Source organism: Heteronotia binoei, chromosome 1, assembly GCF_032191835.1.
Source record: "Heteronotia binoei isolate CCM8104 ecotype False Entrance Well chromosome 1, APGP_CSIRO_Hbin_v1, whole genome shotgun sequence".
Classification (NCBI taxonomy): domain Eukaryota; kingdom Metazoa; phylum Chordata; class Lepidosauria; order Squamata; family Gekkonidae; genus Heteronotia; species Heteronotia binoei.
Genome location: NC_083223.1, coordinates 97882123 through 98023389, shown reverse-complemented (window position 1 = coordinate 98023389; position 141267 = coordinate 97882123). Strand labels below are relative to the sequence as shown.

General features: G+C 41.7%; 1 protein-coding gene across 2 annotated transcripts; it reads left to right on the top strand.

Moving 5' to 3' along the window:
• Positions 1-19655: 19655 nt before the first annotated feature.
• PDSS2 (decaprenyl diphosphate synthase subunit 2) lies at positions 19656-115108 on the top strand. Of its 2 annotated transcripts, XM_060237785.1 has the most exons (8): positions 19656-20410; positions 47454-47588; positions 62771-62969; positions 82195-82269; positions 92324-92497; positions 97471-97602; positions 99150-99185; positions 114938-115108. In XM_060237785.1, the coding sequence occupies exons 1-8, from the start codon at positions 20130-20132 to the stop codon at positions 115094-115096; spliced, it is 1191 nt and encodes a 396-aa protein (XP_060093768.1). In that variant the 5' UTR covers positions 19656-20129; the 3' UTR covers positions 115097-115108. The 2 variants fall into 2 exon arrangements, with proteins under 2 accessions (XP_060093768.1, XP_060093776.1); XM_060237793.1 differs by lacking the exon at positions 99150-99185.
• Positions 115109-141267: the final 26159 nt, after the last annotated feature.

Genomic DNA, 141267 nt, shown 5'->3' with positions numbered 1-141267 from the left:
CTACGCTAGTATAAGAAAGATTGCATAAGTATTTGCAAATTCATTAATGCCTAATGGTCCAAATCCTGATCAATTTAGTTTTGTTTAGTCCTGTTGAATTCAATGGGATAAATTAATTGCCCCTAGCTGGAAGCCAGAGATTGGCACAGCTATTTTCCTGGCCCCAAATGGGCTCTAAGCTTGAGCTTCTCAAACAAAAGCCTCTCATACTGCATGCTAACTCCTTTTGATACTGAGGAGACTTTCCAAAGCAGGTGGTGCTGTTAAAAGAAAAAGAATGCATCACCCATGCCCAAGTAGCTGTTTGGATCTTGGCTCAGTTATCCTATTGGTGATTTCAGTGGCCTAAGCAGATCTACTTTTGAAGTCCCATTTTATTCCATGAGGCTTTCTTCTAGGAAAATTATTCAAATTGCAGCCTCCATCTCTAGACTGGAACTCTTGTGGTTCTGCATTAACAGGAAAGGGTTAATACCTAGATGCTGTTGGCATAAATCAACCTTAAAAACATTCAGCATAATGGTCTGATTATAAATATATTACTTGGAAACAAGTCCTGTTGATTGTTGATTTTAGCATATTTACATTTCAAGTTGTTTTATTTAAATGGAATATACTTTCAAGTAATGTTTTTAGCATCATACGCTGAACTACTTGTATCGCTTGCTATGGATTATACTAATTTCAAGGGGCCTATTCCAAAATAAATAGTTTGAATATTATAACTCCACTTTAATATGGAGTAATTAAGCCTGCAACCCTATTCACTCTTACCTGAAATTAAGCCCCATAGACCGCAAAGGGAACTGCTTCCAACTAAACACCGGTAAGAGTGATCCATAGCACAGAGTTTCCTTCTTGCCATCTAACAGAGATAAAAAGGCATAGAAAAATGGCTGCTGGATAGATAGTTTTATTTAGTTTTCCGATCCAAAAGTAGACATTTTTGAGGAGCACTGAAAATATGTTTCCTTTTGGGATGAGTAAAATGCTTTTGAAAACAAGATTTTTACTCTCCCAAAGTGTAGCATATTTTAGCAGGAGTTTTAAACTGGACTGTAGTGTCTTACAGCTTTTAAAATGTAACTGTTAATGCACTCTGGTGTGCTATGCGAGCTGTCTTCAGTGGGTCAAAAGAATTGATATAAACTATCTTAATAAAAGTAATTATAACATTAATCTAGTCAGGTACATCAACAAGCCTACTGTTTTTGCTGTTCATAAAAATACAAAAACAGAATGTTTGCAAAGTACCACAGCCCAAAACTCCATGCTAGCTGGGCAAGGGGGCACATGTAGATGTTAAGTAACATCAAAGAGAGAAATGCTCCTTGGAGAACCCAGCATTCCAGGGGGTACCTTGGAGACATTGACCCTCCCAGCATCACCATCTGTCCCTGACCATGGAGGAACAAGGTGAACCATTGTAAGGTTACCCCATAAATTCCAGAGTCAGCAAGATAGTGAGTCAAGAGGTCATAGCTGACTGTGTGAAATCCTGCTGTAAGGTCAATTAATATCAGCAGCGCCAACTCATCTGCCTGTGGAGATAGTTTGTTAGGATGACCAGCACCAGCTCCATCCCATGGCCAGGGCAGAAGCTGGATTGAAATGGGTCCAACACCAATGTGTCATCCAGAACTTTCTAGAGTTGTTCTGCCGCTGCTCTCTCAATTACTTTGCATAGAAATGAAAGATTCAAGACTGGGCGGTAATTGGTCAGATCCATAGGATCTAGGTTTGATCTTTTCAAGAGTGGAAAAACCACCACCTCTTTCAGCTCATCTGGAAACAGGGACAGAATGACAATATCTTCCAGGGATCTCAAACCTCTTGCTGCTGGCTTTCACCAGCCACAAGGGGCATGGACCTAAGAGGCGGATGGTCAGCCTAATAGCACCCAGAATTCTGTTGGCATCAGTTTGGGAGAGCCAGCTGAAGGTGTCAAAGACCAGATCCAAAGATGGCCAAGGGGACTCCAGTTCATGTACTGTATCAACATTGGCTGGGAGGTCATGGCAGAGTGACAAGACTTTATCTGCAAAAAAGTTCACAAATGCCTCACAGCTTAGAGAAAATTTATATTGTTTTGCGTCCTCTCCAAGAGGGATATAAGAGACCTAACTATTCTAAATAACTGAGCCAGGCAAGAGTTAGCACATGCAATAGGGGCAGCATAAAAAAATTTTTTAGCAGCTTCACTGCCATTTCATAGGATTTTATAAGCATCCTATAAGATACTCTTGTGGCTTCACTGCAGTCTCACCACCAAACTTGCTCCAGTCATCTGAGTTCCCATTTCATCTCCTTATGTTAAACAGCATTGGGGAGAGGAATGCCCCAAAGGACTCTGCACACCAACGGGTGCCACTATGAGACCCCCTCCCCTAACACCACAGCCCAAATGCCATAACTTTCAGGTCATATCTTTGGAGAAATGAGTATAGCCATTGAAGGACTGTCCCAGTAAACAAAAGGCAGTGAGGCAGTGGGTCATCTTAAATATGATGATCTTAAAACCATAGCAGCACAAACCCACCCCAATCCAGTTGCCTATAGAGATCATCTGTAGAGATGACCAGCACCATCTCTATTCCATGATAAACACAACTGGAACCAGTGTACTCAATGGATAATAAAAGGGAATCACCAGAAACAATGTAACTTTCACAAAACAGTGTACAAATATATTTAATGCAAACTGAATTGAGCAAAAAGAACAGAACACTGAGTATAGGGTATGAATAATGTCCCCACAAAGGCTTTCCACAGCCTGAAAGTCGGCTTCTTCTAATAGACACAAGGGTAGGCAAAATCCTTTGAACTCAGCGTTCAACTCCAAATGGCACGGAGGAAGTAAGGAGGAACCGCTTATTGCAGGACTCCTCTTGATTTCGACAGAATATACTTCATCAGCCTCCTCTCGACGTTATGCGGAGCCTTAATTAAATGTTCTTTACACATAGATTAATGCATGCTCTTTTACAGGTGCTGCTGGCTCTCCAGTTAAAGGAGAGCCGGCAGCACCTGTAGAAGAGCATGTGTTAATCCATGTGTAAAGAACATTTAGTTAAGGCTCTGCATAACGTCGAGAGAAGGAGGCTGATGAAGTATATTCTGTCGAAATCGCGAGGAGTTCTGCAATAAGCAGTTCCTCCTTACTTCCTCCATGCCATCTGGAGTTGAACACTGAGTTCAAAGGATTTTGCCCACCCATGTGTCTATTAGAAGAAGCCGACTTTCAGGCTGTGGAAAGACTTTGTGGGGACATTACTCATACTGTAAGTCCAGAAAAAGACAACTAGAATGATTAAAGGTTTGGAACACTTTCCCTATGAAGAAAGGTTAAAACGCTTGGGGCTCTTTAGCTTGAAGAAATGTCGACTGTGGGGTGACATGATAGAGGTTTATAAGATTATGCATGGGATGGAGAATGTAGAGAAAGAAGTACTTTTCTTCCTTTCTCACAATACAAGAACTCGTGGGCATTCAATGAAATTGCTGAGCAGTCAGGTTAAAACAGATAAAAGGAAGCACTTCTTCACCCAAAGGGTGATTAACATGTGGAATTCACTGCCACAGGAGGTGGTGACGGCTACAAGCATAGCCAGCTTCAAGAGGGGATTGGATAAAAATATGGAGCAGAGGTCCATCAGTGGCTATTAGCCCAGTATATTATTGGAACTGTCTGGGGCAAAGTGGAAGGGCTTTTAGACCCACTTGTGAACCTCCTGATGGCACTTGGTTTTGGGTTTTTTGGGGGGTTTTGCCACTGTGTGACACAGAGTGTTGGATTGGATGGGCCATTGGCCTGATCCAACATGGCTTCTCTTATGTTCTTATGTATATTCAGTGTTCTGTTCTTTTTGTTCAATTTAGTTTGCACTGAATATATTTGTACACTGTTTTGTGAAAGTTACATTGTTTCCGGTAATTCCCTTTTATTATCCATCTCTATTCCATGACTGGGTCAAAAGCTGGACTGGAATGGGTCCAAGGGCGGTGTGTCATCTAGGAAAGCCTGCAGCTGTTCTGCTGCCACCTGCTCAACCACCTTACCCAGAAACAGCATGTTCAAAACTGGGCAGTAGTTGGCTAGATCAAAAGGATCTGGTGATTTTTTTTCCAGTAGCAGCCTCACCTCTGCCTCCTTCAATGTTCCCAGGAAGACCCCTGAACTCAGGTATAGACTGATAATGTCTTCTACAGAAGTTCACACCCTTCCCATGATGGCCTTGATCAGCCAGGAAGGGTATGAATCAAGGGGACAAGTGGTGGGTTTAACAGCTGACAGATCCTGTTTGCATCAGTCTGAGCAAGGCTTCTGAATTGATCTAATACTGAGCCCAACAATGCCAAGCAGCCTCTAGTTTGCTCACTGTATCAACATTGGCAGGGAGGTCATGGTGGAGTGACAAGACTTTCTCTGTAAAATAGCTCACAAAATCCTCACACCTAATGGCCGGAGCACTAAAAATTGAGAGTCCCTTAACAGGGACGTAAGAGATCTCATCACTCTAAAATAGGGGTGTCAAACTCACCAGGGAACAGACTTCAGCTTAGGGGTGCCAGAATCCCTAGTGCTGGGCCTGTCTCCAAGTCCTACCTAAAGGTTGGCAGCCCAAGGCCTGGAGCAACCTCTGAGTGATTTGATCACTTGCATTACTCATCTAGGCCTGACTGCTTAGTACTGCTCGACAGCGGCCACCCTATGAAAGCCAATGTGGTATAGCAGATAGAACTTCAGGGTAGGATCTGGGACTCGGGAGACCCAGGTTTGAATCCCCATCTTGCTGCAAAAGCTCACTGGGTTATTTGAGCCAGCTATGTACTTTCAGCCTAATTTACCTCACAGGGTGTTGTGCAGATAAAAAGGAGAGGAAAATAATGTATGCTGCTTTGGTCCCCGCTGTGAAGAAAGGCAGGGTATAAATGAAATAAGTAAATAATATATATATAGCTGAAGATGGGAGGCAAATAAAATGTAGGTTAGTGAATGGCTGAGGAGAGAATAGGGCAGGAAACTGTGGCAGCACACAACTGAGCCACAGTTTTCCTAAGAAGATGCTGCGGGGGGGGGGGGGGGTTGTCAAGTAAAGTTTAAGACAAAGGGGCAGATAAAAGTATGTTAGCTGTTTGGTGGTAAGGAGATAAGGTTCCCAACTTCAGATTAAGAAACTCCTGGAGATTTGGGGGTGAGGCCTAGGAGAGTGGGGTTTGAGAAAGGCATATAAAGCCATAGACTTCATCATCCAAAGCAGCTATTTCCTCCAAGGGAACTAGGGTTGCCAGCCTACAGGTAGGGGATGGAGATCACCCAGGATTACAATTCATTTTATCCAGTTTATAGCCTGTTCTCCCCAAAATCAGCTCACAGCAGTTCATTTGGAGAAACTGGCTGCTTTAGAGAGTGAAATAATGGCATTATACCCTGCTGAGGTCACTTACCTCCCCAAATCTTGCCCTCCCAAATCTCTCTTTTTTAAAAATAAAAAAATGAAAATTTATTTGCAACAATTAACAGTAAAAACAGAAATAACAATCAGTTACAGCAGGAGTACAGTACTTTGTTACTTCTTTTACAGAATCCCTGTAGAAGCTTCAGTGAACTGCTGGTTGTGCATTGGTATTTCACACCCAAATGTCCAGGAATTTCTCAACCTGGAGCTGGCATTCCTAAGGGGAGCTCATCTCTGTAGCTGGTAGATCTGTTGTGATTCTATGAGATCTCCAGAGCCCACCTGGAGGTTAATGAGGAAAAATAGCCCAAAGTCAGGGCCGTAGCCAGGATTTTAAAAGTTGGGGGGGGGCTTTTTAAAAAGTCAGGGGGCACCCTTTCCCATCTACTGTGGGGTTTGCCATTTCTCAGAAGCTTTCTGGGATGGGGGCAAAAGCTGGAGGCTATGAAGTTGGCCAAATCAAGGCAGCCAACCCTAAAACTTGGGAATCAAGAACATAAGAGAAGCCATGTTGGATCAGGCTAATGGCCCATCCAGTCCAACACTCTGTGTCACACAGTGGCCAAAAAAAAATTATATATATACACACACTGTGGCTAATAGCCACTGATGGACCTCTGCTCCATATTTTTATCTAAACCCCTCTTGAAGGTGGCCATGCTTGTGGCTGCCACCACCTCCTGTGGCAGTGAATTCCACATGTTAATCACCCTTTGGGTGAAGAAGTACTTCCTTTTATCCGTTTTAACCTGTCTACTCAGCAATTTAATCGAATGCCCACGAGTTCTTGTATTGTGAGAAAGGGAGAAAAGTACCTCTTTCTCTACTTTCTCCATCCCATGCATTATCTTGTAAACCTCTATCATGTCACCCCACAGTCAACGTTTCTCCAAGCTAAAGAGTCCCAAGCGTTTCAACCTTTCTGGGTTGCACGTTAAGAACATAAGCACGTTAAGAAGGGACTGCACATTAAGAACATAAGAGAAGCCACGTTAGATCAGGCCAATGGCCCATCCAGTCCAACACTCTGTGTCACATAGTGGCCCAAAAAAAATTATATATATACACACACACTGTGGCTAATAGCCACTGATGGACCTCTGCTCCATATTTTTATCTAACCCCCTCTTGCAAGCAGGGGGGATTTCTTTCCACCTCCCTTTCCCTCACCCTGGCACTTTGCAGCCAGCAACTCCATCTGCCCCCCTCCCTGGACCATTCCATGTGGCTCTGCCTCCCTCCTCTCTGCTTGCAGTTTTTGGTGCTGCAGTGCATGGTGCCTTGCTCAGCTCTCCCAGCTCTGGCTGCCACTAATGATGCTTTGCTGACTCAGCCATGGCAAAAAAAAAAAGGCAGTCACACCAAGAAGGAGCCCCTGGGAGTCAGGGGGCCTGCATGAAAGACAGGGGGCAGTGTCCCCACAGACCCCTCCTGTGGCTACAGGCCTGCCCAAAACTTCCATGTAGATAAAGTCTCTAAGTCCAAATAAAGAAAATTTCTAAATATTATGTGCAAAGTTCAAAAGTGATGAAAATCAGTAAGCATCCAAAAAGTCTACAAAACTTAAGTATCAACGGAATATCACAACATCATAAACATAAGAAGTACATAGTTCATGCAAACCCACACATATCTCCTTAGATCTTAAAACCAATCAAAGCAGTTCTACATTGTCAGGGTTGCTCCTACATCTGTCTAGAGGTGGCAATGCAAATCAAGGTGTCAACAAAAATTCCAGCTCTATTTCAAGTCTGTAGCCAGTCCACCTTGATTACCATTCATTCATTCATTCATTCATTCATTCATTCATTCATTCAGTTTAATGAATCGCCCCATTCCAGCTACATATATTTGGACCAATAAAACCAATTTCAGTAAAAACAGATTACAAACTGATGATGTCTTATTAAAGTGCTACTGATCCAAATTCCCAGACATTGCATCGGGGGTGGGAGAACCCCTAGAAGGGGCAGAGGAGAAAGATACCAGCTTGGCAACTGTGGCTGTCCTTAATCGAAAGCCTGGCTTGTCAACACCCAGATTCTGCAAATCCTGTTTGGTAGGTCTGACATATGAGCCAGTTTGGTGTAGTGGTTAAGTATGTGGACTCTAATCAGGGAGAACTGGGTTTGATTCCCCACTCCTTCACATGCGACTGCTGGAGTGACCTTCAGTCAGTCATAACTCTGTCAGAGCTGTTCTCTCAAAAGCAGTTTCTGTCAGAGCGCTCTCAGTCCACCTACCTCACAAGGTGCCTGTTGTGGGGAGGGGAAGGAAAAGGAGATTGTAAACCACTCTGAGATTCCTTCAGGTAGTGAAGGACAGGTATAAATCCAACCTCCTCCTCCTGTAACCACACTTCTCAGGGGTAAAATCTGTCCAGACACCACTGCCTCATTGGCCCATTTTTTTCCCCTGTCTTATTCATATTTGTTCTCCAATAAATCCTATATGAGAGATGAAACATATTAAAGCCAAAATAAATAAATCCTGACACATATTAGTATCTACTCAAACTTACTGATATGTACTGCATTTTTATTGTTAGGGGAAACTGATGGTTGTTTTAACATTAATAATAAAATGTTAAGTCTTAATTTCTCATCCGGTTCTGCTCTTTTCATTATGAAATGTCAACTTACTTATGGTAGCAAAATATATCTATTCATTAATTCGAGAATACTGCCAAGTTCCTTCTAGTGCCAGTTTTTCACTTATCAAAATAATTTACCCAGTCACAAGACTGGGTAAATTAAACAGGTAGAAAGTATTTACCCCACTCCCAATCCATTCTACAAGTAGATCTGCATCAGCAGCCCCTTCCCCTCAGTGGCTGCTTTTGCCTTTAAAGAAAAGGAAAGATCTTGATTTCAGATCAAGATGCTTCATATGTAGTCTGGTTTGATTTTTATGGCACATATTTGTATTTAGGGTTTCTCATTCTGTCATCTCATTAACTAGTGCATGGGAATGAATCACTATTAAATTAATAGCTCTTACTGCCAGGTAGAATTTATGGGAAAAATGGATCCTGTTTATGAGCCACAAGCTGGCACTTTCAGCCAAAAATGATATTGATAGATATTGTAAGAATTGGGTTTAGAAGATAGTGTCTAACCCTGCCTTCTCAGGAATATAAACCTCTTTAACCCAGTTGGTTGGGGGAGGGATACCTCATCAAGGCCATCTGTATTCTGTATTCTGAGGAGTTTCTAATGCCTCTACAATGCTCAGGGAATGCCACCTGGAAATGCCAACTCTCCTCAGCTAGTTGAGTCCTAGAAATTGTCCATACACCATGATCCTTATGATCCAGAGGCTTCAGTCTTTACACCAACCTTTGAAGGAGGATGGGGGTGGGATTTGCTGCCTTTCAGTTTCCTCTCCCGTATCTTGTTTGACTCCAATAGGCATTTTTATGGACATGATTCCCCACTCTCCCGCACTTGGGAGATGGCCACTGTTCATCCTCCACCCGCATTATCAGAGTTCCAGTTAACCTTTATACCTCCCTAATAGAGTAGTCTTGCCACTTGTATTCTCGATGAGTAGCACTGTGCCAACCTCAAGGTGGGGCTTGGAGATTTCCCACTATTACAGTTGATCTCCAGGCAACAGAAAATGGCTGCTTTTGGAGCGTGGATTCTAGGGCATTGTGCCCTGCTGAGATTCCTCCCCTCTTCAAACCCCATCCCCTGCATGTTCCAGCCCCCAAATCTCCAGGTATTTCCCAAACCAGAACTGGCAACCTTACTGATGAGGGTGTGTTCCTTTGAATTTGGGTGTGGCCACTTTGATGACAGTAAAATGATAACATATGGCTTCTTGACGAATATTGCTCAGCAGAAAGTTCTGTGGAGAACAGCAGGTTATTGAGAGCTATCAATTTCTATATGGATGTCCTTTGACCCACAGAAGCAAGTAACTGAATCATGGAATCAGCTCCAATGGAAAAATATACAAAGAGGACTGTAATGTGAAAAACCTCCATGATTTCAGTACATTTGAAGTATGGAAAGTTAAAAGGCCATGGCACAGCTGGATAACCAATCAAACCAGGTGAAAGGCACTCCAGGCCATACCTGCCTCCAGATTATCCAGCAGTGTGCCTGGGCTGAAGAGCATCCCAAAACTACATATTGTTCAACTGCAGAGCCACTTTCACAGTAGATTGTAACTTTTAGGACAGAAGCTTTATTTACCATGGCATATGGAATGCCATTTATGCTAGGTACATGTTAAAATGCAATAGAAGCAGTGCCCCAGCATTACAGGTTCATCTGCTTAACTTTGTCTCGCTGGAATTTCTGTGTAGGAATTAAAGTACAAAAATGTCAAAGCCTATAATCACAATCCTTTCTTTTCAAACTGGAGTTGAAATGTATTCATTAAAAACCAGGTGCATAAACACATAAATACCATGAGCATGAACCAAAATCATACCAACACCATTGCTCAGTCCAGAACAAAGTTTGAGTCCAGTGGCACCTTTAAGATTAATAGTGAAAGTATAAGCTTTTGTACTTTATTGATCTTAAAGGTGTCACTGGACTCAAACTTTGTTCTGCTTCTTCAGGCCAACACATATACTTATCTGAATTGCCTCATCCAGTTTACCAAAGCAGAATTGAAATGTATAATGGGAAAGGACAAACCCTTTGTATGGGGATCATGTTGCTTCTCTTATCAGTCAATCGTGTGGTGAGCATGAGAAAAGTCAGACCATACTGACAGCCCATGCATGGCAAACTCACAATGTGAAGCTTAACACTACACACCAAATGTTGGCTCTCCATCATAACTAGGTGAAAAGTTGCAGTAGTGAAATTGTCAAAACTCAATCTATCTTGACTTTGAGATGGGACAACTGTCATAGGTGACTTGTTTGTTCCACTGAGTACCACACAGTGCTGTGTTGTAGCAGGAGGGCTATTCCTTTATTGTTAGGTTTACTCAGGGGGGTTTTTTGTAGAAAAAGCCCAGCAGGAACTCATTTACATATTAGGCCACACTCCCTGACATCACCATTGTTTCACACAGGGCTTTTTTGCAGAAAAAGCCCAACAGAAACTCATTTGCATATTAGGACACACACATGCACACCCTCGACACCATGCCAGTCAGAACTGTGTTCTTGCATGTTACTGCTCAAAAAAAGCCCTGCGTTTATTCAAAACGTATGATATAGCTCTTCTGTGTGGCCCAGGCGATATCATTTACTGAAGCAAATGGTATTGTGGAGGTGTAAATATTTGACCAAAGTTATACTGGAAATCCCTTTTAGTGTCGCCATTTCAGTATGGTATCAGACAGCTAGGCAGACATTTTCCTTTAACAATCTGTAGTCCAACAGTAAAAATAGCAAGATGGATGTGTGATCATGTAGATGCAGAAAGGGAATTGTGATGGTGTAGATCACTGTAGATGGAGAAAAGGAATTGTTTGCCTCCCAAAATTTGACTTGTGGCTTGGAATATCTGCTATGGCTGGCAGCAGTGGGCACTGATGTCTGCTGATATGCATTTGCCCAAAACATAGTGCTTTAAACTGAATTGTGACCCCAGTCACCCTAGAGCTTTGTTCCACTTGCTGTGTGATAATCACCTTCTCTGCAATGGTTTCATTCTGTCTTGGAGAGACTTTTAAAAATAGCTATTTAGTTTACATGACTTCCTAATGGTTTACTCTTAATACTAAACAGCATCAAGATAATTCTGCTGCAACTGTAATATAGCTTCTGATATGATAGTATGATGAAAGTACTCAACTAAGGTGGGGGAGAGGACAAATAGCAGTATGTCCTATTCAGCCTGACTATAAATATTTTAAGTGAATCCCATTCTTTTCTCCCCGGGGTTTCTAGAGACAGAGATATTTATCTATTTCTTAAATTTCTAGCCCTCCCTTCCCCACGGAGAAGGGTGTCAAGCATGGTGAAATTCCATTGATAATTGATTGTTATAGGGTCCTGCCTAACACTGGCCTGTGAAGTATCATGGAGGACCCAGCTTTGCTAGCTTTGTTATTCTTTCCCTCCCTCCTTCTTGCTTTATTGCCTGAAAAGTAGAAGTAGTGAGAAATGAAACTAACTTGAGAAGAAGTAATCAGCACCTTCCCATACATTCCTGGTAGGGAGTGCGACACATCTGGGGAAAGCAAGAACAGAGTCCTGATAACACTGTGAGAATGTAGACATTTATGATAGTTTATGTGTGAGAGCTACCCCGCACCCGCATCCTTTGGAATCCTTTTGAAGCCTTAAAAGTATTTTATCAATGTATATGCAGCATTACCCTCAAGAATCTGTTACACAGAAAGTATCAGTCTATCAATAAACGTAGTCTTTGTATCAACTTCGACTCATCATTGAACTCGCATGCTTGACAAAGGGCTCAGGGTAGGTTACAACAGATATTATTTATTTATTTATTTATTTTGATTTATATCCCACCCTACCCCATCGAAGCGGGCTCAGGGTGGCTATTAGAATAGTATTAGAGCAGTTAAAACATAATTCCTGATTATTAAAAGCTATACAAACAAATGGTAGAACTCACAGGATGGTGATCAGGCACAAATTAGCAAGTGCTCCCAAAAATGTCTACATTGTATGTGTGCCCAAGATGAACCAGATACTGGGTAAGTAGGTGGAACCACCACAAATAGCACAAAATAAAACAGTGCAAGCAGGGGAGGCTGATGTAATTAGACATCTGCCACCTCAACCAAAGGCCTGGTGGAATATCTCCATTTTACAAGCCCTGCGGAACTGTAACAGGGCCCACAGGGCCCTGATCTCACTTGGGAGAGAGATACTGATAAATACTATACATCTGAGAGACTGGAGAAAGAAAATTATTTTTTATTTATAGAATTTGTATACCAAGATAGCTAACAATTTAAAACATACATGAGAAAATTCAATTTTAAAACAATTAATCAACTCCCCCTCCCACACACACATTATTAAAACAATTTAAAGAAAAGTTTAAAAAACAAAGTTAATTAGGGTTTCTGGCCTATAGGTGGGACCTGGAGCTGGCAGAGATCAGCTCTTCTGGAGAAAATGGCTACTTTGAAGAGTGGACTTAATGTAGGGTTGCCAATCCCCAGGTGGGTGCAGAGGATCCCCCAGTTTGGAGGTCCCCCCCCCACTTCAGGGTCATCAAAAAGCAAGGGGGAGGAGTGCTGGGCACTCCATTATTCCCTATGGAGAACGATTCTCATAGGGAATAATGGAAAATTGATCCACGGGTATCTGGGGCTCAGGGGGGGGGCTGTTTTTTGAGGTAAATGCACCAAATTTTCAGCATAGTATCCAGTGCCTTTCCCCAAAATACTCTCCAACTTTCAAGTTTCAAAAGGATTGGACCAGAAAGTCCAGTTTTATGAGCCCCAAAAGAAGATGCCCCTATCCATCATTATCTCCAATGGAAGGAAGGCATTTAAAAGGTGTGTGGTCCCTTTAAATGTGACAGCCAGAACTCCCTTTGGAGTTCAATTATCTTATCACAACCTTGCTCCTGACTCCACCCCAATGTCTCCTGGCTCCACCCCCAGGTCCCAGTGGAGGTTCTCCCACTCTCCCAGGTTCCTTCCCGCTCCCAGTCAGCTGTGGAGGGGGAAGCCCCACCCCCAAAGCCACCTCTGGAAGCTTCAGACTCCACTTGGAAAGGCTTCCTCTTGGGATGGTGTGTCTGTGTCTTTAAAGCTGAATGGAAGAAGGGAGCAGGCAGAACAACATGGCTGCTTCCAGTGGTTGTGAAAGCAGCCCAGACCCTCCGTTGGTTGCACACTTTTTTCAGAGGTCATTTACAAAGGTAAGGTAAACTTGAACCTTTGGTTGCTCTGTGTTACTTTGAAGAAGTTGGAAGTTCAGCAACTCGTGAGTAGTGATGCTTCAGAGTCGTAAGAAATAGGGGGGGGGGTGTTGGAGGGAAATGTCTACTGGGCACTTCATTATTTCCTATGGAGATCGATTCCCATAGGGTAAAATGAAGAATTGATCTGGAGGTATCTGGGGCTCTGAAGAGGCTGATGTTTGAGGTAGAGGCACCAAATTTTCAACATAGTATCTAATGACTCTCCTCAAAATACTCTCCAAGTTTCAAAAAGATTGGACCAGGGGGTCCAATTCTATGCGCCCCAAAAGAAGGTGCCCCTATCCTTCATTATTTCCTTTATTTTCTTTCTCACCGCCCCCGTCAAGAATGCTATAAGATCCCCTCTCCCCTCAAATACCTCCTTCTTAAGTCCTTTTATATTATACTATATACTCTCATTGGCCGTGCACTTTCTATATTTGTTTTGATCTATGCTGGTCATGGGCTGTAATAATAATAAACTGAAACTGAATCATTGAAGGAATACCAACCAAAAATAAAATTCTTCACTCACTGATGGAAGACAGCAACAGAAGGGGACAGACAAATCTCTCTGGGAAGAAAGTTCCAGCACTTTCGTGCAATGACTGAGAAGGCCCTTTTCTGGGTTGCCACTTGTCTAATCTCAGAAGACACAGGCCCCTGAACATAACTGTAATGGTTGGGCATGTTCATAAGAGATTTGGTGGTCCTTCAGATACCTTAACCATACGGGGCTTTGAAGGTCAGCATCAGCACTTTCATTTGTGCCCAGGCTAGTGTATATGAGCCAAGACTGGAGTAATATGGTCCCTATGACCCACTCCAGTAAACATTCTGCCTACAGCCTGCATTTTTCTGTACCAAAAGAAGTTTCTGAACATGAAAAAGATTAAGGAGGCATTCTATAACAAAAATGATTTGGAGGCTGTTTTTAGTCGAAGCCAAATTTGGTATATATTTAGCATTTGTACTTTATTATTTTATTTCTTGGGATAAGCTAGTTATAATTTATTAATATATAACATAACTCTATCATTAATCTATAACATGACAAATGATTGCATGGTCTACCAATAATAAAATCTGACTCTAGTCTGGGGGTGTCATACCCATTCTTGGCTAAGATTTGTTCATTGATTCCCCCCCCCCCTCCCGCCCGATTTTCATTTTGAGAACATTTGTCAACCACTGAAGCACAATCAGCAAGTTTTATGCACATTTTATTTGAATAAATTCTGCTGCTGGGATGGAAGAGAAAATAAGAAATTTACAGTACAACCCTAAGGATATTTTTTTGGGGACTAAGCCCCTTTGAGTATGATTCTGAGTTGACCTGCTTAAGAATGCTCTGTTAAGCAAACACCTTTCACTTATTTTAATCAGCAGTTGTAGAAAGTGCCCAACATTGCTCATTGTTCTGATTTGTACTCTCCCAAGTAGCCCCTCCTGGGTTCTCCGTTCTTCATCAGGTTCGGACTAGCAGGCAGGGGGGAGGGGTGGCTATTTTCATACGGGAGGATTGCTCCTTCAGGGCGCTCCCTCCGCCAAAGATCATAGGCATAGAATGTGCTGGCCTGGTGTGGGATGTAGGGGAGAGTTTAGCAATCTGGCTGGTGTATCATCCGCCTAGCACACCAGCCAGTGCCCTACCGTCCCTGATGGAGGCTGTAGCAGGCTGGGCATTGGAGCACCCTCGGCTTATAGTCTTGGGTGACTTCAATGTCCATGCCGAGGACGCAGCTTTCACTCGGGCGACGGACCTAGTACTTTCCATGGCAGCACTGGGACTCTTCCAATATGTAACAGCGCCCATGCACCAGGCTGTGCATACATTAGACCTGATCTTTGCGGCGGGAGTTGGAGTGGATAAGATTTCTGCTGAGGCGCTGCCATGGTCTGACCACTATGCCCTGAGGGCTCGTGTGAATACGCTACCTCTACCCCGTCTAGGCGGTGAGCAAGTTTTATCTCGCCCACGTAGCCAGATGGACCCTTTGCGGCTATGCGGGATCTCTGGCCCTCTGGCGACTCGTTGAATGAACTTGTGGAGAACTGGAATAGCCAGCTCTGCACGGCCATCAACGAGATCGCTCCCCAAAGTCCTCTTCATCCTCGTTCACGATCCGCTCCATGGTATACCCCGGAGCTGCGATCAATGAAACGGTGATTAAGACGACTAGAGAGACAATACTCGCAAAGAAGCTAGGAGAAAATCCTATAGGTCATTTATGTGGACCTATGAGATGGCAGTCCAGGCCACAAAGAAGAATTACTTTGCATCCCGGATTGCATCTGCGACCTTGCGCCCAGCACAATTGTTTAGTATAATTCAGTCACTAACAATTTTACCGCATGGTAAACAAAATATTAGAGAATTGGAAATAGGCGGTGAGGCTTTTGCGAGCTTTTTCGCAGATAAAGTCTCGTCGCTCCAACACAACCTTCCCGCCATACTTGATACAGTGAAAGAACTTGGGGCACCGAGCACGTCTTCTGGTCCAGTTCTGGATTCCTTCAGTCAACTCAGCCCGAAGGAAGTTGACAAGATCCTTTTAGCTGTACACTCTATGACTTGGAGGTTGGATCCGTGCCCGTCCTGGCTTATAAAAGCTAGCCAGGCGATGCTACGTGAACCACTGCAAGATATCATCAATAGATCCCTGATAGAAGGGATCTTTCCCACACCCCTTAAAGAGGCTGTAGTCCGTCCCCTCTTGAAAAAACCATCAGCAGATCCGGCAGTATTGGCGAACTATTGGCCGGTATCAAGCCTTCTTTTTTGGGTTAGGTTATAGAGCGGGCGGTGGCAATTCAGCTACAGGGATTCCTGGAGGACACTTCCGCACTGGATCCATTCCAGTCCGGCTTTCGGCCAGGTCACGGGACGGAGATGGTTCTGGTCGCTCTCATGGATGACCTGCGACATCTGGATCAGGGCAGCTCAGCAGTGCTGCTATTATTGGACCTGTCAGCCGCTTTTGATACGGTTGATCATCAGCTACTGACTGGCCGCCTTGGGGATTCAGGGGTCCGCCTTACAGTGGTTGACCTCCTTTCTCCAAGATCGGGGACAAAGGGTGGTGATAGGGGAGGAGTCATCCCGGAGGCACTCACTCACAAGTGGTGTGCCTCAGGGTGCGGTTCTGTCCCCGATGTTATTTAACATCTATACGCGCCCCCATGCCCAGATTGTCAGGAGGTATGGACTGGGTTGTCACCAATACACAGACAACACCCAGCTCTATCTATTGATGGGTGGCCAGTCTGACTGTACCCCGGAAAATCTGGACCTGGCTCTTCAAGCCGTAGCATCCTGGCTCAGGCTGAGTCAGCTGAAATTGAATCCGACGAAGATGGAGGTTCTCTATCTGAGCAGGGGTGGTCTAAGAGGAGGGGTCCAGCTGCCCGCTCTAGATCGGGTGCCATTGATACCGGCCACTAAGGTCAAGAGCTTGGGTATGCTCCTTGAGTCCTCCCTTACAATGGAGGCCCAGGTAGCAGCCACTATTAGATCCCCCTTTTTTCATCTTCGGCAGGTGCGGCAGCTGGCTCCTTTTCTGGAGCACAATGACTTAGTAATGGTGATCCATACTATGGTCACCTCAAGAATAGATCACTGTAATGCTCTCTACATGGGGCTACCCTTGACGCTGACTCGGAAACTACAGTTAGTGCAGAACGCTGCGGCACGGCTGTTAATGAGGCTCCCTCGATGGCAGCACATTCAGCCAGTGCTGAAAAAGCTGCACTGGCTACCTATTGTGTTCCAAATCCGTTTCAAGGTGTTGGTATTGACCTTTAAAGCCCTTTATGGTCAGGGACCTGTTTATCTGCGGGACCGCCTTTCCCCATATATCCCCCAGAGAGCACTGTGTTCAAGGACAAAACATCTGCTGTCCACCCCTGGACCAAAGGAGGCCAGGTTGCATTTGACACGAGCCAGGGCCTTCTCATACGGTTGCCAAGTCCAATTCAAGAAATATCTGGGGACTTTGGGGGTGGAGCCAGGAGACTTTGGGGGTGGAGCCAGGAGACATTAGGGGTGGAGCCAGGATCAGGGCTGTGACGAGCATCATTGAACTCCAAAGGGAGTTCTGGCACACATTTTCAGTGCCTTCCTTCCATAGGAAATAATGAAGGATAGGGCGCCTTCTTTTGGGTCTCATAGAATTGGACCCCCTTGTCTAATCTTTTTGAAACTTGGGGGGTATTTTGGGGAGAGGCAGTAGATGCTATACTGAAAATTTGGTGCCTCTACCCCCAAAAACAGCCCCCCCAGAGCCCCAGATAACCGCAGATCAATTCTCCATGATTTTCTATGGGAATAAATCTCTATAGGGAATAATAGAGTTCCCAGCAGACATTTCCCTCCCCTCCCCCCGCTTTCTGACGACCCTGAAGCGGGGGGAGGGCCTCCAAACCGGGGGATCCCCTGCCCCCACCTGGGGATTGGCAACCCTACCTTCTCGGTGGCAGCACCAGAGTTATGGAATGCTCTCCCGGAAGCCATAAGGACCCTGCGGGACCTTCCTACATTCTGCAGGGCCTGTAAGGCCTTCAATGCTTAAACTGAGAGAGAGCTGCCACCTAACATCAGCTAGAGTTCCCGGTGACCAACTGTCTGAAAAGCAGAACCGCCAGCATGGTAATGGTACAGCACCGTGGAATAGTTTTTAAATTTTAATTGTATTAATGTTTTATAGATTTTATTGACTTATTGTTTTAAATCGTGTAAACGACTGTTGTAAGCCGCCCTGAGTCCGCTTGCGGTGAGGGTGGGATAAAAGTCTAATCTAAATAAATAAATAAATTTGGTATTCAGAATCCTACTCAAGTCTATTCAATGGGCCATATTCTCCTGAAAATAACCTTAGGATTGCACCATTAGTAGAGCTTTTTTTGAGCAGGAATGCAATTCCAGCTGTCTTGATGTCAGGGGATGTGGCCTAATATGCAAATACATCCCTGCTGGTCTTTTTCTACAAAAAAAAGCCCTTACTATTAGGTAGTATATACATAAGGACCAAAATGAGTCTGAAGGAAATAATGGATCTCCATTCTTCTATAAAAGGCAAGCTGCAAGTATTCATTGTGCTGATTCCAATCAGGGCAGCATAGAATGGGGAGAAGAGAATGTAACCCTTCAATCCCTGCTCTGTTTCATGAATAAAAAATTAAAATTCCGCAGAACCTCCCAAGTGCAAAAAAAGGGCCCTTTAAAAATTGCACTTTTAGTCTTGATGATAATAGCATGGGAGAGAGGTTAATTAGCAAAACTGTACAGGGCGGAAACCCTCTCCCTTCTTTACATGTCCTCTAATCCAAATTCAGTCCCAGTTCTCAAAGAATTTGCCTTTTAGAGATGAAAGAAAATCAGTGATCTTTATCATGTCATTTAGATCGGTTGCCAACTCCGATTTGGGAAATTCCTTGAGATTTGAGGGTGGAACACTGGCTGCTAGTCTGTTGCTACTTTGTCATTGAACTGCAGTTGCCTCCTCATGAGTCCACCATCTATGGATCCTGCTGGGTGGAAAAGAACTTGTGGGACTGGTTGTCCAAGATATGTCCCTACTAGGCAGGGGACTGGTTGGCCTGGATTCCAACATGCTGGCAGCATTCACGGTCTTCATGCAACTGATGTAATGAACAAAAAATTATGCTAGATTTTGATTGTGTTGAAGGTGTCACTGGAATTAATTTTGCTGCAACATACTAACACAGCTACCCAATGGAACAACCAAAAGCAAATGCAATTGGTTTTTATAAACTTCCCCTCTCCCTCCATTTTTAGGATGGAGACGGAAGATCATCATTCTCAAGTGCCAAATTTTTCCTCTAACCTTACAGGTAAGTGCAGAAAAGGTTAGAAAATGCATGCATGTAATATTTTATGTGCGCGGCTGTTGCTGAAGAAACCCTGAAACTCGATTGCTTGAGAATTCCAGCAGGCAGGGAAGGGGTTGAGGCTCAGTGGTAGAACATGTACTTGGCATGGAGAATGTCGCGGGTTCAACCTCCAGCATCTCCAGTTAAAGGATCTGGCAGTAAACAGCGTAAAAAACTTCGCCTGAGAGCCTGGAAAGCCAACTACTAGTCTAAGTAGACAATACCGACTTTGATTACCCAAGGCTGTAATTCAGTAAGATGCAGCTTCGCGTGTGTGTGTCACCTGTCACTCACGAGTAAACATACGTTTCGCTCTTCAGTGTCTATTGGCTGTTGGGCCGTCCCCTGCTTACTACCTCGACCAATCGCTCTGCTATTCCTCTTCCACATTTCCGCCCCTTTCATTAAGTAAGTGCTCTACGGTAAAGAAACGTGGTGGAGCGGCTGTTTGTACGATGCCTTCCTTTTTTTACGACACTTAAGATGGCTGCGCCCACGGCTCCATGAGAGTTTTTGGCAAGCTCAGTGTGGGGAAAGTTAGTGGAGAGCTTGGTGGTTGAAATGAGGAGTTTCCGGCTAGTGGATTTAAGACGTGTGCAACAGATAAGCAGTAACAAGCAATTATATTGACAGCGTCTCCTTGTTCGGCAGAATAAGGCTCCGTGAGCGAGGAGTGCCGGGTGTGAGGCGTGCCTCGTGGGGTAACAGGCAAGAGCTGATCCCCGGCGAGTTGAGGTGTGGTGTGCCAGTTAACATTGTTAGAGCAGGACGGCAGTCGGAAAAGGGCAGTTCTGTAACTGTGAGCCGCATTTGTCTTTCGTGGAAAAAGAAGTCTGGTGAGAGCCAGGCCTCCCTCGGGGAAAGCAGTTGCCGCTGAGTTTTTGGCTTGTCCTTAGTGTTTAAGGGAGAGACGAAGATGCCTCTCGTGTACCTGCCACCTTTTGCTAGATGTTGCTCTCGGGCATTTGTACGGTTCTGGGTAGGAGGAGAAAAGAAGAGGCAGAGGCGGTTCCTTTTTTCCGGCTCTCCAACATCTGCTTCCCACTGGAGCAAGGTGGTTTCCGATGCTGAGAAAATTGTGGGCTATCCGACCTCCTTCATGAGCCTCCGCTGCCTTCTGAGCGACGAACTTAGCAATATCGCCATGCAGGTGCGCAAGTTGGTGGGGACCAAGCACCCGTTGCTCAACACAGCCAGGTAAGTGCCCATTGGAACCTGTCAAAGGCAGCCCAGAAATATTTCTTGTGGAATGATTACAACTTTGCTTTCCCGGGACAAGTTGCCCCACTACTGACTATTGGAAAGAACTTTCAAACTGTTACGAGCTCGGAGCAGGGTGTATTTCAGCACCCCCCCCCCCCCACACACACACATACGCTGGCCTCTGCCAGGAAAAAAGGAAAGTACATATTTTGGATCTGTGAAGATTTCATACTGTTCCCTTCCCAAACCATGAAGCTTCCTTGTGCCATTTTCTCAAAAAACGGTCTCATCTGTTCAGTGTTTTCTTCTCTGATTGACAGTGGCTTTCTAACAGGAAATGCTCAGGGTTGTATCAGGGGCTTTGTAAATGCAACATAGGTGCTGTGCCACTGAAATATGGCCCTTCAGTTGAGTTCTGTGCTGCAGAATTTAGCAAGGAGGGCTGAGTTGTCATTTCAAGTTGTGCTGCCTACAGATGTATGTAACTTGAGTCTGTTTTGTAATGCACAACTTCTTTTCAGGAGTGACTTTATGAGAAATCACCCACCCCCATTTCTTTCTGCTTGCAACTGAAGCTGTGTGTTGATGTCAATGAGTAGTTGATCCCTGTTATGCCATGTTATTTCCTGGAGCAGGTTTAATTATTTTTAAAAGTTGACTATATGTATTTGTTGCATAAGATGCTGGATGACTGTATATGCTGTGCTTTACAGTGTTTGGAAGAGGCAGGCAGTAATGGAGATCAGGCATGGCAGGTTGCTGAATTAGCATTCAGTTTACTTTTTTAAAAATGCATCTGTTGGAGAAAAGCCAGATTTGAGCTGTGGGAATAAAAAGTAGTGTGACTTTATTTTAAGTTGTATCCGCACACAGTGTAGTGAAGCTATGTCTGCAGAAGAGCTGTCAATCACTTATAGAAATGTTTTCTGATTAAACATTTAAGCTTAATATGTGAATGTACAAAGTACATAGTTCTGAGAAAAAAACAATCTTTGGTTTTATATTGTTCAGGGTATGGTACAACACAATGATATCATGCCTTGTGTTGTGTTAAATTAGTTATGAGAAGAGACATTGACCAGTGGTAGCTTCATGTCTTTTGAAATGTGCAGTTCCATACTAAGGGTTTGGTATAGAGGAGCTTAGATTCATAAGTATTGGATGCCACTGATATGTAAGATATATTTTGTACTTGGTGTGAAGTGAATTTAATTGGTAAAAATGTCAGTTATGCTATAATTTATCATTTGAGCTTTAGTTGCAGTTTGAAGTGGCACAGGTCATAAAAGATGAAAATTTGACCCTTCTAAGGAATGTTGGAGATAAAATTATGATTTCCATTCTGTGAGGTATTAATTTAGAACACATGCAGGTTGCTGACCTGGTAATAACTAGCTTAGACTATGTGCTCCAAGTGGAGCTGCCCTTGATGACTGCCCAGGAGTTATAGTGGGTGCAAAATGCTGTAGCCAGAATATTGGCCATAAAGGCCATATCACTCCAAACTTGTTCCATCTACACTGGCTCCATATTTGCTTCTAGGCCTAATTCAGGGTGCTGGTATTGACTTTTAAAGCCTGTATGGCTTAGGGCCAGTATATTTATTTATTTATTTACATTAGACTTATCCCGTCCTCTCCACAAGCGGACTCAGGGCGGTTTACACGATTTAAAACAATAAGTCAATAAAAACTATAAAACATGTTTTAAACAGTAATGTTTTACTATGTTGGCGGTTCTGCTTTTCAGACGGTTGGTCACCGGGAACTCTAGCTGATGTCAGGTGGCAGCTCTCTCTCAGTTTAAGCATCGAAGGCCTGTCAAAACAATTCTGTCTTACAGGCCCTGCGGAATTTAGGAAGGTCCCGCAGGGCCCTTATGGCCTCCGGGAGAGCATTCCATGACTCTGGTGCTGCCACTGAGAAGGCCCTGGCTCGTGTCAAACGCAACCTGGCCTCCTTTGGTCCAGGGGTGGACAGCAGATTTTTTGTCCCTGAATGCAGTGCTCTCTGGGGGATATATGGGAAAGGCGGTCCCGAAGATAAACAGGTCCCTGACCATAAAGGGCTTTAAAGGTTAATACCAACACCTTGAAACGGATTTGGAACACAATAGATAGCCAGTGCAGCTCTTTCAGCACTGGCTGAATGTGCTGCCATCGAGGGAGCCTCATTAACAGTTGTCATGTAACAATTAACTCTTTTTACAGTAGATCGAAATATCCAAAGGAATCTCCACATTTAGTCCAGTAATCAGCCTCCCCCTCCCTGCCCTATGGAAATGCACAACAAAGTAGATGAGGTGGATGGAAGGCATAAAACCAGTATGTTACTGACGCACCAAACTGCATTGCATCCAAAGTATGGACCTTGGTGTCTTTGGTAATAGGCTGATATCATTGTGCAACTCTATGGCTAGAATAAGCAGGCAGCCTTTATCAACTCCACAACAACCTTACAAGATTCAAGACCACACAAACATGTTGTTTTACTTCTCCACTTCAAGTGTTTAAAAATGTCAGTATGCTAAACTGGTGTCTAGATCCATATAGAGGACTCAGATGACCACTTCACCTACCTTCATGCTCAATCTATGTTAACAGTCTTGGAGACTGGTGAATTCTGAAGGTATGGTTATCCACTGAGGGCAAGTTGTACAATAGGGAAAGAAGGAGCGTTTTTCCCTAGTTTGATTTATTTCTTCTGTTCACTATTTTAAAATGCCTGTATATAGTTGTAAATTTTAATAAATGTTTTGTCTTTTTAAAAAGGTAGTCCCTCTGTACCACATAGTTTCCCTGACTGCCTTAGACCAGGCTACTGCAAGAGGAGTCCAGGGAAGGGGGAAGGCATACAGTTGGCAAGGGTGCCAATCCTCCAGGGGTCTCCTGAAAAATGACTTTGATCTCTGTGTTAACCAGGTGCTGGGTTGGCAGAGGACCTTGAGGCCAAGCCTCAGAACTGGCAAGAAAAAAAACCCAATCATCATAAATTTCACTTTGTAATCTTATCTAAGCATGATTTACATTAGTTACTATAGGAGCAATTATGAGCAAGTTAAATCAGAAGTACCCTAGGACTGAAGCCTTCTAGCACAAGGGAAGGGGCTGTGGCTCAATAGTAGAGGTCTGTTTGGCATGCAGAAGGTACCAGACTCAGTTTCATGCCTCAGGATCTCCATCTAAAAGGACTGAAGCAAATTTTAAAAATCAGCATTTCTGTTATTAAAATATTTCTATGCCTCCTTTCCAGAACTGGCAAGGGGGATTGGGAGTTCCATTCCTCTCAGTCAGGAACCCCTAAATTGAGCAGGTGGTGGTAGCGTGCCTTAGTGGTGGGAAGAAGATTAGCTGCCTTCAGGAGTTGGCAACTCAAAAGGGAGTTGATGGGACTGGATCTGAAGGCAGAATCGGGCCGGTTCCATCGCAGAGCTGTTCCTAGTAACATTGGTCCACTAAGAATACAGAACTTCGGGATCATTCTGTAGCTGTCTTCCACTTAACTGATCTTCATATTAACTTCTAAAACTGGGGTGGAGTTGGAAGAGAGGCTCTGGGATGTGGAACTAGGTGAGTGTAAAACAGCTGAAGGAGACCAGGTGACAGGAGGTGACAGTTCTGATCTGTGACTGTGGGATGATGGTGTTCTGTCACATTAATCCATGGGTCTGTGAGTTGCCACAGACTGTCTTGCTTATTTGTTACATAAATGTGAAACATAGCTGTTTAAATATGGCTTTTTAAGATGGAGTGGGAGTTTTTACTCATTACTGCACTGTTGTGGAATAGTTTTTCCATTACACTTTTATTTGGGAGAAGGAGGAAGATTTGTAGAAGTTCTATTAGAGAAGGTCCTGTCAGGAATATTCCTTGGTGCGTTCCTTGAGTAGGTTAGGTGCAGACGAAAGGCTGGAAAACCACAATCTCCTTCCCTAAATAGATAAAATGAAGCAGCCCTTAAGCCACTTGTTTCCCTTCAGTCTCATATCTGATAAGCAAAGTCTGGGCACATGCCTGTATTCTGCCGTTACTTCCTGTCAAGTTCTCCTTTGCTCTCACTCCCCTCGTCAGGCGAAAAGAACTCCATGTTGGGTAACCAGGTAGGGTCAGTGCGGGAAACTCAGACTTGCTTGGGAGAGTGGCTTACTTTCATCGTTCTCTTCCTCCAAAGCCTTGAGGGGAAACAACTCAGATTGGGGCCTTTCTCTTCCCTGACCTCTCCACAGCTTTCTCCTCAAGCGAATCCTCACAGTCCCCTCCATTCCCCCTTTTATTCCCCTCTTTTCCCGGTCTTTTCGCCTGCTCCAATCCCCATCCCTCTTTCCAACATTCTCATTCGTTTCAGCTGTGTTAGACCTCCTCGTGCTCTTCTTCCTCCCTTTTTCCCCAGGAGGTTCCAGGGAAATAAATTTTATTCATTCAAGGAGAAAAAAAGAGGTGTGGGTTTTTATGTGAAGCAGGATTTGGACCCAAAACTGATTTTTAAAGATGATGATAGTAGGTTTATTGCAATAGAAGTGATGTTAAACCACAAAAGAACGTTGTTATTGGGATTATATCCTCCTAATGGAGCTAAAGACTCTTTCTTTAAAGATATTATGCAACAACTTGACCAAGTGACATATGAGCAAATTATGATAATGGGAGACTTCAATGGAACGGTTGAGAATATTTTGGACAGATCTGGGGAAAAAAAATAAGGGGAATTACCAAAATCTTTTTTTGAACTAGTTAAACAAGAAAATTGTGTGGATATTTGGAGAGAGATGAACCCTACAGTGCGAGACTATACGTTCTTTTCAGCAAGACATAACTCTTTCTCAAGGATTGATATGTTATGGATTACAAAAAAATTGGGGTTGATAACAAAAAAAATAGAGATTCTTCCTAAAATAGGTGCAGATCACAATCCAATAATGTGATTTGCAAAACATACTAAAAAGACTTTGAGGTGGCGGATAAATGAAGATTTGCTGCAGAAAAAAGAGGTAGTAGAGTCTCTGGAAAAAGAGACCAAAGGTTTCTTCCAGCTAAATGAAAATGATGATGTCCAATATCAAACAGCGTGGGATGCATATAAAGCAGTAATGAGAGGCATTTTAATTACACTGAAGAATAAGGATAAAAAGGCTAAAGAAAAATAATGGATTTACAAAAGGAGATTGGAAAGAAAGAGAGGGAACTTAAAAAGAGGCCAGGGAAAAAGAAAATCTCAAAGGAAATTACAATTCTACAAGAACAATTAAGACGTTTGTTAAATAAAGAAGTGGAATGGAACTTAAAAAGGCTTCAACAAAAATCCTTTGAGAGTGCTAATAAACTGGGAAAATACTTGGCCTGGCAAATGAAAGGAAAAAGGGAAAATAAAACTATCAATAAAATTATTTTGGGAGATAAAGAAATTGTGGATCAGGAAGGAATTAAAAGAGAATTTTACAAATATTATGCAAAATTGTTTAAAAGCCATGTGGTGGATAAAGCAAGAATAGAAGCATTTTTACAGAAAATATATGTAAAACCCTTAACTGACAATATGAAGAAAATTTTAAATGATCCGATTGAAAAGGAAGAAATAGAGGCGGCAATTAATTCAATGAAATTGGGGAAAGCTCCTGGTCCAGATGGATTTACAGCAAAGTATTATAAAGTTTTTAAGGAGACTCTACTTCTAAAGCTTCAGAAATTGATGAATATTATAAGTTGATGGGAAGATACCTAATACCTGGAAGGAAGCAGTAATCTCATTAATACCAAAAGAAAATAGAGATACCACAAATGTAAAAAAATTATGGACCAATTTCATTACTTAATAATGATTACAAAATATATGCTGGTATATTAGCAGAACGCCTGAAGCAGCATTTGAATAATTTTATTGAAGAAGAACAAGCAGGGTTTCTTCCCAGAAGGCAGATCAGAGATAATATCAGAACAGTAATTGATATAATTGAATACTATGAGAAACATCCAGAAAAAGGAGTGGCTTTGTTTTTCGCAGATGCAGAGAAAGATTTTGATAATGTACATTGGGAATTTATGTTTGCAGTAATGGAGAAATTGAGATTGGGTGAAGACTTTGAGAGAATGGTAAAAGCGATATATACTGACCAACATGCAAGACTTTGCATCAATGCAGATCTGACAGAGAAAATGGTAATTAGTAAAGGAACAAGACAGGGGTGCCCTGTATCCCCATTGATATTTATAATGACTTTAGAGATATTGCTTATGCAAATCCAAGAAGATAAGGAGATAGAGGGTCTGAAATTGAAAGGTTTTTCTTATAAATACAGAGCGTTTGCAGATGATGTAATGTTCATAAACGAAAACCCAACTCAAGTTACACCGTTGCTGCTTCAAAAAATTAAAGAATATGGTAAATTGACAGGTTTTTATGTGAACAAAGAAAAGTCAAAAATTCTGTGCAAAAAATGTCAAAGAGCAAACAGGCAGAATTACAAAGCCTAACAAAATGTGAAGTGGTTTCTAAAGTAAAGTATTTAGGAGTAGAAATTACAACAAAAATATTGATTTATATAAAAATAATTATGAAAAGCTTTGGCGGAAAATTGATGGAGATTTATTAAAATGGAACAGGCTGAACTTGTCTATACTGGGTAGAATATCGGCAATTAAGATGAATGTATTACCAAGAATTATGTTCTTGTTCCAAACGATTCCAATAGTGAAAGAAGATAAACAATTTAATAAATGGCAGAGGAAACTTTCAAAATTTATATGGGCTGGCAAGAAACCAAGAATTAAAATGAAGATCTTGACTGATGCAAAAGAAAGGGGAGGCTTTCAAGTGCCGGATTTAAAACTATACCATGATGCAGTTTGTTTGGTGTGGATAAAGGAATGGATAATGTTATTAAATAGAAATTTATTAACACTAGAAGGTCATGGAAATATTTTTGGTTGGCATGCATATTTGTGCTATGGGAAAAGTAAGATGGATGGTTTTTATCTCACATCATTACATAAGAAGTAATTTGTTAAAAGCTTGGCTGAAATATAAAAAATGTGGTGATGAGAGGAAACCGCTTTGGATTGTGCCGACAGAAGTAATAAAGTTATATTCTGATATTAAGGAAGAAAAATAGATAACATATAAATAATTGCTAAAAATACAAGGTGGAACTAAAATCAGTGAAAGAATTGGATTATAAGTATAATTGGTTTCAATTGCAACAAATTAGAAGTCTGCTTGAACAGGATATTAGAAATGAAGGAATAAGACAGGATCAAACTGAACTGGAAAGAATGCTGTTTGGCGATAATGAAAAAATGATTTCAAGAGTATATAAATTATTGAAGTGGTCTACAGAGGAAGAAGTGATTAAATCTCAAATGATAAAGTGGCAATTAACATAAATAAAGACATTCAGATGGAACAATGGGAATATTTATGGAAGAACTCTATGAAGATATCGACATGTAATAATATTAAAGAAAATAGTATTCAATTATATCAATTACTGTTCTGAACTTGACATAGGTAAGTATTACAAGGAATGGGAGAAATTTCAAAAGTATGTTGAAAAACAGTGGAAGGCGAAAGGACATTTGGTGATTTTTAACAATCGTTATTTTTTTTAATGTAAAGTGTTATCAAATTATTATTATTTTAATACGGACTATAGGTAAAGTGGAATTATGGAAATATATAGTGTCTTTGCTTATAAGGACTGGGTTTAATGGACTGTAATTAAGATAGATAACACTAAGAAGTATAATAATACTATAAATGGACTATTAATCAAGATAGATAATAATAGTAATAAGTAACCTTGTTCTTATTTGTATTTTATTATAGTTATAAGTTTTTTTAAAAAATAGGTTCTTAAAAGGTTAATATTACTTTTTTATATATATATACTTTAAGTAGAATGCACCGGGGAAGTCACAGAAAGGGGGGAGGGAGATGGGAAATGTGATGCAATATTTTTGATGTTCATTTTTGGATGATAACTGATTAATGTTGCTGAATAATAAAAATTGTTTTACACACAAAAAAGATATTAGTACATTTCAGTTTCTTCTTTAGATAGAAGGCTTCAGATATATGGATAGAAAGACAGAACAGAGATTGCATTAGTACAGTTGCTCTTACAGTTCCTTTAGACTTAAGAAAACTCCTTTAGAAGGCTTAAAATATATGGACAGAAAGGCAGAAAAGAAAACAGTTTGCACAGAGCATAAAGCATAAAATACAATAAAGTAGAGAGCATACTGGAAAAAAATCGAAGTCCAAGGACTTAGCCCTATTAGTCTACATTTTCCCATTTAAAATCTAAGTCCCTAGTAGATGTTATGCTCTAGATTCCAAGTCTGAACATTTCTTCTATGTTTGAGATCTCAAACAGAAGGCTGTTTCTCCTCTTAGGCTGTTAAGCAGAAGAATTGTCTCTGCAGAGCAGCCCCAGAATCTAAGTCCCAATTAGTTTGGCATGATCTGACACAGAGGCAGAGTGGCTACACTCTGGTCCAGATCAGCAGTGTGATCCAAAAAATCCACAACTTTATATAGGCTCTAATGTCCTCATACACACAGCTACTTGTGTTATTCAGCAGTAAATAATTTTGCAGCCAAATAAACAATAAGCAATAATGGCTGAGAACGCCTCAGGCAACCATTTCCCTAATCCTAGTTGCTGGGTTTATACCAATGACTGCCCTCTCCATCTCGTTTCTTGCCCTCCATATATGGACCTTACCATATAGGGAGATTCCTGTCCTTAAAAGACACTCCACTTTCACCCACTTAGCAATATGAATGCATGACAGTGTTGAATAGCTTAGAATTCTGGTGGCCAAGTTCATAACTGCAATCAATAATTATAGAGAAATATAGAGACCTCTAAGGTGTTTGAAGAGCTTAGTGCTCATTTCATGAGAACATGGCTACTTTCAGAAAGAGTTCTTGTAGCCAATTTCATAAAGAGTATGTTTAAGATCGTAAAAAATATAGTTAGGATCATAAAGAGGGCCTACCCAAAATAAATTCTGCCACAAGGGTCAAGCACGACTGTCTTATACCCTCTAATAGAAGTTAACATCTGCTTGTGATCCAACTTAAATTTTGTAATAGTTTGATAGGCTTGATGTCTTGTCAAAAGTTTTTCTCCCCTATTCATAGTTGTATTGTTAACACTTGGCTATTGTTGAACATTCTGATTTGGCTTTTTGTGCTTATTCCTTAAAGTTAATGCTGTAGATGGGGAAATCACATAAGGTTATCTTACAGTTTTATATCCATTCAAGGAATAAGGCCCACTGTGAGGGAAAATACAACAGACTCTAGAAAGAGGTTCCGGGTGAGTGCTCCCCACCGTTGCTGTCTTCCCACCCACCCAAGTGATGGCATTCACTCATCCCCACTCATCTTCTGTAGAGAGCAGTTGTAATTTTGAGTGATCTCCAGCCCTCACATGGAAATTGGCAACAATGGTTTCCCAGGAGGAAATGGCTGGTTTGGAGGGTGGAGTCTATGGCATTATACCTGTCTGAGGTCCTAACCTTCCTCAAGCCTCACTGTCTGCAGGCTCCACCCCTAAATATTCAGGAATTTCACAACCTGGAGTTGGCAACCCTATCTTCTTCTCAGCAGCAGTAGCAGGCAGCCAGGTGAAGGGTAGCCAACCTCTGGGTGGAGCCTGATAATCTCCTGGTGTCACAACCGAACTGCAGACAACAGATCTCTCCCCCCCTCTGGAGAAAATAACTGCTTTGGATGGTGGACTCTATGGCATTATATTCAGCTGAGGCCTCTCCCCTTCACAAAACCTGCCCTCCTCAAACTCCACCACAAAATTACCAGGAATGTCCCACCAACCTGGAATTGGCAACCTTAGTGAGGACTGCGCCCAATGAGTTCTCCCTCAAAGGCCAAAAGAGGCCTAGAACGTGCCTTTCCCCCCTGCCCCGCCCATCTTTTAGTGAGATAACCAAGGTTGGTTTCATTTTACTGACAGAAGCAAACTTGATTGCTACTGCCTAGCAGTTTTCCCAGTGACCCAATCTTTGTTGTCCTGGGGCCGGCATTGGGAGAGGAATGGCCCAGCCAGTGGCACACAAGTTGTCTTGACTCGTGGTTCATAGGCCAGTGGCTGATATGGGACAGCTCAGTGGCAATTGGGTTTTTTAAAGAGTATTTCTGCTGTTTTTCAGTGAAGTAGCTCTTCTGTGACATAGCTCTTCTTTATAAATACAGCTATGAAAATATTTTCCATGGGAGCAAACTTGAAATTTAAGGCATATAGGATCTATTTGGTATGCTGTAATTCACCCTCAGTTCTGCAGGGGTTTTCTTATGTTTAATGTTATGCTTTTAAAGAATCTTTTGACATAATTAATACTTTTCTAGTTAGGCTAATTTGGGAAAATAAGAATTGTTTTAGCTGAAACAAGCAAATTAATCTAATTTCCAGGGGCAGTATTATGTGATTATGTATTCTTCTTCAAAGGTTAGCAAAAAGTCTTACTTATTGGGAAGTTTGCAGCCTGCTGTTCAGCAAACATGGCATGTTGAATTCCAGTGCTTTTGTTAACAGAGTAATTTCATGGAATGTAATATTCTTCTTTTGTTTACTGTTGCATACATCCCCGAAAAGCCCTTCCCAAGGGCCTGGGAATGCTGAAGAACCATGTGGCATGTGTTGTGGGGAAATGTAACAGGAAGCATGCGTTGGCAGAAATCTCCCCCATACACTTTTGTAAAAGCTTGCTTGTATGTATGGTATATTTCTGCTGATTCTCCCCGTTATTTTGCTGTATCTATCCCCCCCTCCCCCCCAAGTCTGAGTCCACAGAAGTTCTTAGTCCAATAGTGTCAGGCTAGGATCTGGAATACCTAGGTGTGACTACCCACTCTACCATGGAAGCTTGCTAGGTGATCATGGGCCAGTCCCACAGACTTAACCTAATTTACCTCATGGGATTATTGTGAGGATAAAATGGAGGAGAGGAGAATGAGGAAGCATAGCAAAAATCATGGCTCTACTTCTTCATCATTCCACAACAGCACAAAAATATGGTTCCAAAGCATGGATGCTCATGGATCCTTAAGGTTTTTGCAGTGGGTCAAACCAGACTCACCATCAAATCACTTATCATGTCTGTGGCCATAGCTTGCACCATAAAAATCATGCATCCATGGCTTTCTTGGTCACCGCAAAGTCATTATCCATACACCAACATGTCTCCCCTGTCTGCTGGCAAAGTTATCACAAGGCAAGGCCAGCTCCTCCCAAGGTGCCATGGGGTGTCAGGTTGCATCACAGGGCCTCCCCCCCTGTTCCATTTCCACTTATCCATTAGGTCACGGGCTTCCATCCAGAGCTACAATGATGTCTCCCTCATCTGCAGGCAGGGTGATCACAGGGAAAGACCAGCTCTGTCCATGGGTTGTTGGGCTGAATCATGGGGCCTCCACTCACTCCCCTTCCATTTCCAATTCCATAACTGCCACCCAGGAAGGTCATGGGCTATCACCCAGAGTCATCATGCCATCTTCCCCTCTGCTGTTAAGGTGATCATGTTGCCCCTAGAGAAAGGTTTGGCCCATAGAGACAGTGGCACCCACAACTGTGTGGGTGGCTCCTGGGCAGGGCAGGAGGGTTGGTCCTGCCAAGCAGTCCCCTTGAATGTGTCAGCAAGTGATGGGAGGTTGAGTCTGGGGAGACACAGCCACCTGCAACATGCAGGTGGCTCCCAGGCCTGAGTGGGAGAGTTGGATCTGTCTTGTAATCATGTTGTCTGTCTGCAGGGAAGGTTGAGCCCAACCAGGGACACTTCCATCTGCAACAGTGCCAAGCAACAATGGCCACATGTTTCCATAGGGTGTCCATCCTGGAGAGGTCTGCTGCAAGTTTGATGCCTGCCCTCTACGAGGTCACATAGGGCTCATTCTATTCATTCTATGGCCAACCCACACTTGACAACATTTTCCCAGGAAACACTTTCCTGGGGTCATGTTCTTTGGTGGGCTATAGCTCACCCCCCCCAAGTCCAATTTGCATATAATTTTTAGAGCATGTCGGGGCATCCTAGGAAATTGTCCCTTGAGTTTAATGCCTCTAAGTTTGCACAAGGCCTATTCTATACACTCCTGAACCCATGCCTGACATCTCACTGAAAAGTATTTTCTTGGGCAGTAACTCAGACATCCCCCTCAAGTCAGGTCATATAGGTGTGACATTAATCTTATTTATTTATTTCATTCAGTTTATATCCTGCCCTTCCCACAAAGAAGGCTCAGGGTGGGTTCCATCAAAAAATGTCTCTGGCTCACCCAGGGTCCATTGTATACACTCCAGAACCCACATCCAACATCTCCCCAAAAAGCACTTTCCTGGGGACACCTTATTTGAGGGTCTCTAACTTAGACCCCTGAGTCCAGTCTGCAGATAACTTGGGGGGGTATGTGAGGGGCATCTTGGGGAGATGCACTGCGAGTCTGATGCTACTAGCTCATCCAGGGTCCATTGTATACACTCTAGAACCCACATGCAGCATCTCCTCCAAAAGCACTTTCCTGGGCAACCTTGTTTGGGGTTCCATAACTCAGACCCCCCCCCCCCCCAAGTCCGTAACTCAGGATCCATAACTCAGATCTACCATGTTTTAAATGGGTTAGCCCAAATTTAAACTTTGCAGCGGGATACAGAAAGCTTCCATGAATGGCTGTTAGTTTTCTCACAATATTGGCTCTTGTTTGATGTAGAGGCAAATTCTTAAATGACAAGTCTAATTTTGCCTCTACTACCACTCTAAAGGTTTTCCAAACTTAATGCAGCTACTTGAAATTTGCAGTTGCATTGTTATATTAATTTATGGTAGCTGTTGTATGGACAGTTTCAGGAAAATCATGTTACATTTAGCAAGTTCTGGGTTTCTGAAAACAAAAGGTAGTTCATATTTTGAACCTTAAGTTTTTAACGTGTTTTAAATGTCTTAAAATGGGTCCTGTTCATAATTAAGTTAAACTTGTTATCATTTTTTGTGTCTACTCAGAACTGGTACTATGGCTTGCTCTGTCCTGAATGATCCTTTCATGTTCACACAGAGATTTACTTTTTTTCAGTGTCTTAGGAGTGTTTTAGAAGGCAGGCACATACTGGCATATTTGAGCAAACCTTCTATTAAAGTCTTTATAAAAGTTTGCTTGGCTTTAGAAAGATAGTTGTGGTGCCAACTGGGAGAACATGTTTAAATGAGCTTTAAAAATGTCTTACAAACACAATGCCAAATTCTGTTACACTGCTTGTTCTGGAAAGTTTAAAGAAGAAAGGAATTCTTAGGAGAAAACTTAAATCCTTAATGTCATGTCAGTAGATTAAATTATCAAGGGGGTGAAGCTTTATAGTTAATGCAGAATTATCCCTAAATTATTAGCTTGTGACCTTGTTTTGCTTGGTTTACGTGCTATTTTATGCTCTTGGAATCTGCCTTGATCACTGCTTTTGAGTGACAATATATTTGCTAAGCCTTTTTTGTTAGTAGCTGTTGGCTCTCTAAGCATTTGCAGGCCTATGTGACTGTGCCCCTCTTCCTTTTGATTTGGCTAAAGACAATAGAGGCAGGCGATGGCAAACCACCTCTGGAAATCTCTTGCCTTGAAAGCCCTATGGGATTCCCGTAATTTGATTTGATGGCACTTTCCACCACCAGAGGCAATAGAGAACATTGTTGAACATGGAATACCTTTCACTTGGTATGGGCTTGTGCAGTAAGACCAATGTTTAGCTATTTGTAAAATGGCACACCAATCATATGAACTGCAGAATGGTGCAAGATCCATGTAAGTAAGAAGCTGGGAATTACTTTGAGATGTGGCTGTGGCTTTTGGGACTGTGTGGTTTGTTCTATGTGACGCAACAAACAAGCGTTTAGAACCGCCCCTCTGAGAGCATAGCTTCATGGCTAAGGTCAGAATTATGTGAATTCTATCACTAGCCAGAGTGTGCATAATTCTGGTTCTAAGTCTGAAGTTTTAAATGTTAAATAAGAAACTGAGAATGGAAATAAAACATAGTGTGGTTAAGGGGTTAAGTGGGTGATGAGGCATCACAAGATAAGGAAATAGGCAGAATTCTAGATCAAAGGCATAGCCCACCTGCACTTAGACCACTTTCTTTCTTCTCCATACCCTATGCCCAGCTTCTTTTTTCCTTCAATTTTAGGTCTTTGAAAATGCTGGATGGCATAGTACTTACTGATGATAGCTCACTGAATGGTAAAAACCAGATACATGACCGCCACCAAAACACAGAGTCCTATTGACTTTAGCAGAAGCAGTAAGCATTAGGAAAGGTTAACTCTGGTTGAATAGAACTATTTAGATTTGCTTTTTAAAAAGGTAAAATGTTAGGAAAATGTCACTTATTACTAAAAACATAACCATGTACATGTCTGTTTTGTTTTTTCAAGAAATTTCTAAAACGTTAATGTATTCTACTTAAATAAAATATTTTAAGTATTCATTGGGGAATGCAAAAATTGTTAAATTAATTACCAACGGTAAATATAAAACTTTTTTTGGAGAATGCCAAAATGCCACTGTGCCACTTTTTTTGTCTCTATGGTTTCTGGATCAGTAGGAACACCAACTCCAAGTGGATGTTTACATTCCATTAAAATTTATTGAATATCCTAAATTGAAATGTTCGCTTTGTTTTCCTTAACATATCTCTCCTTCCTCAAAAGCCTTGTCTCTGGTTTTCTTGTTTTTGTTGGAAGGAAGGAAACATGAAGAAATTTAAATGCTGCTTGCAAAAGAGATACTGTGGAGAAGGTTACATGTATCACAACCAAGTGTCAGTGCTTGTTGTCCTGGTAACAGATGAAGAGGATCTGAGTTCCAGCAACTCAGGTAGAGAAAGAAAGCAATTGATTTCAGTATATTATAAATGAAGAGGTGTGAGACCACAGGAAACCTGCATGAGATATTTGGATATCTGTTTTAGTTCCTGTTGAGGTAGCCATCTTAATGTTCATGCTTTGGTTTGTGTTTTGACTGATTTGAACAATACTGAGAAGTATAATAGTACCTTTTTATTTGGATGAGCTAGGGAATACTGGGGCATTGTTCTGTCGTGTGAATAATTACAGCAGGTTTTCCAGAGATGAGATTGTTCTCATGCCTGCTTATGCGAAGGCTTCTCTGGATAAATAAAAATCAAATAGTTTAGAGAAGCATAAACATTAGTACAAGAAACTTTTAGGCTAAATGTGGGCAATAACCTTTCCTTTATCCATGTGACAAATTGATGAACTTCAGGAGTCAGTAAAAGAAACCATGTTGGGAACCTTTTAGTTTGCATGGTTCCTTTTTTGGAGTATAGATTATGGAGCATCCTGAAGAGATTTACGCTTTCCTTTTTGGTTTCCACTAGATTAATTTGTCATTTTTGAGAAATTTCTTGCTTAGAAATCAAATGTGTTCATGTTGTACTTATAGGGTGTTTTAAAATTTACATAAGATTCAGCATTTGTAGGAATGTTAATGAGGATTAGTTGAAAGGAAGAGTCAGGAGGGTCAAAAGGAGAGTAAAGAGGGCTTTCTAAATTTATAATAGTATCTGTACACTTTATGGAATCCATCCTTTTTATACCATTTGAGAGTTTGAAAACCAGTTCAAACATAATTGCTCCCATGTGATCATAAAAGCATGTATGATGTTAGTGCTCCATATAGGAAGGAATAACAGGCTTTGCTCATGTGTGAAACCATATATGTGAAATGCTTGGTAATCTGAAGGTCAGGGCTTTTTTTGAGCAGGAACACACAGGAATGCAGTTCTGGCTGGCTTGGCATCAGGAGTGTGGTCTAATATGCAAATAAATTTCTGTTGGGCTTTTATTTAAAACTAGCAGTAAAGCCCATTGCAGGAAGAAATACAATGGGCCCTAGAAAAAAATATTCGGGAGGGGGGTGATGAATGTGTAGGTGGCAGGAAGGAAGGAAGGTAGACAAACAGAATGAAATAAAGAGAGAGATAAAGAAAGAATGGTAAGGAAAAGATGGGTAGAAAAGAGTGAAAGGCCCTTTCTCCATTAAGCTGTGCTCCAGATCTACTGAGCACTGAATCCACCTGCTACAAACTCGCATCATTCAAAATGCTCCTACATTTAAAAATATGCTCCTCACCTTTTGCGGAGTTTTACTTCTATATTTGAAAAGAAAGACGCCCCAGGCAAGAATTCCTGCCCCTCCCCCCCCCCCCCACGTGACAGTGCACACATTCCTGCCACACACCGCCTCTTTTACCTGCCTGGGACCCAGGCAGCTGAAGTGGGTGGCAGGGCACCTCTCCGCCACTTAGATGCTGCCTTCCGTTTGCCACCTTTGTCTTCAGATATTTCTTGAATTGGACCTGGCAACTCTAATTGAAAGTGCATTATTTAGTGTATATGATTGCAGCCAGAATATAATAAAAAGGCAGAAGGACAAAGATACAGAGAAAGAATAAGAGAAAGAACAGAAGGGAGGTAGAAAAATGAGGGGGGAAGGAGTGAGAGCAGGAGTCATTTTGCAGAAGAAGAAGTGCCAGAACTCATTAGCACAACTCATTTGCATAACTCTTTCCATATGTCACACATCCCTGACATCTCCTGAAGGTGTTCTAAATTATAGCAGCTCAGCATCTACCTTAACATGCTTCTTGAATTATAATTGTCATCTTACTCCCATCATACTTTTGAAATTACTTTCTCCTATGTGGCCACAATGGTATGATGAAGATTTCCATCTGTCTGCTTTATGTTTTAGTTATTTCCCCATTTTTTGTGGGGAAAAATATTAGAAAGTTTGTCAAATCTTACAAGTTCAGCAAAATTCTCACAGGGGGTTTGAACAATGGAGCCCAGAAGCAAGCATTTTGGGGGGGGGGGGGGTTAAAGAAAAAGAGCGCAATAAAATTTAGAGGTTCTGGAACTCCACTCCTGTAATCTCCTGTCCAAAATGAGGCCTGTGAGAAATAAAAAGAAGGAAGCTAGTCAGAATGAAAGAAAAAGACAAAATGGGAGGAATGAATGAAGTGAGAGTTATGTTAAAGTTTGGGAGAAAAGGATAAAATAAAGGGAAAAGAAGGAAGGAAAACTGAGAAATGACAGGAAGACCGGCAAGCTGTCAGGAAGGTAGGCAGCTATTAGAAGCTTGCCTTTCACCCCCTTCCACTTGCGGGGGCGGGGGGAACGAATGGGAGCCTTCAGATAGCTTCCTGCCTCTTAAAGCAAGCAGCCCACTGTAGCCTAATTTGAATTGAAAGAGTGAAGACTAGTTGCAGGTGGAAAAGTGATACAGAGTCAGTATAGAGTCTGTTTCTGCTGCTGCTGAACTTCCCCCTCCCCCCATTGTGAAGGAACATTCCTTTTCTTTCAGTTGAAGATGTTTTAACTGTTTTCTGACAGAGTTTGCTTTGGATGTATATAGTTATTATACAATGTTCAAAGTTACTTAAGCAAGTATGTCTGCCACATGATATTAGTTCACACTGGATTCAACCACAGACTGATGTAAATGAAGAGGTGGAATATTGCCCAATAAGGAGGAGTTTCTGGTGTATTTATAAATAGAATATATATGTGTGTACTGGTCGAGTGCAACTTTAGCCGGGAGTGTTAGTTGGAGGCGGCAAAACGGTGGCAGCATTGTTTGGGGGGGGGGGGGTGATGGACTGAGGAGAGGCAGTAGTAATAAGTAAGGCTCCAGGAGAATCTCTCAGCATAGAACTGTCTCGCTCAAAGGTCAGTGGCCTTCTGATGGGGTTCTGACCTGACAGGGCCGGCAGTAGGTGGGTCACAGCAAGGCTACCCAATGACAGGGGAGAGTGGTGACAGAGTGCAAGGCCACTCCTGTGGTAGCCACAACTTCCAATAAAAACTGAGGATCAAGTCACCCATTAGGCTTTTATTATATCTACTAGTAATAAGGCCCATTGTGAAGAAAATACAACGAGCTCCAGAAAAAGGCTCTGGGTGAGTGCCCCCCATCTTTGCTGTCTTCCACCCACCCAAGTGAAGGCATGCACTTCTTCCCCCCCACACACCTGAAGGAGAGCTGATATCTGTCATCTGGAGAGCATTTGTAATTCTAAATTGTCTCCAGCCCTCACCTGGAGAATGGCATCAGTGGTTCCTCAGGAGGAAATGGTATTGTATCTCATAGAATCATAGAATTGCAAGGGACCTCCAGGGTCATCTAGTCCAGCCCCCTGCACAATGCAGAAAACTCACAAATACCTCCCCCTAAATTCACAGGATCTTCATTGCTACCAGATAGCCATCTAGCCTCTGTTTAAAAACTTCAAAGGAAGGTTTGAAGTCTCATTCCTCCTCAAACCCCACCCCTTAAATATCTAGGAATTTCCTAACCTGGAGTTGGCAACCATATCTCCTTCTCTTTATCTGTCCCTCTTTCAGCTTTCCATTGCCTTCCCCCTCCCTGAATAGGAAAAGGACAATCTTTCTTCACATGGGGGGTGGGGGGAGACCAAAGCAGCTTACATAATTCTCCTCTCCCCACTTTGATCTGCACAACCTTGTAAATTAGGTTAGGCTGAAAGTCTGTGACTGGCCCAAAAACACCCAGTCCGCTTCCACAGCAAAAACCTAGGTCTGGGAGACCCCGCTCTGAAGCCCCTCCCTCCAGCCTTGGCTTTCACTCACCTCACGAATGTTCCCTCTAAGCTGCAGAGTCTTGTGAGCAAAAATTCTACTTTGTAAGCTACTGGCATTAAAGTTGCGAGCTACTACATAGATTATTGTTCTCTGGGGCCATTTTTCCTGAGCTAAGACAATAAGGTGTGAGTTGGAGGTTAAAAATCTGTAAGCTAACTCATGTTAACTCAGCTCAGAGGAAACACTGCTCCTCACCCTTGCTGTCTTCCCACCCACCCTGCAGCTGAAACAGACACCAGCTTTCCATTCCCCCCTGCATATGTGTGTGTGTGTGTCCCTATGTCTGTGGTGGCTAAAAGCCCTGAAACAGGTCCAGAATGCCAAGAAGGAATAATAGGGGTGGGGTGGTGGCGGGGGAGCATGACAATGGTCACACAGACACCGAAGCACATCATACCTTTTGTTTGTAGTGCATTGTTGCCACCTTTTCCTATCATATCCAGCCTTGTGGTGTTTAGCGACAGTGTGAGCTTGTGGCATTTTGGGGGGGGGGGGGGCGGGGTTGGGCTGGCATGGTTATGTTATAGAGTATGCACCTCAAGGGAGGTTTTATGTAGGGGATTTTATCTTATTTCAGTTTTCCATCTTCTCCCCTCTCCCTATAGCACCTACCTAGTAAAAAAAAAGATGATGATGATATTGGATTTGTATCCCGCCCTCCACTCGAGCCTCAGAGCAGCTCACAATCTCCTTTACCTTTCTCCCCCACAACAGACACCCTGTGAGGTGGGCGGGGCTGAGAGGGCTCTCACAGAGCTGCCCTTTCAAGGACAACTTCTGCCAGAGCTATGGCTGATCCAAGGCCATGCCAGCAGGTGCAAGTGGAGGAGTGGGGAATCAAACCTGGTTCTCCCAGATAAGAGTCCGCACACTTAACCACTACACCAAACTGGCACTTTCTCCACAATGAGGACAAAAGCAGGAATCAAGCAACCTCAGCAGGGTATAATAACACAGCCCTCACCTGGAGATTGGCAACAATGGTTCTCCAGACAGAAATTGCTAATTTTGGGAGTGGATTCTATGCCATGGTACCTGTCTGAGGTCCCATCCTTTCTCAAACTCCCGCTCTCTAGGCCCCACCCACTAAATATCCAGGAATTTCCCAACTTGGAGTTGGCAACTGCTAATTCACATTGGCATAGAGGGACTGCTGCTGAACAGGAGCAAGCAGCTGGTCCTAATTAAGTCATGCCAGCCGGGTTGCATCAAGTCACCCAGAAGTGCTGTCAGGCCTAGAGTAGCCAACTTCTAGGAGTCTGAAAATCTCCTGGGATCAGAACTGAATTCCAGACAACAGATTTCTCTCCACATCCTGGAGAAAATAACTGTGGACTGTATGCTATTCTATTTGCCTGAGGCCTCTCCCTTTACTGAGAAAAGCAGCCAGGATTGCCTAGCAACAGCCTCTGGCTAGCACTTCCCAGGGGGAAATAAGCAGGGCCTTGCCTCCCTGGCTATTTGTATGGCCTTTGGAGGCTGTGTGTGCTGGTAGGCCTTTTGTTAGGCCGCAGTAGCTCTGCAAGCTTTTCTAAGGCTGGTTAACAGTCTTACCTCAGAGACAGCCAACTCTTCTCTGAGGACACAGAGAAGAGTTGGCTGTCTCTGAGGTAAGACTGTTAATATTCCTGGGCCTGAGTAGGTAGGGGTCGAGGAACATGTCTCTCACACTTTACTGTTTGCTTCACTGTTTGCTTTGCAACAGTGTTTTGTGTGTGGGGGGGGGAGACGAACTATCCCAGACTTCTTACAACAGGCACTGAGAAGAAGCAGTAGTAATCAGCAAGGCTCTAGGAGAACCTCTCAACAGAGAACTGTCTCGCTCAAAGGTCAGTGGCCTTCTGATGAAGTTCTGACCTGACAGGGCTGGCAGTAGGTGGGTCACAGCAAGGCTACCCAGTGACAGGGGGGAGTGGTGACAGAATGCAAGGCTGGTAGCCACAACTTCCAATAAAAATTGAGGATTGCGCAAATATGTTCCTGGGCCTGAATAGGCGGAGGCAGAGGAACATGTGTCTCACACTTTTTGCTTCACTCTTTGCTTTACAGCAGCGTTGTTAGTATGTGTATGTGGGTTGCGGGGTGGAGTGGGGAAGATGGACTGTCCCAGATCGTCTAGACTTCTTACAACAGGTCCTGAGGAGAGGCAATAGTAATCAGTAAGGCTCCAAGAGAACCTTTCAGCAGAGAACTGTCTCGCTCAAGGTCAGTGGCCTTCTGATAGGGTTCTGGCTTGACAGGGCTGGCAGGAGGCGGGTCACAGCAAGGCTGCCCAACTACAGGGGGAGTGGTGACAGACAGAATGCAAGGCCACTCCTGTGGTTGTCAGAACTTCCAATAAAAATTGAGGGATGGGCCACCCGTTAGGCTTTTATTATATCTAGCCCTATGTGAAACAATGGTGTGTGGCCTAATATGCAAATGAGTTTCTGCTGGGCTTTTTCTACAGAAAAAGCCCTACTGCAGGTGATAATGGTGCAGCCATATAGTAGACAGTGTTTATGCATGGGCCAAAGCTGTGTGTTAGAGTAATATATTGTTGAAGTTTACCTTGGATAGGAAAAAAATGTGTGTGGAAATAGAGCACTCCAAAAGGTCTTGTTTTTTGGATGATAAAATGTAGAGAGAATGAGATGGAAGGCTGACTGTTGATGTTAAACCTTTAAAGATAATGTATCTTCTTGCTAATTTCTGAACAAAGTCTGATTTTCATAACACATTTCACAAATCTTTTATTGATTTTCCATGTCACACTGAATGAATTTGAATACTTTTGTTCTTCTCTGTATTGTAGAAGTTATTCAATAAAGGGTAGCATATCAAAAGATACAAAAATACCCTTTTGGTTTTGAGGTAGATGCTTTATTTTGAATTTGAATTAATATCTTCTATGTGGCATGTGGTAAGGGAACAGTTTTAGAAAGCTTTGCCAAAGAGCATGAATAAAGAGACTCTACTATTTCAGAAGTGTTAATGAAAAATAATTATTTAATTGTATGTTCCTACAATAGTGGATTCTGTTGCTAGTATACCTGAATTATTGAATAACTCAGATATTCAATACTGTAGTACAGAAGTTTCTGTTGACATATTGGCAAAGCAACAAATATGACCATTCTTTTTACCATCTGTTTATAATGCTATATAAAGAAAATCATGCTGGTTGCTGTGGAAACTAACATTTCTGAAATGGCAAGTTACTGAAATTCTCCAGCTTTTAAAATCTTGAATTTTTCTGTCATAAGTGAGATACACACAAAAATATATATGAGAAGGTATTTTATATATGTAAATTGTGTGCATTACTAAAATTGATCACTGATGCAAACTTTGCCATTCATTCTCCAGGTATTTTTATATGATATTGATGTAGTGCTAGTTGGGCTTAGATTTCTACAGTACAGCAAAAAATACCACTATCTAAGTTTTGGAAATTGAAATGGTTATTTATATAAGTTTATTTTGGCATTATGTATTTCATTAGTATCTTGTAGGCAGGCACCTTCATTGAAATGCAACTTGCTTGTTCCTTCTTGTGGAATGTTCAGCCTGAATTCTTTGGTTAAAATTAAGAGGCATACAACTTTTGAGGAATATTCCTCAGTTCCAAGTGCTAGTGGTCTTCAGCCTTTTCAGATCTAGGGCCCATCTTTTAACTCCCAGGTGGCAGCATGGGTCCAACTGAGCTTCAAGTATATGACATCACAGTCATGTAACAGTGAAGGAAGACCCAGACTTATGTATGACCTTCCTGCCAGGTTAGGGGGCAAGAGCACATGCATCACTGGGGAACTGACAGGTGAGGGTGAAGGGTGACTGGACCAGGCTCTGCTGGGCAGAGGGGAGAGTTTTTGTGGTAAGAGGATCTCTGAACCTGCCTGTATTAAAAGGGAGTCAGTCACCTTATATCATTGTCCCACTGCTCTTTTCAGCATACAAAGAGAAGCAGAAGGGGTGATACTCTTGCTCTTCATATATGCATTCAAGCAGCAAGTCCTTCAAAAAACCCAACACAAATGGTGCTTTTGTAGAGGCTTATGATCCTCTGCGTCACAGTCCATAAACTGAAGTCTTAGGTACTAGATAATCTTCAGGTACATTAAAATTCTACTACTCTTTTATTCTTATGCATATTTTAAAAATCAGAGGAACTATCTGAAGGCTGATTTATACTTGGTATGGCAGCAGAGACTGCCACATATCTTCTGCTTAGAATTGTTTAAAGTCAGAGAATTCTGTTTGGAAACATATGGTAGTTATATGCTAAAGAATTGCAGTTAGCATGTGTCCACATTTATATACAGATAAGTGTTCCATGCAGGTCGCCATAGAGTTTACTAAGAAACATTTGGGTAATAAAAATAAACATTTGGGAAACAAAAATGTACTATAAAATACAATCAGTATCACTTTTCCAACCTTTCTTTAACTGGCTGTTAGATTAAGCCAACTGCAAGCCCTGCTATATTGTAGTATTTCATAATGATGGATTCAGGGAACAGGGAACATCAGTAAAGAACTTTAAAAACAGCAGAATTCTTCAATAACATATTATAATTATTAATTAGTAGCTGATTCTAATTACTAGAGTCCAGATTGGACAAGATGACTGCAATCCAGAGCTCTACATGTGTTGGGTCATTTTTTTATTCATGACAGTGAAATAACACATCTCTCCCATTTGATCCCACAAAGTTTTGTTGCAGGTTACTGTTGAGTTCAGAGGGAGAATGGAGAATTGAATGTGAGAAGGAAGACTTGGAAAGACTTCCTCCAGGTAAAGGAGAGAGGACAAGAAGCAGTTGGAACCTGAGAGGATGTTTTCCTCAAGACTGACTACTGTTCAGCTGGTGGCTGAACTCTGACTGCCAGTGGTCTTTAAATGTTTGATTAGGAAATCCCCCTTTCTTTCCACTGATCTCAGTGAACTTTCTGAAGGAAAGGATGGGAAGTTTGCTGGCTTTTCTCAGTTATCCTACCTGACAAGAACATTATGATAAACAATATTCAACACGCTACCTGTCAACTTTAGCTCTCATGCTGGCAGACACATTTTAAGCTGTGGCCAGCTTCCATCCCCTCAGCTTGTCTTATAAGAGTGTGTTTATGCTAACATTTTGCCTGGAAAAAAGTGGTACTCTTTGCAACAACCTCTTAGAAAAATCACCAAAAGGAGCATTAAGTATACTTGTTAATGGATAGGAGTTTCCTTCCATGTGTAAACCTGGTTTTCAAATAGTTGTATCTGTTCACTTTAGTGCTGTACCTCTATTTCCACATAAAAACCTCAAATTAGCAGGAGATTACATTACTACATTCTCTCCTGCATCTCACCCTAAGAATACCCCTATGGGTGTGTGTGACTGGCTCAAAGCCACCTAGCAGCTTCTGTGGTACACTGAACCTGGGTCTCTCAGATCCTACTTCAACACTTGAGCCATTATGCGACTCTGGCTTTCAATATGTGCTATTAGATTCAAGTGGGCATGTGTGTTGGTCTGAAGCAGGAGCACAAGTTTGAGTCCAATTGCACCTTTAAGACCAACAGCACCCCACAATTAAGGGTATAGAAATCTTTAATTTAGACATATATATTTCCTCCACTATGTCCCTTCCCAGAATTGAACCCAAACAAATCATAACTATATAAACTAAACTCATTATTCCGGAATCTGATAAACATCTTCATTATGTTGCATACTGATTTACTGTTCACCTTCTGCCTATATGTATGGACTGGTAAATTCCATTTCACTAAGGAAGTGGATGCATACATGAAAGCTCATATGTTGAATAAAACTTTGTTATCTTAAAAGTGTCATTTGATTAAAATATATATACTATTGTTTACTTTATAATACATGCACCCTGCAGGATGGTCCTATGCAGTTTTACTTGGAAATAAGACAAGAATTGTATCTCCTGGACTTGAGTAGTATGCCGATTATAAATTAGAGAAACTGGGAAATGCTTACTTATATGGGACTCCAGCATGCATGTTACTGCTTTTGTATGGTTTTGACTATTACACATAAATCATGTAAAGCTCTATGTAATATATAAAATATTTTGTAAACAGCTCGTTTCACTTCAAGCATTAATGCTACCTTCTATTTATGTAGTTTCAGTCTTGATTTGCTTATCAAACATAGTTTTCACTTGACCATTTCTAGCTGTTCTCCACTTTTCTGCCTGCTATAAAATATAATGCAGTTGCCATATTTTCTATATTATCTTCATAAACAAATAGAATAATTAAAACACTTAGTACACTTTTTACAATAATCACTAAACTATGTTTATCAGGCCCACAAACTCTAAATATTCATTGTTTCCACTTAGTTTCTATTCTAGAAAAATATATCAGTGAACAGCACAGCTAAAGTATTGAAATTATGGATCTGTTTATCTCCAGCTGAAAATTGAAATGGCTGGACATTACAAATTAAGTGTGTGATGCTTTAATAAGAATGCTCATGTTTGTTTGATTTATTCTTTAAAACAGATGGACAGTAGTAGGAGGTATAAATTTTTTCAGCATATAAACTATTAGCCAGTGCTTATGTGGGTGGTGTGAGTCTGATATCAATGTACTTTTCAGAGCTAGACTCCCTTCCCTTCCCCCCCATGGATCAACATGAATTTTTAAAAGAAGATCTCTATTTAAATATGTGAATATGTCAAGTTCTTTAAGCTTGGCTTTGTCACATGAATAGCATCTAGAATAATTGTATTTTCCCCACAGTCTTTTCATTATTCTATAAAGTTGGATTTGCTATGGATTGCTGTACTGGTCTAATTTCATTTTCCTTCAGGGTACAGTGTTTGGTATTATTAATGTGCACAGCCTATAACAGGCAACACCATGATCTTGGTAGTTTTATATTTATGTTTACACTTGTGAAAGTGTTTTGCCCAGACTTAAAAACAAGACACTGACAATAGTGAGTATATGTGTTCCCAATTTTACTTGGGCTGCTTTCAGTTAACTTTTTCTCCCTAGAGGCAACTGTCTTCTGCTACATACCCATCAAGACTAATTGCACCATCTGGAAGGCTTTTATGTACCTGTGACTTGGGGTTGAATATCTCTGGGGATCTGGATTCAGGTAGATTGTGAATGTGACCCCTGAAGCCATGTCAAGTGACTGCAGTTGCTTCTAGTTACTAAAGGATGGTCACCTTAGGCTTTATTTGTTTCAAGTCTCATGCAATTTACTGTAGTGAAGACAGAGTATATGTCACAAATGCATTTATGTTTACTACTTTGAGTGGAAAGGAATTTCAACTCTTACTTTGCTGATAACTTACCCAAGCTGTAAATACTTGTATGGAAGAGTGGGTAATATGGGTCATTTGTGGATATTACAGCATTTGTCAATTACTACATTTCTTGATTCTTGCACTCTGTCCAGGAACATTCCTTTCTCTAGCACTGCTACTAATTAGCAGTTGCTATGATTTGGCTAGAATACTTCATAGGTTAGCTTTCCTTCTCCATCTCTTCAGTGTTCTGTTCTTATCTACTGTCTATCAGATGTAACCTACACTGCCATTCATCCAAAGTAGGGATGACTGCAGAAACTGAACTTGCCTTCTAACTTTATAATGTTGAGCCTCCTGTTAAAATGTTGTCTTTATTTGCTATATGATTAGCTTGTAAAATCCTCATGGTTAGTTGCTTAATCCATCATTACAAAATATTTTTCTTCTTTCCTTCTGTGTAGGTCCTCACTATTTGCTTGGTACCCCATAAAATGTTGCTTCTGCAGAACAGGATTTTAGTGGGTTCACATTCTATATCACCTACAAAAATTCTGTGTATCGCTAATACCCAAAAGCCATTTTGTTTGGCAGCAATACATTAGTTTTCCTGAGTGTATGGGAGTTCCCATAGCAGTCCTTTTTGACTTCCAAAACACAGATACTTGAGGGCATGGGACCTGCATGGACAAAAAAGCCATGCAGGTTGGAGGGCTATAGTAAGGAGGAATAGGATGAAAATAACCCCAGTTCTGTATCTAGAGCAGGATTTTAGTCCAGTACCACTTTAAAGACAAGCCAATACATTTCCCATGGTATAAGCTTTCAAGAGTCAAAGCTTCTTCGATCAGATACTTTGACACTGAACTTTGACTCTTGAAAGCTTATACCATGGATATCTTGTTGATCTTTAAGATGGTCCTGGACTCAAATCTTGCTCTTCTACTGCAGACACTCACCTAAACTATGTCTTATATATAAATAGTGGTACTCTGCTCCCATTAATAGCAGTTGCACAAGTTAATATGTTAGTGATTCACAAGTGACTAACAAAATTTGAGGTTGACAATATATATTTTTTCTTTTTGGCAGAGGTTTTGTTTATGATAGCAGAAACAACCTGCAGATGCGAGGTCTGGTGGTTTTACTTATTTCTAAGGCAGCTGGGCCCAGCAGCACAGCAGATGACTCTCTCCAGAAAGACATGATCAGTGGGATATATTCTTGGTAAGTCTTTTGCTAAATTTAAAGGAAGATAATTCTGTATTCTTTCTTTCTTATTAGATTTTTTTAGTAACCACTCACCTGAATGGTCTCACAGCAACTTATAATACTAAAACCAGTAAAGTAAAACATAGTAACAAATATAAAATATTAACGTTAAAATACGATTAAAATATGTGACTATCATCATACCTCTAATAAAAACAGCCCAAGTATGTGGTTACCCTCCAAAGGCCAACTTAAACAATTCAGCCTTGCATGACCTGCAGAAACTAAAGTCCGGCTGTGCATGGGTATCATCCAGGAGTGTATTCCACATGGTAGGGGTCACAACTGAGAAAGCCTTTCCTCTGGTGACAGCTGTCAAGCACCTGTAGAGGGTCCTTAGACAATGACTGAAAGGGGGGGGGTCTTAACAGAAGAGGCAGTTGCATAGGCATGAGGGTCTCAGACCATTAAGGGCTTTAAAGGTTGACAGTGACACCAACACCTTGAATTGGATCCAGAAACTAATTGGTAGCCAGTACAGCTACCCCAGAATTAGAGGAATATGAGCTGGCCATGATATTTTAATCAGCAAACTGGCAGCTGCATTCTGGACCACTTGCAGTTTCCAAAGCATTTTCAAGGATAGCCCTATGTAGAACGAATTGCAGTACTCTAATCTGAAGGAGACTGTTGCATGAATCTAACGCTGCATTTTATGTCATGTGCAGCTTTATGAAAGTGTTCAATAACACTTTATAGTCATATAATGTATAGACTTAGACAGATTTTATGAAAGCAGCAGGTCTCTGAATCTCTTCCATAGAAAAAGTGGGCAAATGATAAGTTTTAGAATAAAGATTTAATATATTTAGCACTATACATGTGCACATATCTACTCTATTATATCAAATATCAGACATATAGACCTGCACCCACCATGCATTCATTTTATACAGTGTTAATAATCTAGTATACAGTATATGCACATGAACATTAAAATCATAGTCTTAACAGATGTATGGATCTAAATTTCTGTTTTAAATCTAATCTGCATAGAACCAGTTTGCTTCCGTCTTAAGCTCTTTCTTAGTTAGGTACATTTATGTCTAAATATCAAGAACAATGTTAACACTTTCCAATAGATGTGATATATATGAAGCAGAAATAAATTTCTTATTTTTCGTTCTGATAATCACTTAGCAGTTACTCTATGCAAAGGTCTCCTTTGCACCCCACATAGTATTTTACAAATGCTATAAAATCTGGCAGGGAATCTGCCGTAATAATAGAAAATAGCTGACACAAACATTCCAAAATGCATCTGATTAAGCTGGTCGTGTCCCAGAGGCACAAGCAGTTGCGTGGCTCAGAAGGGATTTTTATCCCTTCCCTGCTGCTGATTATAGCAGCACACCTGGTGATAGGGGCAATGGCTCAGAGGCAGCTTGCCATCTCCTTTAACTGTTTAGCATCATTGCGTGTACATAGCAAGACCCATCTGCTACATGGTTATATTTTGCCAAGAGTGCAGGAAGCAAGCATGTTGATAAGGTAAAATACCACTGAAGGACAGAGAAAAATACCTAAAATAGTTTCAAATGCTAGAGGCAGTGTCATGAAATAATTTTTTTTCAAGTTACTCCTACCTCATCTTAATTAAAAATACTTAATTCCTTTGTTTGTGCAATGAAATAGTTGATGCCTTGTTCATAATGCAGTATGCCTGATCTGCAGTTTGCTAATCAATAATGTGCCTTGATTATCTTTCACTTTTTCTCTCTAAAATGGACTCTCCTGTTAATATTTGGAGGAGAGAGCAACAGGTCATGGCTACTTGAGCCAAAATATCAGGAATTTACAGATAGGTTTATAATCTTGGACATGGCAGAGTTTTTCCTTTATCAGTTCAGCCAGTTTCTCTATATGACCTAGACAAGTTTCTAAGAAAAGGTATTTGTAGAAACCCTTGGGAGATACTTTCAGCTTGCTTAAGGTCTGTTTGGTCACAACTGGAAGAATATATTTTCATAGAGTAATTCCAAGTGTGTGTCTTCACCGTAGTATATCTAGTAATCCAAATTATTTGCTTTTTAAAGTATCTGATGATATGGCTTATTGTGAAATCTATTTAGAAATAATACAAGTAATAAAAATTAAAACCTAACACACTGGTCTGTACATACAAGTATGTGACAGGGGCTTAGTAATATAAATCATTCCACTGTGTAAAACATTTCCTTGCCTAAGCAAGTTTACACAGATTTGAACTTGATCCATCTCTTTATTATATCATGAGACTAATTTTATTGTACATCATGAATATCAAAACAGTTAACAAAAATACACTGAAGAAATAGATATAAAATTGATTTCTTAGTTATAAGAGGCAACATTTCTATGAATATACTGCAATAATAGGTATCTCTTTACTTGAATAAGACAAGTATTTATCTCATTGTCTTTATCATGCATTTAACTCTTGGAATACTAAATTATTTTAAGCTGTTTTGTATATGTATTCAGTTCACATTTGAGTTGAGAAGTTATTTTTAAACAAATGCCACTTATTTGGATATCATTGTTGCCCATGCTTTGTTAGATTTATTAGTATTCTAATCCTAGTGAGTGAGTGCATATGTGTATGTGTATCTGTCTATCATAAAAGTTATGTAGAAATATTTCAGGGAAACACTTGGACAGATGAGCATCTATTCACAGGTTTGGTGGTGTTGGTACATAATTAGCAATGCATATTAATAGGAATCTGTTTACCTTGGTTCTGTTTGTCTTGTAAAGTCATTGCAAATAAACTTTTAACTGAGTTTTCAAGGGTTGAGCCTTAAAATGGATAAAATAATAAGCAAAAAACACAAAAAGAAGAATGGAAGGCAGGTTTCCACTAGGTGGATATGCTTGCATATTTGGTGAGGAGTAAACCAGCCATGTGAATGAGGCTGGTTTGACCTAACTACCTATGTCTTTTTGTGTTTTTAATCTTGATTGCCCCTCCTGTGGGGACCCAAAGTGGCTTACAAAAATATAGAACAGTTTAAACAAATTTGAGTGAAGTACAATAAAAACAAAGATATAAAACATCCTAGGCTAATGCCTACTGGCATAGCCTCTTAAGGCCAAGGCCACAGACTAAAAAATCAAGGGCAAGTTGCCTTTGCACTTTATTGCCCTTCAGCTCATTCAGCTCTTGGCACCAGCCATGCCCAGGCTTCAAATATCTGCAGTGGGTGGGGAGAGAGATACTGAGCCTGGATTTTTATAGTTTAATTGTCTTGAATTATTGTGAAGGTATTGTAGAAAACTTCCATATTCCAGTGTTAATACATTTTAAAATGACTACTCAGCATTTATATATTTTTCACGCTTAATTTACTCTAGAACTGATCTTTCTCTGGGATTCTTGATTTTTTTTTTTGTGATAGTTGCACTTAAGCACAATTCACATTCATTAGAAGTGCATCCTAGTAATATCATAGGAAGCCAAATTTAATAACTGGTGTGATGATAGCAGTTTCTAATTTCATTTTGATATGGCAAAGTTGTTTTGAAGTTACTTTTTCACATGTGGAATCTTCTGTTTGAATCTATATTGTCTTGACATTTACCAATACCAGGGAGAATTTTTCACTGGAATACCTCAGTGTGATAAATGTCAGACTATATATAGAAGGCTTCACGCAAAAGGACATGAAAGCCATATTAATATGGCAGTGAGTCTTGAATCCTATTGAAGTGAATGGGATTATGCACACTTAAGGTCATACGGCCAAGTGTTGTCTAAAATGAGCACAACTCATTGCAGTAGGTCTTAAGGAGAGCCAGTTTGGTGTAGTGGTTAAGTGTGCGGACTCTTATCTGGGAGAACCAGGTTTGATTCCCCACTCCTCCACTTGCACCTGCTGGAATGGCCTTGGGTCAGCCATAGCTCTTGCAGAGGTTGTCCTTGAAAGGGCAGCTGCTGTGAGAGCCCTCTCCAGCCCCACCCACCTCACAGGGTGTCTGTTGTGGGGGAGGAAGGTAAAGGAGATTGTGAGCCGCTCTGAGACTCTTCGGAGTGGAGGGTGGGATATAAATCCAATATCTTCTTCTTCTATCTTATTCCAAAACAAGTGCATATAGCATAGTTGTCAGCTCCCTTAGTCAGTGCAATTAAGTTTAGTAATTTTCTCTGAATTGTGCTTTTTAAAAACGAAAATGTAACACATACAAACTTGCAGCTAAATAAGTATGGTGTATAATGAAAGTCAAGGATGACATTTCACTAGTTTTGATGTCCTGTGTTGCAGCCTCAGTTATAAAAAAATATAGTTAATCTTTACTTAGATCAGTATTGTACTTGGATTGCACTGTCTTTGTACATATCAGGTATACTTGTGAGTAAATTTCTGTTATCTTTTTAGTGCCCTCTGTAAGATAATAATTTAAAAAATAATAGATTTAAAAGACCTTTGATCTCCCATTTCTGTAGTATAAAATGCAACTTAATTTCTTCCCTGACCATAATGGTTTTAACCTTGCATGCTAATTTGATATGCTTGTGGAGGTAGAATCTTAAATGAGATACAAATGAAGGAAAAATTGCTAATGCTGGCACTGTATATCTAATGAGTACTGTGTAATAAACCATAACCTCTTCAACAGTTCTGTGGAAAACAGTGTGATTATTTTGAATGGATAGTCCTTTGTGTATGGCTCATTACCATCTGGCATAATGTGTATTGATATAGTCAGTAATTGTGAACTATTTGACATGCTGCTTTTAATAAATCTGACTTGCCTAGTTAGGGTTACTGTATAGGAAACTGCCATAAAAAGATTATAGATTGAAATACAATCTACATAGTATGTTTGAGACCAATTCAGGATGAGATTGCAAACTCTTGGAACAATGGAGACACACAGACAGAGACCCTGTCTTCAGAACAGATGGTCAGCTCAATTGCTTCAGACAGTTAACCTATATTTTTTGAAGAAAGAGGGTTGTTCCCAAATGTGTGACTGAGACTATTGGTTGTAGGTGAATATGGTATTTATTCAACCATCTTTCCCATATTATGTCACAGCTCCTGGGCACAGGGATTTCCTTTCACCTTTCCAGAAGTAATCTTTTTTTCTTTGCCAGGTGAAATCAAAAACAGTGATCTGTTTGTGGATATCTGTTTTAACACATGGATCTCCAGGCCCGTAGCTACAAGAGGGCCTGTGGGGGCACAGTCCCCCAGACCTCTGCCGCCTTTCTCACACTCCTGCCACCTTTCTTGCACTCCCGCTGCCTTCCCCATCTCCATCTCTCCTCCCTTGTTGTGTGGGCCCTTTAACTCCCGCGGGAGGCTGGGACTGCTTCTGCCACTGGCAGAGTGCTATGTGAGTGACGGGGAAGGGAAGGCCATGTTGGGCACCAGCTGGCATGAGAGTGGCTATGGGTTGGGGCCACTGAGTGCCCCCCCAAAAAAAAATTACAGGCCCCCGACTTTCCAAATCCTGGCTACGGGGTTGTGGATCTTCCTTTATATGCTAGGACAAGCACGTTCCTAAGCAATTACAGCCCTGTTTCAGAGATGGTGCCTATTTCGTGTGTGTATGTATTTCTACTCTATAAATAATGGATATTTTTGATTTTTTTCTGGTTGAAAGATCATCTTTTTAATTTTTACTTAAGAAATATATATACAACAAGCCACTGTTTGTAAGTGTGGATCTCTTTGGTTAGAGTCTTAACTGATTATGGTGAAGTAAGCGCTTCTAAAATCAATGGGAATAACAGCTAAATAATGCAGGTAAAATGTCTAGATGTAAGTCATGGAGGCAAATTTTTTATTAACAAAGCTATTTCAAACATAGGGTTTCCTTTTCTGAGCAGATAGGCTCTTTTGCTCTGGAGCAAATGTCACTTTTTCCTGTTTCCTGGGATTGCTTGACACTCAAGTGACTTTTGGAAGAGAGGCTGCAGCAGGAAGAATAAGGCAAGAAAGATGCATTCTGTGAGTGGTACTTCACTTATATTGGAAGGGGTGTTGAAAGACCTGAGTCAGATTGAGGTGACAAGAGAGGAGGTCCTACAACTGATAGACGAATTAAAAACTAATAAGTCACCAGGTCCAGATGGCATACATCCAAGAGTTCTGAAAGAACTCAAAGTTAAACTTGTGGATCTTCTGACAAAAATATGTAATGTTTCATTGAAATCTGCCTCCGTTCCTGAGGACTGGAAGGTAGCAAATGTCACCCCCATCTTTAAAAAGGGTTCCAGAGGAGATCCGGGTAACTACAGGCCAGTCAGTCTGACTTCAATACCAGGAAAGTTGGTAGAAACCATTATCAAGGACAGAATGAGTACGCACATTGATGAACACGAGTTATTGAGGAAGACTCAGCATGGGTTCTGTAAGGGAAGATCTTGCCTCACTAACCTGTTACATTTCTTTGAGGGGGTGAACAAACATGTGGACAAAGGAGACCCGATAGATATTGTTTACCTTGACTTCCAGAAAGCTTTTGATAAAGTTCCTCATCAAAGGCTCCTTAGTAAGCTCGAGAGTCATGGAGTAAAAGGACAGGTCCTCTTGTGGATCAAAAACTGGCTAATTAATAGGAAGCAGAGAGTGAGTATAAATGGGCAGTCTTCACAATGGAGGACGATAAGCAGTGGAGTGCTGCAGGGCTCAATACTGGGTCCCATGCTCTTTAACTTGTTCATTAATGATTTGGAGTTGGGAGTGAGCAGTGAAGTAGCCAAGTTTGCAGATGACACTAAATTGTTCAGGGTGGTAAGAACCAGAGAGGATTGTAAGGCACTCCAAAGGGATCTGTTGAGGCTGGGTGAGTGGGCATCAACGTGGTAGATGATGTTCAATGTGGCCAAGTACAAAGTAATGCACATTGGGGCCAAGAATCCCAGCTACAAATATAAGTTGATGGGGTGTGAACTGGCAGAGACTGACCAAGAGAGAGATCTTGGGGTCATGGTAGATAACTCACTGAAAATGTCAAGACAGTGTGCGATTGCAATAAAAAAGGCCAACGCCATGCTGGGAATTATTAGGAAGGGAACTGAAAACAAATCAGCCAGTATCATAATGCCCCTGTATAAATTGATGGTGCGGTCTCATTTGGAATACTGTGTGCAATTCTGGTCACTGCCCCTGAAAAAGGATATTATAGCATTGGAGAAAGTCCAGAAAAGGGCAACTAGAATGATTACAGGTTTGGAACACTTTCCCTATGAAGAAAGGTTAAAACGCTTGAGGCTCTTTAGCTTGGAGAAACGTCGACTGCAGGGTGACATGATAGAGGTTTACAAGATTATGCATGGGATGGAGAAGGTAGAGAAAGAAGTACTTTTCTCCCTTTCTCACAATACAAGAACACTTGGGCATTCAATGAAATTGCTGACCAGTCGAGTTAGAACGGATAAAAGGAGGTACTTCTTCACCCAAAGGGTGATTAACATGTGGAATTCACTGCCAGTGGTAGCGGCTACAAGCATAGCCAGCTTCATATATATATTTAAATTTTTGGCCACTGTGTGATACAGAGTGTTGGACTGGATGGGCCATTGGCCTGATCCAACATGGCTTCTCTTATGTTTTTATGGTCTAGATCCAGCCCAGTGTTTTTATCTAGATGTGCTAGATCTCTCATTACAGTGCTATAGCCCCTTTCTAGGAAGTCCCAGTTAACAATATGACTTGTTGGCTCATGTTTTAATCTTCTCACAGGGTTGTGTGGATAAAAAGGAGGTGGTGAAAAGTGCCATCAAGTCACAGCTGAATTCTGGTGACCCCATAGGGTTTTCAAGGCAAGCGGCATTCAGAGGTGGTTTGCCATTGCTTTCCTTCTTGTCATAACCCTGGACTTCTATGATGGTATCCCATCCAACTCTGCTTAGTATCTGAGATCTGACAAGATTGGACTAGGAGAAGAGGAGAATAATATAAACTCCATATTGTGGAGAAATGTAGGGTATGAAAGAAGTAAGGTATGAGTGAAGTAAATAATAAATATAGCTGAAGATGAGAGGTAGATAAAATGTAGGTTGATGAGTGGCTGAAAAGGATAGAATGAAGCAGGGAAAGGGAGAGGATATGGGATTTGCAGGAGAAGAGAAAGAGGGCTAGAATGATTAAAGGGTTGGAACACTTTCCCTATGAAGAAAGGTTAAAACTCTTGGGGCTCTTTAGCTTGGAGAAACGTCGACTAAGGGGTGACATGATAGAGGTTTAAAAGATTATGCATGGGACAGAGAAGGAAGTACTTTTCTCCCTTTCTCACAATACAAGAACTCATGGATGCTCAATGAAATTGCTGAGCAGTCGGGTTAGAACAGATAAAAGGAAGTACTTCTTTATCCAAAGGGTGATTAACACCTGGAATTGACTGCCACAGGAGTTGGTGGCAGCTACTAGCATAGACATCTTCAAGAGGGAATTGGATAAACATATGGAGCAGAGGTCCATCATTGTCTATTAGCCACAGCGTATTGTTGGAACTCTCTGCCTGGGGCAAGTGATGCTCTGTATTCTTGGTGCTTGGGGGGGGGGCAGTGGGAGAGCTTCTAGTGTCCTGGCCCAGCTGATGGATCTCCTGATGGCGCCTGGTTTTTTTGGCCACTGTGTGACACAGAGTGTTGGACTGGATGGGCAGTGGCCTGATGTAACATGGCTTCTCTTATGTTCTTAGGACACAGTGCAGGGAGGGAGATACAAGGGAAAATGAGGTGCCCCTCCATAAATCTTTGAGGGTTCCCTGTCACGCAACCAGGCTTGGCCCAGTGGCCACCATCACATAACTGGGGCCAGAGTTTTATTAAGTAAGGCTACTTGGGAAGGAAGGGAAAACTGAAGACACGCAGAGAGAGATAATTGTAGGGTGGCTGTTGAGTGGGAAGGAAAGAAGGAAGCAGGAAAAAGAGACACCATGGGGGCTTTCAGGAAAGGGAAAGAGAAAACAGTGGAGGGGAAAATGAGATGCCCCTCCCCCCAAAAAATTTCACAGGTTCCCACTTTTTAACATACTCCTTATTCAGAACTTATCTAACTATAATTTGGCAGAGATAAACTTGGGTACTTATTGTAAAAACATGTTATTCAGAAAACATAAAAATATAATGTAACCATACATTTATAACAAATGGTGTAATGGAGCACTAATCATGATTAGAAATGTGCAACAACTATATAAAGGCTATAAATCCTCAGGGTCCTTCTTGGGAGTGAGGCCACTGAATACCATGGAATTTACCAAGCAAGCCTGCTTAGAATTGCTCCCAATGCTAGTGGCAGTTTTATCATTATCATCAGTAGCAGGTGGATTTGCTCTCCACCTTTTGCTTTAAAATATTTTAATATGTAAGGTATAATTCTGCATCTGGTTATTTCCCACTGGATGGTAGTGTTGAAAATGAAATGGCTTTTCATATAGGTCTATTAGGGACAGAAGCCTTTTTTAGGAAAAAGCCATGCAGTGCAGTCCAGTTGGCTTTGACTGGAATAACTTCTGTGTAGGATTGCATTGTAAAGGAGTGTGCTACTTGGTTATGGATTCTTATTACTGGTTTTCCTGCCTTTGTAGTGGCTCACAAGGAATCTGAGCATCCCAATGATATGTAGATCACGTTTCAGCAATCAAGATTGTCAGGCTCTATGGTGGCCTTCAATTTCATCATACATTTGACAATTTACTATGAAACAATATTTAATATGATTTTTTTAAAAAGGCATGGCAGTGGGGTAGAAGTGGAAACAGCTGAAGGTACCTACTCAAAATAAAGAATGCATTACATATTCCTAGAGTGTAAAGCAAGCTCGGAGTAAAAATCTGGATAGAACTCTGTTGGCACGAAGTCTGGAAAATGCTTCCAATTAATCCTATTCACATGAACTACAAAGAGCAATTCTTTAAAATCATAGCTTGGTAGCATCTGATTCCTGACTTGCATCATGTTACACATATGGTTTCTGGAAAATAAAAACACATTCTGCCACATATGACTTTGTGAAAAGGTATTGCATATCTTGGGCTTCAAGTTCCTAATAATCCTGCATCAAATTTACTTAATATTGGTTAAAAATGAACAGTATATCAGAATAGAATGTTGATTTCAAGATTCATGGTTAAATGTCACTTGGTAAATTTTGATGGGCAAAATTTCACAGCAGGACTGTAGAAACCAAGGTAGTTCACAGTCTTCCTATCCTGGCTCTGTTACCTGTCCTTCAGATGGCAGGAAGAAATGCTGATCAGAATTACAGATGATAAACCCATTTGTAAATAAAACTGAAGACTTTTCTCACATTTTTATAGCACTTGAAATGGTTTGATTTTTATGTTTCTATATCTTAATGTGATTTTATGTTCCATGTGTCTACATGAGCATGTAAGTGGCCCTGAGCCTGCTTTCACAGGGAGGGCGGGATATAAATTGAATAAAATAAATAAATATGATTATGTAATGCTTAAACATAGTAATTATTTAAGTAATTATAAAACAAAATCCAAATACTAAAAGCATGATCCAGATAACAGCATATGCACAGCATACGTTCTGGGTGTGCTTTACATGTGTTTTGTTTTGAGTGGCACAAGGCTGTATTTTTAAAAATTAAAAAAGCTATCATTAATTTTTCCGAGAAGCATGAACATTATATGTTGTTACATTCCCAGTTTGTTAAAAATTATTTGAAATGGTGTTCCAACAATTTAAATTTATTTTGGAATTATAGTCTTATTTATTATTGATGCATTGCTTTGATTGTTGTGCCATTTTGTTAGACATTGTAATGTGGTTTCCAGAATGTATGCTGACATATCCACAACACTTGATCATCTTTATTATGAATGCTCATTGATTGCTATGTAATATGATACTGAGACAGGACAGTGCCCTTCAAATGGAAGGGTAGAGTTAATATTGAGACAACTCAAGCCTCTAGAAGTGAGCAATATTTTGCCTGCTACATTTCAAGAAACCCTCTTTCTTGCTACCTCCATTTTATACATGTAGTAATAAATCCTTTTCCATAGTAGGTGTATTTTCCTTACCTAGTTGTAAAAGTGCATGTTGTGGTAACACTGTCCTCTTAAGGTACTTCAGCTCTGCTATGGACATACTGCTTTTACCTAGCTGTCCCAAGTCATTAGACCTCAGTGAGTAGCTCACCTGTCTAGTCTTGTTCTTCTTCCTGAAACAGAGACCAATTCCACACTAGGCTTGTTCTGGCTGGAGAGCCCTTTTGTTCCTGGGGCTTCTCTCCATTTTCACACAAGTTGTCCCAGAGCTGCTAGTTGGCGTGCCACTATTCCACAGCAAGCGAGATCCTCTGACAAGCAATTTCTGCTTGCTGCAGAAAAGTGGCGTGCCAACTAGCAGCTCTGTGGCAGCTTATGAGAAAATGGAGAGAGGCCCTAGGGACAAAAGGGCTCTCTACCCGGAACAAACCCTAGTGCAAAATCAGTCAGGTTTTTAAAAAAACAAAACAAAAAACCTTTCCCCATTTACCAGCAGAAACAAATAAACATCTATAATTTTTAGTTCTGTTAAAGCAGAAATTTCTCCAAGTAGTTTAATTTGTTTACTGATCATGGGTGGTATCCTAGCTGCCAGCTCCAGTTTATCCTGAATGCAAGCACAAGCCTATTATTAATTTAGGTCCTATTGTATTAATTCAGGTCCATGTAGGAGTCTCTCTGCCTTCTTCTTGTGTATTGGTCTGCATGGACTAAGTTAGTTTTCTGTGTGGTTGCGGATTGACTACGCTACTATGTTCATTATAAGAAAAGTTTACTTAGAATCAAAGCTATACACAGGAAAAAGGATAATAAACCAAGTTCAGACTCAGAGCAGCTTAGGACACTACTCTCTCTTTTTTCTCACAGCAAGAACCTGTGAGGCTGAGAGTATGCAATGAGCCCAAAGTCATCCAGTGAATTTCCGTGGTAGAAGGATTAAAACCTGGCTCTCCCAGGATCCTAGTTCAAGACTATTGACTATGCCACACTGGCTAATGTTACTATAGACAATAGATTTAGATAATTCAGGCTATTTCTTCCATAGTATGATATCTCTGTGTTGGTTGCCACTTGAAACCATTTTCTTTGATTATCTGTGGGCACAGAAATAATTTGTGAATTATTTGTTGCTTAGATAAAAGTACAGGAGTTCATTGTGTAGTGCATGTGGTGCCATTGTTTGAAAGCTCTATGAGTGGACACAACTCTGTATTCAAACCCTGCATTTATATCAGAGAATTGCACTCCTAGTGCATGAATTAGATTTCCCTTCAACCAATGATCTGAACTAAGTTTGGGACCTTTAGACTTTAGAGTGTTTTATTATGCATGGGTTGTTTAGTAAGACACCATTCCTCAGTGTTCTCTTACAAGATAAATAATTATTAGTGCATTCCAAGATATATGTGAAAGATATTTTTTCCAATATGCAAATGAATTGATGCTGTCTGGAAGCCTACTATTTTGAACCCTCAGAAAATGCCTTGGATTATTTCATCCCAGTGAGGAGGGTTGATTTACTATAATTGTTATTTTAAGTAAAAAAGTATGCTATATCTGAGGGTATCCTGAAAGTATTCTTTAAACAGAATAACTGAACTGAACATAATTCTAATGCTGATGGCTAAATAGATTTTTTTTTGAGCAAACAGAATATGAACTCAAGGAAAAATGGTATGGAAGGCTTGGAAAGTATGACATTGATGTATATTTGTGTAACCTTTCCATGGTGAGCGCTACAAAAGTCAGAGAATTTTTCTTTCCTTCATTAAAAGCTTATTAAAGAGAGAAACTGGATGGTAGTGGTTTTGCTTCAATGGCTGTAAGGGGTGGGAGTCACAGACGAGTTTGATCTCTTCAAGATATTAATGTCTGCCTTCAGCTGGGAGAAATGAGCCATCACTTGAATTAGCTGCAGCATTGTGTGCTCGTCACTAGGGATCCCCATATGTCCTGGGATCTGCAGCAGTCAGAAATGGCAGTCCTCAGTTGCTCAGAGCAGAGGCCTCTCATTGATATTCATGGCAGGTATCTCTGCTCAGTCTGCCCAGAGCAAGTCTGTTTAATGTTGATCAGCTGTCCATCTGATAAACTGAATTGATATGGACATTTTCCTCCAAGGGCTGCCCTGAAAATGACAGTGGAAACATCAGGATATCTTGTTAGCCTTCTCTCCATTGCCTGCTTCCCTCCCAAAATACGTCAACTCTTCCTTAGACCTAAGGTTTTGATTGTCAGAAATCTCATGCCACCAGTATCCTGATAGTTACTGATTTCTGCCTATTTCTAAAATAATAAGATGGTTAAATTTTTTAGAGCAAACAGAATATGAACTCAAGGAAAAATGGTATGGAAGGCTTGGAAAGTATGACACTGATGTATATTTGTGTAACCTTTCCATGGTGAGCGTTACAAAAGTCAGAGAATTTTTCTTTCCTTCATGAAAAGCTTATTATGTATAAAAGCTGTGTGTCTCCACCCCATTTTTGGCATGACTTATCTAGGTATGATATGTAATTGTGATTTAGAGCCTGTCGATAGGATCACACTTTAAGACGGAAATTCTGGACTAATCTGGTCAAACTACTATTTTATCATTTTACTGTCGGCACAGAAAAAAATGGGAAGATTCCATCTCTAGGTTTTGTTTTTGACACGTCATGCTTTTAAAAATTCCAAGGAGTCATATGAAAGAAGGGTATTTATGTAGAGTAAGACTCTAGTTAAGTTTACATATTTTTTAAAAAGCTTCTATCCTACCTTTCCTTCAAATGCTATACAAGGCACTTTGCATCAACTTGCAAAACTATATTAAAGCTAACACATTTTAGCAGCACTCTTATTCAGCATTTATATACCACTGTTCAGTGAAAGGGTTCTCAAACCAAAGTACATTTAAAAGATACTTTAGATTAGAACACTAAAAATACATATTTCTCATGAATGCTTAAGTTGGACCAAGGGATAATAGAGGGAAACCTGACTGTTATTTCCCTAGCAATGAAAGCTGAAAGGGAGGGATTTGTGGATTCTAAATCTTTGGTGGCATAACAACTACAAATGATAGTACACAGAATGTAAAAAATTAAACATAGGAAATAAAATCAAAAAGAAACAGATTATATGTGCATTTATACAAGATCAGATTTACATTTAAGAATGTCAGCCAAAAATTTTGCCACAGCCTCAATAACTTCCCACTCAGTGTCATTCAGTAAATAATCAGAGTAGGTGGATCTGGGGCCAAAGAAAGCTTGCAAGATAGTTCCTTACAGAGATTATGATATATGGAACAATCAAGCAATATATGCTGAATTGAGTCAGGAATATTCACTCCACAGGTACAGTCTATCACATAAAGGTACTCGATATCTCCCGTGTAAGACTTTGGAGGGGAATGTGTTTAATCTAGCCAACATGAATACCCTGTGATGACTTGGAATGGTTAAGTCTGGAGACCTAAGGATGCTGGGGAGCAGGTATAAGGGTCTGTTGGGCATAGTTTCATTTCCTCCAGGTCCAACAATCTCAGTTTAATACATATGAAGATAAATGACTCATCAGATGTAAGAAAATCATCAACTGCTATCCCCAACTGGTTAAGTTGGGAGGGATTTAATAATGTTGTTAAACAGCAAAAAAGAAGCAAAAGCATAATTCTTCATCCCAAATGTCCTCTGCAGTGCTTTTTTTTTTTAACCTTGCTGCGCTAACTCAACTTGCAAGGCTGTTAGACAGACCTCCCTCATGACAGAAGTCTTAGTATTGTGATGATCTTTTCTATCTCTGATGGAAGAGAGCACAATCTAGGACCTCTAAAACAATCTGAATGAATTAGTTGGTTTTTATAGGAAAAAGTAGCCCCTGAAGTAATGTTGCTTCTGACACTGAAGTCTTTAAAGGTCAATATCAGCACTTTGAATTGGACCTGGAAGCCTACTGGAAACCAGTGAAGATGATGCAATACTGGAGCAATATACTGTGAAGTGAGTCCCAACTGAAACTTCCACTGTTGCATTCTGGGGTGCTCACATTAGCATTCAGCACTGGATTTGTGCTGAAAAGTTTCCCACTCTGCTGTGGATTTAGCACTTTCCAACAGCAAGCCAGCGAAGTATGTTGTTCTTTTGCAACTCCAGAATGAAACTGAACTCTTCATGGTCTTTGTTTTAAAGCCAACGAAGTCTGGCAGAGGTTACAGAGTTGATCCACACGGCTTTCTTGGTACATCGTGGGATAGTAAACGTCAGTGAACTGACATCCTTGGATGGTCCACTGAAGGATATGCAGTTTGGGAATAAAATGGCTATACTGAGTGGTGATTTTCTTCTAGCAAATGCTTGTACAGGCTTAGCTCAACTGCAGAATACAAAGGTAATGTAGTTTTTATTACTTTAGAAGAATCTGTGTGCTACTCTTGTTTTTGTATTTCAGAAGTCTGCTATTTCTCATCTGAACTAATTTTGTTAGTAATCCAGGATTTTGAGGCACTAGATGTCGCATAAAATTGTGCTGCCCAGCTGTCTGAAATTTTACCAGTATTTTGTGTTTATACATTCTGGTGTGCACGAGGAAAAGGCATTGTGTGAACTGACCCTTATATTAAACTCTGCATTAAAATCATGCCATAAAGTTCATTTTTATTCAGTTTTATGGAAAAATTTGATGATTTTTGGCATTCTGTCTTTAAATACTCAAGCAAAGAGGTGTAATTGTTTAAGTATTGCCATGTATCACATGTGTAGAAAATTGAAGCTCTGGAGTCTAAGAAAACTACATGCTTTCTCAAGCAATTAAGCAGCATGTCTGAAAGTTCTGCCAAAACATGTTAACAGTTTTCCCCATTTTTGACACCTGAATGGTTTACTATCTTCTGTATACCTTAAGTAGAATACAGCTATGGAAGTCAATTCGTTTGTAAGCTCATTTTTCTTATGCCTTTAAAAAAAATGAACAGTTGGAATATAAGCTGTAAAAATTTCTTGACAGCTACATTGACAACATGGTATTTTATTGTTTGGAAAGGAATGGATTTTTAGATTTGCCTGCACTTTTTTCAGGAAGAAAAAAACCCGTGAAGCTTCTTTCCCTTTTCTTTACTTTGTGAAAAGATGTTGTAATGACAGTTCTAATCTTGTTTAACTTGATGGAGATCTGGCTGGGTGAGGGCCATAGTACTAGAGCAATCAACTTTTTCATGTGGTTATCAAGTCACTCAGCTTTTTCTCCTTGGCTATCCAGTTTAATTGCAGTTAGAACTGCATGTGGACCAGACTCCTTGCTCTTTCCCTGCTATTCTGTCATGAAGCACAATAAATGCATACAGTTTAAGACTAACGTGAGTTGTCTGCGAGATACAAATGCAAGGTCATGGCTTAACCAGGCTTAGTTTTCCTACCAGTTGGAATTCTTAAAAGGATTTAATTCTGGCCTAGGATTCCAGTTTGTGGAAGAAAAGCTAATTCCGATTAAATCTCACACCAGCATTTATTTATTTAGACTCTATATTATTTTTCTCCGCACACCTGCTTAGGATAACTCATAGGGCATAAGAACATAAGAACATAAGAGAAGCCATGTTGGATCAGGCCAACGGCCCATCAAGTCCAACACTGTGTCACACAGTGGCAAAAAATTTTATATACACACATACACTGTGGCTAATAGCCACTGATGGACCTGTGCTCCATATTTTTATCTAAACCCTTCTTGAAGGTGGCTATACTTGCGGCCGCCGCCACCTCCTGTGGCAGTGAATTCCACATGTTAATCACCCTTTGCGTGAAGAAGTACTTCCTTTTATCCGTTTTAACTTGTCTGCTCAGCAATTTCATCGAATAGGGCAAAATACAATAAAAACAACCTCCATAAAAATAAAAGTCTGCAGCTTAAAATGATATCCATTAAAAATCCTCAGACTAGAAATAGACAGTAACACAGTATAAAGAATCAAAGCTTGCATAAAAAGCAGTGTTCTGCTTGGTGAGCCTCAAAAGGGGAGGTATTCCAAAGGCATGTTCCACAAGTAGAAAAGCTCTATTCCTGCTTTTTAACCACCTATCCTGTGGGAGCAGGAGCACCAATGCTGCACTTGGAAGAAGATCCTATTGAAGAGGTGGAGACCACAGAAGAAGGCAGTCTTTCTAGTACTCCAGCCCCAAGTCATTTTGCACCACAAAAGGTGAGAACTGTATGCCAAATCAAGCAAGTGCTCAGCAGAGATCTTTTATTTTCAAAATTCGTATCCTGTCTTTCTGGTCTTACAAGGGCTGCTAAGGCAGCTAACAATTTAAAATATACCTGATAAAATTGTATTATAAAGCCATTAAAATCAACCCGCCCTTCCCAAACATACATCATTAAAACAATTTTTTAAATAGTTTTAAAAAACAGTTAAAATACATACAAAACAAAAACAGTTAGGAAGATCATTGACGGAATGCCAGATAAAACAAAACAGTCTTTACTGGCTGATGGGAGATGGTGACAGGAGGAGTGATATTCAGCATAGTGGTGGGTATTATCCATGTATCCAGCCCCACAACAATAACCTGATTTGCACCTTTGGAGCAACTGAGGTTTTTGAGGAGTTTTCAAAAGTACTTCCATGTAAAGCACATTATTGCTGTCTAACCTGAATGCTGTCTTGACTTGGATGGCTCAGACTAGCCTAAAACTCACCGGGTATCGGAAGCCAAGCAGAGTTAAAAACCTCATGGGGCCACCATAAGTTGGCTGCAATTTGCCAGCACTTTCCACCACCAACCTGAAAGTACTCAGAGCATGGATCATCATCACCAGGAGCACCTATAGCTAGCACATCAACTGAAGCTGTAGAAAAAAACAGAGGAAACAACTGGTCCAGAATTGGTTTTCCAGGATTCAGAAGTGCTCTGAAGCTGTGAACCTGATCCTTCAGGAATAGTAGCGATCCCTCCAGGACAGCCTGACTCCTCAGCCCTTGAGCAGCTCTGTGTGTGTGTGTGCGTGCGCGTGCATGCATGTACACACCTGGAAGTCATGTTGACCTCTGGGGACTTGCGGGATACCCAAAGAGGTGGCTGAAAAAAGCCTTGTAAGCCAAAATGCCCTCAAAACAAGGTTGGGGAATTGTCAGGTGGGCACCTGGCTCACTCAGGATCTTTTTACCTGTGTATACAGGATTACCACGTCCAGAAAAGTAATGCTTAAAATATTAGGGACTCTAATTAAGTAAAACAATAGTAAAAAAATATAGGCTTCCATACAAGATAAAATACTCATAAAAACACACATTCAGTCCTAGGAAACATAGATAGAGAGATAGGGGAACACATGGGTGGACAAACAGGGCGATATTTAGCTATCGTAGTCTTCGAGGAAGGTTCCAATAGCGACAAGCGAGGAAGTGGGAGAAGGGACCCGAAACTGATCAGGAATCGGGGATGGATCTATGCAGCGGAAGTTGGGATACTGATAGAAGCACACCTGTGGGTAGCTAGTCCACAGATTATAAGGACTCTTTTGAGCCCTTAGGGGATTGGAGGTACGAGAGAGGAGGAAGGGGGTCAGGTGGTGCGTGAACTCACAAAAAGGGGAGGCTTCGCAGTGACCATAAGGGCTGGACTACTACGATAGCCAATGGGAAGGTCATTGGTGTCACCTAATTGGGTGCTTGCTCTTGACCAATGGACTTGCCCGGATCCTGGATACCTGAGAGAACTTTCAGGTTGAAACGGACCAGGGGGGAGGCTCCAAAGTGACAGTTGGGGAGAAGAATGGAAAGATTACTTGGGTGGGGAGATACTTAGGACTATTGGACTTGTCTACAAGGGTGACAATAGAGAGTCATATCATGGCCAAGGTAACACCCAGTCTATACAAAAGGACTTGGCCCTGGCTGAAGATGGTCTTCCTCTTCTTCTGTCTTCTTCTGGGCACCAGTCTTTGTCTAGAGTTCCATCAAAGAAAGAAAGTGGCGGTAGGACGATTTAGCCACTCCTGAGGTGGGTGGGTTGCTTGCTTGCAGGCATAGGTGAAATCTGGTGTGTACGTGAGCCGTTCGCTTCGCTGGAATGGAGTCAAGCCTGGTAGGAAGGTGGCTGCGTGTGGTGTTAGCCCTCCACGGTGGATTCCATGGTCAGAACTTCATAACCGTTCGCCTGGATAGCTCCTGGCGGCGCAGTTTCCTCCGCTCCAATGCTGGGATGGCTGTCATAAGGAACGACGGGAAACCACCCGTTTTCCTGGTGGGCACTCTTGTACCAGTCTAGAGTGCCTTTGTAGCGTTATGGCTGCTAGTACTGCATAAGTCTCTTTTGCCCCTGGATAGGTTTACCCACACTCTCTGGCCAGATGTGTGTGAGTCACTTCTCCAGGTGCTCTGGCAACCAAGCTGGTAATCATGATGTTCTGTAAGGGGGCTTTTCCTCACAGCCTGCCCATGTCGTCCCAATTTGGTATATCAAGGAGGTCTCCCATCCAAGTACTAACCAGAGTCAACTCTGCTTAGCTTCCAAGATCTTGATGAGATTGAGCTTGCCTGGGCTATGCAGGACAGGGCACTTGTGCAGCTTTGTTACTGACCAACAGTACACCCTACTCAACTTGCTTGGACTGAAGTTAAGTTTGTTAGGCTTCATCCATCCCCTTACCTTTCACGGGCTTGCCCAGCTCAGCTGTTAATGGGGTAAACTGGGTGTCATCCACATACTGATAGCATCTCACTCCAAATCCTCAGACAGACTCTCCTAATAGTTATATGGCATGGAGGAAACATGGACCCCATGTAAATATCATGAGACTGAGCAGTGTTCCCCTTGCATCACCTTCTGAAACCAGCCAGCCAAGTAGGGGCAAAATAATCAAAGTACAGCACCCCCTACCTTGAATCCATTCAGCTTCTCCAGAAGGAAACCATGACCAATGATATCAGAAGTTGCCATGGGGTCCAGGAGAATCAGCAGAGAGACACTTGACCTGATACTCCTAGTGAAGGAGCTTCTGTTCCAGAGGCCTGAATCTGAATTGAGATGGGTCTAGATCAGGGGTCCCCAAACTTTTTGAAGGCATCTCTGGAATTCTGACACAGTGTGGTAGATGCAGCCACAAAATGGCTGCTGCAGCTTACCTTCAATCTCAGTTAAGATCCTCATATTGTGGTAGTAGCTGCAGGCAGCCAAAGCAATTTAAGAAAAAATCTGCACAGTTAATCAGATCTCTAGTGGCCAGTCAGAAGCTTTGTTGGACAAAAGTTCCATCTGGCTTTGCCCATTTTTCTAAAAGTACTTGGTGGGTGCCAGAGAAGAAGAAGAAGATGATATTGGATTTATATTCCATCCTCCACTCCGAATCTCATAGCCTCAGAGCGGTTCACAATCTTCTTTATCTTCCTCTCCCACAACAGACACCCTGTGAGGTAGGTGGGGCTGAGAGGACTTTCACGGCAGCTGCCCTTTCAAGGACAACCTCTGCCAGAGCTATGGCTGACCTAAGGCCATTCCAGCAGATGCAAGTGGAGGAGTGGGGAATCAAACCCGGTTCTCCCAGATAAGAGTCCGCACACTTAACCACTACACCAAACTGGCTCTCTATGGGCACCAGATTGAGGACTGCTCTAGATAATATATCTCCTCCAAGGCTGAAGCTGTGCTACCACCCATACCCGAGCCACTTTCTGGAAAATGGAAAATTGTCTACAAGGCAGTAATGTTTTAAGCTCAGGGACGCCTTCAAGAAGAGCCTCTACACATTCCTGCAGACTGGCATTTATTACTCATCAAATGCACTCTATTGGTGTGACTCAGATAAATAGTATCAGCCATGAAGAGCTAGGGTTGAATCTAGCCATGATGAGCAGCACATTTCTAAGCTCCAAGTCCGCTTCATCAGGCCTTACATGCTGGAAGTGATCCATACAGCTGGGACCATATTGCATCCTGATAGCATCCTAAGGTTGAACTTAACCATATAAGCCATCTAAGAGGTGGCAAATGCAAGATTCATGTTGTGTTCATTTATATGCAGATTCATGTTGTGTTCATTTATTAAAAAATCAATTTTATGTACAAGAAGCTGGAATTACTCTGAAACCACCATTCTGGCATCACATTACATGTGAGATAGAAGGAAAGGAAGGAGGTGAGACAGATGTGTGCACAAACCAGGATTGTGTAGGCTTTTATTTAAGCATCATTTAAATGGACAGAGTGTAAATAGTCTGTACTTATTTTCCAGTATGCTTACCTTCCCTGTTCTAACTTGTGATCCCTAAAAAACTATCTTAAGTGGCTCTGGGAAAAAGGATAAAATCCAGGGGTTCCTAAACTGTAGCTCTAGCATGTGTCCATGCACATTAGATTATTCCTTTTTATCATTCTGAACATCTCCATTACTTTTAAATCACTTTAAACTCTCAAGTGGCTCCCACACTGTGATTCTGACTACTACTGTTTTACTGAAACAGTGCAGATTGCTAATAGAGTACTTTAGTCCCTGTTGACCACTTTGTTTCCAGCAGTAGAGCATTTAGGGCTTTATCGGTAAATTCTATGTATTTGTCTTGTTCCCTCTTGAAGCTTAGTGTACTGCTGGCCGTTACCACATGTTGCAATAAGTTTAGAGGATTAAAAAATGTGCCACACACTGTAAACAGTAGTAGCCATGAGAGACCACAGTGATTGAGTAAGCACATATTTGTTTCAGTAATTACAGTTGTTCTATGCAGCATAGTTTATAACCAAGATTTCTAGCATTATTTTGCACCATTAGATCTGAACTAATTTTATCATGCTGTTTTGGGCGATTGTTTAAGCTTCTGTATGATGCACTTATCTCTTGTACTTCTATCAAGGCTGACAATTAGATGTGAAATTTTGCAGTTATAATGAAATGCAAAGCCATTTTATAATTGTCAAGGGTAAAATTAGCAAAGTCAATTATTTCTCCCTTAGGTTTTTCCCTGTAGATATTAAAAGACTGCAAGATAATTGCCTTAGGTAATTTTTTTTTTAAATAACAACATTGAATATAGGAATTGCTGCTGTTCTTGTCACAGCATTCCTCTTTGTGTTACCAATATGGAAAATCACTACAGTGCTGTTAAATAACTGAACCTGTCCTGAAATATGCACTATGAAATTACAAATTACATTTTACCATTTGCAAGTAGGATTCATGTTGTGTTTATTTATTAAAAAATCAATGTCTATCTTGGTGTTAAGTTCAAAGTCATGACTATCTTAATTCTGTCTGATGATACTACTTTGCAAAATCTGTGAAAAACATTATTTAGAAAAATCATGGCTGTTAAATTCCAAATCTGAATTCTGTTTCTTTTGATCCGTCAAGTCTTCAGTCAAAACAATGTGATAAAATCCACACTATAAACAGGACTGTTTGATCCATATGTAAAGATTAGGGAAGTCCTCAAGCTCTTGTTCTTTCTCTCACCACCTTCCCTCTTTTTCTCAATATAAGATTCAAATCTTCCTCCATAGAACTAACTACAATTTGTTGTGATGTCTGAATTAGGCGCTTTAACAAATTCCACTTGTTTCTTGACTACAAACCTGGAACAAATTTTACTGTTGTTGGACTGCCTGATTTGAACATAATAAATTGTGCTCAGTTCCAGGCCAGGAAATCTTAATCTCAAAATGGCACACAAGGAGAGGATAGAGAGAGCAGCAGAGCCCAAGAATTCTGGCTAATGCACATCACAAACAATATGTGGTTTGTTTGTGATATCTGAACGCATCCAGAGTCTCATCATAAACAGTTTGCCCTGTGCAACTTGCAAGTAAAGTAGCTGAGGATTTTATTAAATTCTTTATTGTATATTTAATACAATGCATTTTTCACTTGTTTTCAGAAACCTGTGCTATATTTACAAGCCTTCACTACTCATTGGTCAAATTTGCTCACCTTTCAAAGAATGTGGCCAAATTCTTGCAGACAGGTGGCAGTGTGTCTAGGGTGTACCTTTATCTGTATAATTCAAAGCTGACACTAGCTGTCATTAGTTTTGCAGCAGGTTGCAGTTACAGGCAGCAGCGCACATTCTTAGGTGTTTGAACTTGTCATGAATCTAAATCAGTGACTGCCCTCTTCATAGGCTAGATTAGAATTATGAAAAAAGCTTGAAGTAAAAAAGAAGACGACTGCAGATTTATACCCCATCGTTTTCTCTGAATCAGAGACTCAGAGCGGCTTACAATCTTCTATATCTTCTCCCCCCACAACAGAAATGCTGTGAGGTGGGTGGGGCTGAGAGGGCCCTCACAGCAGCTGCCCTTTCAAGGACAACTCCTACAAGAGCTATGGCTGACCCAAGGCCATTCCAGCAGATGCAAGTGGAGGAAGGGGAATCAAACCTGGTTCTCCCAGATAAGAGTCCACACATTTAACCACTACACAAAACTGGCTCTCTTGGAATGGAATAGTCCTAAAATGACTGGTATAGTTCTTTTATGAAGAACCATTTTTAAAAACTGTATAAATAGACATGTCTTATCTCATGCCTTCTCTGAGGCCCATCATTTGAACCTGGAAGCATATGGGTAGCTAAGTTGATTAATGAAGAAAAGACAGAATATATTTAAGCAGGGCTTTTTTGTAGCAGGAACTCCTTTGCATATTAGGCCACACACCCCTAATGTAGCCAATCCTCCTAGGGTTGCAGTAGGCCCTGTACTTAGAGCACTGTAAGCTCTTGGAGGATTGGCTAATTCAGGGGTGTGTGGCCTAATATGCAAAGGAGTTCCTGCTACAAATAAACCCTGTATTTAAGCCTACTGCACACATGTCCTCACCTGATATGTGAGGGGGGAAATAAATACAGTATTACAACTGAAATACTAAAAGCAGTCAAACCCCTTGGTATATAGACGAAAAGCTACCTCTAATACAAATTCCAATGTCCCCAGCCAGATTTTATCCATGACAGTTTTTGATACATGGTAACCTAAGAGTGAAATTCTTTCCTAGACTTAACAAATTATCCAGCTAAGGCTATGTTTGGTGTGTTATAATGAAACTTCGGAGGTTATCTATGTGGTATTTCTGCCTTCCAGTTGAAACTGTACCATCAAGGCAGTATTGTTTTGTGTTGAACATTAATTGTTTATAAATAACCAGTGGCACAGATGTACTACTTATATGGTGGAAGAACTTCCGTATGCTAGCTTTATGTATTCCTAAAGGCATAAATATGTTGCTTACCAAATAAGCTGTTTGTTTACATAAATATCACTGATTTATGCATGTAAATCTTCTGTGTAGAATCTAATCAACCATTTGGTTTATTAAACTGTCTGTTGTGCTGGTTCTGGTTCTGTGTATCACGTTTTCCTTTTAAGTGTATGGTTTACCAACTGTTATCAAAGCAAGTAGTAATTCAATTTTTCAAATGAGACATGTGAAATATGAATCTACCTTATAGGTGATGCTCTGCTATAACGCATCCTGCCTCTCCTGCTGAATGCCTGAATTGGGAGAAAAGAGAGTTCTTAAACACAGTCTTGGATAAATTCTGCCTCCTGTGGGCTGTGAAGGGATAACTGTCCAAGTAGAGCACAAAAATTCACCAAACAGTAGTGTTATACATAATATTTACCCTTTCATGGGCAAACCCAAAGCATATATGCTGTAGGGCAGTATGGATGAAGCCAGAAATGAGCAAATAATATACTAGCTTGATTCAAGGCATTTTTCCTGTCCCATGGTAAAGTAGCAAGCTGTCAGAGCCTGTTTCTTTTTCTTTCTGTTTTTGTTATTTCTTGGTTGAAAATGTGTTGTGATATAAAATTTAAAGCATAGCCACTTCTAAAACTGACCACCATCTAACAAACGATGCCAAATGATTTTACAGTGCATTTTTGGCCATCAGTTTTCATGAGTTAATTTTAGTGTTCTTATATTTGCTAAGACAACAACTGCTATATAAGTAAGCTGTGTGCTGAATGTTAATTCAATCCTATAAATTTCATCTAGGGATTAAAGTAAGTCATGTGTAGCACTGAAATGTGACTTATTTAATGTTGTGAGTACAGTGCTGCCAAATAAATACTGGATTTTAATTGCCCCACAGAAGACATTCTGAATTGTACTGCAATACACCATTGCTAAAGTGACATACCTTTGACATACCTTTATGACTCTACTGCACATCATAATGTGATGCTTTCATTTCTGATAGCTGAGTGTGTTCTACTGTGATTGTACTGCATTACAAATTGGATACACAATAACAGCATGCCAAGTTGACCTGGCGTTTATTTTTGTTTGACCTGAGTGACCAAAGATTGAATTTCAGGTAATCTTATGTTTCTCTCCAGTGAATTCAGGGGCTGTATGGTGAAATGGGAAGATGAGCAATCCTCTTTGATAAATGAGTACAGCCCTCAACCTGTAATTAGAACAGTATACTGGCACCCCCCAGTGTCAACATGGCTAAGTTTTATAAGCAATTTTAGTACGTAGAGATCATTTTGCTTTTATAAGGCCACACTTGGTCCCAAAAAATGTTATTGTTTGACTTCATCCTAAAATGATTTTGTATGTAAAAACTTGCAGTTGGCAGTGAATTTAGAATCAAAGATGGTTACCTGGAAGAAAAAGAGGTATTACCTGAAGCTTGGGAAACAGAATTTCTGTGCCAAGGCACTGGTAGTCTTAAATATCTGGGTTATATAGTTAAACTCCAGTTATAAAAAACTATATGCTTCACCAATTTTACGTGGGTACTATGTAAGCAATCTGTGCTGTGGTTCTTTATATTAATTGCAGTATTCCTCATGACTTGCAGGCTTTGTGGCACTCGACCTGCTAGAGCAGGAGTTTAAATTTCCAGTCAGTGAGAACTGCATGAACTATTCCAGACGTGTGTGTGTATAGTTTCCATATCTATTGTTCTCTTTATCAGTTATTTCAAAACGCTTTCTAGTGTGCGTTAACTCCTCCTGGCCAGCATCTTCTCAAGATCTTGTGAACTGTTGAATAATTTGAAATTAGGCCAGAATGTTTGTTTTCTAATTAATTGTTCAATGTGCCAGAATTCCCCAAACTGACAAAGGAATTTCTGTTGTCTATTCCATTATGAAGCAGTCCCGTTATATTTTCATACTCATTTGAATGAAATTAAATTTTTAGCAGCAATTCTGTAATTTTCAGAATTGTATTCTTCTAGTATCTTGCCTGTATGATTTTGGCTGGGTGACCTTGGTCAGCCACAGTTCTCTCAGAGCTATTCTCTCAAGAGCAGTTCTCAAAGAGCTTTCTCAGCCCACTTACCTCACAGAGTTTCTGTTGTGGGTGTAAACCAGATTGCCCTCAATGAGATGTAGGGGAATTACAGCAGTGGGCAACTATGGTTCAGCAGGATACAGAACCTATACAGAAGATGGCCTCCAGAACTTCCCTCCAAGGAATGTAGAATGAGATGTAGGAGAATTACAGTGGTGGGCAACTATGGTTCAGCAGGATACAGAACCTATACAGAAGATGACCTCCAGAACTTCCCTCCAAAGAACGAAGAGAATGTTTGGATAAAATATAAATGGTTTTTATTAAAAAAAAATCAGTCAAGCATACAAGGAAATAAATTCATTCAACACTCAAAGACCTAAGAAAATTAGAAGAAAATTGATAGGGGTAACATGAAGGGAAAACACAGACAAGGTGATACTTTACCTATCGTAGTCTTCAGTTGAAGCTCCAATAGCGACAAAAACGGGAAGAGGGAGCAAGAGACGACCAGCGTATTTTACTATTGGGGACCCAAAACTGATCAGGTTTTGGAGGTGAATCTATGCAGCAGGATAGGAATATTGTCAGATGCACACCTGAGGAGCCATGGGTTAGACCTTTTAAGGACTATCATGTACCCGGTCAGATGACCGGTGATACAAGGAGTCAGGTGGGCTATGATGCTGGGACATATAGTATGTGACCTCAGAAAAGGGGAGGCTCCGTGGTGACTTTTGGAAAGTAACAGGGGTAATGGGCTTAGCATAATCAGAACACCACTATCTGATGGGATAATACAGGGCCAGATTGTTACCTACAGTGACACCTGACCTACACAATGGTGTTGATCCCTGGGTTGGTCTTGGTCTTTGTCTTCGAGTCATCTTGGCTGGCACAGTCTTTTGTGAGATGTTCAGCTTGGAATGGCTGGTAGGATGTGCACGGAGATAAGCTTGATTGCCTTATGGAAATGTCCAGGTTACACTTTGAGTATGTGTGGCTCCGGCTTCGTTCTCATGACATCCCGAGATGCAGGAAGATGATTGCCGATGCTGTCAGCCCTTGCAGTGACTTCCATCAGGAGGGCTGAAAACTGCATAGCTGGACAGCTCATGGCAGCTGCACGATCACTTGTTCTGCAGAGTCGGGGACACGATTGCAGGCTGGGAGTCCTTCTTACCGGGTTGGGTCCTGTCAGTGGAAGCACTGCCCTGGTGACTAGGACCCAAACAGTTCACATAGGCTTGGTAGGAAGCTGGCAGTTTGGCCTATGCCCGGGTGTAGATGTGTGTAAGAACTAGTCCAGGCATCCTGGCAGCTAGGCCAGAACACACGATGTCCATATATGGAGGGAAGGAGCTCCATATGTAAGCTGCCCTGAGACTTCAAGTGAAGTGCCAGGTATAAATACAATCTCCTCCTCCTCCAACAACACTATCAGATATTCAGTATGAATATACTCATATCAAATTTCTATCAAATATCTCTGATTTGCTTGGTCATTCCAACAATTGAATATACCCATAAGAAAAAGTTTACAAACTATAGCTGAGTTGTATCTGCAGCTTCAGTCTGTAGATGTGATTCTGCTGGTATAAGACTGTCATTGGTCTGAAGACCTGAATAATAATAATTCCTCCTCTAAAAATTAAGTGTTCCTTTTTTTTGTGAGAACAGCAATATGGGTGATCCCAACTTTCTAGATGTTGTCTGTAAGATGAGTACATTGCTCTTGGAATGAAAGTAAAAGACCATCTTCATGTAGACCAGTAACTTTATTAGGACCCAGCTCATTAGGTTTACATCACTTTTAACTGTAAAAAGCTACATTAGTATACCTACTGCCAAGTATCCAGAAGAGATAATTGTGGGACTTGCCACTTGAAAACTTTCTACTGGGAATCAAACCAGAGAAAACATGTACACTAAGTATGACCCTAATATTTTAGAAAATAATACTGATTCCTGACCGATCTCTCTGGAACTAGTTCTTTGGTATTTTATTTATCTACAAGTATATACATTCCACATGTCATCTTGAGGTGATGAAATGTCATTCTCTCCTCTACAAGATTTGGGTATTTAAGGTGTGTGGTTATAAAGATGATTCATCCCATCTTCCCTCTAAGGAACTCAGGATTCTCCCCTTCCCATTTTATCCTCAGAAGAACCTTTGCCTGTGGGCTCAAAGAAAGCATGTGAGCTTTATTGTAATGCAGAGAATGAAACGGGATCTCCCTAGTCTTATCAGATTTTCTGACCAGGACACCCACCAACTCCGATTATATATGTTGCTGTTCTGCACTCTGCTGCTAGGTAGCCAGAAAGATCCAAAGATGGGTGATCTCCAGCTAAAAAAGGCTACTACACATATATTGCTCAACAGGTTTTTTTTTTCAGAATTTGAATATGTTCTGGTCCATAATGCACACTCAGCTGCCTCAGTCTGGTAAAAAATGTGGGTCACTGCCAAAGTAAAAATAATTATTTGTCAAACCTGAACTAAAGTAAATGTATAAGGAAACTAACAACTCACTTCATTTTTTCCTAAAGGTTGATATATTAGTTAAGCTAGTGTAAGTGGTATGGATTAGCAATCATTTTGTAAAAATCTCCCTTCAACCGAGGTTACTTTGAATACTGAAGTACTTGCTTTGAATGTATTTCCCACAACTTCAGCACATAGACAAAAGCTAAATCTTCCCTAGAGATCACTCTGCTTTCTGCTTAATGGTTTTTAATGGTGCTTTCTTACACAGGAAAAAAGTAATAAATTTGTATGTGATTGTTTTTACTATGGCAAATGTACGTGAGCCTAGTCAGCTGAAAAATCTTATTGAAAAGCAGCTAATATGAAGCATTAAAATGTCTTTGATCACACTCTATAAAAAGTGACAGGAAGATATGTAATGTATTTCCTCTTCACAGTGAAACAAGTTTTAGAAATATTTTTTATAGTCAGACTTTAAGGAGGAGGAACTGTAATTAGAAAAATTCTTCTTATACTCTTGTTTTGTACTGACTGAAACTGACAGAATAAAGCTTGAAAAGTCTTGTCATCATTGAACTTTACATTTTGAAATGCCTTTAAAGCTAATGTGAGATTGAGTCAGTGTTACTGGTGTTGGTTTAATATATCAATTTGTTGATTTAACAGTCTTTTTGTAGTTCTATATTCACTACTAAATAACATGTCTGAATCACACTTATGATATAGGTCAGGCCAGTATAATTTGGGACCTGACAAGCTAAACATATCATTGTATTGAGACTTTATCAGTGCTTGATGGTTCTGCTGCTTTTGCAGACAGACAGAAGAGCAGGCAGCAAAAGCAGGAAGCTTATTAGTTTATTACCTGTGTTTGGCTTGCTGGGTCACATTAACAATCAAGGCAGCTCAAGGGATGGTAACATTGTACCTGGACAGTTATCGCCCTACTGAATTAGGGTGGCCTTAGTCTGTGAATTTTGGAGGTAGAAGCCATATACAGAGGGATGGTTTTCACCCATAAGGAGCCATTTGTGTCCAAGCTAATTTGCAGCTGATTTTGGCTTGATTGGGCCCACTAGATGCAATTAAGTTTGTCTTGCCCATAGTTCCAATGAAATGTAAAATAATAAAGCAGTGTTTACCCACATGTTACAGATCTAACATTTAGATATTTTTTTCAAGTTAGCTAAAACAGAAAGATGGATTTTGGAGCACAAAAGAAAAACTGCTTCTGGTATCTAAACACTCCTGTCCTCCAAATCCAGGCCCAGAGCCAGCAGTGAAATCTCTGAAAGAACAGGATGGAGATTCTAACAGTTGGCAATAAGGGGAGCTGTTCTGTGCTTGGACAAACCATCTCCCATCCTCTCTGCCTAGATGGACATCAAAATTCAGTCATTTGTTGCCAAAAGAGAGAGGCTCTTACTTTCTTTGAATTATTAAACAGGCAAGTGGCTTGCTTGAATGGCTTGCACTCATATGTTGTTTGCTGAAAGGCGTGTTAATGGTATTTAGCAACATTAGGTGTGTGTACACATGCTGCTGTTTACCCTACAGACTTTCCCCATGAAACTGCTGGTGGAAAACTTTAGATCAAAATCACATCAGAGGCTTTGAGAAGAGCTTGCACAGTTGTGAGAAGTAATGGTAGGAAAAAGCCCTTAGGTAGATGAAGCTTCCTGGAAGATCTTTAAATGTAACACAGTATTTCAGCAATGTAATACTAATCTTATAATTCACTTACATCATTATTACTGAATTTCTTATACATTACAGCCTTGAGTTTCATTATCAGTATGGTAACAGTATATATCAAGTTCTGTTCTTTCAAGAAGGTTTAATGAATCATGCCAGACAAGTTGTTGTTGTGAAGGAAATAAAAAAGGTAGTGTTGATAAAATATAACTAAAATTATATTTTCATAGCCGTATACTGCAAGTAAATGTGATCTGACATTCTTTTAAATCATATAAATCATATTTAGGAAAACAAAGGTGGGAAAACCATGCTTGTTACAGCCACTGATATCAACTGCTGAGTTGCTTGGAATAAAGAGCTGCCATCCATAATACGATTATGGAACCATTTAAACTGGCAGAACCAGCGCCAAAATAATTTTATTGCTGCCAGATACATTTAATGCAATTTGAATTATGTATTTAATTTAATTGACTGATTTTTATGTTTAAAAATTTTAATTGTTAAATTTAATGTTTTATCTATCTATGTTAATTGTTTTAAATGTTGTTAGCCGCCCTGAGCCGCCTAGGCGGGGAGGGCGGGATAGAAATACAATTTATTATTATTATTATTATTATTATTATTATCATCATCATCCTTTTAAGGTATCTATTCAGAATTCTAAGAGAAGAAGTGGGCTACAGCCTGGGGGGCAGGAATTGCACACAGTCCAAAAATTGCCCAGCTGTACTCTAAACTCTGTAGTTACTCATTAGTAAATTCACACTTGCCTCTTAGAAAATAAAACCATACTTTGGCAGAGTAATTTACAAATAAAATGTAAAGAGTAATAAAAGTCTAAAGACTGGAATATAAAATACTTAATAAACAATGGCAGGTGACTTTGCTTTGGTTGGGAAGGGTATGAATGGAGATTTAGAAAGCAGTCTATTGCTTTAGTTATAAATGATTGATTCAAGTTCCTGCTCTTTGTGATTGTCAGCAGGCTCTGTAATAGTTGGCTTTCCAGGAATGATTGGGGTGGGAGGGAAGGAGAGATAATGCTTCTCTTCTGTCATTATTCTAGCTTTTGGAAAGTTCTTCGTTTTTAGAGGTACAATTAGATGGTTAATTGCCAGAGAGGCTGGTAGGTGAGAAGAACACAGTTCTCAAGGCAAACAGCTTGCTCATTTTTTCCCAAGCAGCATTTCTCTCTTCCCATCCTCCAATCTCTCTTCATTCTGTGCACCAATATTTGATGCAACTCTTAGATCATTTTAATAAGAGTTTCCCTCTAATATCATTAAATGCAAAACAATTCTCCAAGATAACTCTCCTTCACTCACTCCTTTGCTGCATCTTGCTTAAATTTTTCTTTTCAAAATATTTTTCATCCTGTATTATGGGAACACAGAAGATCTCCTATGCTTTTTCATTCAGCGCTGGCTGTCTCAGATTGTTTAAGGGCGCAAGTGCTCCATTGTACCAGTATGTTTTCTCTCTCCTGTCCTGCTTAAGCCTTTAAAGCCCTCACACTTTTAAGACAACCACCTGTGCATTGGTTGATCTCATTCATCCCTTGATGTTGCTTCCTTTTCCAAGGAGGTAGATGACATTTGTTATGATAAAGAAAGAATGGAAAGGATTTAATTGGGCACCTAGATGACCCCGATTGAGACATAATACCAGCTACAGCCATCTATGCAGCCTGAGTTCTCAGTGATGTTGGGAGGAAAACCATACCACTATTTAGATGTTACTGGACATAGATCTTTTCCTTCAGTTTTAAGATGTATCTCTAATGCTATCATTATATCTAATTCTAAACTGGTCTGTGATATGTCATTCAAAAAATCCACACAAAGGGGCAATTGACAAATTGGGGGGGCGGGGTTCTGTAAACCTGGGGGAAGCCCCAATTTTCAGAAAGATATGAAATATAAAAATATGCATGAGGGGTTAGGGAAAAAACCCAAACTCATAGAAGAAAAGTGTACCACTGAGATCTCATGAGACTACATTGTGGGGATGCTGTTGGCTGTTGCGGTTGCTAAGCAATCTGGAGCCAACATTACTGTGGATTTGAAGCTTCAATCAGTGACAGTGTAGGAACAGGAGTGAGGAAAAAGTGAGGAGGAAAGAAAGGCACAGGAACAAAAAAAAGGGGAAAGATGAAGTGATAGGTGGAAGTAACAGAAAAAGGTGAGAGGCAGGGGGAAAAGGGTGCCATAGGGAAGAACAGCAAAATGTATGTAGGTAGGTGGGTAGGAGAAAAGAATGGGCTGCAGACACTTCTATAAGCAGCAAAAAGGAAAAGCCAGAGGGAATGGGGAAATGAGATTTCCCTCCCACCCATGAGTCCTCACAGGTATCCTACTTGTCTCCTACTACTAATGACAGGATCGGCAACAGCAGACAAGCATCCCTGAAAGACTGCTTGCTCATCAGTAATGTTATTTCAACAAATGGGGATTTAGGAAAGGAAAACAATGGTTATTAGGACATTACACATACATCTTCAATTGACTATGAATCTTGTATATGAATGTTATATAATGTTGGCTTCAGCAATTTTGAGAGTCTCTTCCCAGTGAAGGAGTAAAGACATGATGGAGCTGCAAGAAAGACACTTAAATTTTTCAAATAATGTCCTTTTTTGAAATCAGTAAAACTTTCATATCCTGGTATGTGCTGATTAAAGTAAAGGCTCTTGCGCTCGGTCATGTTCTGTCTAGAGTTTCAGAGAAGGGTGGGGGGAGCAGTACTATCCACAGCTAGAAGCATTGTTAAAGCTCATACTATCACTTTGACATTTAGAGGTAGGACTCAATGTCTTTGTAAACTCTCTTCTTCGTATTACCACTGTGTGTCTGGGCTCCAACTGTTTCACAAACCATAATATTTTTTAGTGAGTGATTGATCTGTATTATATGTCCCAGCCATCAGAGGAATCTTGAGATGTTGCTTGTATAAACTGTAATATAATCTGACACTGAGCATTTGGTTTCAGGCTTTCATAGACCTATTGATGATACACTATCCTTCTGGATTTGGGCATAGGGCTTATCTGATACCTTCCCCCCCAAAAAACCCTCATTTTCTCTGTTCCCCACTTAAATAACTCAACACATCTGGGTTGACACTGTAGGATCATTGTCCTTTCAGTTCCCCTGTAGCTCATATTAGTACAATATTTCCTTTAGTATCTGGTTACTGAGAGGGTAAGACAACTTTCCCCTCCCAAAATGAAGCTGTTTTTAAATAGGGCTTGCAAATTAATTCACTGGTATCACCAATATGTCTCTTTAATAGCTACTATATGCAAAAGTTTGTGTATAAATACAGGGTGTGTTTGTAAGAAACCAAATATAATAAGGTTGGAGATCTCTTGCAAAAACTAAGAACTGCAAAAAATGTTAAGAGGTTTATACATGTTGCTTTTGGGGGCTTTATCATCAGACATACCATCTTCAGTTACAAGAACGATAAAAACTGAAATAAAATCCTTTAATTCAATAACAAAAGAGCTAAATTTTAGGAAAGAGATAGTGGGAATTTGATATAGCAGTATATACATAAGAAATTAATCATTGAAATAAACCTATGAACGAGTGGAAGGGTGGCTTTGAGGTATGCATACTTGATACCGCTGCATTGAATGAATTGCAGTAAATCTGTGTATATTGTTCCAGGTAAGGGAGTTCATGTGCAGAGCTCTGATTTCTAACAGTAGGTGCAGTGATACTGTTTGCTTTTACATTTTGGATCAGGTTCAGCTTTTTGGCTCTTTAATGTGAGCATTTGAGAACCCTTAATAATAATAGCTTGTTAAATATGATTTGGACAGTTCTGTGTTTGTGGACATTTTGGTGCACGTGGTTAGAGCAGACACCTAAAGATGGCTTCACTATGTATCCAGTGTATTAAATTGAATACAGTGATTAACTATTTATGGACTTTAGACAAAAAAGTCTGCATTCAGACTGGGGATATTGTAATATTTGAACTTCTGGCAATTTGTTTAATTCATAGTTTTAATAAACATTGGGTTTGGTAGGAAGTGAAAGTAATAAGTTTGCAGTTCCAGTATACAGAATATTTGTTATTACATGGGAAAGCATTTTTGAGTGCTCTTTCAATTTAGATCATTTTGGCAAATCTGTAATTAGTTATCCTACTTAAAACTTGTGTTCTTTCTTTCAGGTTGTAGAGATTATGTCAAGTGCCATTGGTGAATTAGTACAAGGGATATATTATGAAAATTTGAATTTAGCAAAGGTAAGTCCTTGGAATCACAAATATTACTCGGAATATGTGCTCAAATAATTTTCTTCTCCCCCCCCCCCCCACACACACTTTAGATAAAAATAGGGAACTGGAGAGAACAGATTAAGCTAAAAGATGAGTAGATGCTCAGTGTGATATTGCAGTTGCTAGACTGTTGCATTTCAGATAAAGGACTAGGGAATATTCTGCTACTTAAAATGTTCCTATCTAAACCAAGCCATTGGGGAAGGGGGACACATGAGAATATTCCATACTGCATTTCTTCCTGAGATGCAGATTTTTTATGTGTAAATAATGTTTTATGTGGAAGTCAATTCAAATACTAATTTCCCCCAATCTGCCTGAAATTTTACAGCTCAACTAAAGCTATACTATGCCTGCTTCTGGCTGAACAACTTAGTACACACAAGTTCAATTCTTCCTCAGTCCATTCTTGGCTTTTCCTAAGTCAAGCTTGCCTTTTGCCCTGTTTCTGATTCCTAAGCAATGCTATCATGACCAAGATAGCGTATTTCCAATGAGATGGGAGATCAAACGGGATAAGGAAATTAGGGAGGAAAAACATACCTCTTCATAAGGACAGGCAGAACAGTGATTGTTGTTGACTAGTTGACCTGAAGCTTGGTGGTCTTGTTGCAGTTACTTATTTAAATGTAGGTTTGAAGCCTTGTGTGCTGGGCAGGAGGAGGAAAGCTGATGTGTGCTTGCATCTACTCCTGGGTAAACAGCAATATGGAGAAGCAAGGGCATTGTTCTGATCTGGCTTGGCATCAGTCACTTGGAGTGTGTGGCGGCAGCAGTCTGTATTGATGTGGCCTGCAGTTCTTGGTTTGTCCCATGAAGATTGTGTAGGTGGAATTTGGAAAAGAGTTCTAGGTTTCACAGTATTTGTACTGGTTGAGCTGAAGTTTCAGTTACCACTTGGCTTGTTTACCGGGGGGGGGGGGGGGACATTGGCAGTAAATGATATGATGCTCCTTGCCTACAAAGACAAGGAGTCAAGCACAAAGTGGTGAGTTTCTTTTGTGTGTATGGAAGGGAAAAGAGAAGATGTTTATATTACTGTGTCATCTTGTGATCCCTATGTGTGTGCTATTCTCATACGTTGTGTCTCTCTTGAACCCTGCTTGGCTCTCTTGAGTATGTATGATGGATTGGTAGTGGTAGTACATGAAATTATCTACTGAATATTAGTTTTTGTGAGGTCTAGTTTTTATGTTTCTCACCTGTACGGGGCCTAATAATGATGAACAATGCATGCTTTGTTAATATTTAAAATTATCCTCCATGGATTCATTGACTAGCTTTTATCTCTTAACCTTCATTCTTTCGCAGCCAGAAAGAGGAGTTGTATACTAAACTGGTTAGCTGTATACTGCATATGGATGGCATGCTGTAGTCAGTGACTTCAATTGTTTACTGTTTCATAATTATGCCATTGCTGTATATAATGTGGTATTTATAAAAATATCTTCCATTGATAGACTGGCTAACTTAATAGGTACTTTGTGTCAAGTATTCTATGGGCTGGCTGTACTTGGAAAAGTCATCTCTCAAGCTTTGTTTTGCCCATTTGTGCAAGCGGGATAAATGTTTCCTAGTCTTGTTCATGCTTAGGCTCCATATATATTGACTCAGCACAAATGGTTACAGTGTAAAATAGCAGACGCAAAGGTTACAAAAGAGGAATAAATATGAAGACCAAAATTCTTTAAGGAGAAGAAGAAGGTGAAACAACATAGGTGCCAATGTACCCAGTCTCTTGGGTTTTCTCTTTAAAAGCATTAAAAGCATTGATGAGCCATTTTTATGACTATAATAAGTAGCTATAAACAACCAACCAGACATACCAGTTTTGATGTAATGTTTATGTAATCTAATTTCTTAGCTGGTTTCATAAGTTTCCAGTTTAAGATTTTACCTAAGTAATGCCATGTAGAACAAATTCTTTACAGTACAACTTTTCACTATAACAAAGCTTTTTCAAAATGAAGTTTAAGTCACTAGCTCCTTACTATTGTCTTGTTTAAAGTATTCCTGACAGTATATGCCTTAGATAGGTCAAACTGGGCATAGTTTTGTCTAAAAACTAATTTGAGAGTACGTAAGTGAAAAATGAAGGTAGAGTTCAACTACCACGAAGTCATTTTGTACTGGCTTCTATGCACTTTTCATGTGAGTACCTTGACATAAGTACCACATCAAGGCAGATGAATACAAGTTCATTACATTTCTAGTTTTATTTCTAACATTAATATGCCAGTGTACCTTTGTGAGTACCTAATTTTACAGAATCAGAGAGTTGCTACTTTAAGAGTATTCAACATATTCTATGAATGCCAAATGTTACTTGGCCACTTGGAGGACAATTAAGTTAAAATTTCACTAAGAGCTTGCTTTGGAAACCTAATGCCAGTTCCGCACTAGACTTTTAATCCTGGTTCAGCCCTGTCTCCAAACTGACATGCTACACTTGAATCATGGAATCATAGAAACCAAATCTGTGAGTTTATGATTTTATGATTCTAGTGTAAAAAATCAGTTTGGGGATAGGGCTGAACCAGGATCTAGTGTGGCACTGGCCTAAGTTTTACTTGACTGTCCATGCGTATAAAATTGGGAGTTAAGGAAGAAGGCTTTCAGCGCAAGGGATACAGACAATACAAGGGAAGGTAGATCTAAACTAGATATGTACATTCCTATATAATATTGGAATGAGGAAAGGTTATACTTTCTTTCTCGGTCCACCCTCATCCTTTTTCTTTTAGGAAGAGCCTCTTTAAGGCAGTAGAAGGACATAACCACTTTTTCATTTTAAAAAAATAGGTTTCTCTAGAATTTGAGTAAAATAAAGTATTAAGGCACTCCAGGGTGTATTTTATGGACCCATTTATTCTAACCCTTTTTTATCACAAACATCAAAGGCATGTATTAATAGACCAATAAACTATGTCCTGTCATGTTCAACAAGCAGTAAGACATCTGCTAAGTGAGACATCAATCACATCCAAGATGCTTTCAGAGTAAGTGTGTTGCTGCTGTTGAAGACTCATAATTTTATTGGCTTCTTTCCTACCCAAATGGGAAAATAAAGATTGTTGAATCATTTCACTTGTAGCTGAAACAGTAAGTGATCCAGGTTGGGGTTTTGGTTTTTTTTAAAAAAAAGTCTGCACATTGTTCTGGTAGAGTTAACTGGCATTTGTAATACCAAATATGACAGTGTAACAAACAGGTGTTAAAATATCCTTTAAATTGTGCATTAAAATTAACACATGTGTATTTATAGGGAGAAACAAGTTTATAACTGTTTATGTATACATTTTTGAAGTACTCAGGTATTTGTACCATTTTTGTAGTAGGGAAAAATCATGTGTTTGTTTCTTCAGATGTTTGCATTTCATTTTGGATAAATGAAGCTGGTTCAGCTGAAATAAGACAGTACATTAAATTGGAATGCTTTCAGTATTTATTTTCTGTTAGCTGCTATAACCACTGTATTTTGTGTGATTTTCAGGGGGTTTTTTGAGCAGGAACACCGTTCCAGCTGTCTTGACATCAGGGTTGAGGCCTAATATGCAAATGAGTTCCTGTTGTGTAAACAATGGTGGTGTCAGAGGTGTGACCTAATATGCAAATGAGTTCCTGCTGGGTTTTTTCTACCAAAAAAAGCCCCAGTGATTTCTAAGCTACCTCTGGATGTAATGGGACAGGGAGTACATTGTACTTGGTGCTGCCTATGCACACAGAAGCTTTGTTGAATAGTCAAGCAGTGCTTGGTAGATCTGTGCGCAATGTTACTGTGTACTTCTGTCTGCTAACTTCGTTAGAAGCCCCAATCCTGTTGGTTAAACCTGAAAGAACATTTAGATTAAACATACAGAACATGTTCAGGTGATCCAAATATGTTGCCAGATACATGCAAGTGCAAAAATAGAAAATTAATTTGTATCTTTCTTAAAAATGAATGAGCTCACATCAATCCACCCTTGTTACCTTCTTTTGTAAATTTCTGCTACTCTTGTTTTCAGTATTTGTATTAATGAGACTGGGATTTAGTGGAATTTACTCTGGAAAGCAGAGTAATATTAAAACACATTTCTGAGCCAGCTATCTTGCTATAATTGTCCATCAAGCATTTCATTTTTTTTAATCTAAGGAAATGTGGTCCAAGCTGCAGCCACTGGTTTATCATTTTCAGAATATATTTTAAACTGTGAGCTAATAATCAGATTTTTAAAGGGCTGCCCCTTTTCTCTCCTGGTCATTCTGAAAGCCAAGAAAATTTTGAAACAAATGTTTGACACTGTGGCTGTCAAATGACACACAGCTAGAGTTAAGTCTTGAGTTTCCCATTTGTCATCATATATATAGCATCAAACATGTGGTTTTTCTTTCCTTCTCTTCCCTACTCCCCCCTTCTCCTTCATGCAAGTAAATGCTGTGTCTGAAAGCAATGAATTTTGATACAATGTTCAGCAACTTGGCTTTGCAGAATCGTACTACTTTTCCCATCAGTCTCATATTATCTCCTCCCTTGCAACACAGCACTCCTTGGCAATAGCCACAAGGGAGGAAGATTAGAGCTGAATGGGGAGATTTTATTTCATTCGTTACCAATTTCATGACAGATAATACCTTGCTGGAAAATTATGGTGTCATGCAGATTTAGCTCTTACTTGTTTCTAAGTGATTTAATTGAAGAAACTCACAGGGGCAGGATTGTTATATGACATGGGTACTTTCTCTACAGTTTCTTTTCTTGTTTGGTCACTTTTTAAAAAGCTACCTTTTGGATCATTCTGAAAACAGTGACAAAATGCACCCCAGGTTTCAATAACCTTACAGCCATATATCCTTGGCATAGCCTTAGTTTTCTTAAGCTTCGCAAGGTGGCTATGATAGCAAGGGAGATGGTCACAAAAGGCAGAGGTGCCATTGCAGAAATAGGTATGTCAACCAGATAACTGTTCAGGAAATTAAGGATCACCTAATTATAACAGCCAATAAAAATGTGGTGCATCAGCAGAGGTGAGAGATCATTTGAAGATTTCCTCCCCACCCCCAAAAAATGTTAAATGTAGAAAGGTATCTTAAATGTAATGAAGGGGGACCCCTGAATAATTAATGAATGCCCCTATAATAATGAATGAAAGCATGCTTCTGCCTTCAAAAAGTGGGTGTCTGATGCAGTGCTCGTTAGAAGCACAGTCAGCCTTCAGTGGGTTGGTGTTCACAGATGTGTATTAGGATAACACAAAGGGTCCTCACTGAGAAGCTTCTTGCTGGAGCTGATAAAGCATGGAGACAGGAGGTATGGAAAAGTACTAGAAGGAGAGCAAGGGAGTGGGGAATGTTGAATCAGATAAACTTGTGAGCCTGCCTGCTAAGCTTGCTTTGTGCTTAAAAAGACGGTCTGAGGATCGGAGGCGGGGGGAGGTTCAGTATTTTGGAGCTATGATGCTCAACTGGACCCTGCTTTTGGTACCAGAAGTAAAAAACCTCGCTTCATACCAGTAATGTGTGCGGCTCCGTTATTTTCCTGCTACAGTAACTTGACAAATAGTTTACACAGCAATGCCATCAAGTACTAAGTACCTATTCACTATGACTGGATAGATCTAATTAAAATCCTCTTTTTGAATCTTCATCTAATCTCTTAAAGTTTCTTTATATAGGTAAGCATTTTTTTTTCTGGAGGCATATCGTCATAGATACAATAAAAGCTCAACATGTTGGCTCAGTCCTCAATTTTTATTGGAAGTTGTGGCAACTGCAAGAGTGGCCTTGCACTCTGTCACCACTCCCCTCTGTCATTGGGTAGCCTCACTGTGACCCGCCTACTGCCAGCCCTGTCAAGCCAGAACCCCATCAGAAGGCCACTGACCTTTGAGTAATGCAGTTCTCTGCTGAGAGGTTCTCTTGGAGCCTTACTGATTACTACTGCCTCTCCTCAGGGCCTGTTGTAGTCTGGGAAAGTCTGTCTTCCCGCCACACACACAAACAACGCTGATGCAAAGCAAACAGTAAACTGTGAGAGACATGTTCCTCTGCCCACCTACTCAGACCCAGGAATGTTAACAATCTCACCTCAGAGACAGCCAGCTCTTCTCTGTGTTCTCTCTGCAGAGCTGCTGTGGCCTCACGAAAGGCCTCTCAGCACACATCCTCCAAAGGCCACACAAATAGCCAGGGAGGCAAGGCCCTGCTTATTTCCCCCAAGAAAGTGCTAGCCAGAGGCTTTTGCTAAACAATCCAGGCTTTTCTCAGTAAAGGAAGAGGTTTCAGGTAAATAGAATAGCATACAGTCCACCCTCCAAAGCAGTTATTTTCTCCAGGATGGGGAGAGAAATCTGTTGTCTGGAATTTAGTTCTGATCCCAGGAGATCTTCAGGCTCCACCTGGAGGTTGGCTACCCTAGGCTACCCTAGACTTGATGCCACCCAGCCAGTATGACTTAACTAGGTCCAGCTGCTTGCTCCTGTTCAGCAGCAATCCCTCTATGACAGCCAACATGAATTAGCAGTTGCCAAATCCAGGTTGGGAAATTCCTGGAGATTTGGTGGGTGGGGCCTGGAGAGGGTGCATTTGAGAAAAGGTGGGATCTCAGCCAGGTACCATGGCATTGAAACCATTCTCAAAATTAGCTATTTTTGCCTGGAGAACCATTGTTGCCAATCTCCAGGTGAGGGCTGTGTTGTTATACCCTACAGAGATTGGTTGCTTCCTGCTTTTGTCCCCATTGTGGAGAAAGACTATTTACTAGGTAGATGCTGCAGAGAGGGGGCAGAAGATGGAAAACTGAAATCAGATAAATTCCCCTACAGAAAATGACCTGCCTTGATGTGCATACTCAACCAGGCCAGGCCAAAAAAAAAAAAAAATCATGCCGCAAGCTCACACTGATGCTAAACACCACAAGGCTGGATATGACAGGAAAAGGTGTCAACAATGCACTACAAAAGGAATGATGTACTTCAGTGGCTGTGTGACCATTGTCAGGGTCCCCCTGCACACACACACATACACACACACACCAATTATTCTTTTCTGCATTCTGGACCTGTTTCAGGGCTTTGAGCCACCACAGACACGGGGACACACACACACACACACACTTGCGGGGAAGGGGAGGATGGAAAGCCGGGTGAGTGGGAAGACAGCAAGGGTGAGGATGGAGATGAGTGAAAGCCAAGGTTGGGGGGGGGGGGGTGGACTTCAGAGCGGAGTCTGCCAGACCCAGGTTTTTGCTTTGGAAGCTGACTGGGTGATTTCGGGCCATCACAGACTTTCAGCCTAACCTAATTTACAAGATTGTACAGATCAAAATGGGGAGAGGGGAATGATGTAAGCTGCTTTGGTCTCCCCCCTCTCCAGCAGTGTGAAGAAAGACTGTTCTTTTCCTATGTAGAAACTGCAGGGAGAGGGAAGGCAATGGAAAGCTGAAAGAGGAACAGATAGAGGGAAGGCGATATGGTTGCCAACTCCAGGTTAGGAAATTACTGGAAATTTAAGGGGTTGAGGATGGATAAGACCTCAAACAGATACAATGCCATTTCCTCCTGGGGAACTACTGTTGCCAATTTCCAGGTAGGGGCTGGAGATCATTCAGAATTACAGCTGCTCTCCAGATGACAGACATCAGCTCCCCTTCAGGTGTATGGGGGGGAAGTGCATACCTTCACTTGGGTGGGTGGAAGACAGCAAGGGTGGGGGGCACTCACCCAGAGCCTCTTTCTAGAGCCTGTTGTAAACAGGCCGTATTACTAGTAAATACTATAAATGTACCTGCCCCATGGCGCAGAGTGGTAAAGCTGCAGTACTGCAGTCTGAACTCTGCTCAAGACCTGAGTTCGATCCTGGCAGAAGCTGGTTTCAGGTAGCCGGCTCAGGTTGACTCAGCCTTCCATCCTCCCTAGGTCAGTAAAATGACTACCCAGCTTGCTGGGGGGAAGTGTAGATGACTGGGGAAGGCAGTGGCAAACCACCCCCTAAAAAGTCTGCTGTGAAAATGTTGTGAAAGCAACGTCATCCCAGAGTCGAAAACGACTGGTGCTTGCACAGGGGACTACCTTTTACCTTTACTATAAATGTAAAGAGGATGGGGGACCTTTATCAGAGTACTCAAGCCACCTAAGTTTGAACTCCACATCTATAGGTCTAATTCCCAATATGGCCCGTCTGTGCAGATATCTAAATCCACAGGTCAGGGGCACATGGAGGGAAAAGAGATTTTTTCTGCACACTTAGGGGATTCCCCAGGTTTGCAGAAGAATCTGAAAACTTTAAAATACATTGGGGGGTTTAAATTCTCCCTAAAAGAAAAGTGTTGTCTGCGCATGTGCAGACAACAATCTCATCAACTTTTGGCATCCACCTCCCCATGACCAGCACAATGCCCTGAGAGGTGCTGCCACTGCTGGTTCCCTCTTGTAGCCTTCCCTGGCCAGCAGGACACCCTGGGAGTTGCCGTTGCCACTGGGTCCCTCCTGTGGCCTCTCTGTATCCAATGGGATGCCCTGGGAGCCACCACTGGGTCTCTCTCACAGCCTCCCCATGGCCAGCATGATGCCCCTGGAGCTGCTGGTACTGGATACCACCTGCAGTCTCCCCAAGGCCACCACCTTCTCAACCCAGTCAGCAAGGGTGGGGGGAGTGGATGCCAAGGGTGGGGTAGGTGGGAAGGAAGCAAGGATGGGGGGGGGGGTGAGTGAATGCCAAGTGTGGGGGAGTAGTGGAGTGCCAAGGGTGTTGGGGTAGTTGAAAAGGGAAGGAAGAAGAGATAAAGGGAAAGGGAGAGAGGAGGGAAATAGAGAGTAGGTTATCAGAGAAGGGTGGGTAGATTGACAGAGAAGGAATTGGGGGAAAAAGAGATGGGGTAGATTGACAGATAAGGGAAAGGGGAGAAAGAGAGGGAAGAGGAAGAAGGAAGCAAAGAGGGGGAAGAGATTCATTCTCTCCACAAGTTTCTTGCAGGTCTCCACTTGCAGCTAAAATATTTGTGAGCCTAGGAAACTGTTTTGTATCAGGTTGGCCCATTGGTCCACGTATCGTGATTGGCAGCACCTCTCCAGGGATGTTCCTGAGTGATGTGACATATTCATAAGGCATATTTATATGAGCTAGTGAGTCTCTTCTACAATGTATCAGAAAGTACTAGTAATTTTCAGAGAAACAGCAGGACAGAAGAGAAGTCATGAACTCTTTCCTGCTCATTCCTTCCCTTTTCTTCCCAGTAGTCTTTTCCTCAGCCAGCATTTATAAGTTTTCTCATTTTTTGTTTTGATGTTTGATAAAATGTTTGCTTCATCAACACACTTAGATTAGATCAATAATTAGTTGTTAGTAGCTATAGTAAACTAACGTGATCATTTAAAGGTATAAGGGCTGCATCTAAAGAAGTATGAGTGTAAGTGTCTTGGCTGGCATGATTATACTTTCTGTCCTCCCCCTTTCCCATGCTGCTCTGAGACATCTGAAGACCTGAAACCAGAAGGTCAAGGCCTGGGCTAATGTACTAAGTAGGGGGAACTAAAAAAAAATCCTACTTTAGTCTTTCTCCATATGTACAAGATGCTCTGTGACACAAGAATGAGGTGGGGGTAATTTTGCTCAGTTTCATCTCCTCATAGCTGCTCTCTCAGTGATATGATTTGTTGTGTACATACGTCCTGCAACCTCCAGCACCAGAATTTTGGAGTTGTTGAAGTTTGCCATGGGATGGGGGAGGTGGGGAAGATCTGTATAGGTAATCACCTTCCATTGACATTTTGTAGGACCCAATACATAACTTTGTTTTTAAAACCACCAAAATCAGCATGATTTGGGTTTTAATATAAAAGGGAGACAGGTAGAAAAAGATAATTTCAATATCTAACACTTGTCAGTTTGTAAGTTCCATCACTTTGCTCTAGAAGATTCTTATTCAGTATAAATGAATGTTTAACTGCATAATCAGGATTCTGAACTTGAAGGTACGTTTGTGACTGTGTTTAATCTTTGTTTTTTTCCTGTGTTTTCAGTTCAGCTTTTATTGTGTTTATAGGAAAATGGTCTCACAGATGACATTGAAATATCAACTTGGGAAGAACAAATTTCCCTTTCCCATAGTGCCCTGCTAGCAAAGAGCTGCCAAGCTGCAATGGAATTGGCAAAGCATGATGCAGAGATCCAGAATATGGCATTTAAGTATGGAAAGCACATGTCTATGAGTCATAAGGTATGCCTCCCCTCTCCCTTCAGGGTTTATAGTCTGAAATAGTATAGAAGTATCTTTTCATTCTCTTCTGTATCTTTGGATAACTTTATTTAAATTTTTAAAACTATATTGTTTGGTGTAATTATTCTGCCCAAGCAACTGTTTGTGGAATAGTTATTTAGTTACTTCAGGACTGGGGCACTGAAGCATGTGGCAAAGCATGGGGCACAGTACTTTAGTTACTGGGGCACTGAAGCATAGCCAAAAAAAGTAGTAAAATCACATATTGAATACATTAAAATACACTAAAATAATCAAATACTTTTTAAAAGTTACAAAAAAAACAATAGCAGCAGAAAACAAACTTACTTAAAATAGGAGAGCAAAAATACCCATTTGAAGATCCTTTGAAATAAAAATGTCTTTAGTTTGCTTTAACAGGTTTGAAGAGATGGCACAAGTCTTGCTTCCTTGGAAAGGGAGTTCCAGAGCCTAGACGTGGCTGCTGAAAAGGCCCTGTGGAGGGCCCCTAAGATGGGTTTCCTCAGTAGGGCTTCATCTCTTGGCTTTAGAGCAATCAAAATATGCCAAAAGAAGGTTCCTTGCTATACTGTATTACTGCTGCATGTCATAGAAAGTTACAGCCTTTAAAAATTACATATCGAAATTAATTTTGGAAGATGATACAACAAGAAACCTCCAAAATTTTGGGTTATGACTTTAAGAAAACTGCAGAAACTTTTTTGCTTGGATTACAATTAGAAAAATTTCCAAAGGAAGACAGGACTTTAATTTGGTATTTGCTCTCAGCTGCTAGGACATTGTATGCGCAGCTGTGGAAACAGAGAAAAATACCAGAGAAATGGGATTGGATTGTGAAAGTTTTATCGTGGAGTGAGATGGACAAATTAAGTAAAACTTTAAGAGACTATGATTTAGACATATGCAAAAAGTAGTGGAAGAAATTTAAAGGATATATGGAGAAAGAGTGGAATGTAAAAAGACATTGGTCAATTTTTTAATATTAATGAGAGAAGAAAAATATTGAACTTTGATTGGTTAGTGGTACCTTTATAATTGAATTTAAATTTATAACTTTGGGGAAGTCAAATACTGGAGGGAGGGGGGGTTGAAATATCATATGGGTTAGTATAGAAAAAGAGATAATTAAATATTGTAACCATATGCTATTAATAAATTGTTAAAACACATAAAATTATATATAGAAATTAAAAATAATTAGTATGCCCAGTCCTCAGAGAAGAACATGAAGATTTGCCTTCCCGGCCTTCAGTGGCAGAGCAGTTCCTATGGTTTGGGGATAAAACTATAAAACCTAAACATAAGGCAGGGGATAAAATCTTCTCATGTAGCAAGAGTTCTTTATATAAGGAGATTGAAACTTTTATTATTTATTGCAACTACATTGCCATTGGCTAAATTATGTAAAATGAAGAATTCCTGCCATAGGAAGCTAGTATGGTAGGGTTTGGAAAATCTTGGCAATGGCTGGCAACTCATCCCAGTTTAAAGGACTGATGTCTTGTACAGACAATTCTGTGGATGTCCCCCCCCCCTTTTTTTTTGCTTTATATTGACTGTCAAGCTATAATGCAAGAGTCCTGGTAAACTATGGTATGGATATGCATATTAAAATTAAGTAATCCCTTGTAAGCCCTGCTACGCAGAAATAAAACATCAGTGTAAGACTTCACAGTATTGTGGAAGTGAACTCTGTAGCTAGGATATAAATCTTCTCAAATTGGTGTTAGGGCCAAATTAGGGAAGCCAGCGGGAAGATCATGAATAGGGAACCCAATCTCATTGGATCTCAAAAGCTAAGCAGGGTTGACCCTGGTTAATATCTGGATAAGAGACCACCAAGGATGTTCAAGGTTACAATACAGAGGCAGGCAATGGCAAACCATCTCTGAATGTCTCTTTGCCTTGAAAACCCCAGGGAGACACCATAAGTTACTGCAACTTGACAGCAAAAAGAAAAAGCTATAGAGAGAAATTTGGATTAGGAGAGTGGTGGAATTGCAACTTTCTATTCTATGCACATAAGTTTCTATGTACCTTATTAATAATAATAATTTTTAATTTATATCCCGCCCTCCCTGCCGAAGCAGGCTCAGGGCGGCTCACATAGCATAAAATACTGCATTACAGTAATACAATAATAAAACAAAATAAAATACCCCAATTTACAATTATTTCTCAGTTAAACATTAAAACATCAATAAAACAAGAATTTAAAATCACAGATTAGTTTGGTGCTACGAATATAACATAGCTTTGCATAGCGATGGTATAATAATTCAAATCAAAAAGCCAGCTGGAAGAGGACGGTCTTGCAGGCCCGGCGGAACTGTTTAAGGTCTCGCAAGACCCTTACCTCTTCTGGTAACTGGTTCCACCAGCGGGCAGCTGTAACCGAGAACACCCTCTCTCTTGTCATTTTCAATTTGACCTCCTTCAGCCCAGGGATTGTCAGCAGATTTTGCAAGCTAGATCGCAGCACTCTCAGGGGAACATATGGGGAGTGACGGTCCCTAAGGTAGGCCGGTCCTCGGCCATATAGGGCTTTAAAGATAATAACCAGCACCTTGTAACGAATTCGGTACACAATTGGCAGCCAGTGCAGTTCCCGCAGCCTAGGCTGTATGTGCTCCCACTTAGGGAGTCCCATTAACAGTCTGGCCGCCACGTTCTGCACTAGCTGCAGTTTCCGGGTTCGGCACAGGGGCAGCCCCATGTAGAGGGCATTACAGTAGTCTAGCCTCGAGGTGATCGTTGCATGGATCACTGTTGCCAGGTCATCATGGTCCAGGAAGGGAGCCAACTGCCTCGCCCATCTCAGATGAAAAAAGGTGGATTTAGCAGTGGCTGCTATCTGGGCCTCCATTGACAAGGAAGGCTCCAGTAGCAACCCCAGGCTCTTGACCCTGTGCACTGTTTTCAGTGGCGCACCATCAAAGACCGGTAGGGGAATTTCCCTTCCTAGGTTGCCACGGCTCAGGCACAGGACCTCTGTCTTCGCTGGATTCAACTTCAACCTACTCAGCCTGAGCCAGCCTGCCACGGCTTGCAGCACCTGGTCCAGATTTTCTGGGACATCGCCAGGCCATCCATCCATCAGTAGATAGAGCTGAGTGTCATCAGCGTACTGGTGGCAATCCAGCCCATACCTCCGGGCAATCTGGGCAGATGTAGATGTTAAACAACATCGGGGAGAGCACCGCCTCCTGAGGCACCCCACAATTAAGTGGGTATCTCTGGGACAGCTCTCCCCCAATCACCACCCTTTGTCCCTGACTATCCAGGAAAGAGGAAAGCCATTGGGGAGGGATGGTGGCTCAGTGGTAGAGCATCTGCTTGGGAAGCAGAAGGTCCCAGGTTCAATCCCTGGCATCTCCAAAAAAGGGTCCAGGCAAATAGGTGTGAAAAACCTCAGCTTAAGTCCCTGGAGAGCCGCTGCCAGTCTGAGAAGACAATACTGACTTTGATGGACCAAGGGTCTGATTCAGTATATGGCAGCTTCATATGTTCATATTTTCATTGCAAGGCCAGCCCCTGAATCCCTGCGTCGGCAAGGCGGCAGGTCAGTAACTGGTGGTCAACAGTATCAAACGCAGCCGATAGGTCTAACAACAGCAGCACTGCCAAACCGCCTCGATCCAGGTGCCGCTGAAGATCATCCATGAGGACGACGAATACTGTCTCTGTCCCATGGCCCAGGCGGAAGCCGGACTGGTGTGGATCTAGGATGGAAGCGTCATCCAGAAAACTCTGCAGTTGTAGCACCATTGCCCTCTCAATAATTTTGCCCAAAAAGGCCAAATTTGAGACCGGCCGGTAATGTGCCAATTCGGTCATGTCTGATGTAATCTTTTTTAGGAGGGGGCGGACCACTGCCTCTGAAAGAGGCGTTGGAAAAAGACCCTCCGAGAGGGATCTATTTACGATGTTATTAGAGACATATAGGCAAGTACAGGCAGCTTTACATATTTCTCAGTGGGGTTGTTTAAGATCAGAAGGATAGCATGAGGGGGAGATTATTCTCCTTTCCTTACATGTCTCAGCTCCTTCCAAATCCCGCTCCCCTTACCATTAAAAATGCTTCAGAGATGCATTCACAAGTCTTCCAGTGCCTTGCCTCGTGTGAGTCTGTGTTGTTCTAGAGCAGGGGTGGCCAAACTGTGGCTCTTGCACACATATTGTGTGGCTCTCAAGACTCCTACTGCCCCATCAGCTGGCTTGGAGAATGCATTTAAAGTTAAAGTTGCTTTCTTTCTACCTCTGCATCCTTCCCCCATGTACTTGCTTTCCTTCCTTCCTGTGGCTCTCAAACATCTGACATTCATGTCTTGTGGCTCTCAGACATCTGATGTTTATTCTTTGTGGCTCTTACAGTAAGCAAGTTTGGCCACCCCTGTTCTAGAATCTGGGGACAGAGGTAAAAGCAGACATACAGCTCGGTATGGGCTCTCATTATCTCTTCCTTACTTTGTAACTTCAAAGATTGGTATGTCCCAGCTACTCACTGAGCTGAGCTAAAACGCTAACTGCTTTGTCCATCTCTGGGGAACTCTCACATCCCTCAGAGATGGTCTTTCTTACATTTTGAATAAAATGAAGACTACAGAATGAAGCAAAATCATAACTATTCAAGTTGAAGATTGTATTTCTAGAATTTTTGAAAAAGTATCTTTAAATATGAACATCCTCTTTCTCTGTTTCTAAAAAATCTGCATTTTGCAGCTGAACAATATGCTGATACTAATCAGATTTTAGCCAGACAACAGAATCATGGATGATATGAATATAATGTTTCCGTTCCGGAACTCTGGAAAAGCAGTGCTTTTCGTATGGATAATTCAAAGGGAGTGGGGGTGGGGAAGCTTTTGGCCAGGTAATATCAAGTACAGGTAATGCTGATGTTGTATGAAGTGCTGCTTTTCTTTTTATACAATATTTTGACCATCTTTCAGCTAAATGTCGACATTCAGCCATTTGTTAAAGAAAATTGTAATAGTACAATGGCCTTCGGGTTAAATTCTGCACCTGTAGTCTTGCATCAGGAGCTCATTGGAAGAGAAGCCTGGATAAATCAGATTAGAGAGGTAAATATATATATTCATGGCTACAGGTTAATTTTATGGTTATAATTTAAAGTTTTTGGATTTTGTGAGTGCCAAAAAAAACTGTATATAAGGAAAATATGCACCACTTTTTGTGGTTGTAGTTTTTAAACAGTTTAGAAAAATGGAAATACAGCAGTAGTTCATTGAAATGGAGATTACAACAGGGAGTGCTTTTTTTAAAGTACTATCACTGTTACAGTAATTTAGTGTAAAAATTCATAGTGTTGGATTTTAATGAGTCTTGGTTGGTTTTGTATTCTATGAGTGAGATTTTTTTTTAAATGCACACATGCTCCTCGATTAAAACAAATAAAATAACAATTTTAGTTTTTCAACAATTAATTACTTCTAAGCCCAGAGTAAAGAGGAGGCAGAGGAAAGAAGCTGCTCATGCATATATGATTCTAACTCAAAACACAGCTGGCTAGACTAATTTTAGGACTACTTGCTTTGATATTCTCTGCTGTTTGATTGCTACCCCTTCTCAGAGTGCTGTCTTCGTAGAAGCCCGTGTACTGCTCTATTGAACAGGCTGTTTATTCAATGGATGCTTTTAAGCCATATGCAGATTTACTGAAGTACTGGCCTTTTGTGCCTCAGAAAGCTTGACCATGTGTTTTTTATATGTATCACTGTTGGTATATTTCTAGTGCATAGATTCCTTTAAGTTGAGGTTGCCGCTACACATTACTGTTAACTTTGGTCATTTATCGTTATGTTTCTTATGTGCTGAAACAAACAAGCCATGATTTCAACTGTGGAGGTATTTACTTATGTATTTTAAAAAGCTGACAGTTGCTTAGAAACGAAAGTCTGTCTTAGTCACACAGGACTTTTTTTTCTGGGGGAACGCAGCAGAACAAAGTTCCGGTACCTCTTTGTGGAAACAAAATCCTTTTAAAAAGTTTAAAAGTTCATGGGGGCATGAACTAGTGTTTCTCTTTAATTACCTTCTTGAGAGTTCTGGCACCTCTTTTTCCCAAAAAAAGCCCTATGCTGATGCTGAGGTTCTGTAAGTATCCAGTTATCTGCCTGGCTATGTGCAAATGGGGAAATTTTTAAAAATAGAAACTATGGGATAAGCAGATTGGATATTTGTGGGACTACTGTATGTTTATTTCTCAAATCCATGCCTCACCTCTCCATGTCTTCATCACAGAGAAACCCATCTACTAAAGGCCCAGAAAGAAGTGTCACTAGTAGTACATTTAATTAAAGCAGTTCACAGTTCATGTCCTTCCTCTTCCTTATACCCTGAAGCAATCTGTTAGTAGAACAGGTTTTATTTATTAAACAGCTTATAGTAGCTTTCAGACTTATTCTTGGAAAAGAATGTTTGTTTCCTGTTGTTTAGTGTAAAAATATACTTTGCATCTCCATATAGGAGAAAGGTGGGGTATAAATGGATTAAATAAATAAATATGCAGTCTTTCTCTCTTTTTTGTATGTTATAGAACTGCAAATATTTTGATGAGTTGCAAATATCTAGCAAATGAAAGTATTTTGATTTTTCTTCTTATTCTAAGGCGCAGATTAAAGGAGGCTTAGTAGACTATACTAAGGTAAGCAATTTAAGCTATATGCCTGCTTTATTATTCTCCTAATGAGCAAATTGTATATGTATTTGAACCTGCAGATACTCAGTTCATGCTTGATTTACTTGGTGTTAGGTATGGCATATGTGATCCTGAGTCCTGTGGCTCACTCGGTATAGGAGTTTATCAAGTTAACTAATATGTGAACCAGATTTGAAATAAGTGCTGGAATCCTGGAACTATGTGGATCCTGATGATCATATGGGATGTTATATTGATTGACAGTGCTGTGGTGGAATATGGCAACCTCTATTTATCTTTGTATTTCTACCGTTTGAGAACTCTAAAGCATGGCATAAATTTACAAGAGTTTCTTTTTCCTGTATTTGTTAATGTACTGCCATTAACTCAAAGTCAAAGCATGCACCTCTGACCAACCGACTCATATTTTAGGAAACTCCATTATTTCTTTCCCATTGTCCTAGAGTGACTAGAACAAAGTATTGAGATCCATGAACTCTATCCTGACTATCCAATCTGGAAATTTTCTTTGTATTTAAAATAGACTGCAGGGATATTTGCCTTTGTTTTTTCTGTGGGTGTTATTACACAAAATGACAAATCACCAATCACCTCTCCACAGGTCAGATTTTTCTTTGAAAAGCAGTATGGGGGAGGGAGCAGTAGAATTTGGATTGAGGCAGAAGTTAACCTGTTCCTCACAGTCATTTCCCTCCCTGCTGGGGCAAATAGCTGTGGGGAGTGGAGTTCAGGGAAATACCAAGGAGAAGAGGGGCTCAACCCCAAGCTTCACAGCCCCTATTTGAATCCCTGCACCTAATTTTATAACAGATTTTTGTGACAGTGTAAAATATAGAGACATATCTGAAATCTGCAAATTAAGGGTAACATTCCAGGCTGGCAGTCCTAGCTGAGACTCTAACCACTATACTACACTTGCTTTTGTGTGGTGGCTGCTGTCAAACAGTAGCAGTGGATCAGGCCTGAGTGAAATCATGCAAGTCATGTGTGTCACGAGCTGGGGCTGAGTCAGGCAAAGTCCAGGGGCAGTCCAAGGTCAGCAACTCGTGAGCAAGGAGGGTCCAAGGCGCCAAAACAGAATCGTAATCCAGGTATCACAGGTCAGAGGTTCAGAAGCCGAAGTCAGGGGGTCCAGAGGTCCAAGCCAAAGTCAGGAATCCAAAAACCAAAGTCAAGAGCCGGAGTGGATGCTAGGATGTCAGGTATGTGACTAGTTGCTTCCACAAAGCCTCCTCCCAAAGCCCACAGCTATATAGCCCTCTGCTGCCTGTTGCTCATTTGGGCTAATTGCTGTCTCAGAGCAGCAGCCAGGATCCTGCCGAAACTTAAGCATCCTCACACTTAGAAGGGCCAGAATCCTTTCACCACTCAGGGCTCAGGGAGCGTCTTGCTTGTGAGCGTGCCGCCCTCCTCCGATCCCTGAGGTCCTGACGAAGGCGGTCACGCACACGAGCCACCCGAGAGGGCGAGGCAGGGGGGCTTGGATCTTCTTCAGCAGGAGGCAGGGGCACTGGTGCAGGTGGCAGGGGCACAGTTCCTTCTGCAGGCTCGGTTTCTTCTGCAGGGTCCCCAGCACCCATGACAATGTGATAGCAAGTTGCCTGGTGGTTGCTCCTGAGCCTGGCCGTAATTAGTCTCCCCTCAAAGGCCAAACAGCACTGGAACGGGGCCCTGATCCCTCCCTCTGCCTTTACCTTGCAGAAATCAAGATTTGAAGGCCAGCAATACTGGTGTGGTTGCTTAATAATGGCCCCTAAGGCCTTCTGTTTCTCATAGCTACTAGTGTTCTTTTTATCACTTGAGTGACTTACCCCTCCAATTATTATTTTTTTTTAGAAAAATCTGTTTGTTGGGTTTTTTGCAAACCTGGGGCTTTTCAGTGGTTTGTAGACAGATCTGTCTTGTCTGTCCATGGCACAGATAGGACCACATTACAAATTGCATATATTTTTAGATACACGTACTCAAAGTGGAAGGGAACTGAATATTCAAAATATCTTGTATTTAAACATTTTTAAAGTGCTTTATTCTATAGGAGACACTGTAGTTGCATAATTATGTAGAATCATAGAGTCGGAAGGGACCTCTAGGGTCATCTAGTCATCCCCCTGCACAATGCAGGAAACTCACAAACACCTCCCCCCAAATTTACAGGATCTTCATTGCTTCAGATGGTCATCTAGCCTCTGTTTAAAAACCTCTAAGGAAGGAGAGCCCACCACCTCCCAAGGAAGCCTGTTCCACTGAGGAATCACTTTAACGGTCAGGAAGTTCTTCCTAATGTTGAGCTGGAAACTCTTGATTTAATTTCAACCCATTGGTTCTGGTCCTACCTTCCGGGGCCACAGAAAACAATTCCACACCATCCTCTATATGACAGTCCCTCAAGTACTTGAAGATGGTAATCATATCACCTCTCAGCCGCCTCCTCTCCAGGCTAAACATTCCCAGCTCCCTCAACCTTTCCTCATAGAACTTGGTCTCCAGATCCCTCACCATCTTCATCACCCTCCTCTGGACCCGTTCTAGCTTGTCTAAATCTTTCTTAAAATGTGGTGCCCAAAACTGAACACATATGCATATTAAAATTATCCTTTACTAGCAGATGCCAGATCACTCATTTTGTGCCATAAATATCAACAACTACTTCACTACCCAGTTGGCAGTTTACATCCTTCTCATGTTCAAAATATGGTGCTGGAGTTGCACATCCCTCACATCACAAGGCTATCTGTAAACTGAACCACGCTAAATACCCAGACTTATAAGCTCATTATGTAGATAACAAATAGGCTAGATTCAGACACCATGCTGCAGTTACCTCTCTGACCTCCTATTTTGCAGCAATCCATTATTTGTCCAACTGCCACGCAATGGTTTGTACTTTCCCCAGGGTTGCCAATTCTTACTGGGCTTTCAGTGGAGGGTTCCCAGGACCATCCCAGGATCTTCTTATGTGTGTGTCATGATGACATCACCTAGAAGTGATGTCAGTGTGTAGAATTTTGGCCAAAATACCAAAGCATCAGCATGAGGTTACTATAGAGTTTTTGGCCAAAATGCTAAGGCCAAAATGTGCTCAATGCAATAATATTTTATTAATATCCAGGGTTTTAAAATATTCTTTTAAAAATGGTCTTCCAAAACTATGATTTTCTGCCATCACAATATGGAACACAAAGTTCTATATTTTATTCTGAATGTATCTCATCTAGCCGATATAGTTTGTTGTAGAGGTTAAGAGTGATGCACTCTAATCTGAAGAAGCAGGTTTGATTCCCCCCTCCTCCATCTGAAGCCAGCTGGGTGCCCTGGGTCAGTCACAGTTATCTCAGAGCTCTCTCAGCTCTACCTACCTCACAGAGTGTCTGTTGTGGGGAGCAAAAGGGAAGGTGATTGTAAACTGCTCCAAGACTCCTTCAATTAGTGAAGGGCAGGGTATAAAAACAACTGTTCTTCTTAAAACAAGGAACACTGATAGTACCTTCTTAAGGCACTGATAGTACCTTCTCATAGTACCTTGGCCACTAGAACATTAGATATGTCATATATTATAGTAAACGTTTATAGTGGGATTGCAGCTAGCAAAATAGTTGGGCAAATATAGTGTTGAATACCATGGGAGCTGTGTCAGTGCTAGCCTCAAACTGTGCTTTTGTGTATCCGTCAGATTAGGACATCAAGCAGTGAACTAAGCACATTTATGCGAAAGTAACACTGGAAACAAATGTTGTCTTACAGATAAATATACTTAACTGGGTTGGCAGGCTTTTTCTTTAGCTCTTTCTGAAAAACTGGAGCTGAGTGTATAAATATATTGCTAACTATGCAATAGCTTCATGTCATGCTAAAGATGCTCATTTTCCCCCCTAGTTGGTATTTATAGCCCATTTTCCACAAATTCTCAGTCCTGTTCCATGGGCATTAGAACTTTCTAGATGCATACTCTGTGGTCCAAGTAAAATCATTAAGTGTAATTTCATGAGCACAATTCTGGTTTTTGCATTATAATACTAAAGTTAGTTTGCTAAATAATAGTTCATCCTATTATGTGTTTTGCCAGGAAGTCCTGTGTTGTTATAGGCAATATATGTACAAAATACGGCATTTAAAGTAAATTCTTGTCTATTTGCCATTTAGCTAGGATAACAGGAAGATGCTAACATGCTCAGCTGCTGATCAAATCTATAGCAACTTATGTTGAAACATTCCAGCAGCAAAGGTTGAAAAGTAAATCTGTTAGCTATGAAGTGTATTGGCCCCATTTCAAGGCAACATTGTGGTAGTCTGAACATCAGCACTTGCTAAGGCAGAAGGTTCCCCACGAGAGAAAACAAATTAGGAAAACACAGCACATAACATTGCAAACACTTAATGCATTAGTTAGTTCCACAACCACAAATCAATCTAAGTTTGCTTTTTTTAAAAAGTAAGTTATGAGGATAGATACTGGATAGCTTAGTTAGTTCTGTGCATCGGCTTCTTTTTCTTCTTTTTTGTATGCAGAGCTGAGATCTAGATGACAGTGAGGATTTTGGGCTTTGGGGGCAGGTTGGGGTGAATGTGAGACTCTGAATGAGAGGTGGGAAAACAAAGAGGATGACTGAAGTGGATGGTTTGTGACTTACTTTACTTTAGAGATGGGTGTTTGTCAGTGGTTGGATGGGAAGTTGAGGCTATGGATGGCTGGGATGTAGTTGAAAGTGTTTGAGAAAATATGCCTGATTGGTGTATTTGCTTTCCTGGGTTTGGTAGGTGCTTGAGGGTATATAACTCATGTTGGGACTGAGATAGATGTGATGGAGTATCTGTGTGCATTCACATTAGATGATGGGGTGCTTTCCACTATTCAAAGCAGTTTGTCTTTGTATTCTAGCTGTGGTGGAAGAGGATTAGGCTGGGGAGAAATGTGCTTGAAGTAATGAAAGCTGTATCTCTCCAGAAGTAGATCTTTTAAATATGAAAAATAGAGTTTCACCCCCAAGTTTATACATCTGATTGCCACAACTCATCTCATTAGTCCCTCAGAGAAGGGCTTTCTCAGCAGTGCTAAAGTACAAGTGAAGACAAAAGGTTTCCTTCCCCAATCTCCTTTTGTGACTCCAGCGTCAAGGGGAGGGGACAAGGATGGCACCCCAGGCAAAATTCCTCCCTACTAACACATTCTAGTTTAGTTTACAGTTTCAACTGGAATAACACACACCACACCATTTTCAGAAAAAGTGGAATAAAATTGGCCACAACTTTATTGGTTACAGCTGTAGTAAGCCTTGGCACAGCATGGGGTAAGGATCTCACTCATTGACTGACCCGCCTGCCAGTCAATGCTCTGCTGGTCACCTTGGGATGGCAGGTTAGGGATTCCACTAGGGCGGAAGCCCAGGGGTGGTTTCGCCTGCCACCTGAGCGTGAGGGTAATCCCCTGGTTTCCATGTCCCCGGGCTGGGCACCTCAGTCGCCCCTCATGCCAAGATCCCTTAAAAGGATCCCCATACTCTGGACGTGGGCACACAGGCTGATTTTCCGGAGAATGGATCCAACCCCATGCTGATACCACCACAAGAGCCGAGCCTCAGCTGGCTCCCGCCAGTGCTCCTACAGCTGTAGCCAAGGGCATAGGGAATCCTGAATTCTGTGTAGTCAGATATCCATATAACAGATGAACTGCCTCAGAACAAAGCAGGACCTCTAGCCGTGTTGAAATGTCATGGTGCTGAATCCAGCAAGCCTCCAATAGCATCCATGATCCTCTGCAATCTCTTGGTTGGCTTCCACTTTGCCAATTCCATCTTTTCCACAGGGCGTGCCCCTTGCCAACTTTGGCACTGCAGCCAGTTCAACCAGAAGGTCATCACCACTAGAAGTATCTCCCCCAATGTCAATTCCATCTTATCCACAGGGCGTGTCCCTTGCAACTTTGGCGCCATAGCCCATTCAAACCAGAAGATCATCACTGCCAGAAGTATCTCCCCCAATGTCTTCAACGTGCCTGTGTACCAGCCCTCAGCCGGAGTGGGCCTCAAGTATTTCTCACCAAGTTGCATCAACAGCATGTTGGGGAGGGGGACTATGGGTGACCAAATGAGACCACAGACTGAGGGAGAGGTCCCTCCACTTCACCTCTCACTCACCTCACCAAGCGACTCCCACCTTGTCCTGCAAGCCAGCGTCCCATCCCTAGCCAGACTTGTGTCTGCAAATTCAGACTGACTGGTGCCATTTCCCTTCAAACTAAAGGAGTTAATGGTAAAGAAGTCAGTGGTAAAGAGTCAAAATAACATGGCCAGAACCAGATATGGCCTACTAGAAGTCAGACAATGCTGTGTCTGCCAATCCAGACTGACCGACCTTGACCCCTTAAAATGATGGAGTCAACTGTAAAGAGCAACAATACACAGCAGGAACCCAATGCCACCTAAGATAAGTCTTGCAAGCCTCTGAGTCAACATTAAATGGCAGAACCAGGGGCATCCCATTTCATGCCTCCCTATGTCACTTGACTCCCAACTAAGTCCGCATAGATGATTGACCAGTGTACAGCATTATGCCACACAGCCTTGCCATATTGTGCCCACAGATCCAAATGGACTCCTGCCAGCCCCCTGGAAATGAATAAATTGATGTTAGGTATCAGCTGTTCCCCTGAAATGGAATAATTCACTGTTACCCATCTAAAACCAGTTGCAGATCAGTGTACATCTGGTCACCTCAGTGACATCTTCATGGCCCTACATTTGAAGGGTGCACGCCATCCTCCATCATGCTGAATCCTGCCTGGCCCCACTTGGCTGAGGTCACGCAACCTACTTATAGAAGGCAGCATATATCCATCACATGCATAATGCTGTGCATATGAATCCATAGGTCTTTGTGTCATCGCCCATCCTCGTTGTCTCCCTGGGACTGAATAAAGCATAATTAATAGTCCGTGACCTGTGGAATGTGCCACCACTCTGTACACTGCCTCCCTGGAATTGAATAGACATTGCAAATAGACTAAATTGTCAGCAGTCTATGCACAAGTGTGTGCATGCAACTCCATGCTCCTTACACTGCCTCTGTGGAATTGAATAGACATTGTAAATAGACTAAATTGCCAGCAGTCTGTGCACAAGAGTGTGCCCGCAACTCCATGTTCCTTATGCTGCCTCCCTGGAACTGAATAGACATTGCAAATAGATTAAATAGTCCACAATCTGTGCACAAGAGTGTGCCTGCAACTCCACACTCCTTATGCTGCGTCTCTGGAATTGAATAAACATTGTAAACAATCAGCCGCCTAGTGCAACCTGGCCAAAGGCCTAACTGCATCCATAGGCCGCTCAGGTTCAGCCTACCATGCTCCATGCCACCCCGTGTGCTGCCACCCTAAACTGAATAGGTCCAGTGAAGAGTCTCTGACTGTGTTAAAGATGGCTGCTGGTACACAATACTGTGCCTGCAGCCCCACAGCACTGCCTCCCTGGAACACATCGGCGATGTTAACAAGCAGCAGCAACCCAAACAGCCTGGCTGTGGTGCCTCCCACATCCAAATGAGGCTTTTAGGCAGGCCAGGGTGCAAAGTTGTGCCCGCCAGTGCACCCTAGTTCACACCACATTCCTGGAACTGAAGGTCATGTTAACAAATGGCAGCCATTTCACAGTACTGCCACTCTGGTTGCCCTCAAGTTCAAACTCATGCACACCCCATACCTGGCCTCAAAGAATGTAGTGTTACAGAGCTCAGTAAATTGTACTGAATGCCTCCCCCAGGGAGATGAAATGAGGCATCTGTGACATTCATATTGATGCCCACTGTGTGACAAGTAGGAAAAAACATGAAAGTGGACATGCTTTTACTCACACCTCCCATCCTGCCATAACCCTGTTCTTTGCCAGAAAATATTCCAAATACTAACAAAAATGCATATATGCATTGAGCCAAGTAAGCACATCTGTGTATGTTGCACTGTTTCTCACAGTTTGTTTTTAACACAATGCTACTCTTCTTTGTACAAACTTTGGGTTTTCAAAAATAGTATAAACAGTTCTCAGCATAGAAACTGACTGAAATAGAGACCTGATGTAGGTGGGAATTCAGGTTCAATGCTTAGAAGAAGAAAGGAGATGGACCCAGGCTTCCGGCCCTGGCCACAAATCCAGTGGAATGCCCTGGAAACTGTGGCAAGGTAAAAGGTTGGCCACCGTTGGTGGGCTATGTAACCTTGCCTCCTGAAGGTGAAATGCAGTATCTTTGATGCTGTTATCAATACTTGGATGATGGCCAGCTGCCAATACCTGGACATCTTGGTCCAGCCACCGTCCCCTGTGGAACTGCTGCCACACTCCCTACTACACCAAACTATTATTTTCATGCTGTCACCCAGTCATTGTAAACCAAATAAATAAATAATAGTGGCATGTCCCAATCTAAGTGCTTCTCAATCCAAGTGATGACTTGGCCGGTGCTTGTATAGAACAGACGTGGTAAGGAAGGTGGACCCTCAGCCATACCCTGTGTAAGTGGTGCAGCATGGCGAGGCATACCCCATATGCTCTCCACCAGGCCAGTGAAGGAAAATGAGAGCCCATGTGATATGTTTGATTGCAGGCACCTAATGCCGCAGACAATGGCCCTGGTTGAAATTCCCATGAAACCAGTGTGGCTGCTAGTGGTGATAGGACCACTGGCCTGATGTGAAGAAATCCCACATCCCCTTAATGCCTGGGCCAACCCCACTGACAATGATTCGCCATGCACCAAAGTCCCCTGACTTCACCTTGTGCGAAGTGCATTTTTTTGATACCTTTGTGTATTGCTGAGGTGATCAGATGCCTCCCCTCCCCTCCTCTTGCTCCTCTCCTACTTCCCAAGCAGTTGATCTCCAGCCATTAATTTTGAGATCTCAGAGAGGCTCGCAATCTCCTTTATCTCCCTCCCCCACAACAGACACCCTGTGAGGTAGGTGAGCCTAAAAGAGCACTCACAGAAGCTGCCCTTTCAAGGACCACTCTCTGGGAAAGCTATGGCTGACCCAAGGCCATTCCAGCAGCTGCAAGTGGAGGAATGGGGAATCCAGCCCAGTTCTCCCAGATAACAGTCCATGCCCTTAACCACTACCGCCCCACTGGCTTTAGTGATTTTAGTGAGTGGGAGCTCAACCCCTACCCCCCATCTAGCCACATCAGCATGCTCAGTGCTTGAACTATGCACCACACGACTAGCAGGTGCTCTGTGGTTGAGCTGCCATTCTCACCAGGATAATTCACACTGAAAATAGACTTTCTGGTGCCTAGCCAGCCCTCCTCTCTGCATTTTATTAATGCTACTATTAATGTTATAATCATACATCTTTTCAAAATGCTTTGGATTTTGATTGACTCTTAAAGCAAAGGTATGAAATATTGGATTCAGGTTGCTGCCATTCCATCTTTCTGTTGCATGTAGAGAAAACCAGACATGGCCTTGGTTTTGGCAGAATTTGGATAATCCAAATTAAGTGTACCATGCTTCATTCTCTCTTATCATTCAATCGCCTTTAGAGGCACAAGATAATTAAATGAGGACTACCTTTCACTGGACACATCCTGGATCTTACACAATTTAGATGTGAAATCAGTGCTGTATGTTAACATTGGCGCAACTGAAAGGCTGACAAGGTGAATGGGGGTGGCTTGCCATTGCATGCCACTGCATTGCCACCTTGAACTTCCCATCAAAATCCTACCCTGACCTAACTGTTCTATGCCTGCAAGGTCTGCTGAGATTAGTCAGGCCTTCTTGTCGAGGATCTATATTCTGCCCCTCCATCTGCCTACCCTGTTTAAATACCTATCTATCCCAATCTTACTAACTACCTACCTAACTACCCCCTATCTGACTAACCTCCACTATCTAGTTATCCCTAACTGTGAATCCCAGAACTGTGAATCCCTGGAGACTGGTTTATATAAAGTTTATGCCTCTCTCAGGTTTATACAAAGTTCTGGGCAATCCCTAGCCACAAACTGGAGATTGGCAAATGTGTATCTGTGCAATACCAATTCTGGAAGATCCTGAAGTGGGGGGGGGGAGTGTCTGTAAGAAATTCTTGCGCCTGGGAGATGCCCTGGAGGGAGTTGGCAGTCCCAGCCCTGTGCCCAGCTCCACATTCTTCCGCCTTTCTTGGATACAGGTGTGTCCATGGGGGCAGAACCAGCCACAGGTGCCGTCTTCCACGAAGCTCAAGCAGGTGCAGATGTGGTGGAGGTGGCTCTTGGCTGGCATGTAGACTTTCTTAGCAGCATGTTGCTCTGAACTCAGAAAAGACAATATTGACGTGCTCCCTCCCTCTCCTGATATAGACGACCAAGTGCAAAGCTGAATCAAAGTTATAGAAATGCCACTAAGATGCCAAAGCTGAATGAGTTATTGACCTGCCGTCCTATGCCTGAACCAGGAAACCCATAGCACCTATCGTTTTCCCCCGGACTGGAGAGCAAGGCCGTAGCATGAAGCTGTCTTATACTGAATCGAACCAAACTGCTTTGTCCAGAAAATGAACTGCCACATCCTGAATCAGATCCCTGCAGCCTAGCTGCAGCCCCAGCAAGCCACCCTTGAACACTATGCAAAGGTGCTGTATACTGATTTGAACCCCCACTGCCTTGTGACAAGCATAATTGAACTCCAAAGGGAGTTCTGGCCATCACATTTAAAGGGACAGCACACTTTAAATGCCTTTCCTCCTTTTGGAAGCAATTAAAGATAGAGGCACCTTCTTTGGGGGCTCATAGAATTGGACCCCCTGATCCAATCATTTTGAAACTTGGAGGGTCTTCTGGGGAGAGGTACTGGATGCTATGCTGAAATTCTGGCACCTCAAAAAACAGCTCCCTCCTGCCCCCAATACCCACAAGATCAATTCTCCCATTATACCCTATGGGAATCAGGTTTCTCTAGGGGAAAATGGAGTGCCCGGCTGATGTTTTCCTCCCCCCCCCCCCCCGCTTTTGGTGACTCGTCTGCTCTGTCCCTTCCCTCATTGCATCCTTCATCTGACCTCTCATCTATGCCGGCTGTGCTCCTGAGCAACAAAGCCACATGCTTGGCCTGGGACTGGAGCAGCGTGTGTATGTGTGTATCCAAGCAATCCGATGGTCAAAGAGGGCAGGAAGAGGCGGTGCTGCATCCTAAGTAACTGGTGGCTGCCCCCTGCCCTCTAACCCACCCCAAAGACATCCTATAGGGCTGATGTACCAAACATCAGTAGTTATCACTGCCACCACCTCATCTGCAGCAGGGCAGTGAGATTGCCCTAACTCTTCTTCTTCATTTTTAATTAAAAGCTTTCAAAAATCAGTTTATTAAATTGTAAAATTAGAAGTGTGGAAATCCAGGAACTGTGTTAGAGGAGAAAATAAAATGGGTCTAAAAAGCATCAGAAACATGTAATACTTACAAGGAAATAATTAAAATGTGCTTAAAAACCAGCCATTTTTGTCAGAGGTAGAAAGTGACAAGTTGCAAGCATACTTGTGTAGTTGCAGGATTTGAGAGGTTCACAGGCCAACTGAACTGGGGGTGGGGAAATATCCTGTATTCTTACCTTTAAGAAAGAGAATCTTGACGAGCTGAAAGTAATCCTGTCACTCCTGAGAAGTAACCTCAAGAATAGTCCTCAGAGAACTTGGACAAGGGAGAATTTGAAAGGAAGCCATCTGCTTACCCTAGAATTCGGGGAAACTTGTGCTTAGCATTAACAGGAAGTTATCTAAAGACTTTATTGACATGGCTAAAGCAGGGGGAAAGAACTCCTGACTGTCACAAAGGAAATTGAATATATGTTCACATCAATAGAAAGGATGCCTGAAATGAAGGTCCAAGCTTTAGAAAAATAGAAGCTGGTAAGGGTAAGATGGCCAGTCTCAAAATCAGGCCAATGTGGGGCCTCATTGCATCTTTCCATGTAGGATTTGCATCTTTACATATGTGAGTTATTCCTGCTTAAGCATGTATTCATAGAAGTTTGAACAGAGTTACCAGACTGTGGTTATTGGAGGACACCTGTTGTTGCTATTTTTTGTCTCTGTTGCTGTGTTGTTTTAATTAATGTTAGAGTTTGTTTTATGATAGTTTGTTTTATGATAGTTTATGTCAGGCATCCTAGGTCATTTAAAAATGAGGAAATAAATATGTCGATATACCTCAACCTAAGATTGTTTTGGGAGAGCAGTTATTGACTGCCCCAACACCTTCTCAGAAGTGATATCTCTGCCACCCAATCCCTGATAAAAGTAAGAGATGTGCCTTCACAGATTTAGCAAAATATCTACCTCATTGAAAAGTTTGAACGCTTGCAAATGCCACGAGTAATGCACACAATAGCAAATAGCAGTAGTATGTGGCCATTTCCACTTAATTCTAGTCATATTGGATGGTATGATAGGTTTTATACTCTTTGAGAGAATGCTTAATTAATGAAGCTGCATACTTGCATATCATAAAAAACATATTTCCCCAGAAGTATAGTACTAAGTAATGTGGAAAATAAAACTTTTATGAATTGGGCCATGAACACTAAAGTACTATGCCATACTAGGAACTGATTTCATCCTCAAATATACATAATGAATTTACTTAAGTTTCATGTTGAGATAACCATCATTCATTATATATAAAGGTAAGTAAATGCCTACATAAAATAAATGGTTCTCACAGCTGTGTTCTGATTCTCAAGTTATTTTCATATCATTTAGTGTCATTTTCCATAGAAGTGTATTATTTAAATACTTCAGGAGAATTTTCCTTCCTTCCTTCCTTCCTTCCTTCCTTCCTTCCTTCCTTCCTTCCTTCCTTCCTTCCTTCCTTCCTTCCTTCCTTCCTTTCTTTCTTTCTTTCTTTCTCCCCCCCCCCCCAAAGAGAGCACATTTATTAATCTTGTCTTCCATTTTAGTTGCATAAGCATGGCGTAGAGCTAAATTTTATGTTAAGTAAGAACAGTTCCTGATAACAGTCAAGTTGTCTAGCCTTTCAACCTTGTCCAAGTTGACAGTTCAGGTAAACTGATGTGTAAACAAACCTGGGGGGCATTACCTACATACAGATGGTCAAAAAGCAATGGAAGAGAATGTGTGGGGTTTACATTCACTCATCACGACAAACTGAAGTTTGTTTGAACTATGGATTGGTACTGAGTTCCAACCAGCAGATTTTAGTTTTTTGTACTATCTGCATTTGAACTTCACCATTAACTTTGTCAACAGAGAAGAGATAGTGATCCCATAATGCATTGTAGAGGTAGCAGTTTTATATAAGCCAGTGTTTCCCAAATTGGGCGATATTGCCCCCTGGGGGACGCTGGAATGATCCAGGGTAGCAGTAGTAGCCTTGGGTGCAATTGGTGGGGCGGTGAATAAAAATAAGGGGGCAGTGGAAGCATAAAGAGAGAAGAGAAGAGGGTGGGAGGTGTCAAAACATCACACTTCTGGGTCCAGAATTTCTAATTTATTAGAGAAAAATTCCAATTAACAAATTCCAATTCCTTTTTGTCTGCTACTTAGTGCAAATTCACCTAATTAGACTAGTAATGAGGACTAGAACTCCATCTAATTAAAACATAAGAAGGATGCAGTTTATTTACAAGACAGAATAAAAAATAGAGGTATACAGACAAACAAGAAACACAGAAACAAAAAACTTTACTGTCTATCCTAGCCAATACTTGTTACAGTTAGCAGCTTCTCAAGGTTGCTTGCAGTTTCTCTCTAGCAATACAGTTTAAATCAGGACAGTGGAAGCACTGAGGCAATTACACAAACCTCTCTGAAGAGTTCCAACCTGTGGCCTTCTCCTCACAAAGTTTTCTGCAGAGTGTCAAACTTCTTACAGTCCTCTGGTTACCAGTTGATTGCTTCTGTTGATTTCAGCCAACTACAGTGCCCCAGACACAGTGTCTTCTGCAGGGGCAGCACATAGGAGGACAGGCGACCACCTAGGATGCCACCCTGCCAGGGGGTGCTGCTGGGCACCCCCTTACTCCCCCTTCCCATGTGGCATGATTGTACCAGCCAGCAGGCAAGCCGAGACCCCTGGGTGGTTTTCTTCACAGGGCGAACGTTGCCTTTTCTTTTCAGGGCAAACATTACCTGTGCTTGCTGAAGGCTTCCAAGGAAGTCTCCGAAGATCACCCCATTTTGTCTGCTGCTTTCAGGTTAGAAGTGGCTGGGTGGTGGCACCTTCCCATTGCACTAGTTGGAGCTGACAAGCGCAATTGGAAGGTGCTGCCCACCCAGCTGCTTTGAATCCGAAAGCCAGCAGGCAGCAGTAAAACTGGGCACTCTTCGGAGGCTTCCTTTGAAGGCTTTGACAAGCACAGACAATGTGAAGAAAAGCAGCATTGCGGCAGCACTTGTGTGCACCACCTGGGTCTCTGGGCTTGCCTGCTGGCTGGCATGATGACATCATACCAGCATGTGAAGAATAGGAGCATACCGGGGGGGGGCGTGCCTAAGGCAGTAGAACCCCTAGAGCCGGCTCTGGTCTTCTGTTCCTCTTCTTGAATTTTGATAGTCTACTAATATATTTATATCCCTGACTGGCTGTCAAAGTGCTAGAATTGTGCAACCAATCATTGGTACAAAACAACCAATTTAGCTGGGCCCATCTAGATCTTCTCCTGTCAAATACCTATTAAACTAGATGACCTCCTGTCCCTGTCAGTTGGAATTGAAATTTCAAAAATTCTCTGTGAATGCGAATGTTACTATAGTTGATTTTATAATAAAATAATTTTAGAATTTCATGCTTCAAAGTGTCTTCTTTACAACATCTTTGTTTACTCTGTGTGCAAATATGTCGTATCTTTTAGTCCACTACTTGAAGGTAGATTTCCAGGGGGACGCTGAGTAATTTTTTTTTCTGAAAAGGGGGCGTTAGGCCAAATAAGTTTAAGAACCTCTGATATAAGCACTTGAAATCCCTTTTATTTTAAAGAACAAATAAAACATGCTTGACTTTCTGGTTGCATCGATAATAACAGTGTTTTATTCTAGTTGTCTTGCCCTTTAAAAGCTCCAGATGGATACCTGAAACCTTCTGTCACCTTATTAATTCCTTAGAATTGTGTGACCTTTGATGGCCAAAGACCTTCCAATGAGCAGTCTTTAGGAAAACAACACTATTGTGTTTATTTTAGAAGTCTGTGTGATTCCTCCTTGGAATATATAGAGATTACACAGTGACAGTGTTCCATGGATCACCCACCTGGGATGAAACCTGTTTTCTCCTTGATTAATCTTATTAAGGTCAAAGAGCAAAGCATTTCAGAGTAAAGCAGCTGACTATTGTAAGCATCCTGAAAATCTACATATACATAACTAAAAAAAATTACCTTGCTCAAACTTATACAGAATGAAAAAAGAATGCACATGCTTTGTTGATTCTGAAATTCTATTAAAACATATTTTGTAAATTCCTTCAAAATGTAAGACTATTATTTAGGGGAAAGCCATATCAGAGAATTATACACATGTGGGTATGCTTCAGTTACATTCATCTTTTAATGGGTTACGTCTGTTGGGAAGGATAATTTAAATTGATTGGAGCTTTCATTGATAAGAGGGTACCAAAAGAGGGGTTTGTGTTTGATTTTTTAAAAAAAAATTATTTAACTTAACTGCCCTTTGTGGTTCAGATAATAAAAATACAGAATCCATAATGTTGCATACAGTTATTTCTGTCAAAACTGATAATATTGTGCATGTGTTTTCTAACAGTTGCAAGATGCAATCAAGGCTGGCAAAGGTGTGACTTCAGCTATTGACCTATGTCGTTTCCATGGAAACAAAGCACTGGAGGCTCTGGAGTGCTTCCCTCCCTCTGAGGCCAGATCTGCTTTAGAAAACATTGTTTGTGCTGTGACAAGATTTTCATGATGCACAGTTGGGGGGAAAAAAGAAGAAATTACTGTTCATCTGATGAATAACAGATAATAGTTACAAAAGTTGAAATTTGCCATCACTTTGCATCTTAACGTGTTAGTGGCCCTAAAAAATTGTTTCTGTTCCACTCACCACATTTCCTGAATGAACATATATCCTTCGGAACTGCTACAAACAAAATTAGGGAAAAAAGGTCAAACAGTTTTCGCTTGTCATGCCAGAAGCACACTTGAGGCTGCACCAGTAGAAATAATTAATGAGACTCGCTTCTGTGACCTCAGCAAATGGACAGGAAATAAGTCCTTATTGATTGGACATAGCCAGGGATGGCGCCAGTGTGATGGCCTGTGGTTTTCCTGCACTAGAGAAGACAGAGGGGGGCGTGAAGCTGCAGGTGTCGGAAGGAATGCTTTCTAAATCTGCCAGAGAGAGGGCTGTTTAAATCCAGAATTAATGTACCAATTCATCAACATGAAGGGCAGCTCGATGAATTAGCGGGAGAAAGGAAGGGTTCTTTTTATCTGACTACATTCAGCCATGCCTCCTCTCACACTGTTGTTTATGTATTTAAATATAAAATTACTTTATGCCTGATATGTTGAGTGTTTCAAACTTCTGGAGATAAAGCATCAGGTATGGCAGGAGCTTTATGATAAAAATACAATTCTGAATAAAACAACAAATGTATGTGAAGTCTTCCATTTGATTCAAAGAATGGGCTTTTGGGACTATCCAGAAGGTGCAATATTTTGCCTTTTCTATATCCAGCGGTCTTTTTGGGCAAGAGTTTCTACTGTATTTTCCTAGATTTATACATGTTGTCATTCAGGCTGAATAATACTTCTTCATACAACTGCATCAATCCAGGGGAATAAAGGATCCTTCTCTCTACCCCCCCACCCCCGCTAGTACAGGATTTCATTCCCTGAATAGATGTATATTACATGAGAAGTTTTTTAACCTTACTGTGTCAAATGTTAAAGTCCAATTACAGAGAGAATACAAGGTATATCAGAAGCCTGCAATCTGACACTGTCTCTATTTTGTTCATAGGAGATGATTTTTGTGGTTTGCATGCTTGCAATCTGAGAACATCGTTGACAAGAAGGCTGAGTTTACATAAATGATCCAGATTGAGACTCGGCTACCTTTCTTCCTTCTGTGGTGTAATTACAGCCCAATCTGGAGACAGCTAGCACAGCAAACAGATTTCATTACATTGCTCTCTTGAACACTAAGTGAAGTTATTTCAGTTAACTTCTTCACGCACACGCACTAAAATGAAGTGTCACAACCCTTCTAGATAATGGACCAACATGTTGACTTAGAAGATTTTTTAAATAATCAGTTACACATTAAAGATTTTCATGAGCAAGATTTAATGTATCTTAATACCCTTCTCTAAAGCTAATTTTATAGTACACTTCTCTTTTATAAAAACATCACTCATTTGTTATATCTCAGTTATTTAAAAATAGATAGAAATGCAATTTGCAACATTGTACTCTTGAAGCACAATCAATGACTACATCTGGAAAGGGAGGATTAATCATTAAACAGTTAACATTTCCCAAACAGAATTTCTGATTTGTACATATTAGCATTTAGCATGTAAGTGTATATACATATAAATATACATATTTGCATTTTAGTTCATTATCACTAGATAGTACAGATACTGGCTACAGGATAATGTTTTGTAGAATTTGGGCAGCAGGAACTTAACCTAAGCAAAATCTGATGGAGCTTCTTGAATTGCTTTGCAGTTGCCAACTTCATGGTGGAGGAGTTCAATGGCTGCTTGTTCTTATGTCTTAGTGTGAGCAGGTGATGAACTTGAGGGTCCCCCGTGGTGCTACAGTGCCCTTTCCACGGGAGAGCCAGCCTTAAAGTGAGCAAATGAAGCTTGAGGAAAGAGGTTCAGTCACTTCCATTTACCCTTGTGGCTGGTTTCTCTTTGGCAGAGACTATCCAGTTGCCCATCTCCTCCTTGGCTGTCTGACCTCCACCCTGTAATGGCATCGGGCCAGATCTGGCCATCAACTCATCACAGAAAGCAACATCACTGGGGAAGTTCCTGGAAGGAAGAGCCCTGCCCTTGCTAATGAGAAAATCCACACCTAGCTGGCCTCATCAGAGGTGATCATGCCTCCTCTCGCCAGCTGGATGGAAGCAGCCTCTTGGGGATGAAGGCAGTGCCAGGCATCTCTGCTGTCTCCATCTTCATCCCACAAGTCTGCATACCCTTAAGAAGCTGCTAATATGGAGTGGATCTCCATCACTTTGCCATCTGAAGCAAAGTACACCCCAACTTTTCTTGGGTAAATCTAAGAGAGTAGAGGTTGACTCTGGACACATAGGCATGAATTGCTGTTTATGGAACTAGATTTTTATTTATTAATTCAATTTGTATCCTGCCCTCCCTGCCGAGGCAGACTCAGGGCAGCTCACATGGTCATGCATATGCATGAATATAAGCATACAATAAAACAGTAAAAACAGTTTAAAACATAGAAATTGACATTTCAGGTGCTATGATCTTAAGTGTGTTATCTTGCTATTCCAGCTAGGTGTTCTCTGTAAAGCATATCTTAGTGGTCCAGATGTTCTACATAGAGCAGATTGCAAGAGGTGGTCCAGATATTTTTGGGAGACTGTAGTAGTCAGTGATCTAACTTGCAAATGCCTGGTAGAAGAGTGTCATTTTACAGGCCCTGAGGAACCGTACGTACAAGCTCTCGCAGGGCCCTGACTTCCGGAAGCGCATTCCACCAGTGTGGGACTGCTACAGAAAAGGCCCTAGCTCTAGTTGTCATGAGCCTGGCCTCTTTAGCACCGGGGATTGAAAGCAGATTTTTTGACCCAGACCGAAGTGCTCTCCGGGGAACGTGGGGAAAGGCATTACACGGATCTTTAATAGTTGCAGGCATACTAGCTGGAGGGAGAACTGTAGTTTCTCAGCAAGGGAATGTTACTTATCCAGCAGTGTGAAAATGTAATGTTCTCCAGCAGAAGGTAGCCTGATCCCACTCAACAAATTGCTTAGTAAACTATATAAAATCATTACCAAAGGCTTCCACAAGGATGTACATGTTTTTTACAATTCCTGTTTGAGTTCATATCGTGGAAAAGATCTGGAAGCACTGGACCCACATTTTCCTACATCTATACACTATATCATGAAGTGTTAGTAATCAGCCTCTGGAAAATATTTCAGCCACTTGAGCCATGTAAGGCTGCAGTTGACACTTTGAGCAGATCTGAATATATGCCCCTTTGGCTTTTTTTAAATTGCTGAGATGACAGTGCCAGAAGATCCTAAATTATCCATGTATGCGGGCCTCAGATTCAGCGGGAGCTCACAGGAGGACAGCTCTTGAACCTTTCTGAGAGTTCCACCTCCTCCTTCCCACCTTGTCCATTGAATAGTAGGTGCAGCTGCATAACAATCCCTGGATGAGCTCCACTACCTATTTTTCTACAGAACAATCCCTGTATGTATGTACAATCTGCAGTTCACATTACAGAAGAAAATGTTTGAGAACTTTGGGCAGATACACTGTTTCCCCCACCTCTTGTCTTTGCATTTGGCTCAGTAATCAAAGACTTCTGCTTTTGCAGCAAGTCATAGCTTCCCCTGTTCAAACTCCAACCTATGGTTTGTTCTGTTTTATTCAAACCAGATTAAGTTACAGTTTGGAATCCTGGTTTGTATTGAAGAACACATAACATAGTTTATAGCTCAGCTGTAATGACAAATTGTGTTTTGTTGTAAAACTAACTTTTTCATGATCAAACCACAAGGGGAAGAGAACACAAAAGTCCAAGGATCTCCTGGGCTCTTTCATGCTTGTTATAGTGGTTGAAACATACCACCCACTTTAAGTCAAAACTGTTTCTCTAACCTGTTACAGGTAGAAAGTGATATATGATTAAATAAATAAAAAAGCATAATTAGACCTGGAGAAGGGCAGAGAAATATTAAGCATATGAACCTAGCTGATTTTGCCATCATAGACTTGTTTTATCACTTCTCAAAATTCCTTTAAAGATGGATGCATAAAAGCAAATAGCTTGATCCACTTGCAACTTGTCTGTGCTAGTTCTTTCTGAAATGATTAGAAGGTATGCAAGATCACAGTTGTATGAGGAAAGCTGAGCTTAAATAACTATTACACTAAATAGAAGCTGCGGATGTGTTTTTAAAATGTCATACGTTGAAAACACTAAAATTTTTAACAGTACAGTCTTTACTACCACCTGAATTCACTATAGCTTCTTTCATCAAACTATACTTTGAGCTCTTTTAGGAAACATGATCAAGTGGTTCACTTGGTTCTGTCAAGATTGCTGAGTGACTTTAAACAAACCACTCAATCTTCTGGCTGATGCTTTTCAGTCTGTAATACTGAGATTAACTTTCATTGGTGCACAGGGAAATTGTGAAATCTGATTCATTGTGTAGTGCTTTGAGATTGTCAGTTGCAGCTATAACAAAAATGCAAGTTATTTACTGCTAGTAAATGTAACTTACCCTCCAGACTGGTATTGAACCAGCTTCTCCTGAGTCTAAGTTTGCTAGTGAGGGTGGGGAGGAGGGTTCCTTACCCTTCTAAACAGAAGTGACTTCCCTTTATACCTGCTTGTCTGTACTTTCTGCAAGAGCTTGTTTTTCTTAAAGTAACAGCAAACTTTCTATAGTGTCATTTTGTGTAAGACACTGGATTCCCCTCCTGAATTTTCAGTGATAGATGTTTCTATCACATGTCACTTTTCATCTGTTGTGGAAGTAACAAAATTTTGATAGCCTTGCAAGACAGTGAAGCCCAAATATCTTTCATATGTGATACTGTTAATAGAAAGGGCAACATGAAGTACCGGTATCTTACATTGAAAGGCCAACCTGTTCCGCTGCTCCTTCTGGTTTTATGTGCTCTTTTCTTACTGAAGGATTGTTGGGAAATGAAAATATCCTTTCATACAGTCTACAGGAATTCTCTTAAGTTTAATTTTAAAAATTTTCCATAAGTATATCTGCTGTGTTCATGACTGACTAGCAAAGTTAGTGAAGCATAGAATACCCTTAAATCCAGACAATGGGTTAAAAGACTGGCGCTTGTAATATATGGTTTTATAATCACATACAGTTTTTCCTTCAGGTTCTATAGATCGTTCCCATAATGTTAAAATAGTGTCTAAAAATCATTGTTACCCTTCATGTTACTCAGAAGAGTACTTTGGCTCCCCCGTGTGTAAGAGATTCTTATACTTCAAATGAAACGCTGTATCATTTCTTTGGAATCTGTTGTCATTGTCTCTTTGATATTAATGCTGAACAGAAATGTTATGTATTGATTTCTGTAATAAAAATGCAGTGGTCTGTTTTTAACTTCTAATATTTTGTTTAAAATGAAAAGATAAAAAAGTTGTCTTACATGTACTTTGGGCATTGTTTTAAATCAGAAGTCAGTGTACATGATAGAATAGCTAAGCCTTCTGTTGAGTACCTTTCAATTTAAAAATAAAAACTACCAACCACAATGTAACAAATCATTTTTAAAAAATCTACAGGATAGCAAGGTATCTTATAATTGTTATTAGAAAATGGAATTGCATTAAATCAGATGTGATAGATGTTTAATATATAGAGTACAAAGATGACCGTTTGAAAGGCATTTTATTAAACAAAAGCGGTGAAATAAAAAAACAACAGACAAAACCACAAATGGGTGAAAACAATACCCCAAGTAATTTATAACTGAACTTGTATGTCTTTTTATAAGTCACAGGTCTCTAAAGGGCCTTTATGCCATTCTCTGCCCCCTCCCCCACTAATTTGCCAAAGTCTACCATTTATCTACCTCTGTCTTTTCTACTGCTTATCTACCCTTTCTTAAAATAATGCATTCTTCTTTGTCTGTTTGTGTTTTCCATTCTCTGAATATTTTATCTGTTGAGTCTGACTTAAGGAAGCAGTGGCCGTTAATGTATTAAGAGATCAATTAAAAAGACCATAACACAAGAAGGGAGTCACATAATGAGAGATGGACTTTTGAGAACATGGTTTACACACCAGAATTTGAGCCCCTCAAACTCTTTGTTTATGTCCCTAATACAAGCTCATTATGATAAGAATATGAGAAATGAAATCAGGACTTGGCAAGATAATAAAGATGAAGGTATAAATATTCAAAAGTTGATATATTATCAATTAATCTCAAGACTAAAAGAGATCATGAGTATTAAAGGTGGAGTTCTAAGAAATGCAACTGAATTTGAGCTGCTAATTATAAAACAAAAAGCATTTGCTACAATGGATATATAAGATTTTACTCCAGCTAGAAACAGATGAACAAGTGAAAAAATGTGTGATTAAGTGGATGCAAAATCTTAATAGATATCTATGCAACAGTGAGAATGACTATGGGGATAAGAGGTCAAATTTACAATCAACCAGACACTAAGAGAAAATTGGTACAATATGTTTTCCAGATGATACATAAAGGCAAAGGACATTGCACATAAAAACTACAAAAAAACCCCACAACACCTGGAAATGACAAGACATGGATGGAGCCTTCTTTCATATATGGTGGACTTGTAAAAAAGCATAAAGATATTGGAAAGAAATGCACCAAAATTGCAGAAGTTTAAATTCCCAATGGAAGTCAAGAGCATACTATTAGGTGTTCTGCATAACAAATTACCAAAAAATTTAGAAGAGCTATTCAAATACATGGCGACAGTGGCTAGAACTAACACAGCAAAATGAAAACTAGATGTCTGTTCACATTTAGAAGAATGGGAAAATAAACTTGCTGGATATACAGTATGGCAGAATTAACAACCTGTCTGAGAAACAGGCTTATTACAAAATCTAAGGAAAGATGGAGTGGGTATTCTGTGTATTTTGCTAGCAAGAGACAAACTTAAAGTGAACAAATACCATTTATAAATGTATGGTAATTAAATGGAAGTAGAATTAAAATCTGTTCCAAATATAATACCCCAAATATAAACGGGTTCTCTATATGAGGTATAATAGACTTTCTTTTACACCAGAGGTGTCCAAACTGAGGTTTGGGAGAAGAAGATGATATTGGATTTATATCGCACCCTGCACTCCGAATCTCAGAGTCTCAGAGCAACTCACAATCTCCTTTATCTTTTTCCCCCACAACAGACACCCTGTGAGGTGGGTGGGGCTGAGAGGGCTCTTACAGCAGCTGTCCTTTCAAGGACAATCTCTGCCAGAACTATGGCTGACCCAAGACCATTCCAGCAGGTACAAGTGGAGGAGTGGGGAATCAAATCCGGTTCTCCCAGATAAGAGTCCACACACTTAACCACTACACCAAACTGGGAGCCACATGCATCTCACCCATATTGTGCAGCTTCCAGAGGTCAAGGAGGAACTTAATGCAGGCTTACTCTCAAATGAGCATGCTTAGCACCAGGACCTCAGTCAGCCTCAGAGCACTGACCCATTGGCCGCCAACTATTTCTGCCACATATAAAATGAGGAAGGATGGGAAAATAGACAGGCTTGCAAGTTCTTCACCACCACAGAGGTCACCTGGAGACCTAGAGCAGAGAAAGAGAGCACAAGAGCTGAGGAAGCTACTGGAAGAAGGAGGGACAGAATTAAAGAGGGCAGCACAGGGTTCCCCCTTAGTTTCATAGCTCTTGTAGGAGCTGTATTTACTAACCTGGGTGTCAAGGCAAAGATGGATGCAAATGGTGGTTAGTGATTTATATGGTAGATGTATGTTTCCTTCTCCCAATGATGCAAAAAAAATATATTCCCTAATCTTTCCCTATGCTGGTTTTATGGGAACTGTTATTCCCAGCTTTTGGGGGGGGGTTAGTCTCCTTCTAGCAGGGTTGTATTGTAAAGTGCATGAATATGTATTTTATCATTGTATACAAAAAGTATTTAGAATTTTAATAAAGACATATGTATAATATTTGTTCATGTCTCATGACTCTCAAACATCTGATGTTTATTCTATGTGGCTCTTATATTAAACAAGTTTGGCCACCCCTGTTTTACTCCACGATACACTATTTATCCGTTAAAAGTTTGAATGAATCTGTAGAAGTGGTGGAAATATGTTGAATGATGAAACCAGTATAGTCAAAATAGATATGAAGTTTGAAGCTTAAAACTTAAATGATTGATACAATTGTACCTCAACAGAAATGAGAATTATTGTGTTTTATAGGTAGTACTTTAAAATTATAATGAAGGGAATGAAAGGAAAATTATTCCTTGTCCTATAAATTATGTGCAACATGATTGTCTTCAGCAAATGTGATTATTTTGTATAACCCTTTCCCCCCCTTTTTCCCTTTTCCAGTTTTCAAATGGATGGAGGGATAGATAATGGTTGGATGGATGGATGATGATAGATTGATAGATGATGGATGGATGGATAGATAGATGATGGATGAAGAAGAGGCAGAGTGGCTGAAGTGCATCCTTATTAAAGTTTGCTATTCCTTCTGTTTGCGGAGATGTTAAGTTGGTGTATTTCTAGGGTACCTCAGATGTTTATCACAGATTTCTCATGAGATGTAATGGCATACAAGCTTTCATGAAAGTAACCTTCACTTCTCCTGATTTTTCTCTCCATTGTGTAGGTACTGGAGACAGTAGTCTATGTTATAGAATGTACCCCGAATTTGTTCAACTTAGTGGTAAATCATGATTAGCACACCTAGTAAACTGCTCCGAATCTTTACATAATGCAAGTTCTATGATGTGCATGTGCTGGAGATCCTTGACAGGCATGTAATGAAAATATTCCCTAAAGATAGCATTTAAAAGCCATTATCAGTTGACCAAGCCTTTCTAGACCCAAGGTTCAACTTAAACTACAACTTTATAGGACTAAATTCTAGTATATGTTATTTTTACCTTTGCTAGATGTACCTCAGTCTAAATATTGGTTTCAGTCACATACGTTTCTTTCCTCTTCTTCCCCTCATCTCCGGAAGCTGGTTGAGTATACCTACTGCTCGCATCAGTTGTTCCAAATTTTGGAACAGAACATTGAATTACACGATCTCCAGCTTTCTTAGTCCTATGAGTTGATATTTTTATAGTAAGAAGCAAAGAAACTTCCTGATGTAATCTTTACAGAAAGCATGATTGGGAAATGAACCATTCCCTCCCTTGGCTGATTTCAATGAAAGCTGTCCAACTTCAGCATTGTCTGAATAGAGCTTCGTTCTTCGCATGTGCTCATCAGAGACCATTTTCTGTTTTCCCCCCATATTCAGCTCTACTATTTATAACCTAGTAAAACAATGCCAGCATGAAGCAGTAAAAGGTGTGCATTTCATATGCAAATCAGTGGCAATAATTTTGCACAGTTGCTTGGTTGTTTGCATCATTATGTTCAACAGCAGCATAACAAAGTGGATGCAACAAAGAATGTTACCAAAATGTGGTTTTGTCTGCATTAGCAACCCCCCTCCTCTTCACATTTTAGCTAATAAAGCAGTTTATTCATAGATGGCAGAACTATGTAGGTTATGTTCATCAGTGCTTACAAATTACACTATAAATTTCTTACCTCAGCATCCCAATCCTGAATATTTGTGTCAGCATATCAGTCTGCAAGGGCCATGTAGATAAGTACTCAGCTACCTAGTCTGGGTTGCATACAAGGGAGGTTAGATAAGCAACAGCAGTACAGTTAGTACCAAAAATCTCATGGGGTGAAGCAGGAAAGAACAAGTCAGGAGTTTTCAGTAGAAAATAATTGACATTGATTTGGCAACTGAGTGGGTTGCCCAGCCATGGGAACAGCTGAGGATAGGTAAGTGGATACCAGAACCAGGAGCTCCAGAATCTACCCATATTTATCATGTTGTCTGATGCTTGTGTGCCTGTGTTGAAGCTACAGTGCTGGCTAAAAATGAGTTAGAATCTATTTCTTAATCCAGTTAAAGATATACAGCCCAATCCTGAGAACTGCCGTGTAGCTGCACTCAAGTGTAGAACTAGCATAGGCAGCTGCAGTCGGCTCCCAAGGGGAAGACATTATGCCAGGCGAGGAGGGGGAGCGTGGGTGAACGAGTGAGAGAGAAACCTTTGCCATGGTGATTCTGCCCGTGCCCACGCCATTGGTCAGCTGCCGGGGAGGGTCAGGGTTGTGCGGGACCACAGGATTGGCCAGCCCGTTGCATGTGACCGGGAGAGGGGGTGGAAAGCCTGAACCTAAGAGGCTTTCAATCCCCTCACACTCTCCCCTCACAGTCTCCCCACACTGTCAGAGACTCTGCCAATGGCAGGCAGATGGGCAGAGGCATGCGCAGACACACAGGAAGCACGAAGTGCAGGAGTTCACTGTCATAGACAGCAGCTGGAATGTGTGTCTGGAAGTGAGCAGACCACCAAGTCCAGCAGATACCCCCCCCCCAGAGACGTCCTGTGTCACCCTGACGCCTCCCTGCTATGTGCATGGAACACCTCCCAAGGGGGCCGCAGAACTCGGAGTGCGAGCCGCTGGGCATGCATCCACTTCATCAGCCCCCCCCCCATTGTGCTCTTAGCACAACAGCCCTGTGGGATCGGGTAGGCTGTTAGCCTGGCCAGGCTGAGGGGCAGCAACCCCCTCTCCCCTGTTCAGCCACAAGGGGGCAGCATGGAGGCTCATAGACCTCTCCCCACCCACCCCTGAGAACCAAGTGTGCCCACTCTCCCAGGCATTCCCTCGGAGAGGCTACTGACAGAGTGGCAGGTGGGAGGCGCCAATGCAATGTGCAGCAGATGCCAAGCAGGAAAGACAATGGAGGGCACAGCTCAGACTTTATTGTTCCAAAACAGAGTGCAACAGTTTCCCCGGTGCATGTTGGGCAGTCTCGCCGGGGGCGGGGCTCCATTCAGAGCGGCGGGCAAGAACAGCTGAGGGAGCGGGGGGTGGAGTGCCACACATGGAAGCCTCTGTGTTGGATTCCCACCTGCAAAACAGACACAGAGATCAGGAGAACCTGCAGGGGCTGCAGCTGGAGGAGCAGGCTGCGTTTCAGCCAGGCACTCTCTTAAAGAAACAGTCTCTGACCCACCATCCCACATCGTGGCAGCTGCCAGACACTCCCGCCTCCTGCCCTGCCAGGGGTGGGACCATGACAGGGGATAGACTAAGGGAAGGGAGCAGGCAGCAGCACAGGGGAGCGGGGCCAGCGAAAGCCCCCTGCCTGAGCCCATTGCCTAGTTCAAGTGCCAGAGATGCTTGCACACCACCCAGTCTTGAGCGAGGGGAGGGGGAGGACAGTGGGGGTGCACAGTTGACTTACCCAGCCATGGGCGACAGTCCTCGCACGCTGAGCCTTCAGGATATGGGAGCCTGTGGAAACCTGGAAACAAGAGCAGTTAGCCCCAGGAAAGAGACTTTGTTCTCCCCCTCACAAGTCAAAGATACTGTCAAAGCAATTGTGCAGTAAAGAGCCCATCACCGATGTGCTGTTCCTCGCTGTAAGTCCACGTGGCAGGGAGCTCCCCAGCAGAGCCCCTTGCTGCGCGCGTCTGCCCCTAACAACTGAGTTGTGAGAGGCCAGAGCGGAAGTATTTCTAGGAGGGGGGGAACAGCGATTGGCTGTTGGGGAGGGGGCTTGTCAACCTCTGGCACGAGGGAATTGGTGAGGCAATTACACCACTCCCTAAGAGGTTTGCGAGCTCCCGCAGCAGCGTGGGCAACCTTTGTTTTCGGTGAGTGCCTATAGGATACACCACTGTTTTTGCAGACATAACTTTACACCTCTTGGGGGGGGGGGCATGTCATGGCCCAAACTCCTTAGGGAGCTGCCTAAGCCTGACCAGCCCCTGACTCCACCCCCTCCTGCGCCAGAGCGCCTTGCTCCGCCGCACTTCCACCAACACTTGGGTGCATCCCTCAGGCACCGCTGCTCTTGAGTGGAGCTGGACATATGCAGGTGCAAATGCTACTTGCGCCAATGTAGTGGATTGTCTGCTCCCAAAACACTTTCCGCCCCCCCTTAGGATTGTGTTCATGGTGATTATTATATAATACAAAAGTGTAAATATTAAATTTATTCATTATTTATTTATTTAATTTATTTCAGTGCTGGTGGGGAAATACACATACAAAACTACATTCTCCAAAAATTATGTGGTACAACTTGGAGTGCATCTGCTACAACAGATGCTCAGCTTTGGGGACTGTGTATAATACTGCGGAATATACTTTACTTTATTTGATTTATATCCCACTCTCCCCGCGAGGCAGGCTCAGGGCAGTTCACAGCATAAAACCACAACAATTAAAATCCATACAATATTATAAAATTTCACATTCAATAATTAAAACAGTCAAAAAATTATTTGGTGCTAGCCTCTTTGATGTTGTATAATTTCAATGGTGAGTATTTCTTCAATTTCCGTACAGTACAGGCTCAGTGTCAGTTAAAAGCCCACCGGAAGAGAGTGATCTTGCAGGCCCTGTGGAACTGGGCAAGGTCCCGCAAGGCCCTCACTTCTTCAGGCAGTTGGTTCCACCAGTAGAGGGCTGCTATTGAGAAGGCTCTCTCTCTAGTGGTCTTCAGTTTGGCCTCCCTCGGCCCAGGGATTGCTAATAGATTTTAAAATCCAGATCTAAGTACCCTCTGGGGAACGTGTGGGGAGAGACGATCCCTAAGGTAGGAAGGTTCTAGGCCATATAGGGCTTTAAAGGTGATAACCAGCACCTTGTAGCGGATCTGGTATACTATTAGCAGCCTGGCCGCCACATTCAGCACTAGCTATAGTTTCCGGATTCAAGACAGGGGCAGCCCCAGGTAGAGGGCATTGCATTAATCCAATCTCGAGGTGACCGTTGCATGGATCACCGTTGCCAGGTCACCACGCTCAGTGAAGGGGACCAGCTGCCTCACCTGCCTAAGATGGAAAAATGCGGATTTAGCAGTGGCTGCTATCTGGGCCTCCATTGTCAAGGCAGGCTCCAGCAGCACCCCCAAGCTTCTGACCTTGTGCGCCATTGTCAGTGGTGCACCATCAAATGCTGGTAAGGGGATTTCCCTGCCCAGACCACTGCGACTCAGACAAAGGACCTCTGTCTTTGTTGGATTCAGCTTCAATTGACTCAGCCTAAGCCATCCTGCCACGGCTTGCAACGCCACGTCCAAATTTTCTGGAACACAGCCAGGTCGGTCATCCATCAGGAGATAGAGATGGGTGTCATCAGCGTACTGATGGCAGCCCAACCTGTACCTCCGGGCAATCTGAGCAAGGGGGGGCATGTAGATGTTGAACAACATCGGGGAGAGCACTGCCCCCTGAGGGACCCCACAATTAAGCGTGTGCCTCCAGGACAAGTCTCCCCCTTTGTCCCTGACCATAAAGGAAAGAGGAAAGCCATTGCAAGGCCAACCCCTGAATCCCTGCATCAGCAAGGCGGCAGGTCAGCAACCAATACGCAGCCAATAGGTCTAACAGCATCACTACCGCTGAGCCGCCTCAGTCCAGATGCTGCTGGAGGTCATCCACCAGGGCAACCAGTACTGTCTCTGTCCCATGGCCTGGGCGGAAGCCAAAATAGTGGGGGTCTAGGACAAAAGCATCATCCAGAAAACTCTGTAGCTGTAGCATTACTGCCCTCTCAATAATTTTACCCAAAAAGGGTAAATTCGAGACCTGCCGGTAGTGTGCCAATTCATCCGGGTCTAATGTAGGTTTTTTCAAAAGAGAGTGAACCACAACCTCTTTAAGAGGCATTGGAAAAAGCCCTTCAGAGAGGGATCTATTTATGATATCCCGTATAGCAGGGGTGCCCAACGGTAGCTCTCCAGATGTTTTTTGCCTACAACTCCCATCAGCCCCAGCCATTGGCCATGCTGGCTATGGCTGATGGAAGTCGTAGCAAAAACATCTGAAGAGTTACCATTGGCCACCCCTGCTGTATAGGATATCTAAGCTTCCTCTGGTAAGCTTTAATTAGCCAGGAGGGGCAAGGGTCCAGATCACAGGTTGTTGGGCACACAGTAGAGAGGATTCTGTCAACTTCCTCCAGGCTGAGTGTTTCAAAGCAATCTAAAGCTGGTTCAGAAAACAGGCATGGGGCCTCAAGTTCATGTACTGTTTCCAATGTGGTGGGGAGGTCGTGGAGGAGTGACAAGATCCTATCTGCAAAAAAGTTCGCAAAAGCCTCACAGCCAATCCCCAATTCCCTAAGATTTGGCCTGCCTTGTGGCAGTGTTGTAAGGGTCCAAATTGTGTTAAACAATTGAGCCGGGCTTGAAGTTGCAGACGCAATCCTGGCCGCAAAGTAAGTTTTCTTTGTGGTTTTGACTGCCATCTCATAGGACCTCATAAACTCTCTATAAGATGTTTTAGTCGCTTCGTCTCGAGTACACTGCCATTGCCTCTCTAGCCATCTGAGCCCTCGTTTCTTCTGCTGCATTTCCGGGGTGTACCATGGTGCTAGCTTAGAGGGCGCAGAGGACGCTGACATGCAATCTCATCGATGGCTCTGGAGAGCCAGCCATGCCAAGACCCAACCAGGTCATCCAGAGAGTCACCAGGAGGCCAGGGATCCCATAGAGCCATTTAGAACCGCTCAGGGTCCATCAGGTTCCATGGGCAAGCCAAAATATGCTCACCACCTAAATGGGCTTGGGGTGGGACATCCACACGAGCCTTCAGGGCATAGCGGTCCGACCATGGCACTTCTTCAGCAGTAATACGGTCCACTAAGACTCCCGCCGCAAAGATCAAATCTAGCATGTGCCCTGCCTGATGAGTGGGCATTGTAACAAATTGGGAGAGTCCCAGTGTCACCATGGATGACACTAGGTCCGTCGCCTGACTGGAGGTCGCATCATCAGCAATGACATTGAAGTCGCCCAGGATCAAAAGCCTTGGGTACTCCAATGTCCAGCGTGTTACAGCCTCCATCAGGGATGGTAAGGTGCCAGCTGGAGTGTTAGGTGGACGGTACACCAGCCATATCACCAAACCCTCCCCAACCAGACCAGCACATTCAATGCTGTTGATCTCTGGAGCCGGGAGAGCCCAGAAGGAGTAAGTCTCTCATATGAATAGAACCACCCCTCCCCACCACCCGCTTGTCCATGGTTTGTGAAAGACTGAGTATCCTGGGGGAGCCGTTTGGGGGAGAGCTACAGTCTCCCCGTCTTGCACCCAGGTCTCAGTCACACAAGCCAGGTCCACTTCCTGCTCAAGCAGGAAATCCCAAAGGACTGAGGTGATGCAGGCCTTTCCTAAGATCCTGACATCCAGCAAATAAGATCTGCACAAATCCTGCAATCAAAAAAATTTCTTCTAGGGCATGGATGTCAAACTCATTTTTTTTATGAGGGATGGATCTGGCATAAATAGGACTTGGTCAGGCTGGGCCATGTGTGTCACAAGATGTAATGCCAGGTAGAGGAGATATAAACTATAAAGGACATAGATAAACACAAATATATTATTTTTCAAACTTAAAATACAAACATGCTTAAAACAGTAACACTCTTGCAATGTTATGTTTATTTAACAGTCTTTGATATCTGACACCCCCCAAATCTTCCCCTCCTCCCCAGCCCTTAAAATATGCCAGCCTAATAGGGATGCCATCCTCCGGATGAGAGACTTGGGAATCCCCAGGAATTACAGCTCATCTCCAGACTACAGATCTCAGTCCTGGAGAAAATGGATGCTTTGGAGGATGTACGGTATGGCATTGTGCCTACTAAAGTAAGTCCCTGTCCTCCCCAATCTTCATCTCCAAATCTCCAGAAGTTTCCCAACTTGGATTTGGCAACCCTACCCCCACATCCCATACTGATTGCCAGAGAGGACCTAGCAACCCTAAGAGAGGGAAGGGAATAGTGGGATCTGTCAATGCAATTTTTAAAAATAAAACAAGGAAAAGCACAAAAATCATAGCAAAAACTGAAGAAATATAAAATGATCTGGGCCTAGGAAAACATGATATGGCTGGGCATTGGAAGCTTTCTTCCCCCCACCCTGTGCCACTAGCTCTCCAGGCAATGTCTCAGGTTTTTTTACATGGTAGTTTGTGGTGGGAGAGGCTTGAAGGTAATGTATTTCAAAGGAACCCAAAGGAGCTTCTTCCGGCAAAGAGGAGCTGGGAAGTTCAGCAGTCTTGCCCTCTGATTCCTGTGCTCAGTGACAACTCCAGCTTGAGCTTTGAAGGATAAGGACAGGCAGGGGAGTGGGGGACGGTAAGACAGCCATGGGCCGGATTGAAGTCTTGGGTGGGTCGGATGTGGCCTGCAGGCTGTAAGTTTGACACACCTGTTCTAGGAAATGAATGGTTGTGAATATGGATGCAGACAGTTCCACCCAATATCTATAGCCTGATAAACATTGATGAAAGGCCCTTAGGATTTGACTTGTCACATAAGGTATGGAAGACAGTTAATAGAATATGAGAAGGCTTTGGCAGGTGTTTAAATGGGGCAAAATACCAGAACCCAAATGGATTGTGATGCAACCCACCAAACTATTTTCCATCTGTTACAGGAATGTGTGCATTGTACTTTCCAGGGAGATGTGACAGAGCTCTTTGCACTCTTCCTCAGCTGTGATTAAGTGGATTGAAAAGCTATATATTAGCATTTAAGGGGATTGCCCAATCAGTCTGCATATCCGTTGTATCAACTTGATTGCCTATTTTATATTATCATATACTTCCTATGTGTAACTCTGCAATACGATTAAATGTACAGGATTCCATAGCTCAGTTATTATTGGGAACTAGCAGAACTCATTCTGCAGTCACTCCATTGGCTGCCCCTCAGCTACAGGGTTCAATTTAAGGTCTTGACTATCACATATAAAGCCTGTGTGATCTTGGACCTCATATCTGCAAGACTGCCTCTCCTCCTATGCTTTGCAATGACAGCTTCACTCATCAGAGCCCTCTGCCAGTGCCACCCTGCAACTCAGCAAGATCAACAGCTACCTGTCACCTGCATTTTCTGTTGTGGCTCATGAACCATAATCATTTAAGTCATTTCTATAAAGATAGTAGGGCTATTCCATAGCTAAATAGGACTATACTATACTATAGGGCTATACTATAGCTGCTTATAAATGGAAAGGGAAGTGGACCATACCTGGACTATGTATTATCTGTTCACTATATGTATTACCCTGCTGACAACTGCACTATTTTCTATTGATGTAATACCACTTTTCTACATTGTATCTAATTATGTAATACTATTTTCCTGCCTTGCATCTGCATTCTGAGTCATATCTAATATTCTATGCTTGTTTCAGATTTCTGTAATTCTATTCCTAGTACATGTCTCAAGCTATTGTTTGCATTCATTTTGTCAGCCTTGAGTCTCAAGTGAAAAAAGTGGACTATAAACACAGAAAATTAATAAAATAGGATACATTTTATTCTACTGTATGAATGTTAAAAATATTTTGTATAGTGTCATGGATAGAACTGTTAACTAATCATTTTTATGTTATTCAAATACTTAGAACCAACCACTTACAGCCCCCAAAGCACCCAGCGCCTCTTACAGTATAATGAAAATGCACAGACATCTAGAAAACAAAATAAATACAATTAAAAAAAAAAAAGGGTATAGTCTCTAGAGCTACCATTCTTCCTGTTAAGCCTTCTGTTGAACAGAGTAGTATTTGCCTGTCTGATGGAAAGAAAAAAAGTTATTTAACTTTGCCAGACCAGTTTTTCCCCATTCCTGCAGCAAGCAATGTTCAAAGATAGAAATGTGGCTTGGATTTAAAAATCAAAACAAAAACCATGACTGATAACCAAGGTGTGATGTAACACAGCACAAGTTTTATTCAGTATCTCTCTGTACCTATCTCTGATTCTCCAAGCAACAAATGAATACCAGTGTGTTAGTGTTGTCTGCAGCCCACGAATAACTGCATGTGCAAGTGTCCTGCAGTGTTACGCATAGCTTCCTAGATGGAGAAAAATGAGCTCCAGTACCTAGACTTACACATTAACCAAGCAGAATCTTCTGCAGTCTTATCCTTCAACAATCAAAATCCCCTTCCCTGTACCTGTGGTGATTGTACTCCCTATTTATGCTTGTGGCAAGTGTTCTTTCCCACTTTGGAAGGCTATAACCTCTGACTCTTGGTCATCACTTACTGAATATGCTGTCAAATCTGTCTTAACCTTGGACTGACTTTGTAGTGCTCCATTAATGTATTGCTTACTCTTGGACTGCTTAAGCAAGGAAATTCACAACTTTCTACAGAGGATGGAGAACAAACATATTCCCGTATCCCAGGTTAACTCCAGATTTCCCTGGTAGTTCATTGTTTTGAAACCATTTTGGATTTGTACAGAATGAGTGCATTCTGCAAAAAGAATTCAGATGCTGGCCATTGCAAATATCTTCTCTCTGTTGAAAAAGAGCATATGGTTTTCTTCCATCATTTCAAAACATTTAGGGGAGGGACGGTGGCTCAGTGGTAGAGCATCTGCTTGGGAAGCAGAAGGTCCCAGGTTCAATCCCTGGCATCTCCAAAAAAGGGTCCAGGCAAATAGGTGTGAAAAACCTCAGCTTGAGACCCTGGAGAGCTGCTGCCAGTCTGAGAAGACAATACTGACTTTGATGGACCAAGGGTCTGATTCAGTATAAGGCAGCTTCATATATGTTCATGCCTACTTCCATGTCACCATCTGGCTTCATCATAGGAGTCTCAAATCCCATTTAGAGCTGATGTGCAAACCTTGCATCTTCACCGAATGCACTGCAGTTGTCATAGCTTCACTGAGGTTCCAGAATAGAATGAACTTTCACTACATAGATAAGTTGGTTTCTCATCACAGTTTTAAAGGACAAGCTTCTCATGCTACACTCTCCATATATTAAAGAATGGGACTTTCTGACAATATGGAATATCCTTCAATCCATCCTATCTTATATTTATTAGTACTTCCTGATTCCTCAGTAGACTAATCCTTTAAAAAAAAATCTGGCAGGGCTCAAATCATCTTAGAAATAAGTATTGTGTCATGCAACAACTGCTTCACGTAGACTTTCAGACTCAGAACATACTCCCTCCAGTTTTGGATCTTTCAAGTACTCAACATACATCAAGACAGGTAGTCAAATTAAGTGGATTTGCCATCTGTCATCATCAAATTCTTATGGAAGAAGGTTGCAGAGCTCACAATGGTCATCTTGTTTTTTACCCTCCTACGCCACCTCCACCCCCCACCCACCCTGGTTATTATGGATTCCTTCCTTTGAGGTTGGGGAACTCATAGTGGATCATTAAAGTCAATCACCCTTGGTCTCCAACAGAAAATAATATGTATATATATTGCCTTGAATTTCCACAATTCAGAGAGCTTTAGCATTATTCTTCCTTGCTGTGACTGGTGAAGTAGATAACTTTCAGAGATATGGTAAAGTTCCACATTACCAGACAGAGTGTTCCAGTATGATTGACACTCTGTGTAATGACCATGGGTCTTAGGAAGTTATGTGTTCACAAAGATACCTTTCTTGACTGCAGTGGACTTACCCAGGGTCAGCAATATCCAGTTGAATACTCTTCTGGACTAGATGTTCAGTGCACAAGTAGTCATTCCATCCTCAGCACCTGCATTCAGTGTTTATATTAGGAATCTAAGCACTAGTCAGCCTGCTTACCACCATCCATATCTCCTATATTGCAGCAGTCTGGGAAAAATAGCTCCACTTATTAGGGGCATGTTTTCTTCCATCACAGGAAGGCCTTCTATTCCTCATTGCCTCTTATAACAAGGTAAGTCATGAAGATGCTTACACTGCCTTCCTGTTCCCCTTAGTGACTTCCTCAGCCTTGGTATGTATTCCTTCTGAATATAGATAGAAATTAATGCCTTCTTCTCTACTCAAGTCTACTGTCACCATAGCAGGGATGGATGCTGCACTATAATCTCAAGATGATGAATTTTCTAGATTGGAAAGCTGAATTATCCTGATCTTTTTGCCATCCATTTAAGAAAGAATTCTTTACCTCCATGTACAAATACTATACTTGGTAGAAGTATTGCTGGATATATTCAATAGACCATTGATATGGGTTCAGACTTCATATCTTTGCAGTTACATATTGCACCTTAAGTACAGTAGTTTATTGTTTGTTAAAGTTCATTTGGCAGCCATTTCTTTTTAGAAAAAGAAAAAAAACAGTACAATGGGAGAATATTTATTAACCTTGATGACTCATATAAATTTCACTTATGTTTTATCAAGTGGAAACATATAAATACAGACATCTCATATTATGCCTGAAATGCAGTAGTTTATCCATTGTTAAAGTTCATTTGGCAGTCTTTTCCTTCTAGACAGAACAAGAAAAAGCAACAAAAAAAATGCAGGACAACACACAGATTTTGCCTCTGCTTCATCAGGCGGATCTGTGTAAACATATTAATGTCTCAAAAATAAGAAACTTTTATCATTAAAAACATGCAAATTTTAACATAGGTTTTTATAATATAGTGATAACTGAGAAAAAGAAGGGAAAATGGTTAATATATTTCCAGGAGCCAAAAGCCAGTACACATCACATATACGGATAATTTCTTCACAGGTCCATTTTAAGAAAACATACTGCAGAATGCATATATTAGAATCATAGTTCTTAACAGGGTTTTTTTCCCCTGGAAAAAGAGGTACCAGAACTCTCAAGAGGGAAATTAAAGAGAAACAGATGGGTGCCCCTCATAAACTTTTAAACATTTTATTTAAAAAATTGTTTCCACGAAGATGTTCTGGAACTCCATTCCACTGTGTTCCCTGAGGGGAAAAAAGCCCTGGTTTTTAAGCAAAAATTACAGATTATTCTTACAGATAATTTAAAAAGATGGAATATAGCTGACCTGTATTGTAGGGTTGCCAAAGTTCCCTCAGCAGCTAAGCTTCAAACAGAACACTGTTTTTCTCTCACGAGTGGTTAAAAAAACACACTTTCATTTAGCACATAAGGAACCAGAGCTTTCATTCGGAACCATAGAAGCACATTTTAAAAAGATGAATGTTATCTTTACGTTCCATAATGCATATTCTAAGCTTCCTCAATAATGCATATTCTAAGCTTTGTCTTATCACTAAAGCATTTTATAATGTAAACAAATTAGTACATGTTCTTCCTTATCTATAGGATTAGTGAAATTTCTCATGCTGCATGTAAATTTGCAGAATGTTCAGTTTCCACATGTAAAATGTACCTGAGGCAAACTACGGTAGATCCCAGCAAGACTAAAAATAGCCTAATCAGTTCATGATAGTTTGCCCAACTTATTAATATTTTTATACAATGGTATCAGTGAGGGCAAATAGTCTGAGATAGAAGCCCACTGGAGTTTCAAGTCTGAATTACAGAACAATAGATGTCCCAGGAAGAGAGGGAAGATTGGATTTTTGGTAAAATTCAGGAAACCGGTATTCTGGGATGTGGGTTATCCAAAACCTATCTCTCATATGGGGAAAAATATACACCATAATTTCACCTCTTCTTACAGTATCCTAATCTCATTCAGTCACCAACACATGTGATTGAAGAGACCATGAAAAGTAGTTTTGTCAATAATTGATATTAAAATATTGATATATAGTCACACCACCTGCCATGCTTTGCCTTTATAGACCATCAGGACTTTTTTTTCTGGAAAAAGAGTACTAGAACTCTTAAGAGGGAAATGAAGGAGAAACACACAGGCCCCTCATGAACTTTTAAACTTTTTTTTTTAATTTTGTTTCCATAAAGATGTTCTGGAACTCCATTCTGCCATATTCCCATAGAAAAAAAGTCCTGTAGACCATCATGTATGAAAACAAATGCTATAAGTGAAGAAATGTTTTCCTTGAATATGGAATTTGTCTAGTGTTTTGTTCACGAGCTATAGTACAGTCCAGTTCAGTGCTGTGATCTTTAAGTTTCATTATATTTCCAACCACGTATGTACATAAATACTCCACCATGATTAATTGTATCAAATATCTTTTAAAGAGGAGCTTTTAAGCCAAAGGCATGAAACAAAGAACATTCTGAATAAATTATTTGTATACCACATCCATATGTTTTTGTTTTGTATATGTAAAGTATGTGGAAAGCTTACTATGTAGTTTATTTGAAATTGGCCTGCTTACTCCCTTTCCAATCAGGATTGTTAGAGGAACAATATAATCATACTTGTGGATGACTAGTTAAGGCCCTGCAGGGTCCCTTCTGGGCTTGGGTCCCCTAATAGCAGCAGTGCCTGAGGCCAGCACTATGGAGTACAAATGAGGTGGAGTTCAAATTGGCAAGTGTTTTCTCAAGGGCTTTGAAGCAGTTTGGCTTGCACTAGTTTGCTTTCCCTGCTATTTTTTCATTGCCAAATATCATAATGTAAAGCATTTCAGGTAAGGACATAACTTTGCTGAAATAACTGTGCTTTAACCCATCATCCACAAGCATGGAGGCCAAATCTAAAGGTGAAGCTGAGCAGGTTTTCTCTACCTTTAGTAATAGTGTGAGGAGAATCCCAGCTCATGCACCTTCTCATGAAGAGGTGCAAAAAGCTCCAGCACTTGAAGAAATTCACTAATCTGCACAACTGTTTATGTACCTTTAATAAATCTAAAAACAAATTAATTTCAGCTGACTAAACTGGTAATCCCTCTTTTTAAAATATGTAACTAAATATACCAATCTGGGCAGCCCAATCCTAACATACACTGCGCCTGGCCATGGCATAAGTCTGGTGCCGCTCCTCACATCTCTAAGGGGATTGGCATGCTCAGGCGTAGGGCGGGGGGAGAGAAGAGGCATAAGGCGGCTGCAGGTCAGGCAGTCACCATGGCAACCCCACTGGAGCATCTGGGGCAAGGCAGACGTAGGAGGAGGACCAACCCAGGCCCCCCGGATTGGCTGGGCACCATGGCAGATGACAGTTTGGGGGTGGGAAGAGGCAGCCTCAGAGAGGCTGCTCACTTTCCCCACTCTGCTCCAACGGAGACCTGAGCCAATCATGGCCAGATGGTCACAGTCAAGGGAGATAAGTCAACCAATGCGGTGAGGGAAAAGGAGTGCGGCTGGGCATGCGCACAAGAGAGACAGAGAAGCCTGGCATGCTGCCGTGGTGGGGGGCGGGGAAGTGTGGAGCTGTGGGATTGGCCAATCCCATAGCCCCACCCACCATCAGAATCTCATGCCAATGGCAAGCAGGCAAGAGAAATCACGAGCCCCCCCCAACCATACACAGACAGGGAAAACATAGGGCAGGAGTCTGCAGTCAGGGAAACCAGGCAAAATGTGTGTCCAGGAAAGAGGAGACAGAGCCGCGGCATGACCAGGTCCCACAGGACAGTGCTGCCCAGCACAGACACAGAGTCCTACCGCAACCCCCTTGCGGGGAACCTCGCCCCCGTTGGCAGCAGGACACAGAGTGCAAGGTGCCAGCCAGGTGCCCAGTGCATGCCTTCCCTCCCCACTCCCCTCTGCTCTGTGCCATGGGATGAGTGGGGGAAGAACCTCTGGGCTCCCCTGTCCACTCTTTTGCAGAGGTGGCTCATAGACTCAGCCCCGCTCTGTTGCATTCCCACCTGCAAAACAGAAATCAAGAGCACCCAAAAGGGAGGCAGCTGCAGTGTGCACATGTGTTGTGCTGAGGGAATCTCTTAAAGGGACAGTCCCTGACCAACCTTCCCACAGGCATCAAAGGAGCTGCCAGACCCCCCCTCTCTTCTGCCAGGGGTGGGAACGAGGCAGAGAACAGACCGGCAGGGCCTCCAGCAACATGCGGGGGTCGTGGCAAGCATCCCTGCCTGGGCTTGCAGCCTGGATCCAGTGCCGAAGACGCTGTCACTGTGAATGCGGGGGGGAGACGAGTTTGGAGCACGCACTCACACTTTCCCATTGGTGCGTGACCGGCTCTGCACGCCAACTTTGGGCACCGTTTTGGATTTGGAAATAAGAGGTTAGCCACAGAGGAGAGACCTCGTTCCCCTCCTCACAAGCCAAAGTGCCCGCCCTATACTGTCTAAGCAAATTCGCTGCTCAGTTTCCATCACCAAAGGGCACCCCCTCGCTCTAAGTCTGCAGGGCAGAGAGCTCCCTGGCAGATCTTCCTGCTGCATGGCTGGCCCTACCTAAAGGGTGTGTGGGGCAGGACCAGCAGCCTTTGTAGGAGAGGGGGGGCTGTGATTGGGTGCTGGACAGGGGGCTCGCCCCATCCTGAGCATGTGGGGATTGGTGTGCTGTTTAGTCGGCACCCTGAGAGGTTCTGAGGCTGTGCCAGGAGTGTTGGGAACCTTTGTTTTCGGGACACATGGGTGTCTATGGGATCCGCCATGATTTACCTTGCCGTAACTTTATGCCTCTTGCATGGGGCATGCCCAGGCTAAGAGGAAGCCGCCTAACGCCAGCCATGCCCCTAGGCCTGCGCCCTTACACATGGGCGTACCTTCCTATGCCCCAGTTGCACCGCTGGCTAGGGGCTGGCTATGTTGTCTGGACTTCAGTTGCAGAGTTGCAGTGCTCCCTCTGCAGCCTGGAAAATGTCTTTAAATGCCTACTCCAAGCCATACCACCACAGTGTGACTCAGCAAGTAAACTCAGAAGGCATTTAAAGAGACTGGTATCACTTTAAATGCCTTTTCCAGCTTGTATTTGTGTACAGCTATATCAGTAGCCAAAAGAAACTCGGGTTTTTTTGGCTTAACTCCCCCCCCCCCCCCCCGGAAAATGCTGGTAAGATTTTTGGGGGGGTTCAGGTAAACTGAATGCACACCCCTAAATACAGCTACCCCCCTAAATTTATGTCACAGGAAGCAGCTAGTGGAACTTTTAGCTAAGAATGGAATGAGTCAGGAGCCTCTAGATCAGGAGTCCCCAACCCCCGGGCTGTGGACCGGTACCAGTCTGTGGCCTGTTAGCAACTGGGCTATGGAGCAAGGCAGAGCAGCCCTGCCACCTCTTTGACCCACCCAGGACCCTGCAAGGGGAGGCAGCCTTGGAGCGAGGTACTCCCCTGTGCAAGCACCAGTCACTCCTGTCTCTGGGGTAATGTTGCATCACGATGTTTTCATGGCAGACTTTTTATGGGGTGGTTTGTCATTGCCTTCCTCAGTCATCTACACTTTACCCCTAGCAAGCTGGTTCTCATTTTATCGATCTTGGAAGGATGGAAGGCTGAGTTAACCTTGAGCCAGCTACCTGAATCCAGTTTCTGCTGGGATCAAACTCAGGTTGAGCAGAGCTTGGACTGCAGTACTGCAGCTTACCGCTCTGCACTATGAGTCTCCTCATTTACAGACTCCCCTGGGAGGGCTGGCGGCGTGGGGGCATCAAAAACCCCAGCAACCCCTCCCATTGGTCCATGGAAAAATTGTCTTCCACAAAACTGGTTACTGGTGCCAAAAAGGTCGGGAGCCACTGCTCTAGATGCAAAAGGGTGCAGACTGTGTGGAAAGCAAAGGAGGCAGGTCTGTAGCTATGTGGAGCCCTGGGGCAGCCAGGCCACTCTATAAAAAAAACCCTTTACTCTGTAGGGCCCCCCCCATTGGAGGGCCTCCAGGACTGGAGGAAATGGGAGGGCGGGAGCGGAGGAGACAAAGAGAGCAACAAGAGATCGATAGCAAGAGAGAGAGAGAGAGAGAGCGCAGGATGAGAAAGCGACATTGAAAGTGAGAATGAGTGACGAGCAAGAGAGCTACAGCAAGCAAGAGAGCAGTAGTGAGGGGGAAAGAAAGAGAGCAGCAGCAAGAGAGAGCGATAAGGCGCAGAGCGAGAGAGCAGCAGCGAGCAAGAGTGGCAGTGAGAGTGGGAGAGTGACAGCCAGAGAGAAAGTGTGTGAGAGAGCGGGGACCGGGTGGACTGGCTGCTGGAGAAAAGAAGCAGCCAAGGCCTGTGCGCCCCCCACCCAATTTTTTTTAATCTCCAAAACCCCTCTACCCAAAATTTTCTGGCCAACGATGAGGCTGAAAGGAAGAAAACAATAGATTGCCCTCCTGTTGTGGAGCTTAAACCTGAATCATATGCTCTTAAAACCTTGTTTAAAGTAACTGTGATTTATGGATGGAAACTGGTAAGGCAGGGAGACTTTTATTCTAAATTGTAAATTTTAGAATTAGTTTTTCAGAGCTGTGTTATTATCAAATGGGGAGCTCACTGGGGACCTTCATCCTGGAAG

Coding starts and splice junctions, on each gene's coding strand:
- PDSS2 (XM_060237785.1), top strand. CDS start 20,130: ATGCCTCTCGTGTACCTGCCACCTTTTGCTAGATGTTGCTCTCGGGCA. Junction 47,589..62,770: donor ATCAGTGGGATATATTCTTG/GTAAGTCTTTTG, acceptor TTTGTTTTAAAG/CCAACGAAGTCTGGCAGAGG. Junction 62,970..82,194: donor CTCAACTGCAGAATACAAAG/GTAATGTAGTTT, acceptor TCTTTCTTTCAG/GTTGTAGAGATTATGTCAAG.